The following is a 121,896-nucleotide window of genomic DNA, read 5'->3' as shown; positions in this document are numbered from 1 at the left end:
TTGTGTGAATGGCGAGGGGCGGGGCTTGAGCCTGTGCCCGCCCCTCCTCCAGTTCAGGAATAGGTCGGGCTCCCCCTGGCGGCCCCGGCTCCCCACTCCACTCCTCCGGCGCCCCCGCCCTCAATCTTCTGCCCCCACCTAGCACAGGTCGGTCTCAGTGGACCAACGGACACACGGACAGACGGACGAGAGGACCACCCGCTGGGACGCCTGGGCGGCCGGAGGGGCGGGGAGGCGACGGCTGCGGCTTGAGGAGCAGGAGCAGGTGCTGCGGCGACGAGCGGGCGGGGCAGGACGGAGCCGAGCGCCGGGCGGGGGCGCGGCGCCGGCTTGCGTGGGGCCGGCGGGGAGCCGAGAGGCCGGACTCTGAGTGAGCTGGGCCAGGTTGCGCAGGGGGCGAGGGGATCTGGAGTGGAGTCCGGTGGGGTAGTGACTCTGGAGGGCGCGGGATCCCAAGGAGACAGAAAGGACAAGCGCGGAGGGGGATCCGAACAGCCCCGGGGGGGGCGGGGGGGGGGCTACGGCGGGTGGACTAGAAAGGGGAGTATACGTGGAGGCCAGACTGGGGGTCGTCAGAATATGAAACTGGAGCTTGGAAGGGGGCCGGGAGCAGAAATGGGTAAGGCAAGAGAAACGGTGGGGGCTGTGTGAGGTCTGGTGAGTTGGTAAGATCCGGAGGTGTTAAGTTCCAAGGTAGAGGAGGTGGGTTGAGAAGGAGGGCTGGGAGAAGGAGTCTAGGGGGAGGCCCAGGGGTGGTCAGCGGTGGAAGTGAGTTGAGCTGGGATCCAGGACAAGGTGGGGGAACAGGCCAGGTAGGGGGGCGCAATAGGCAATGGGTAGGTGGGCTGAGGTGAGGCTGGTTTAAAGAAGCAGGGGCCAGGTGGCGGTAAGGATGAGTCTGGTTGGGGAGGCTTCTCAGAAGTGACACCAGCACAGACTTAGGGTGGTCCCCGGTGGAAGGGTGCCCAGGGAAGACACCTCACAGTGAGGCCTAAGACTTGGTCAGGAGGGTGCCCTCCATGGGGCAAGCCTCTCCCTGGTGGTTGCCGGAGCCATGCTGTCCCGGAAAGGCATCATCCCTGAGGAGTATGTTCTGACACGGCTAGCAGAGGACCCTGCAGAGCCCCGGTACCGCGCCCGGGAGCGGAGGGCCCGCTTCGTGTCCAAGAACGGCAATTGCAACGTAGCCCACAAGAACATCAGGGAGCAGGGCCGATTCCTGCAGGACGTGTTCACCACACTGGTGGACCTCAAGTGGCCACACACGCTGCTCATCTTCACCATGTCCTTCCTGTGCAGCTGGCTGCTCTTTGCCATGGCCTGGTGGCTTATCGCCTTCGCTCATGGAGACCTAGCCCCTGGCGAGGGCACTGCTGTGCCCTGTGTCACCAGCATCCACTCTTTTTCATCTGCCTTCCTTTTCTCCATTGAGGTCCAGGTGACCATTGGTTTTGGTGGACGCATGGTGACTGAGGAGTGCCCGCTGGCCATCCTGATCCTCATTGTGCAGAACATCGTGGGGCTCATGATCAATGCCATCATGCTGGGCTGCATCTTCATGAAGACCGCCCAGGCCCACCGGCGGGCCGAGACCCTCATCTTCAGCAAGCATGCTGTCATCGCCGTGCGCCACGGCCGTCTCTGCTTCATGCTGCGCGTGGGTGACCTCCGCAAGAGCATGATCATCAGCGCCACCATCCACATGCAGGTGGTGCGCAAGACCACGAGCCCCGAGGGTGAAGTGGTGCCCCTCCACCAGGTGGACATCCCCATGGAGAATGGTGTGGGTGGCAACAGCATCTTCCTGGTGGCTCCTCTCATCATCTACCATGTCATTGATGCCAACAGTCCCCTCTACGACCTGGCACCCAATGACCTACATCACCATCAAGACCTCGAGATCATTGTCATTCTGGAAGGTGTGGTGGAAACCACAGGCATCACCACCCAGGCCCGCACCTCCTACCTGGCTGACGAGATCCTCTGGGGCCAGCGCTTCGTACCCATTGTGACGGAGGAGGATGGCCGCTACTCCGTGGACTACTCCAAATTCGGCAACACCATCAAAGTGCCGACACCACTCTGCACCGCTCGCCAGCTTGACGAGGACCGCACCCTGCTGGATGCCCTGACCCTCACCTCGGCCCGCGGCCCCCTGCGCAAGCGCAGTGTGGCTGTGGCCAAGGCCAAACCCAAATTTAGCATCTCTCCGGATTCCCTGTCCTGAGCCATGGTCGCTTGGGCCCCCACACTGTATGTGTGCACAGGGGCAGTGTAGTATGGTATGTAGAATGGACATGGTATGGGCCCCCTGGCCAGGCCAGGATCTGGTGTGAGGCTGGGCCCTCTTTAGCTCAGCCTCCCCTCCTGCTGTTAGCCCATGGTGTTACAAGGCCCTTGTCACTACGCTATTTCTGGCCTCAGCAGGAGACTGTACTGGGTTATTTTTGTCTCTGCTCCTCCCAGCCCCAGCTCAGGACTGGTTCACCCCCACTCCCTGCCCTCTCCCCAGACTGGGGAAGCTGTCGGGAGTGTTGGACCCTAAAGTTGGGTCTCTGAACTGACCTGCATCCCCATGATCAATTAACCACAAGCTGGGCAGGTGGCTGGGGAAGAACAGTCCCCGGGTTGGCAACCTGCGGCTCTGTTTCTGCGGCCCCAAGAGATGACTGGCCACTCTTGTTCCCTGAAAAAGTGAAGGCTTAATGGGTGGGCCCTGACAGCTGGAGAGGGCAGTCAGTGAAGGAGCACATTCCAGCTGGAGGGTGGGAGGTGTGGAACCTGCAGATAGGGGAAGGCTGAGGCTGACAGGGCTCCCCTCCCGGGGGACAGATCAGGCAGGGAGGAAATGGGGTGAAGACACTCAGCTATGCTGAGCCCTGCTCAGGCACAGGGAAGAGGAGATGGGCCCCTGTGCCTCGCCCTTTGCCCTGACACCAAGGCTTCAATGGTGAGGGGCCTGGGTTCCTGCCCACTCCCATTCTGCCCCTGCCCTGGGAGGCTGAGGTGGGCTGGAGCAGACTTTGGCATGCCAAGCAGAAAGAGGCTGAAGAGAGGGGGTTCTGGGCCCGCCATACAGATTGAACTCTGGTCCTGGCTCCCCATGAGTGGCTACCACTCACCTTGTCTGCCAGAGGGTGGCTGTGGAGGGTCTTTGCGTTGGAAAAGGAGATATTGGGGAGCTCCGGATGGTGGGGTGATCGAGGTTGCTGAGGCAAAGAGGTCCTGGGTCCTCATGGGCTTAACCCCAAGTGGCGCTCTTGAAGCAGTGCTGTGTATACTTGCCCAGGATTCTGCCTTCTCTGTTGTCAATAAAGCCTCCCTCAAGTCTGGGCTGCTCTTGTTGGGGAGGGAAAGGGCATGCCTCAGGACAGGGAGGGCCAGGTGCCACAGATCCTAGCCAGGAGACCAGGCAAAGGGCTTGGGGCTGACCCTTGTCACCCAGGTCGAGAGACTTTTACCTTTCTGCCTCAGGCAGCCCAGCCCTGGCAGCCTGTCTGACCATCTCAGTTTGGGGGCACCTACCAGGCTTATAGCCCTGCTTCCACTCCCAGCGATCTGCTGGAAAGCTGGGGCAGTCAGGGCAAGAGGTGGGGACATCATATGCATTAGTGTACAGGCACCTCGGAGGTATCGAGGGTTCAGTTCCAGCCCACCACAATAAAGCAATTATCGTGATAAAGACAGTCAAATGAATTTTTTGGTTTCCTAGTGCATATAAAAGTTATGTTTACACTCTACTGTAGTCTATTAAGTGTGTAGTAGCATTATGTCTAAAAAAAACAATGTACATAACTTAATTAAAAACTATTTTATGGCTGAAAAGTGCTAACCATCATCTGAGCTTTCAGTGAGTTGTAATCTTTTTGCTAGAGGGTCTTCCCTCAATCTTGATGGCTGCTGACTGATTAGGGTGGGGGCTGCTGGAGGTTGGGGTGGCTGTGGCAATTGGATAAGATAAGACAACAATGAAGTATGCCGCACTGATTGACTCTTCCCTTTATGAATGATTTCTCTGTAGCATGCCATGCTGTGTGATAGCATTTCAGCCACAGTGGAACTTCTTGCAAAACTCAGAGTCACCCTCTCAAACTCCGCCGCGGCTTTATCAGCTCAGTTTATGTCATATTGTAAATCCTTTGTTGTCATTTCAGCAACCTTCACAGCATCTTCACCAGCAATAGATTCCATTTCAAGAAATCACTTTCTTTGTTCAGGCCTAAGAAGCAACTCATCATCCACGCAAGTTTTATTGTGAGATTATAGCCATTCAGTCCCATCTTTGGGCGCTACTTCTAATTCGAATTCTCTTGCTAATTCCACAACATTTCCAGTAACTTCCTGACTGAAGTCTTAAACCTTCAATTTGTGAAAAGTGCAGTCTCTGCAAAACTCAATAAAGCAAAGCATAATAAAATGAGGTATGCCTGTAGTAATTGCAGTGTAAGCTCTTAAGCCCACTTGTGTTCAAATCCTGGCTCTGGCTCTAAGGTTGTGATCACGTAACTTCTCTGTGCCTCAGTTGCCTCATCTATAAAGTGGGACTGCTAATAGCACATACCTCATAGAATTGTTATGGGAGTAAATAAAAAACATGTAAAAGGCTTAAGTGCCTTCTCTATAACAAGGGCTTAATAAATGTTAACTGTTTTCATGCTGCCGAATTAGCTATGATGAGACAACTGACCACACAAATGGTGAGGGAGAAATTACACTTCCCCTCAGTGATGAGTTTCTCTGCCTGGTTTTATTTTATACGCAATGCACCCTCCCAGCTCAGACCTGATGACAGGGCTATGGTAGAACCTATTACCTGGTCTTCTCGTCTCACTTCACCCCCTGTAATCCAGCTGCCATGCAGCCCCAGATGGTCTCAAAGGGTTGCAGTCATTTCCTCCCATGTCAAGGACCTTCGTTAATTCTCCATCACCTTCTGGGTCCAGGCTAGACCCTGTAGCCAGCCATTTCTGCTTTCTGGCCTTGAATGTCACTGTTCTCTTGCCAGGATCTTGTGCAACCATCCATCTCCCATCAGCCTCACTATTCCCTCCTTGCACATACCATTGACCTTCCTACCTCTGAGCTTTGCTTCTGTTATTCCCTTTGCCTAGAATGCCCAGGCCTCATCTCTGCCTGTTGAAATTCATAAAAGTATTTCATGTCACTGTGGTCCAGGCCAAATGATGCCTCCTTGAAGCCCTCCCTGATTCTTCTGAAAAGAGATTGTCCCTTCTCTTCCTTTGTGTTTGTGGGCAACCCAAACTTTTGCCTGTGTTTGTGGCGAACCCAAGTTTGTGGCTTCTTAAGATCAGGAACTATATCTGATTCAGCACTGTGGCTGGTACTAAGTAAGTGCCGAATGAATGAGTGAATGAATGATGAATAGTGTATAGGAAAACAAGCCAGCATCACTGTTGCAGTTTGAGGCCTAGAGTGAGCTTTAGCTGGATCAGTGACAGTTTGTCCCGGGCTACTCCAGAGGTAGGGCTGAGGGGGCAGGAAGCTGCCACTGCTTGTCCAAGCTCTAGGCTGCCCCCTCCCTGCACCACCCTGTACCCTCAACATTGCCTGGTTTGTGGTTTAGAAGAAGAGGGATGAAAACCTACTCAAATTCAGCCCAGAGTTCTGGGGACAGTGCCTGGCTCCTGGGACTCAGCTTGGCTGTCCTTAAGGCCAGGAGAGGGGCCAGACTCATTAATGAGAAGCTGTTCAGCAGCACCATTCTTGGGGCCCCATCCAAAGTAACCTTCCTCCACCCCCTCCACCTTAAAGGGCTGGTGACAGAATGGGCAGAGGTGGGGGCTTAGCGCCATCTGCTGGCCACACAGAAGACCTACCTGATCAGAAAATCTGGGCCACTGGTCCCAATCTTTCCCCTCTAAGAAAGACCCTAGCCTCAAGGCTTAGCTCAGGGAGGAGCTGGAAAGTTCCAGGCATGGAGGAAGCTGCTGGACCAATTCTTCTTTGACACCTCTTCTTTAAGACACTGGCCTAAACTGAACAAAGAAACTCCCCTGGGCTCCACTGAACCTAGCAGGAACATCCCAGAATTTATTTCTGATATTCTGCTTCCAAGACAGCAGTGCGCATCACATGAGAGCAAACAGAGCAACCCAAGCTAGTCCACACCCGTGTGCAGGACTGGCTCTTCTCCAGGCCCCCCTAGAAAGGGGAGGAAAGTATCTCATTTCATTCATTGGGGTCCGGGGCTGAAGGAGGTTGTTTCTCTTCCGAGTCTGCAGATGAAGAAACAGGATCAGAAGTAGAGTTAACTTGCTAAGATGTATCTAGTAAGTAGCACGCCCAAGATTTGGACTGAGCTCCTTTCCCCCTGCTGCGCAGTCCCAGTGACCAGGTGGGCTGTCTCGCTCTAAGTGTCAGATCCACTGCAGGGGACAGATGTCTCCGGACCAGGAACAAAAGGAAAAAGTGTAACTCAGAAAGCCCCTGGGCTCTACCCCCCAGTCCCACCAAGGTCCTGGGTTTGAGACTGATGGCTGGCTCAGCTGTGGTTAAGTGACAGCCCAGGATCATGTCCAGAACACCAAGGGAGCCAGAGAGACCTCACTGACACTTCTTGCCCTCCATCTGCTCCCTTTTCGCAAGAGGACTGGGGTCCCTACCTTCCAGGCTACCTTCCCCCCAGTGAGTCAGGTGGCCATTCAAACTGATGGGGCACATTTACCACTCATGTCTGTCCCCACCTCACACCAGATGGCGTGATATGCGTCCTAGGCTTCAGTCCTTAGCTCAACAGGGAGGGAAGCTAAGCCACCCTTTTCCTGTAGTGAAAGAGAACTGCTAGTCTGGAAAAACTAGTCCAGTAGCCATACTAGAAATCTTCCCAGGCCAGATGCCTATGAATTTGGCATCTCCAGCCAGTTACTACAAGGCCCACATATTACTCATGAAGGTGGCCCTCTGGCCCTTCTGCTGGAAAGGACTCACCTAGTTTCTGCAGGACTCACTTACTCTCCACAGGTGGCAAGCTGTGTCCTAAGCTTGAGATCCTCCCCAACATCCTTCCCTAGGGAGCTTGTGGTAAGGAGTAGAGTAGGTCAGGCTTCCCACAGCTCTCTGGGTTCACTTCTGAGGTCTCCCCAGTTTCAGGTATCAGATGCCCTATGTCGTATGAAGACATGCAGATGACTTTGGGGAAGAAGACATGAATTCTGCATGTCAAATCATGTTGACCCCAGATCAAGGCAGGTCTAAGGCACAGTAGATCCATCCCAGCTTGAAAGGGGCTGAGAAAACACAGAGCAATGGGATAATGGGGCTAACATCAGAACTGGGTTCCAGAGAGTGGATTTGTTGCACTAGAACCTACATTATTAGCATCCTCTCTGCCATGTCCACCTGCCTGGGACATTGTGTACCTTCATGGAAAGGAAAGAAGGTGCTACCTACACCCACCGATATTTCTACTCTGGGAAGTCCCTGCTCTGAAGTGACATGAAAGGTAGACCATCTAGACTGACCAGCTTGGGTATAAGGAATGCGAACTTATGCCTTTTTCTTGGCTTTGTGCCCTTCCAGGCACTGATGCCAATGAATGGAACAGGTGATACAAAGCACGTATGCCACTTACTTCCTTCACTGGGAGAAACACTGCTGTACAGGAGTTATGGGTCAATAGTACCCACAGCTCTCTTCAGCTCACATTAGTCACATTACCTCTACTTCATGAAAGGGTATCATTTGCAGCACAATATGTCCCAAACTCCTCCCCAGACCATCAGCACTCAAGGTGAGGCAAACCACACCAGGTAGTGCTGCCTCTGGGTACACTTTACTTCATTTAATCAATGCCAGTCACTCACATAATGCCATCATTACTGGGGAAGGGAAGTTACTCCAGAGAAAAGTAAATGCAATACAGTTCTGAGACTTTCATTCTTTTCTGTTAAATTTTTACTGTGTCCTTGATTACCCATCCATCTTGGAAGCTGAAGAATGAAAATCATCCCATAGTTCTGCCTCTTTTGTGCTTCTTTGGGTCTCTGAAGGTCTGACCAGCATACTCATTTCTGAGCTTAGGAACTCATTAGTGCCTTTTCTTTTTGCTACATCATAGATTTCCTTGCAATCAGTAATGTCCATTCAGCAATCCCCCACATTTTATATCTAATATTTTATCTTCCTATAAAAAGATCTCATTTGTCATTTTCCCACTAATTTTATTTTTACCTTATATTACTTTATTACTCTGTTACAATATCTACAAAATTATAATTTATTAAATTGAAAAAAACCTCAACTACCTTACTACGATTTCCAAAGAGTGTCATTCTTTTTGAATCACTCTCTTTCAATGACAGTAAACATCTTTGGTCTACTTCATTTGCTCCACAGTTCCAAATGCTGCCTGTTCTTCCTTCCACATTTCCACTTTAGGAGATTCACTGGCTTCTCTAATGGTGTGTTCTTGAAACAGGCACCAACTACACTGATGTCGCAATCCCCAGTGCCACCACTAGAGGGACTCTAAATCACCCTCAGGTGGGACGCGGCTATGGGGATCCTATTCTAGTTATCTCTATAAACCAAGAGACTTCCATGTCGGTTATGCCCATGCATTCACGGTGCCCCGCCTCAGTGACCTAAGAACTGTTTTCAGGGTCATTACTTCAACTTTCAGTAGAGATATAAACAGGGCTTCTCTGCCCCACAAACTCTCTGATGCAGTTCTGATAACTACAGTCAGAACCACCACTGTACCTTACCCATGACTAACACCTGGCATGAGACCCCCCCCCACCCCAGTCCTGTCAACCTCTGTCCTGAATGAGGTGCCCACACACAGGTCCAGTTACGAATGGCATCAGCCACTTTGGTTCAGATACAGAAACTAAGGCAATGGTCAAACACACTAACCAACAGGTCTTCCCCTAAGAACAGACAAGAACTGTGCAGACTAAGCCTCTCCTCTAAACCTCATGGTCCAGCTCATCTTTCACAGCCCAACCCCACCCTGGATTTCCTTGGTAGTAGTATAGCATAATGATTAAAAACCCGAGCTCTACCCTTTACTAGCCATGAGACCCAAGACAAGTCACTTGTCTCCTCTCAAAAAAAACTGAGATATTGAATTAAAAGTGCAACTGAATACATTTATTCTTACATTAGTATGTATAGATCAATCTCACTGAACAAAGAAGTAGAGTTTGAAATGGAAACAGCTCACAGTCTAGAAACAAACACTAAGTGTTACTTTTTTATCGGAGTATAATTGACATACAGCGTTATATTAGTTTCAGGTGTACAACATGATTCAACAGTTGTTTATGCTGCAAAACGATCACAGTATGTCTAGTTAACATTTGTCACTATACATAGTTACAAAAATATTTTTTTCTTAAAAGTTGACCTAAATTTTAAAGATTTACTTAGTGACTTCCAAATATGCATTATTAACTAGAGGCACCATGGTGTACATTACATCCCTATAATTTATTTTATAACTAGATGTTTGTATCTTTTGACCACTTTGACCCATTTCATCCACCCCATCCAATCCCACCCTGAAAACTGCCATTGTGTTCTGTTATTGATGAGCTTGGGTTTTGGTTTATAGATTGCACACGTGAGGTAATAATGGCATTTGTCCTTCTCCGTCTAACTTATTTCATTTAGCATAACACCCTCAAGGTCTTTCATCCATGTTGTTGCAAATGACAAGATTTCATTCTTTTTGTATGGGTGAATAAAATTCCAAAATTAATAAATAACATTATATATAATAGAGCTTCATAAATATTTTACATATATATTATATATACCATTTTATAAATACATATATTTCATTTTTTATATATGCATGGGTGTGTGAATATATATGTATATATATACACACACATACACATATAATTTTTCTTTATCCATTCATTTTTAATGGACACTTGTTGCCATATCTTGGCTATTATATAATACTTTAGTGAACATGGGGCGCATATATCTTTTAGAATTAGTGCTTTCATTTTCTTCAAATACCCAGATTTGTGGTTTTGATTTCCCTGATAATTAGTGATGTTGAGCACCTTTTCATGTATCTGTTGGCCGTCTGTATGTCTTCTTTGGAAAGTGTTTCTTTCTTTTTCTTGGATGAGCTGATTGGCAGAAGGCTAGCAGGGAAGGAAGCATGAACAGTCTGCTCTAGAGCAAACCATTCAGGCCATCAGGAAAAGTAATTTCAGTTACTTATGCATTTGCTGAGAAACCTTATTTCTGCTGTTTCTTTGTAAGAACGTCCAGTATTCTTCTAGTGTTTCCTCCATCTGAATAAGGCACGAATGCATCATAATGAAAGCACTTCATTATAATTCTTCAGTCTCTCCTGTATAAGTTTGGGTGTTTCGAGAAGCTTTCAAGATGGAGGATAAGGGATTTGTTTGGGGTAGTACCTTTGAAAGATAAAGGAGAGAGGGCACATCAGTATGGGGGCAAAATCTTTAGACCATGATGTAGGTCTCATATCGTGAAGGGAGGAAGGAGGAGATTGGGTAGCAAGAGCCTCAGGCTACAGTGCAACTCTAAGAAAGTGTTAGCCACCCCCACAGGAAACTACAAAGAATCCTGCCCTTCTTAGCTATTTTCTGGGGCTTCCTGGGGAGAACATGGCATAAGCTTGAATACTGAGTACACTCCATAGCAGGCTCTCTCTGCAAAGGATCTCAGCAGCACATCTTCATAGCAACCATACTTTCTAGTCAAAAGTTAGTTTCATGAGGAGCTGTATCCTTTAGCTTTTGCTGTGTAACAAGCCAACCCAAAATGTAGGCTTGAAAAAAAGCTAAATATTTCTCTCATTCATTTGAGACTTGGCTCTGTTGAGTACTGATGATCTCAGCTGGGTTTGCTCACCTGTCTGGGAGTTGCATGGCCAACATCTGATTTAGACTGGCCTCCACTACAGCAACTAGCTCTAACTTCCAGTGTCATTCGGCCTGCAACAGGCTCTGCTTCTACTATCTCTCAGCCCCCAGCAAGTTCACTTGGATGCATACTCCTCTTACTAATGTCAAAAGCACCAAAGAAAGCAAATGGAAAGGCACAAAGTCTCTTGAGGCCTAAACTTAGAAATGGCACTCTGTCACTTCAGCCTCATTCTACTGACCAAAGCAAGTCACAAGGTTGAGCCCAATGTTAAGGAGCAGGCTATAATTGGAGGACACTGCAATATTACAAGGGCAAAGGACATGGATGTGAGGAAGGGTGAAGGTTTGGCGCCGAAACTGCAAACCACTACAGAATCCAGGCTAATGACAAAGACTTGAACCTCTTTTTCAGAAAGTATCATTGTCAAATGTGAGGTGATCATAAGAGCATCTGGATAGAAGAAGCCAGAGGAAGGCAAGAAACAGGAGAATTTTCACAAATATCACACAATACATTTGAAAATCACTTTATATCTAGTTGTCTCACTGGCCTAGGTCCCACCAGAAGAATAAATTCCATGAATTGGTTGGCAAATTTTAAATAAACAGACAGCCTTTTTTCTCTTAACTAATTATTCTGCTTTCCGAAGGCACTTATAATGAGATGTATTAGCTACTGCACAGATTCTGCCTTGGTAGGCCCATAAATAACTGAAGGCAATTTTACTATGTAGGGCCATTTTAACCAGCATATATACACTGGTCTCTTGGGCCTCTATATTTTCAGTTGTTTTATTTGCTATTTGGGCCATAAGGAGGGATGAACATGTCTGAAAACACGTTTTAGTCTGGAAACACTTTGGCTCAGTCGGCTGAGCATCTGTCTCTTGGTTTAGGCTCAGGTCATGATCCCAAGGTCGCAGGATCAAGTCCCACATCAGGCTCTGTGCTGAGCATGGAATTTGTTTGGGATTCTCTCTCTCCCCCCTACCCCTCTCCCCGACTCATGCTCTCTCTCTAAAAAAAAAAAAAAAAAAAAAAATCCTAGTTAAACCAATGAAATCTGATGTAAGTTACCCCACTGAGCTATGAACAAAATACGAGCACCTGGGAGAAGGAATCCTTACCTCTGAGCCACAGTTTCTATGTGTGAGAACAACAGTGCAGCCCATGCATGGTTCAAAAACCTGGTCTGAACCAAAAGGTCAGGTCTGATTCACAATGAGACGTGTACATTATGACAAGGCAGAAAGGGCTTTACAGAGCATCTCCCCAGAGTCACAAACCATCACATGGAGATTGGAAAAGAAAGTTCATCAATGCAACATCAGAAAAGTCACACACCACAAACACACACCACACTTAGAATACCCCAATGTCAGTATCAATCCTTAGAACTCCTCAACAGCATCCACTGGCTAGACCCTGAACTCCCAAAGCCAACTCCAAAACAGAGAGCTAAACTTTGCTTTGGAGCCTCTTACCTTTTTTAAAAAAATAAAAATAATTGATAAAATCAGTCCAGCTAACAAGATTGCTCCAATGTATAAAAAAATGTTCTTCAAAATACAAGCTGCCTTCTCAGATTCTGCAGAGAGACAGAACAAAAAAACATTAAGAGAAAACCCACAGGCCAGAGCCATAGACCACACACCACTGCTAGAGCCTGCTGTTGTATGTCATTTTCCCTGTCCCTGTGACCCTCTGCACATGCCTTGGCATCTTCCATTCCCATCATACACACCTCCACCCGTCAGTGTGTTTAGCACTTGCCAGAAAGTACTGCAATATCAAACACTACATACCACACACACATGCCATGCAATGTTCAAAACTTCCAAACTATGACACCATCTTACTCCTATAGACTGAGTAGGTGTGCTCCCCTCCCAATTCATATACTGAAATCCTAATGCTTAATATGATGGTATTAGGAGGTAGGGTTTGTGGGAGGTGATTAGGTCCTGAGGGTAGAGTTCTCATGAATGGATTTAGGCCCTGATGTTAGAGGCCCTAGAGGGCTCGCTCATCCCTTCCACCATGTGAGGATACAATAAGAAGTCTGCAACCCAGAAGAGGGTCCTCACCCAACCATGGTGGCACAATTATTGCAAACTTTCAGCCTCTGGAACTGTGAAAGATAAAGATCTGCTGTTTTGGGGGCGCCTGGGTGGCTCAGTCGGTTAAGTGTCCATCTTCAGCTCAGGTCATGATCTCACAGTTCGTGGGTTCGAGCCACGCGTCAGGCTCTGTGCTGACAGCTAGCTCAGAGCCTGGAGACTGTTTCAGATTCTGTGTCTCCCTCTCTCTCTGACCCTCCCCTGCTCATGCCGTCTCTATCTCTCTCTCAAAAATAAATAAAACATTAAAAATTTTTAAAAAACCCTGCTGTTTTTAAGCCACCCAATCTGTGGCAAATTGTTATAGCAGCCTGAATGGACTAAGACATACTTATAATGCAGACAAACCCCTTATTCCATACACACAAAGCATATTTCAATTTCATACTCCCCTTGCCCCCACATACCTTGTACACACCCCTTCACACATCACCCACACACATTCCTAGCCCTACTTCCTAGAACAATTCCTCTCTCCCTCCAAGACCATCTCATCTGGCACACCCAGACCACATCCCACAGGCTCCCTGGTCAGACCCTGACTTCTTTACCCCTCACAGCTCCAGGAAGATGCATCTGATCAGCAGGGTCATACCTACCCAAGACCAGGGCTGTGACCATGGAAGCCAAGATTATGTGCTCAATGGACCTCATCCCAACAGCAGGAGGGATTCTATAGCGAGTTGTAGATCTTGAGCTAAGGATCCAACGTGCCTGGGGCAAGTCCCAGGCTCCTGCAGGACCACCCTATTATGGCCTCCCCATCTTGGGCACAACCCATAAGGCAGAACTGATTCAGCCTCTACCAGTCAACAGTTTGCGGTAGACCTGGGGCCTGAGCAGAGGAGTTGCTGGCAGGCCTGGGTCCCTGGCCCTGGATAGACCTTTATCCTCAGAGGACAGGGACAGGGTCCTATGTCCACTCTCCTTGTAGCTAGCAAGCTTCACACTCCAAGCCATACAAATCACCCAGATTGCTCAAACTGCCATGGATAACAAGTTGTCATCACTCTCCATCTACTAGACCACCTGCCCTGGCTTAAGAGACCTAGTCTGGCCTGCTGACTCTCGGGGTGAGCTATGCCAGGCCAAGCTTTCTATCTTCCCCACTGGCCCCCATCTTCCTCGAGGACTGCCTGGGAACCAAAGCTTTCTGTTACCTGACCTCAAGGTGAAGAGCAGGAGAAATGTTCAAGAGGTTGCTTACCTATCACAGTCAAGGTGAAATTGAGCTTCTGGGGGCTAGGCAAGGATTTGTGATGTATCACACACTGGTAGATGGTCATACTGTCATCCAGAGATGGCTTCAGCATCAAGAAGCTAGTGACATTAAACATACCATTCTCATTGGTGTGATTAGTGATGATGCCCTCAGAAATCTCCTGAGGATCCTTCTGGGATAACTTTCTCCACGTTATGGTAATGTTGTTAAGGTGTAACCCGCTTGACATACACAAGATATGTGTTTCTTGGTTTTCTTTTACCACGGCTTGCTCCGGAAACAAGTTGCTGACTGGGGAAGCTGCCAAAAGAAAGAGGTCATTCTTTGAGGGTAGGTAAGGACTAATTTATTATCAGCCCAATGCCCCAATAACAATCCTAAGATTCAGCAAGCCTTCAGGAAAGGTGAGCCTACTGAATGGAATTCTGCTCAGGTTAAATATTGTGGGAATGTTGGTTTCAATGTAGGCTGATATGCTATGGGTCCCTACTCTCACAGCAATTTTATAGAGCAGAGTTTCTTAAGCTACTTTGCATCATACATCGACACCTTTGAAATTCTGAGGAAAGCCTTGGAACGCTGTTGTGGTAGAGACTGCTAATGGCCAATTTTCAATCTTCAATGACATATCCGAGTTAAAGCTACATCTTTCAACCTCCATGTAGCCATGTGAACCTTGGGTCTGGAAGCTTAAATGTAATTAGAAGTGATGAAAGCAACTTTCAGGAAGTATCCTTAAATAACAAGGGTATCTTAAAGAAAAGTACTGGGCCCTTCTCTTTCTCTCCCCCTTCCTCCTTCCTGCAGAATGGCTGGAATACCAAATGATGGCCAGAGATAGAGAAGCCACTTCCAAACTCAAGGTGGTAGCTACCTGTTGAGAATGGCAAAGTGATATGATAAAAGGATCCTGGGTCCCCTCAGGATACAAAACTGCCTTCCCTGCCTTGAGTTGGCTATAGTTGTGTGAAAGATAATAAACTACCTTTTTAAAAAGTCACTGTTGACTTTGTTGACATATCACCTTCTGACATGTAAAGATCCTGGAACTCATAGCAAGAGGAACAAACTGCAAATCAACAAGATTTTTTAGATCCACCTCAGAGAACTGAGAGGACAAGGCAAACCAGCACCCTGAAAATTAGACAGGCAGATTGAGAGGATCACAGCCAAGATTATGTCACCATAAGCAGATACCAGAGCCATAAACCAGCAGAAGCACTTAAGCAGTAACTCTGACAAATCTCTAAAGGATGAGCATGGACTAGCATGAGAGTAAGAAACTCCTGGGGGCCCAGTCTCACGGTGGCCACCATACTTCCATCGGTTTTACCACCAGGAACCCCACCAGGTTCTCACAGTGAAGATTCAAGAAATATTCCCACCTGTTTCACAGGAGAGGAAAAGTATTTAAAAATATACCCAGTACATTATCCATAACAAAGAATGTTCTCAAGAGGAAAGACTGCCAGCGCCTTCTCTGACCTGGGGTAAAGATGATTAGCCAACTCTGGCCCCCTCTAGATCAGGTCTCATCTAGGAACACTGCTGACGGTCACAGCCTAGGGGCTTACAGGACTCTAAGAATGAACTTTAAGGTAAGACCCACTGTTTCCCCTCTACAAAACTCCATTACCACAGCAACGGGGCTCCACAGTGATAACGGTAGAGGAAAACCAAGAGAGCAGTAAGGCACCAATTCTATTTAAGGAGAGAAACAAAGAAAACAGGTAGCCAGCAATGAGGAACCTGCCCATTCCAGAAGAAAATCCTTACAAGGAGCCTCTTAAAAAATGTTTCTCATGGGGCATCTGGGTGGCTCAGTTGGTTAAGCGTCTGACTTTGGCTTAGGTCATGATCTCACGGTTTACGAGTTCGAGCCCTGCGTTGGGCTCTGTGCTGACAGCTAGCTCAGAGCCTGGAGCCTGTTTCGGATTCTGTGTCTCCCTCTCTCTCTGATCCTCCCCTGCTCACGCTGTCTCTCTCTCTCTGTCTCAGGAATAAATAAAACATAAAAAAATTTTTTAAAGATGTTTCTTGTGTGGGAAATGTAGATTATAAGAAGGTACAGTTTTTGCCCCAGATTATTTCTCTATTTACTGGACGTATTTATGAAAGGCAAATAACAAGTCTTTGTGGGAAGAAACAGAAATCACCAAAGTGATTAAGAGAGCTCAAATAATGGGGTTTATGCCAGTTACATACAAGGATCCCACATATATCAAAGACCCTAACGTTTGTTAACAGCAAGTATCGGTAGTAAATTATATACATTTTATCATCAATAAACGTATTTTACAATAAAAAAGAGAGAGAGAGAGAGAGAGAGAGGGAGGGGTGGCTCGGTGACTCAGTTGGTTAAGTGTCCAACTTCAGCTCAGGTCATGATCTCGCAGTCTGTGGGTTCCAACCCCACATCAGGCTCTCTACTGACAGCTCAGAGCCTGGAGCCCACTTCAGATTCTATGTCTCCCTCTCTCTCTGCCCCTCTCCCACTCACACTTTGTCTCTCTCTGTCTCCAAAAAATGAATAAACCTTAAAAATTAAAAAAAAAAAAGCAAAGAACAAGTTCACCAAATAGAATGGTATATGCTAATCCAACTATATACATAATTACTTTATTTTTTTTTAAATATTTTTATTTATATCTAGGAGAGAGAGAGAGAGAGAGAGAGAGCGTGAGCAGGGAAGGGTCAGAGAGAGAGGGAGACACAGACTCTGAAATAGGCTCCAGGCTCTGAGCTGGCAGTCAGCACAGAGCCTGACGCGGGGCTCAAACCCACGAACCGAGAGATCATGACCTAAGCGAAAGTCGGACGCTTAACCAACTAAGCCACCCAGGCGCCCCTATACATAATTACTTTAAATGAAAGGTCTAAACATATCAATTAAAAGACAGAGAATATCAGAGTGGATAAAAAATAAGACTCATCTACATGTTTTCTACAAGAAACTCACCTTAAATATGAAGACAGGTTTAAACAGATAGATTTAAATTAAAGGGATTGAGAAAGATACATTATACTAATGCTAACCCAAATAAAGCTGGAGTAACTGAATTTAAAAGAAGCCTTCAGAACAACAACAACAACAACAAAACATTATTAGGGATAAAAAAAGAGACATTACTTAGTGAAAAAGGGATCGATTATTCAAGAAGACAACAATCCTCAATTTTTATGCACCTGATAACAGAATGTCAAAACACGTGAGGCAAAAACCAAAAGAACTACAGGAACAAATAGACAAATCTACAATTATAGTTAGAGATTTTAACACTCATCTTTCATTAATTGATAGATCAGCAGGGATAAAAGAAAACAGTTGAAATGAACAGCACCACCAATCACCTGGACTGAATTAATTAATAGGATACTTTATCCAACAGCAGAATATACATTCTTCTCAAGCTCACGTGGAACATTCACCCAGATAAATCACATTCTAGCTCATAGACTTTAAATATTTTAAAGAATAGAAATCACGCAGGGTATGTTCTCAGGCCACAGTGGAGTTAATCCAGATATAAATAAGCAGAAGCGTGGCTGGAAAAATTCGAGATTACTTGGAGAATAAATCCACCCAGGCGCCCCAAATCATTTCTACTCTAAATAATATATGGGTCAAAGAAAAAGCCTCAAGAGAAATTTTAAAATATTCTGAACCAGATGAAATTAAAATGATAATCCCACTTATGAAAATTTGTGGGTGATAGAAAAGAAATGTTTAGAGTGAAGTGTGTAACACTGAATACATATTTTAGAAAGGAGGAGAGATATAAAATCAACTATCTTAATTAATAAGCTTCCACCTTCAGAAACTAGAGGAAGAAGAGCAGTTTAAGCCTAAAGCAAGCAGAAGAAAAGAAATATCAAACTGTAGAGCAGAAATCAATGTAACTGAAAACAACAAATCAATGGGAGAAAATCAAAGCAACCCAAAACTGGGGCTTTGAAATGATTACTAAAATTGATAAGTTTCTAGGTTAACTAAAAACAAAACAGAGAAGACATAAAGTACTAATATCATAAATAAAAGAGGGATCACTACTCAAACCATGAATGAAAGCATAATAAAGGAACATTATGAGCACCATTATGACCATATGTTTGAAAACTAAAATAAAACGGACCAATTCCTTGAGAGAAACAAATTAACAACATTCACAAAAGAAAAAATAGATAATTTGAATTGGCTTGCTTCTATTAAATAAATTTAATCAATAATTAATAACCTCAAAAAATAAAGACTAGGCCCAAATGGTTTCAATGGTGAATTCTACCAAACATTTAAATTAATAATGATACTAATTGTTTTTACAATTTCTTCCAGCTATTAGAAGCAGAGGCAACACATCCTAACTCATTCTATAAATCTGGTGATATATTAATCCCCAAACCAGATAAAAACATTATAAGAAAGGAAAACTACAGACCAATATGTCTCATTACATTAATGCAAAAGTCCTCAACAAAAGATTAGCGAATTGAGTCCAACAATGTATAAAAATAATTATACACCACAACTAAGTGGGATTTATTCCAGGTATTCAAGACTGCTTCATCATTCAAGTCAATTAATATAATCCATTACATCAACAGACTAAAGAAGAAAAACTATACAATATCAATAATGCAGAAGAAGGATTTGGCAAAATCTAATACCTATTCATTTTAAAAGCTCTCAGGAAACTAAGATAAGGGGAACCTTCTCAACTTGAAAAAGAACACGTACAAAACACCTACAGCTAACATCACACTTAATGGTAAGAACCTAAGGATAGGAACAAGGCAGGGCTATTGCTTCTGACCACTCCTATTCAATATCGCGATAGAAGTCCTAGCTAGTATAATAGGACAAGAAAAGGAAATAAAAGATCTACAGATTAAGAAGGAAGAAATAAAATTTTCTTTGTTCTCAGGCATAAGATTTATATAGAAAAATCCCCAACACTGGACCAAAAAAATATTTAAACCCTAGAATAAGCGATTACAGCAGCAGCAGAATACAGGATTCACGGTTAATATATAAAAGTCAATGGCTTTCTAATACACAAGCAATAAACAACTGGAATTTCAAATTAAAAATCCAATACCATTTAAATTAGTGCCCTATCTGCCCCCCCCCAAGAAATACTTAAGTTTAAATCTAACAAAATAGGTATAGAATCTATATGAAGAAAACTAGAAAATTTTGATGAATGAAATCAAAGATCTAAAATGAAGATATTCCATGTTCATGGAAAAGAAGAATCAGTATTGTTAGGGTGTCAATTCTTCCCACCTTGATCTATAGATTCAATGCAATCAAAAGTCCTGAAAGTACTTTGTAGATACTGATAAACTGATTCTCAAGTTTATAAGGACAGGCAAAAGGCCCAGAATAGCTAACACAATACTGAAAAGGAACAACAAAATTTGATGACTAACACAACCTGACTTAAAAACTTACTATAAAGCTACAATAATCTATACAACATAGTATTGGTGAAAGAACAAACAGACCAACAGAACAGAATAGAGAGCCCAGAAAAACACCCACACAAATGTACTTAACTGATCTTTGCAAAGGAACAGAGGCAATTCAGTGGAAAAAAGGTAATCTTCAACAAATAAGCTGGAACAACTGGACATTTCAAGTGCACAAAGTTTGCACATGGAATGTAGGCACACATTTTACACTTTTCACAAAAATTAACTCAAAATGTTTCATAGACCTAAACATAAAACTATAAAATGTCTAGGAAGATAATATAAAAGAAACTCTAGGTGGCCTTGAGTTTGGTGATACGCTTTTAAATACAAGGCCAAAAGTATAATCCATGAAAGGAAAAAATTAGTTAGACTCTATTGAAATTTAGAACTTCTGCTCTGCAAAACACAGAGAAGAAAATGAAAAAACAGGCCACAGACTGGGAGAAAATATTTGTGAAACACATATCTGATAAAGGATTTGTATCTAAAATATACAGAGGACTCAAAAAATAAATAAATAAAATAACATACACAGAGCATTCTTAAAACTCAACAATAGGGACACAAAGAACCCAATTGAAAAATAGGCAAAAGATCTAAGCAAATATCTTTCAAAAGAAGATACGCAGATGACAAAAAAGCAAATAGAAAGATCTTCAACATCATCTGCCATTAGAGAATTACAAATTAAAACAACAGATGAGATACCACTACACACTTACTAGAATGACTAAAATAGTAAAAAAATTAACAATATCACACATTGATGAGGATATAGGACGGCAGGAACTCTCATTCATTGCTGGTGGAAATGCAAAATGATATAGTCACTCTGCAAGAACTGGCAGTTTCTTAGAAGTTTAATCATAGTCTTAACATATGATCCAGCAATCACACTCTTGGGTATTAATCCAAATGAGATGAAAAATTATGTCTACACAAAAACCTGCACCTGAATGTTTACGGCAGCTTTATTCCTAATTGCCAAAAATTGGAAACAATCAAGATATTTCTCAACAGGTGACTGGACAAACAATGATACATCTATACAATGGAATATTAATCAGTGATAAAAATAAATGAGCTATCAAACCACTAAAGGAAAAAAAAATAAGACATGGAGGAATCTTAAATGTATTTTGCTATGTGAAGGAAACCAGTCTGAAAAGGCTTCATAATAGATGATTCCAATTCCAATTATATAATATTCTAGTAAAGCAAAACTATGAAGATAGTAAAAAGATTAGTGGTGCAAGGGGTTCAAGAGGAAGGGCAAACAGGTGAAGCAGAGGCAGTGAAACTATTCTGTGATACTGTAATGGTAGATGTATGATATCATATACATGTCAAACTCATAGAACTAGGAACACAAAGAGTGAACCTTAAGGTATGCAAAATTTACATAAACAATTTAGGAGTTCAAGGAATCCCCAAAGAGAGAGAAGGTACACTGCAACAAGCAAATCTAAGTGTACTACAAATGTACGAAACAGCCTCACTGCAAGGGACAGAGGAAAGGGGCTGACCTATGGAACTCTTGAAATAAACAGAGTCTATAAGAACAAAGGCAAGATGAATTGCAAGTACTATGCCCTAGTTGATAAAGTTGTTTCTCATGGGGGTGCAAGTTAACAATTTTGATATGGCTGTAGACATACACTGGAATTAAACAAGTAAGTAGATGGGAGAATGATGGGAGCCAGGTTTCTGCCTGTTGGAGCAGGTTTCACAGATACGCAAGAGAAGAAGGCTAGAATGGTTCATATGGTAATAGATTAAAGTTAGGGACATCATTAAGAACTACTATATTAAATATAGACACAGATGGTTAAAAATAGAAATTCTTAGAGATATATGTATATACACAGATTAATATACCTACACATATTTATTTGCTCTGTCAGTTCAGAAGGCCCAGAAGCCATGATATCCCAGGGGGGACAAGCATATCTGGTGCCCACATTTTGGTTTCTAACACATTTTCCAATCAAAAGAACCAGGGAGAATTCCTTGAATAATTGGCTGATTCTGGAAATGGGACAAGAAATACACGAGATGGTCCTGTAGTATCTTATAGTGCCAGAAAGTAAGGAAGTACTCAGACCAAAACAAAACCCAACAATGATGAGGGTATGTCAAAGAGACACAAGAGTCCATGGAAAATATTCCCAATGGCCAAAGCTGGAACAATTTGAGCAACAAAATAAAGTTGTATGAAATTATAACCCAATGTACAAAATAAATATCCTGAGTCCACACTGACATAAATAAATTTATAGACTAATAAGTGGGGGAGAAGAGACAAATTTCTTATGCAGAAGAACCCCAAATAAATTATGTAACTACTCCACTCTAAAGGAGGGGAAGCATAATTAACCACAGCTTAAATGTGGGCTGCAGCACTCTTCCTTCAAAGAGTATAGGATGACAAAGAAGGGGAGGAACGTAGCTTTATAAGGGAGAAACCAGACAAATACTAAAGCTAGATGATTAAGGTCAACGCCAAGAGTCACAAATCATTCAAAGAGACGGGATGGGTTGAAAATGGCACTTTTCCTCTGTGATCTTCCTGCCCCCAAGCCATAACTCATGCGAATTATGAGAAAAATGGCAGGAAAATGCCAGGAGAGTGGCATGCTATGATATACCTGACCATTACTCCTCAGAATGTCAAGGTTGCCAAAAACAAGGGAAGTCTGAGAAATTGTCACAGTCAAGAGAGCCTAAGGACTCATGACAACTAAATGCAATGTGGTATTTTGGATGGGATCCTGGAATAGGAAAAAAGACACTAGGTTAAAATTTAAGGAAATCTGAATAAACTATGGACTTTCATTAATAATAATAATTATAAATATTGGTTTATTATTTATAACAAACATATCATACTAATGCAAAATGTTAATAATAGGGAAAGTGATGTGCAGAGATGGAAGTAATATGAAAACTCTGTACTATCTTTTCAATTTTTTTTTGTCAATCTAGAGTTATTCTAAAAAATAAAGCTTATTAATTGTTTTAAAATGCTTTTAAGCTTTCTGTCAGTTTCAGAGGAAGTGAAATCTACCTTAACATTCCCGTCCCCCAAATGAATATGTACAAATTGTTAAAAGTCCTAAGTACAATTTTGGGAAGGCTCACAGATGCTATCCCCCTTGTATAGGCTGAATTGTGGCCTCTCACAATTGATATGCTGAAGTCCCAACCCCAGTGCCTCAGACTGTGACTATATTTGGAAATGGGGTCTTTATTTAGGTAATTCAGTTACAATGAGGTCATTAGGTTGGACCCTAGTCTAATATGACCAATGTACTTGCAAGAAGAAAAGGGTAGGACACACATGCACAGAGCGAAGAATAGTGAAGACGCAGGGAGAAGATGGCCATCTACAAGCCAAGCAAAAGGGCCTCAGAAAAAAACAACCCCACTGATACCTTCATCTCAGACTTCTAGACTCCAGGGTTGTGAGAAAATAAATTTCTGTCATTTAAGCTACGTGGTCAGTGGTATTTTGTTATGGCAACCCCAACAAACAAATATACCCCCCAAAGCTCATCTACATATGATCAGATCAATCATAATAGAGGAGAGCTCAAAGAGGTGTTTGCCGGACTGTGTGGCTGTTGCTGCACATCTTCACTGGGCAACAGCACCCAGCTGGGCATGGTCATGCATTATGTTATGTACTCCTCAGAACATCATGAGGCAGGAGTGATTTATCACCCCATTTTGTACAGGGGAAAATTCAGGTCCAAAAATGTTAAGTGGCTGGCCCAATCACTTAGTTTGAAAGCAGTAAAGCTAAAGTAAGATTCAGATCTATGGAACCAGAGCCCAGCATCTCACTCCTTTCCCAGCTACCTTTCAGAGATACCTCTGCAGTGAATACTCTTCATACACTAAGTAAATTATATCATAACTTATATATGTATCTTTTACTGAGCACTTAGAATGGGCCAAACATTATGCTAAGCTTATTACCTGCATTTTTCATAGAGTCTTCCCCACAATAAACCTCCTTGGTAGATACTATTACATTTGTTCAGAAAAAGGTTCTGTGTGATTAATAAATTTCCCAACACTGTCCAGCTGCCCTTGGAAGCCCAGGACTCAAACCCATGTCTGTCTGACTCATAGGCCCATGCTCTAAACCCCTGCTCCATTTGGACCAGCCGCAACTCCACACCAAGCCTCAGTACCACAGGAACCACAGGGCTCTGCCCCCCTGGGAACTCACCCACCACCTCCAGCTTGACTTGTCCCACTGCTTTGTGAGGGGTGATCACCACCTCACATCGGTACACTCCGGCTTCCCTCAGCTGGATCCCTGGCAGCTGCAGGGAGGCATTCCCACTCTCCAGATTCTTTAGAGGCACCATGGCTCCAGGTCGACCTATCATTTGGTGTCCTCCAAAAAACTCAAATAGCTTAACTTCTGTTGCAGACGCCGGACCCTTCCAAAACCAGGTGATACCCATTATTGTTATGTTCGGGGAAGGGTGACCATAGACTTGGCAGAAAACAGTGGCATTGTCATTCAGGAGCACAGTCTGAGTTGTCCCTGCCATCTTCACATGCAAGGAACCTGTGGCAATAAGAGAAATTGGTTATGGAAGACCGTTGGAAAAAAAGCATAGGTCTGGTACTCTCAAACACTACCACCTAATTGAAAAGAAATCCCTTCTTTGTGGAGGGATGGGGTGTTTCCCATATAGAAGCTCTCAGTTCACAGTCCCTCGTTAATCTACATAAGATCGTTCAACTTTGTTCTTCTTTTTCAAGATTGTTTTCAATATTCTGTTCCCTTGCAATTTCAGAGGAATTTTAGAATCAGTTTATCGATTTTTACAAAGAACTCAATTTAGCTGAGATTGTAATAGGAATTGCACTGAATGTGTAGATCAATTTGGAGTGAACTACCATCTCAATAATGTTGTCTTCTAATCCATGAATCTGTTTTAGGGATGTACTATGGACTGAATGTTTGTGTCCCTCTAAATTTCATACAGTTGAAGTCTAATCCACAATGTGTTGGTATTTGGAAGTGGGGCCTTTGGGAGGTGATCAGGTCACAAAGGCGAAGCCCTCGTAAATGGGATTAGTGTCCTTACAAAAGCCAAGCAGAGAGAGCTCTTTCTCAGCACCAGGAGATAAAGTAAGAAGGTACTCCTCTACAAGCCAGGAAGAAGCCCCTCACCAGCACCCAATTCAGTCAGCACCTAGATCTTGGACTTCCCAGCCTCCAGAACTGTGAGAAATAAATCTTTGTTGTTTAAGCCACTTAGTCTAAGGTATTTGTTAGGCGGCCTAAAAGACTAAAGACAGGATATTTTTTCATCTTCTTAAAATTTTTTCAATAACAAATATTCCTGCTGTTCTGATTTTGTAATAATCAGGACAGGCTAAACATTTGCTATATTAAGACCATACATGTCTCCCCAGACTGATTCTTCCCCTAGATCTGGTTTTATCAATGCTGGTGATTTACATGATGCATCTTATGTAGGAAATATCTGTAAGTCTAGGTATCCTTGAGAAATGACAGCAAAGCTAGTGTAATCACTTTAAAGATAATAATTGCTAACTTGATGATTACCAGTTGCCATTAAATGAATTATAAAACTAAAAAAATACTTTATAGTTTTCAGAGTAAAAGTTTTGTGCTCCTTTCGTTAAACTTATTCCTAATTATTTTATTCTTTCTGATGGATTCATAAATACAACTGTTCTCTTAATTTTATTTTTGGATTGGTCATTGCAAGTGTATAGAAATACTATTTATTCTTATTTACTTCCACCTAGCTCCCACAACAAGCACCCATTCGAAGATACTTGATGCTTACCTTTTTGTTCTCTTTAAAACTGCCTTGTTTTGTTTCTCGAACTTATGAAAATGATACGGAGTTACATGTACTGTTTCCGCTCCTGGCCCGTTTCAAGATCCTCTCATTGCTATGTGTACAGCTAGTCCATTGGTTGAAATTGTTGACAAGTTCTCCACATACAAATCCACATCTGGCTCACCTGCAGCCTCAATGGTGGACCCTGAGATGGTCTCCTAAATTCCCACATCCCGACCCATCCACCCACCACCACTTGGCACAGCCTGGCCTACTCTGGCCAGTCCAGTAAAGTGTCAAGTGATATTTTACTGTTAGCTCCTATTCTATGATTAGTAAACATCTCTTCATATGCCTTTTCAGCCTTCTGGTGACCTGTTCGATAATTAGAAACATCCATCGGTGTCCCTCTCCCTCCCCCCAAAAAAGTAAAAGAGAACGTTTGAATATCACCACGAGATTAAAACACTCCCCTCACTCGCGGCAAAGATTTTAGTGAAGTGACGATGCCTCCCCGACAAACCCTTGAGACAAGCAAGTGAAGTGGTTTTTTAAAACTTCCTCCCCTTTGTTTTTCTTCTCAGCTGTAGCGTCCAAAGTGATGCAAGAGGCCCTGAAATTCACAGAGCATTCAGAGCAGAGAATCAAAGGAGGCACCGGGTCCCAGGGGCGGGAGCAGACAGCACAGTAATGAATGAGTGAAGGAACTCGAATTTCAGAGGAGAGCTCCCGGCGCTCGGAGCTCGTTAAAGCCCGGAGCGGCTACGATCTCAGGCGGGACTCCTGCTGTAGCGGACCCGTAAGGGTCCCTCCCCACCTGCGCCCCGGGGCGCAGCGGGCCTACCTGCGCTGGGCGGCGTGTGCCACAGGACCAGAAGTAGAGGCAGAGGCCCAACAAGGAGCTGGAGCGGCGGCTCGCAGCCTCGCAACACACGGCCTGCTGACCCGTGAGCCATGTCCACTGCTACGCGTGGTTTGGCTGCGCTGATTTGCTAAATGGGCGGGTCGGAGCCTGGGTCCGCCTCTTGAGCGGTCTCCAGAAGCTTCTCGTGCGTGACTCCACCCACCGTCAGCAACGGAGACACTGAGTGGGCGGGGCTGCAGCCACCTCCCCGCAGCCCGCGGACACGCGAACGGACTTAAGTAAGGGCGATGCCGCACCTCCTAGGCCTATGCGTCACTGACCTTTCAGCTATTCTGCGAAGTGCGTCTGGCTGGCTCTGCTTCCTTTACCTAGAACACTTGTATGGAGCAACGTGCCCGGCCGCACGTCAGCCGTGGCGCAGGAGAGCTGGGGGAACCGCAGGACTTGGGCGGCACAGGTTATCACCGCAGTGGGCGGCGGGGGGGGAGGGGTGTCCTGAGTGGGGGTTTCAGGTCAGCGTCTCGGTTCACTTTGTTTTACTTCTGTTTTTTTTTTTTTTTTCCTGTTCTGAGAGAGAGTGAGAGAGAGTGAGAAAACACAAGCAGGGGAGTGGCAGAGAGATAGGGAGACACAGAATTTGAAGCAGGCTCCAGGCGCTGAGCTGTCAGTGCAGAGCCCCTTGCAGGGAACTCGAACCCACCGACCATAAGACCATGACCTTGTGCTGAAGTCCCAGGCCTAACGGACTGAGCCACCCCAGGTGCCTAGGTTCACTTTGTAAAGTGAGGCCGGGAGCCCCTCTGTGGAGGCGCCACTGAGGGTGGTGGCCGTGGTGGCTGAGGTTAGCTAATGCAGTGCCAGAGCGTGGGTTGTGACAGGGTGACTTCTCTTACCATAGACAAGATAAACTTACATTACTTTTTTTAAAAAAAAAAAAAAAAACAAGCTTGCGTTTCTTAAACTGAAAGCCAATTTTATATCAATCATCTGAAGGCAGCCCTTAATGTCCCATCCCCTTACTAACCAAAAAGTGGCTTCTAACTTTGTCCAGCAAAACCTGAAATGTGCAGTGATCATTAAGTTTTACCGCCTCCATACCAGTTTTTAAATCCGTTTTAACTACAAAGTCCAGAACACAAGTAGCAGTGCTATAATAATAAATGCATACACCTCTTTGTCCAGCATCTTGCATTCCAGTAGTCTCGCTGATCCTACCTAGTTTTTTCCTCACATCATTAAAAGTAATGTATGTAATCTATAGAAAATCACAGGCGACCTGGACTCAACTGCCGGCTGCATCATCACCGATTGTGGAACAGTGGGCAAGTTACCTCGGTTTCCACTTTTCTAAAAGTGAGATAGTAAAATCTTCCCTGCAGGGCTGTTGTAAGAATTGCAGGATCAGGCAGGGTGTGAATGTAAGACTCAGTGGTACTGTCAGTAACTAAAGTAGGAATTTACATTCTCACTCACCTGCAGAGCATGCATAGTGGAAAGAGCATAGAACTGGAAGGTGAGCAGGGTGCCCACACTGATACCAACTAGCTAAGGGACCTTTGGAAAGTCACAGTTTCTGGGCCACAGTTTTAACAAGAGATCTACAAGGTTAGGTCCAGCTACGGAATTCTAAAATCCTAAATTACACCTTTTCTCAACTGCTACCTCCTCCAGGGAATCTTAACCTCAGGAGAAGGCCTCTTGTGATATTACTGACATCATTGACTAACTTCTTTCAAGAAATCCCTAAACTTGCCCAGTAAACCACTCTGCAAACCACTGGGAGGTCCACTGCAATGCTATCACTGGAAGCAGGGGCTGGATACTAAGAAGGCTGAAAAAGGAATTCTGTCATTGGTACATGATCTCAAAGGCCCTAAGCCTCTATATAATAGTGTTCTGCAAAGAATTCATTCTTTCAACACTGTAAAGTTTGTCTTTTTCAGAAAATTACAACAAATATTATATATTTTTCTGATTTTACATTTAATATAATTAAAAACAAAGCTATACAAATGATGATTAGAATAATATATTCTGACAAATATTGCACTGGGAGAATTTTTACAATGTATCATCAAAAAACAAATACAACAAACTTGTATCTTTTTTTTGTGTGTCTTCCTGATTATCAAATTAAAACCCACTTATTTTGCAGTTTTTTAAGTGATCCAATTTTCTAAATAAGCCAAAAAGAATTAAGCCTAAGTACACTCAGGTTAATAAAATTTCTTTGGAAACTTTAAAATTAACAGAACATTTTTGGTCGTGTATTTATAAAAGGTTACATTTTTTTAATTCAACACTTAAATTGAAAAAATTCCAAAATTCCCCAAATTTAGTAATAACAAATAAAATAAATGGTCTTTAAGATAGGATGTATAAACCATCATTATTAAATGCTTTTTAAGACATAATGGGGGCACCTGGGTGGCTCAGTTGGTTAAGTGTCTGACTTTGGCTCAGGTCATGTTCTTGCAGTCTGTGAGTTTGAGCCCATGTCAGGCTCTGAGCTGAGCCCGGAGCCTGCTTTGGATTCTATATCTCCCTCTCTCTGCCTTTCTCCTGCTCACACTGTCTCTTTCCCTCTCTCTCAAAAATAAACATTAAAAAAATTTAAAAACATAATAAACACTGACAAAGTATGGATTATGCACCACTGGTTTCCTTCATGAAAAAGAAGGGCAACATTTTTTCACTTTTTAGTTCCAGAAGACAGTTTTGTTCAGAAGACAAAAAATAACTAATGATCTTCCCTCTATACCTACGTTACGCACAAGCTTACATATAAACGTACACATATTGCTTCTGAAATACGATCTTTCCATTAGAGGCTACATAAATTGGTACACGGACATACTGAAAGTTGAAAGGGCGTACCACCTTCATATGTGCTAACAGATCTTGGACTAACAGCTTCAAGGAAAGAATCACCTTCACTGAAAAGGGGCTCCTTCCTCCACCTCTGCTACAGTACTTGAACCTCCAGGGCTCTTCCATTCTTAGTCCCTGAAACTGGATAGAGACGTGCCAACATAACTATCTGGAAGTCACCAGAGCCCTCACAAAAGAATGAAACAGTCACTGGACGTTAACTGGCTTCAAATTGTCCTTAAAATACCTAGCCTCTATTATATTTACATAAATCTTTCACAAATTAATCCTGTCTTAGTAAAGTCACCTCAACATCTTAATTAGTAATACAAGAGACTCCCTTGGAGAAAAGATGAATAATTTGGACTTGTGAGGGAAGGGCAGAATTCCTTTCAAAAGACCTGATAATAACCCCCAAAAGCCAGAGGCAGTGAAACTCTAAGACAGCTGACAGTGGTGCTAATAACATTCTACATCCTCAGAGCTTTCTCCAGTGACTCAGGAAGAACATTAGAAACACAACAGTGGGAAAGTCAATACAAAAGTGGAAAAGGGGAGAGTTCATAGAGAGAAAAGAACTTAACTAAACCTCAGATCATCCGGGCTAAAATAATGAATACAAAAAACTATGCTACTTCTCTTTTAGTCAGAGATTGCCAAATTCATGTCCTGGTCTTTCTATTATAATTAATACTTTTTTTCCTTTATTAACAACTGTAAGACAGAAAATGTTGCTGGATGCACAAAATATTTTTTAAACTATTATTGTTTAAGGTGAAGGTGAAAAAAAGCTGAAGAATTGGACAAGGGACATTCATCAGATTCTGAATGCTATGCATTTGCTCATAAGCTGGCTCACTTTGTGGAAGAGGAGTCAGAAGCTCTATAAATAAGTTAGAAATTTTCTTCAGGGTTAGAATTACTCTCCACAGTGCTCAGAAACCCCTCTATGAGTGACTGCCTGCTTGCCTAACGAGCTCTTTCTGCAAATGTGGCTTTCTTTTTCCTAGTATCAATCCTGAATCTCAATGAAACATGCTATATATGTCAAAGAGAGTGAAAATACATACACATCAAAGGAAACGAGAAACATATACAGGGTTAGAACTGAGAGTTAATCAGAAAAAAAGTAAGCTACAAATTGTAAGATACATTGCTCAGTGCTATAGAACAAGATGATAGGAATTTTAAATTGTTGTGTTTGACAAAGATGCTTCAGTACTACCACAAAGCTGTTTAAACGTTACAAGGCATGGCAAATGTTTTAAAAAGAAAATATCTGTAAGACATCACTATACTAATAAGGATATATTTACAAGGTAGCAATACCAAGAACAGAAAAGGTAAAATTCAAAAGTAAAGCAAACTCAAATTACTTTAACATTTGAAGGGTAATAGTGAAGAGTAAGCTAGGTAACACAGCATAGTACGAAACAAATACCAAATGGCACAGGCTGTCCATGGGTTTCATGCTCCACACACAGGGAATCTAAAATGAGGATAGCCATTTAGTTAAGTGAAACATACTCTTATTATCACTAGAAATCTACATTTAGCATGGACTAAAATTGAACAAAAATAACATTTTAATACAATGATTCATGGGAGAAGGCAAAGAAAACTAAATGGAACCTTATTTTTTTCTCTCTCACTTGTAAGTCACTCAGACAAGTCACAACTTTAAAATCATGTGGGAATAGGGGCACCTGGGTGGCTCTGTTGGTTAGGCGGCCTACTTTGGCTCAGGTCATGATCACACAATTCACATCAGGCTCTGTGCTGATAGTGCCAAGCCTGCTTGGGATGCTCCCTCCCTCTTTCTCTCTGCCCTTTCTTTCCTCTCTCTCTCTCTCTCTCAAAATCAATAAATAAACTTTTTTAAAAAGATCATGCGGGAATAAACCTGTTTTTAAATGCCATGGTGCAGCAAAAATTATAAGAATTGTAAAATAAAATACTTTAACACTTTAATTACAAGATATATATTCATAATCCTGGGAGTCTTGGAAAATATGTTCACTACTAAGGATAAAACAAAAAGAGGTAAGGAAATTGGCACAGCAAAAGCCAACTCTATTGCTTGTAATAGATAATAAACAACACAAAACTTGTTTACAGGCATGCACAGCTTCAAAGTTAACCGGAAGGTTGAGCATATAAGGAAAAAGACACTGTCAAGGGCTGGCTAACAACCAACCTCGTACATGGCATTCATGAAGAATATACTAGTGTCAGGGCACCTGGGTGGCTCAGTCAGTTGGCCATCTGACTCGGTTTTGGCTCCGGACATGATCTCATGGTTCATGGGTTGTAGCCCCATATTGGGATTCTCTCTCTTTCCCTCTCTCTCTGTTCCTCCCCCTCTTGTGCTGTCTCTCTCTTTCTCAAAATAAATAAACTTTAAAAAATTCTTTTTAAAGAACATACTAATGTCAATCAAAATGTAAATTAAAAGCTGTGCAGAGAAAATTCTAGACATCTGTGAACATGAAATGTAGGGGTTTTTCTACATAGGCAATATGTCGAAAGAATCTAAATTCCTAAAATTAAATCAAAGGTTTTATTGGTTTTGTTTTGCTTTGCTGTTTTTCCTCAATAAACAGGTTGGTGGTGCTAGTAACCATAAGTCCAAATTTTTCAATTTGATGTCTTTAACGCTGCTGCTGCTTCTTCTGGCTCAGTTCTTGGACTGTCTAAGAAATGGGTACTAATCCACAGCTAACTACTCATGTAAAAAATAAATTAAAACATGAGTAAGGAAAGACTGGAATCCTGCAATGATATTGTATAAAAAAAATTGTTTTAAAGCAAGGAAAAGGCCTCAATTTCCCTCAAATCTCACAACTTGAAAGCAAGTTGTCATTATAGTCTTTCATTCTATCACCCACTAGAAACAAAAAAGTACACTTTGCATTTTACTCAATATATCTTAGTCTCTTGGTTCAAAAAAAAGAAATTGAAGTTGAGGCAGTTAAGGGTGACAGTGGACTTCTTTAGCAAGCTCTGCAAGGAATAAAAATTTTGCATGAAAACGATGAAGTTCATCACCTAACTCTGCTTCTTTTTCAACTTCTTCATTATACTGTACAGCTATAAAACAAAGATTAAATGTTAGGCACTAACCAAAATTAGGCTCGTCAAAATTTCTTCCTAAAGAAAATAGATTTCTCACCTCCTGTTTTATTAACAAGGCTGTCTTAAAAATCATATTCTTGGGGTGCCTGGGTGCCTCAGTCAGTTGAGCATCCTAGGCTCAGGTCAAGATCTCACAGTTCACAGTGCATGGGTTCGAGCCTGCATCAAACTCTCTGCGGTCAGAGCAGAGCCCCCTTCAGATCCTCTGTCTCCCCTCTCTCTGCCCCTCCCCCACTTGCACTCATGCTCTCAAAAATAAATGAACCTTAAAAAAAAATCACATTCTCACAAAACATCAAAATTTTCCTTATATTTTTCCTCATGTGAAAAACAGATGTGCATTTAGGCTGTGGTGATACAAATCTGTTCATTTAGCATAGAAAATAATGCTGTTGTAAACACATTTTGGTTAAAAAATGTAGAGCCATATCTCAAAGAACTTTTTTGGCATTACTTCTAAATTAGAGTTTCTTTTAGCGAGAGTCTAGCATTCTAGAGGATTATCATCTTTTAAAATCTAATTTTCATTATATATACCAAAGTATACTATAAAATTATATGCTCCATGAAAATTCATATGTGAAACAAAAACCCAAATTACTAATACATACCACTAAGTCAGTTAAACCAAAGACTACTTAATGCCTAAAAAGTATTAACAAGAATGGTATAAACACAGGACCAATACTTCTAACAGAGTTGCAAAGAATACTATTAGAAACTCTTTAAGAAACAACATTCCCTGTTGACAATAAACTATTTTTAAAACTAAATAAACATAAAAAAAGAAACAATATTTACTCATAAAGGCCTAGTACTTATAAAAAGTGGAATTCCTTAAGTTCATAAATAATCTTGAGCTAATAATCCTTTTTAAAATATAAATTATAATAATTTGCTGGAAACTGTGAGGTAGGTCTACAATGGTATCCACCCTTTATTACTCATGCTAAAAAATCATTTTAAGAAACTTCTCTAAATTCTCATCCAGTTATTTTTTTAAAAATTTTTTAATGTTTTTATTTATTTTTGAGAGAGAGAGAGAGAGAGAGAGAAAGAAAGTGCAAGTGGGGGAGGGGCAGAGAGAGAGGGAGATACAGAATCTGAAGCAAGCTCCAGGCTTTGTGCTGTCAGCATAGAGCCTGACATGGGGCTCGAACTCACAAGCCATAAGGTCATAACCTGAGCTGAAGTCAGACGCATAGTTGACTAAGCCACCCAAGCACCCCTTATTATTATTATTTTTTAAGTTGGCTTCATGTTCAACACAGGGCCTGAACTCACGACCCTGAGATTAAGAACCAAGCTCAGATCAAGTCGGACGTTTAACCGACAAAGCCACCCAGGTGACTCTCTCCCCAATTATTTTTTTATTTGGACATAATTGACATATAACATTGTGCAAATGTAAGGTGTACAACATATTACTTTGATAGACTTATACAGTCATGATTGCCCTATATCCATATTTATCATATTATATAATCACAGTACAATACTGTTGTTTCTAATTACTTCCTGATTGATCCCCAGCCCATATCTTAAACATGCTTAGCCTAAGTGAATACCTGTCTTATCAGTTTCTCGTCACAGAGTCATCAACAAAAAAATATGCCAGATCATTTTTTAATGTTTCCTACAATTTAAACAATAGAGACAGGAATCCTGCTCCACCTCTAAAGAAACACAGCACTATTCTATTGAGTGACTTTTATGTGTTTCTTAAATCTGTGTGTAAGCAGAACTTTCCTGGATTGCTATATTTAATTTTGGGATCCGTGATTTAAGAAAAGAAAAAATCTGAGGTATCTTTGGAATACACAATGATTATTTAATTTTTTTTTTAATATTTTTATTTATTTCTAGGCGAGAGAGAGAGACAGCGTGAGCAGGGGAGGGTCAGAGAGAGAGGGAGTCACAGACTGAAACAGGCTCCAGGCTCTGAGCTGGCAGTCAGCACAGAGCCCGACGCGGGGCTCGAACCCACAAACCGCAAGATCATGACCTAAGCGAAAGTCGGACGCTCAACCGACTAAGCCACCCAGGCGCCCCCACAATGATTATTTAAAAATGTTGTAAAATGAGGACTAAAAGTTCTAAAGTATTAATGTTAAGAGAGAGAATGTAAAATCATGAGGTGGATTATTTCACTCAACAGCTTTAAACACGCCTTCTTGTACTACAGAGGTAGTAAAGTTAAACACTATGATTTCCCAACCTCCCTTGCAGCCAGGGTTCCAGATATGACTGGTCCAGGCAGTCAGATGCACTCACTTGAGACTTTTGCCCAGAACCAAGTTACGTGGGGGAGAGGCATCACATGAGTACCCACTTTTGCCAACGCAAAGCACAGCAGAGGTGGTGTAGTTCTGGAGCTGGCAACTGTTCAGTTTCCTTGATCCAGCAGGAGGCTTCCTGGTCTGGTAGGTGGTTTCTTGATTGTTCCAAAAGTAGCAGCGTCTTTGGGAGCCCACTCTTTCGATGTCGCTCCTATGAAGTTCAGCCTAGGTTCTGTTTCGTCAGCCTTCCCAAAGAGTCTGTGAGCTATATGCACCTCTTAAACAATCCCATTGTGTTCCATAGCTAATGAAGGTTCCATTATCTACAACCAGGAATCTTGACCTACGTAGAATTTGGGAGCTAGAAGTAAGGTATAGCTAGTAAAAGGATCTTATATATGGAGTTAGCTTATATGCGGAGGTAGGGCTTTGGGCAGTGAGACCTCATTCCCCTAAGGTTAAGGTGTTGGAGGAAATGGTGATAGAACTTCAGAATGCTAGCATGTGTGGGCCGCTTTAGCCTCTTTCAGCGAAGTCCTATAAGAGATGTGATTCAGGCTAAGGTTAACAAGACTGCACAGATGGAAAGGAATATAGCTTTGCCAAGGAATTGCTCTCTACAGAATAAACTGACAAAGTTCCAAATCTGGAGGCCTGAAGAGCTTAAAAAGTCAGCTACGACCACACTCCAAACTGAAACAGTTAACAGTAAAGGTTCTGAGGAAGCTGCTAAAGCTTCTTCAACTTTTCATGAACCTTCCCTTAAGAATTTTCTGCCAAGTAATGGGAGCAATCCTAAGGAAAAGAATCAGACTAAGACTGTTGATATCCCATCCAAGCCTATAGTTTAAAATGGTCTCAAGTAGGTACCATTCATTTAAGACTCAAGAGAAGAGAGAGAACACAGAAGCCAGCAAGATCTTTGTGGTTACTCATGGTAATAATTTAAAAAGATGGACCAGAAACTTCCCACATTTTTAGGGAACTTTGTTGCCAAAAAATAAAACAAAACAAAAACAAACACAAACCCTAAACCTGGCTTACAACAGCCTGTAACTACCTAGAACAATCCCCAAACCCCTAAACCCACCATAACAGAAAGTGAAATACTAAAGCTGTCCATCTCCAAGACAGACATATATGTGAATTCTCCAGAAAGGTGAATCAGGGGTTGCCTGATGGGAAAACCAACGAATATATTTATGGACAGAGCAGAGAGACCTTGTTATTTTTGCCAAGCAGTACTTTTTAAGTGTTATGGATCAGAGGCTGCTGTTTCCCATTTTCCCCTCTTCTAAAAGGTTGATTTTATTGCAGTTATCCTATACCTATTCCACCATTATGCATTTGATTCTCAGGAGGCAGACACCTTGCTTTTTAGTTTGTAGATGGCTAGAACATTAGGCGCCATATCCTAACCTGATAGAGGCAAACTATACAGGATGATGGTCATTGAGCTATATGCAAAAATGGACTGGATTTGGGGTATTTCCTTTTTGGGCAGGGGAAGTGAGTGTTTTCTGTGTTTCAGAAGAGTGTGCACAGATATTTAGGCAGCCAATAAAGCTGTCTGGGTTAAAACCAAAAGTTGCCTACCAAACATGACCTCTTTCCTTCTTCTTTAGTTAAAGATCCTAACTTTTAGCTGATCCAATTGCCACATGTATTTCTCAGCTTCCCTAGCAGCTATTTGGCCAATAAGATACAAGTTTCAATGCTGTGTGTTCCTCCAGAAAAACTACCTCCAGGAGGCTGATTCAACTGGGGCAAGTTTCTTTTCCGCCTCTTCCCCACTGCCTCCAAAAACAATCCTGGACAGTGAGAATGAGGTAACTTGAGGATAAAAACCATGCAATGAGGGTAGCAGAGCAGAGAGGTAGGAACCTGGACACCACTCACCTCTGGATTTCTTTTCTATAAGAGGGAGAAACTTGTATTTAAACTAAAACACTGTTATCTTTGGTTTTTCTGTTACATGTAGCAGAACCTGATCTTAAGTGATAGAATTGAAAGCAAAAATAAAAACAAACAAATAAGGGGGACAAAAACATAAGAGTCTCTTAAATATGGAGAACAAACAGAGGGTTACTGGAGGCGTTGTGAGAGGGGGGATGGGCTAAATAGGTAAGGGATTGATTGAGGAATCTACTACTGAAATCATTGTTGCATTACATGCTAACTAACTTGGATGTAAATTTTTAAAAAATAATAAATTAAATAAAAATTTTAAAAAAAGAAAAAAGAAACAAACAAATAAAATGACCTGAAGTGGTAGCAAAAGGTTTCAATAGAAGAATTTCTAGCACTTAAATGTGCTGAAAAGAGGAAGAAGTTAACAGGAAACACTGGGAGGAAACTATGATCTTCTTAGGAGAAAAATTATTACCATCAAAGAGACTTATTGAGACAAGGGATGATAAGCACCCAAAAGGACTAACTTTATGAGTAAGTGACAGCAATATAAATTTACTTTAAAAGCACTACAGAGCTTTCTCACTTAAACAGTTCATTGCATCATGGCATAATTATGGCCATTTACTTAAATCATTAAAGGAGAGCAAATTAAAAAGAAGAGAGGTATGAAAGTGAGAGCAGATACTGAGCCTGTATTCCTCCTACTTCTGGTAGACTCCGACCTTTAAGTACCTGTGTTCTAAAAAAAAGGTGTTCTCATTTAAAACGTATCTTCCTTTATTTCATATATGCTTTAAAATATTTATTGAGCAGAGGAAAAAGGAAGGGTGGTAAAAAGATGACTCAGATGTTGATTGAACAGTTTTCTTCAAAGTTCTGGTGGACTTCGGACTTTAAATGTCTGTTCAAAAAAAAAATATCTTGTATATATACATAATCTCAGTATAAGTACATATATGTAAAAATAAATATAAAGCATATTAAAAATACTTAGCCAATCAGATTACAATTAAAAAACATGTTCTCTGACAATATCAATAACTGATTAGAAAGAATTGTAATAAGTTGAAATAAATCATTTCACCATAAATATAGCTATCAAATTCTTTAGTTTTTGAAATATACTCATGCATAAAAATTTTAGAAGCCTTGTCAGTTTTCTGTAGTACAAGTTGCACTATTTCCACAAATATATAGAAACTAGCATGGATATTAATGATTTGAAATTACATTTGTAATAAATTTTTTATATCCTTAAACGAAGAAATAAAGTTACATACGTGGCTAGAACTTTGATTCTCCACCAGGCCCTGATGGAGGAATTTCTTGTAATTTTTTTTGTTCCATCTGCTGTACAACCTAGTAAATGGAAAAAGAATGTCTTAAAAGTAGGTATTATTTGATTTTCTCGTGACTTTTGATAAATCACAACGAACTAATTGAAAATTGTTTTCTAAAATGAGATATTCAAACTCTTAAGATTTAGATTAATTGGAGCACCTGGGTGGCTCAGTCAATTAAGCATCTGACTCTTGATTTCGGCTCAGGTCATGATCTCATGGTTTGTGAGATCGAGCCCCATGTATAGCTCTGTGCAGACAGTGCAGAGCCTGCTTGGGATTCTCTCTGCTCTCTGTCTCTCTGCTCCTCCTCTGTTTATGTATGCTCTCTCTTTCTCAAAATAAATAAATAAACTTAAAAAATTAAAATTTAGATTCATATTCAACAAAGTCGTTTTAAAAATACAAAAATTTGGGGTGCGTGGGTGGCTCAGTCAGTTAAGGATCTGACTCTTGGTTTCAGCACAGGTCATGATCCCATGAGATCATGGGTTTGAGACTCACAGTGGGGTCTGTCTGGCATAGTGGAGCCTGCTTGGGATTCTCTTTCTTCCTGTCTCTGCTCTTCCCCAATTACATTGTCTGTCTCTCTCAAAATAAACATAAGTAAACTTTAAAAAATACTAAAATTTAAAATACTATAGCTAATAGTACATTGAAATATTATATTACAAAAGCACATGCTTTTAACAAAGCACCTAAAATTCTTTCTAATGCCACAATCATTTTACAAAATACCACCTGATGATATTCTAGCTTCTGAGCCTCAAGTTGGTCATGCTGACGTTGTAGCTCTTCCTTTTGTTTCTGAAGCTCATCTGCCTTTTTCTTAAGTTCGTTTTCTTGTAAAGAGATAAGATTTTCATATTCTTTCAGTTCTTCCTCTGTGAAGAATTGTTGTTGATCCAATGTCTAAAAGAAAAAAAAAATAAGGAGAAAATAATCTTAAATACACCACAAGATCTGATTCAGCTTTAAAATTCTATGATTAGCAAAGTACAAAAGAGTATGTATAGTATTATATCTTTTTGGTAAGAAAGGAGAGATAAGAAAAAGTATATATATTTATATACTTATTTGAGCAGAAAGGAAAAACCCAAAACTAATGAAATTGGTTACCCACAAAACAAGGAAGAGAACTGGGTAGAAAGGACAGAGCAAATGTGGGAAAAGAAATCATACTTCTATGAATACACCTTTTTTATACAGATTTGATTTTTAGAAACATGTCAGTGTTTCACACACTCAAAAAAAGAGAATAAAATCCACAAGGACAGGAAAACTCCCCAAGTTTACTATAAATAGAAGAAAATAAATAATACTTTTATTTTAAGTGAATAAAACACAATGGGGAACAGGGAAAAAACTGACTCAAGAAACTTTTAATCACAGTATTCTGACTACATGCTCAGGTTAAAAACAACAACAAAAATCTAAACAATCAATTCTTGTTTTGCAGAGTTTAGCAATTATGAAATACTTTGTACATCCTAGGATTGAGGAAATAAGTGGAATAATATTGTGAAAAAGAAGAGCCAGATTTCAAATGAAATATAGAAAGAAAAAGAGGTAGAATGTTGTACTGAAATTGGAGGCATTGGACTGAAATTTAAGGAGGTATCATTAAACTCCTTAAATTTTAATATATATGGATAGCTAAATATATGAAGATGAATATGGATGTATCTGTGTGTGTGTATAATATGTACATATACACAAACACATAATACAAATATAAATATATAAATATAAACACACACATACATACACATTGTTTTTTAAATTCCCCAACTCTGTTATCTGACAAACCCTAGAAGCAATGATACTCCAGTAGCAAGGAACATATCCAGTGCCCAGATCCTGGTCTGTGATATCAATGTCCACTGAAAAGAACCAGTGCTCCTCATAAAAATGGCTGACTCTAGAGGTGGGATGAGAAAGAACAAGATGAGCCTTGAACATCTTATTGTGCTAAAAAGTAAGGAAGTCCTCAAAGAATGATAGGTAACATGCCAAGAGGACACAAAAGCCACTAGCCAAATCTGGGGCAATTTGGTCATCAAAATAAATAAGGAGAGTAAGGATTCAAGCTTATTGAATAAAATAAGAAGCCATGAGCCTCCCTCAAATAAACAGAGATGGGGGAAGAGATAGCTTTTCCTTACTGTAGAAGGCCAACTAATAAAATGTACAAGGAATGATGATTAGAAAATCACCATTTGTCAACAATCATAATAACAACTGTTTCTGGCTAGAATCATCAATGGATACTAAAACTGGTAAATAATTAATCTCACAGTACACCCTCAGAAATTTCTTTTTTTAAAAAAAAACATAGCACTTTCATTTTTTACTGGTGATAATGTAAATTGGTACAATTCTTTCAAGAAGTACTTTTACAAAATATATCAACCGTCTTAAAAGATTCCCTTGGACTTGGTAATGCTACATTGAGAATCCATTCTATAAAATAACCCTAACCACATAAAAAGCTACATATAAAAATGTATTTATAGCAGTACCGTCTTTTAAAAATAAACAGTAAAAATGGAAACCAATTTGACAATAAACTATTTGTAAAATAAATAAATAAATAAAAAATAAACAGTAAAAGAATGGATGTCTAGCCCTGAGAAAACATTTAAGCACCTCAATAACTATTAAAATAATGCTTACAATTAGTATTTGGAAATGCTTTTGATATGATGTTGAGTGAATTTTTTTTTTCTAATTCTGACTTCTGATTCTGGCAGTATGGAGAGTTAGACAAAATACTTTTTAAATTACAAAATAGAAAATAGTAGGGAAAACTAGTAGACACCATCTTAAACAAATAATCAAAACTGACACTGCCAGTTATGAGAATAATTAGCAGCATATGCTGAGTGATATGATGCACTTGGCATCACTTTGGTGGTATTCCTACTGAAAGTAGGAATCCTAAGCAAAGAGCAAACTGACTCAAATGGAGGGATATTCTATAAAATAACTGGTCTATACTCTTAAGAAATATCAATGCCATGAGATACAAAGACTCAGGAACTGTTCCAGATTGAAGGAGACTGGGAAGACATTACAACTAAATTCAATGTATGATCCTGGGTATTTTTTTGCTACAAAGGACAATATTAGGAAAATTGACAAAAATCTCAACAAAGTCTAGAGACCAGAGAAAAGTATTATGTGTGTAGCATTGGTAATCTTAATATGATTATGCAAGATAAATCCTTGTTTGCAAAAAATACAGTCTACTATTAAGGTTAAAGCAGCATCATGTGCACCTTACTCTCAAGAAAATTATGTATGTTATATATAAATACACACACATGCGCACAGATTAAAAATAGAGAAAGAGAGAAAAAGAGAGAGAATAATTGTAGTAAAATGGGAAATCTAGGGCAAGGGTTTTTAGGAATTCCTTGTCTATTCCTGCAACTTTTTTGTAAATCTAAAATTATGTCCAAATGAAAAAAATATGCAATTATCTATCGATGGAGTTCACCAGAAGCAATAAAGGAAATGCATATTCAAATAATTCTAGCATTCTTCTCTTCTTCACCAAACTCCAGAAATATTACAAATGTAGAAAAAAATCTTATGACAAAAAAAGCTGATTTCCTTAATCTCAAACTAAGATGATAAACTGTCATCCTGGGACAGTCCTTGGCTTAGCACCAAAACCTTCTATATCCCAGGAAACATTCCAGGGTAAACCAGAAAGAAAAGCTGGTCACCCTATCTGGAGCTATTTTCTGGACAATCAAAAATCTAATTGAAATGGTGATCTTTTATATTTTCTATGGAAAATGACAATGTTTTTCTTCAGTCTCTTCTGGTTGCTACCTCTCAACTATTCTTTAAAAAATGTGTATGCACAGTAAACCATGGAATAAACTGGGGCACTTTTCTTGAGCAATTTGACAAGGCATAGTTAGAAACTAAAAATGCTCATAAACCTTGAGAATAGTTTTATTCTTAGGACTCAGCCCCAGGCAAATCATCATAGGTGCCTGAAAATGTCTGAACACGTAGAGTCAGCATAGTGTTAACTACTACAATTAAAAAAAAAAAAAAAAAAAGAAACTGACCCAAATGGCTAAATCTGTTTGAGTGGTTGTATAAATTATGCTACAACCACACAACTGAATGCTAAGGAGTAAATTTTTTTTTTTAATTTTAAGGTTTATTTATTTAGTTTGAAAGAGACAGAGAGAAAGTACGTGTGCACAAGCAGGGGTGGGGCAGAGTGAGAGAGAGAGAGAGAGAGAGAGAGAGAGAGAGAGAGAATCCCAAGCAGGCCCCACACTGTCAGTGTGGAGACTGACACATGGCTCAATTCCATGAACCATGTGATCATGACCTGAGCTGAAACCAAAAGGCAAATGCTTAACCCACTGAGGCACCCCAGTGCCCAGCTAAGGAGTCATTTTTAAACTATGTTTTTTAAGGAATGGCATCATGAAATATTTTTAACTTTAAAAAAACAGAATTTCCCAAACATACAAGCCATTTATACAGTCTGAAACCGTTTTTAAAATATAGAGACAGGAGTTTATGTGTGCACGTAATTTAAAAATAAGACAGTACACTATATACTGTGTTCTATGTGTGCATACATTATATATACAAACTATTTTCAAACTGGTATAACACAATGTATAAATTGTCTACCTTGGAATAATTCTACCATTCTGATTTATTCCTTAAATGTATCTATATTTCGGGGCGCCTGAGTGGCTCAGTCAGTTAAGCATTCAACTTCAGCTCAGGTCATGATCTCATGGTTCATGGGTTCAAGCCCCGCTTCGGGCTCTGTGCTGACAGCTCAGAGCCTGGAACCTGCTTTGGATTCTGTGTCTCCCTCTCTCTCTGCGCCCCCCTCCCCCTATTTACACTCTGCCTCTCTCTCTCAGAAAATAAATAAAATTTTAAAAATGTTTTAAAATAAATGTATCTATATTTCTAATTTTCACACTTAGAAAAAGTGTAATTTTAAAAAGACTTCTAATTATACAACACTTGATTATAAATAAAAGGTCAATTGCCACAAGCTTTCCAAAAAATCAAGTTCATTATTTTATAGTGACATTTTACATGAAAAGCCAAGATAGCAAGGCTCCACATGCAAACATAATGGGGGATAAAAGTTAAAAATGAGAATAAACTGATGTAGAATTTCTTGAACCATACATCCCATTTCAAGTAGGTTATTACCTCCCAGCTATCTGGCTCCAAGAATTCCTTTTTTTCTGTAGCTTTCAAAAACTCTTCTAGAGTCACTAGTCGGTCTTTGTTTGCATCAACCTGATTAAAAAAAAAATGCTTATGTAAATAATATAGCTCTTTTTCATATTACTAGAAATTGCCTTCGAACAGACGCTACTACATAAACATACAGCAATTAAGGCTAGTCTAACATCCACAGAAATGGTGGAGGGAAGAAAACTAGAACCCTCAACATTATATTAGAATCAAAAAAGATACTGTTATTTTCTGTATAATTCAGATTTCAGTGAGATATCTATACCCCTGATTACCCTCAAAGATCACCATCCTTAAGTTTGCTGATCTAACTGGTTAGGCTATTACTGTCTTCCTCCCTTACCACGTCATGTATAATCCAAAGAAAAATAACCTTTCCAGAGAGAGGACTGTTTTAGCCAAGAGTAAAGAAGTTTACATTAAAATACTCTCAATATTTTTCTTAAAAACAATGATCTAAACCAAAATTAAAGTTGATAATCTCTCCCAATGCTCTTCAATGGCTTTTACAACCTACAGCAAATTAAGTTACAAAAGTGAACCTCGTAATGACCAAAGAAATTCATTTAGCACTTGGGATGCCAGCAGTTAACAGAAATCCCAATTCATCACCAATAGGTCAAATATCAGGTGAAAATCACTAACTCAAAATAGTGGGCTTTAGTTACCCTGCCTATGATGTCTATGATCAAAGTTCTCAGTTTAATAATGTGAACGAGAAGTAAATATCTGTTATGATAAACCATCAGGGTATTGGGTTTTTTGGATTTTTCTTAATAAAAATGCAGCCTTTTAAAATAGCAAATATTGGACTATGTTATTTTTTTACGTCTACAAGATATGCAATGGCATCTTAATCTTTTAAATAAAAATCTTTTAAATTTTAAAATATTTTTAAAGTAGTTAGAAAATAATTTTATCTACACTAAAGGGAATTTACTGAATATTCTGGATCAAAAATGCAAAATCCAACTAAATATTTATTCTGTATATTTATTTCCCACTTTGTGGTAAGATTTATTGCAAGAACTTGAATAATCCATCAAAGTAACATATAATCTTAAAAATTTAAAGCGTACCTCATTCATTACATGTTCCCTCATTCTAAGCCGTTCTTCCTCCATTTCTACCATATCATCTTCTTCATTTTTGGGGTCGTATACTTTCTCCAACTAAAAAGAAAAGTTTAAAACCAACATAAAAGAAAGGAAGATAATAAAAGGAAAAAAGAGAGCAAAAACACTGAACACTTACTGAACTCATTTACCTCTTTGGTAAACAGGGCTTCTAATTCTTGTTCATCTAGGAAGCCATCATTATTGACATCTGAAGTTTAAAAGTCACAAACACAAAAATTGATTTTAATGCCTTCGAAAATAAATAATTAAAATGCAACTCTTTACAACTGGCTTGCTGAAGTTGTACTGACATGAAGCATCCATGTGCTACAGAAAAATGTTTCCTCCTCTTCATGAAGCCTCAGATCAGTCCAACTGACAACAATTTACTACTTATTCATAACTCATAATAGCTTTTAGAAAAATATATCCTAACCAGTTTTTTCAAAAATATAAAGTGAAACAATATGATATAGGAGTAAAGTACATCTTAATGTCACAGCATAAAGCATGTTGGATATAACCTAGCCAGTCACAGAAATACCTTCAGTTTACAGAGGACTTTGCCATAAGTGGTAATGACTCAGCAGTAAAAGCAAGTAAAAGACACAGCTACTAACCTAAAATATTTCATGCTTCAGATCAGCAATAAAGACCATGATAGTATCCAAGAGAAAAACTCTAAACATTTATTGTCATTAGGACTCAATAACAGACCTTGGCAAAAATGAGTTAAGAAAAGCAACTATAATTTTTAAAACAGCAGATATAAATATTAATATTTGTATCAAATCTGTTACCATGTAATTTGAAAAATGTCTTGGGGTCAAAGTCATTAGGATCCAATCCATCAGTCTCTTCCCATACCTCTTTTAGTTGATCTTTGCTTCCCTGTGAATCAATTTTTGAAAAATGCTCAAAACAAAATATAATCTATGTATATAGACTGAAAATAAAATACAAATTCGAGAAGCTTTGCAGAATTAAGAATCTAAGGTACTAATAACTTATGATAAAATTTTACTGATACGAAAGAAGTATCTTCATCTAATTATGGTTTATAAAGTCATAATCCTTACTGGATGATTAACTTTAGGATGATTTTCATGCTTTTTCTTCATTTCTTCAAATTTAGATTCTTCTTCTTTTCTCTTTTCTTCATTCAGTGTTTTTAAATATTCTCTCCTTTCATGTTCCTTCATCATTTCATATTTTTTAAATTCTTCATGCCGAGTCTTATCATAATGTTCCAGATCACTTGTGGCCTATAATATTTAAATTAAATTACAAGAAGTGTTTGAAAATATAAATAAAGCCGTTCTTGCATACAGCATACTCTCTAACAGAAGATTGTGTAGAAGGGCCAGAAATCACTGGACTCTTAAATTCTATCATTTTAATTTAGTCATTATCATTACCAGGATGTAAGCACTCAAAGAAACTCATAGTTCAAAGCAAGCTTCAACTTTAGAAAGCTCCTCATAAGCAAGTAATATATATATTGATTTTAAAAAGAAGGACGGGACTATATCAAATATGTACAGTATAGAAAACTAAAAGTTTCTAACCTCTTAACTAAACTAATACCCAGGCTACAACAATCTGGTGTGATAACTCCATACAGTACAACATGAGAGGTCTATAAACTCTTACCTAAAATCCCAGAGCCCAGATGTGTTTCAGAATTTTCTAGATTTTAGAAAGAGAATTATGACATATATGCCATATTGTAGAATATCTTTGCAGAGTCTATAATCAAAAAGATTAATACTTCCTCAGCAAAGTCTCTGAATATTCAATGAAGTAGGCTAAATAAAAACTATAAATAGCCTTACTATAATTCAAGCCAGGTTTCAACTTTTTTTTTTAGTTTTTTTAATGTTTTTTTAAATTTATTTCTAGAAGAGAGAGAGAGACAGCGTGAGCAGGGAAGGGTCAGAGAGAGGGAGTGACAGACTCTGAAACAGGCTCCAGGCTCTGAGCTGTCAGTCAGCACAGAGCCCGACGTGGGGCTCAAACCCACGAACTGTGAGATCATGACCTAAGCGAAAGTTGGACACTTAACCAACTAAGCCACCCAGGCGCCCCGCCAGGTTTCAACTTTTATAGTGCTTTGGATTTTGGAACTGTGAGCAAGGGGTTTCAGATTGTTATGTCCATATTATTTTCTGTAGTAATAGGGGTTAAGCTATCTATCTCCCTTTAAAGATACTCTAGAGAGTATCTAAGAGTTCTATTACCACTTCATTAAATTTATCAAATTACAAACCTTAAAAGCACAACAAAGACACTTTTTGGAATTATTCTCACCGCTTTGATTAGCATATCTAAATCAGTAGATTCAAACTTGTCAGGATTCAGGTGGTTTAGGTGATCAAATTGTTTTAGAAGAGCATGATGGTCTATGCCCGTATCTGAATGAAAATGGAAAATAATAAAGTAATAAAAGCTAGAAACATTAATATAAATGATACATAAGAATAAACATTCATATTTATTCCTATAGAATATTATAAGATTATTCAAAATTTTAGATTAAGTGTTGATATTTTCTTTTAGAATATTGTACATATTGTTATTCTAAGCAAAGGTAATGTCCTTGAATCTAGGATGGAATACAATGTAATATGTACACTTTATTATTATTTTTAGAAAGGCTAGTTGACTATCAGTATAATTATAGTAAAAACTTTCTTACTGTTGGAAAACTACCAAATTTGCTACTTTTAATTAGATAAGCTTAATATACTGTCCTCATCAAAGATCTAAGTAGAATATCTTTTTTAAAAAGTTTATTATGGGGGGGAGGGGCAGAGAGCGAGGGAGAGAGAATTCCAAGCAGGCCCTGCACTGTCAGTGTGGAGCCCAATGTGGGACTTGAACACATGAACCATGAGATCATGACCTGAGCCAAAACCAAGAAACAGGCTTAACTGAGGGAGCCACCCAGGAACCCCTAAGTAGAATTTCTAGAAAGAATTGTTCTAAAATTTTTATGAAGGAATTTTTTGTATGCTGCGCCAGTGAATCCTTTATGAAACAATAAAAATCTAATTCAGGCAAATTCATTCGGATTAGGACTTATTTTTAAAGAAATATCACTTGTTTTTCTTTGTGAATAATTTTTTTTAAAACCAGCTACCGTTTATTGCAGTTGCATGGGTTAAGTGAGTCTGGACTATTTCAGTTGGATAATAGAATTGAGCAAAATAGGCACATGTGCTGATTTGTTAAAAGTCTGGGTTCTCACTGAGAAAAAAGGAATGTACAAATATGGAATCATGGAATATAAGGAATAAATCTGGATATAGATGGGACTTAGCACTATCTGTGTAAATTTATTTCTTTTTTTTTTTTTTTTTAAATGTTTTATTTATTTCTAGGAGAGAGAGAGACAGCGTGAGCAGGGGAGGGTCAGAGAGAGAGGGAGTCACAGNGTTTACTTTTTAGCTTTTCCATCATTTCTGAATTTACCAAGTGTCATATGAAATTGCATGGGAAAACTGCCCTTTGACAATGTATCTAGTGATGGAACGTCTTGAAATTTTAAAGTAAACGGTTTCTTTTTTTTTTTAATGTTTTATTTATTTCTAGGAGAGAGAGAGACAGCGTGAGCAGGGGAGGGTCAGAGAGAGAGGGAGTCACAGACTGAAACAGGCTCCAGGCTCTGAGCCGGCAGTCAGCACAGAGCCCGACGCGGGGCTCGAACCCACAAACCGCGAGATCACGACCTAAGTGAAAGTCGGACGCTTAACCGACTAAGCCACCCAGGCTCCCCTGTGTAAATTTATTTCTAAACTATGAATATGTTTATATATATATGCATATGTGTTTTACAGGCATATGCATGTGTATGTGTATACATTTATATATACAAAAATGTGTGTGCATGTATATGTCGATGTATATAGACATGCATATATTTCCTACCTCTGTCCGATGAAAATGCCAAGAAGAAAATATATTCCAGAAGCAATAAGCACACCTAGTGCCAGTCTTTGGTCTGCAATATCATTTGCCACTAAAAAGAACCAGGAATCCTCAGAGAAATGGCTCATTCCAGGGCCGGGGCAGGATAGGTACTAGATGAGCCTGGAACATTTTGTTATACTAGAAAGTAAGAAACTGCTAAATTTAGTTCAGTTAAGCTTTCACTGAATTCTTACTATGGCAGTGTACACATCTTACTTAATGAAGAAAAGATTTGTTATAAGACCCAGGCCTAAAGGATATGACCAGACAGTGAAATACATGAAAAGATGCTTAACCTCACTCAAAATAGGAAAAATACATATTAAAACTGCACTATTATACCATCTAACAGAATGGTAAAACTGCCTTTAAAAATTTTTTTTTTACTTTTATTTTGAGAGTGAGAGAGCATGAGCAGGGGAGAGGCAGAGAGAGAGGGAGAGAGAGAATCCCAAGCAGGCCCTGCACTGTCATTGCAGAGCCCAATGTGCGGCTCCATGTGGGGTTCCAGCTCATGAACTGTGAGATCATGACCTGAGCTGTAACCAGGAGCTGGACACTTTGCCAACTGAGCCACCTAGGCACCCCAGAATGGTAAAATTCTTAAAGTTAGAAGATACATACTATTAGCAAGGATGTGAGAAATTATTGCTGGTAAGAGTATGTATTGATACAATCTCTGTGGAGGTAGCAATATCTATCAAAATTACAAACACATATACATGTATACAATTTCTCTATGGGGAATTTTTCCTACAGATAATTTTACATGGATAGATAGTGATATATGTACAAGGATGTTTGCTAGAAATAACCCAAATGCCCATCACCAGAGGCCTAGTTAAATAAATTATGGCATATCCATACAATGGAAATCTACGCAGCTGTAAAAAAAATTTTTTTAATGAAGATGGTGTCTATGTACTAATACAGAAAGATCTCCAAAATATGTCATTAAACAAAACATACAAGGCACAAAATGCATATTACATGCTATCTTTTGCATTAAAAATAAGGCCTTTATTTTTATTTGCTTATATAAACAGGGAAGATCATGTTTAGGGCAGGGGGAGCTGATAGAGTACAAAAATATCAGAGCACTTTTGCTGTATGTTTATACTTACACTTTCTGGTTTTAATGCATGTGAATGTGTTACCTACTTTAAAAAGTACACCAAAAAAAAGGACCCTTTAAGCCTTTCTTAAAATTATTAGAGATTTTAATTCATAAATTCTGAATCAATGAGAAAATATTTATAAGTTTTCTAAGCATCAGTTTTCTTTATGTAATGAAATTCAGCCCGTTTGGAGTTAGGAAAATACTGCCAAGATTGAGGGGATGGAGGTTGTCTAAGAAGAAAGTAATCTCAAAACACCTTAGGTCTAGCTTCAAGGATGGAATTACCTTCTATCTCTGACCACTTTAAGTTCAATTTACCTCTCATTGATATCCTTAATCCCAGGATAATGAGTATTTGGTACTTGTTTTCTACATCTATTCACTGGCAGAGAGTTTAATGCTCTTCACAAGCATTTCTCCGATATGATCCATTGACCAGAAGTCATATATGGATTAAAATGCATATTACTCATCCCCAGAATCAGAATATCTAGAGGTAGGATCCAGTAATCTATATTTTTTAAAAGATTTTTTTAAAGGTTTTATTTATTTTTGAGAGAGTGCAAGCAGGGGAGGGACTGAGAGAGAGGGATAGAGGATCTGAAGCAGGCTCTGTGCTGACAACAGAGCCCAGTGTGAGACTTGAACTCATGAACTGCAAGATCATGACCTGAGCCAAAGTCGGACGCTCAATCAACTGAGCCACCCAAGTGCTCCCAGTAATTTGCATTTTTAACTAGCTCTCCCGGTGATGTCTATGCAATCTAAAGTTTAAGAACTACTATTCATCATGAGTAAATGTTCAGATGTTTATTAATGCCTGTGAGCCACCCAGATAACCAACCTATGGAGGCACAAAGACATAAGAGCCAGGTTGAAGGGCCTTCCCACTTGTCAAATCTGGCCTCTTGATTTTGTTTCATAATTAGAAAGGCCATTCCAAGAAAAAGAAATTTACCTATGTTGCCATCTAGTACTTCTATGGCATTATTTTCTACACTGAAGTCTTTGATTTATTTGTACTTATTCTGATATATATGAGATAGAGATCTAATTGTACCTTTTCCCAAATGGCTTTCCAATTGTAGGAACAGTATTCTCTTTAAAAAATCTATCTTTATCCAACTAATAATGAGATACTACTTTCCTTTTTAATGTTTATTTATTTTTGAGAAAGAGAGTGTGAGCAGGGGAGGGGCAGAGAGAGGGAGAGAGAGGATCTGAAGCAAGCTCTGGGCTGAGAGCAGGAAGTCTGATGCAGGGCTTGAACTCACAAACCATGAGATCATGACCTGAGCCAAAGTTCGATGCTCAACCAACTGAGCCATCCAGGTGCTCTAAGATACCAGTTTTAATCAAACATTAAATTTTGACTAGAAAAACATGGTATGTGCTGATCTCCACAACCAACTACTGAAACTTCCCTACTTGTTCCTTAGCACTTACCTTGAAGGGAATCCAATTTTGCTTTAATTAGCATGCGTAACCTTGCCACTTCTTGCCTTTTCAGCTCATCAAGTTTTGTCCTCACATGGTGACTTACTAAATCCAGTTCTTTGCTTAGCCTCCCACTCTGTTAACAAAATTAACAAATTAGCTTCATTTATTACATTCTATTTTTAGACCAGACACAATATGTTAAAATTAGGGTTATGATAAAGTAGTGATAAATACTTCTGACTCATTTAGATAAAATTGATATTACAATAAGAACTTCTTTCAGAAGACACTCAGTTTGCAACTCTAAAATCAAGGTATCAAAAATAAATAAATAAATAAATAAATAAATAAAATCAAGGTATCTAGGGGTGCCTAGGTGGCTCAGTCAGTTAAGCGTCCAACTTTGGCTCAGTCATGATTTCATGGTTCGTGGGTTCGAGCCCTGTGTCAGGCTCTGTGCTGACGGCTGGCTCAGAGTCTGGAGCCTGCTTCAGATTCTGTCTCTCCCTCTCTCTCTGACCCTCCCCTGCTCACGCTGTCTCTCTCTCTCTCAGAAATAAATAAAACATTAAAAAAATAATGAAATAAAATAAAATAAAGATATCTAAAAACCACACATTATGAGAAAAGCCCAAATGTGCAGCAACTGATGAATGGGAAAAGATGTGGAATACTATACAAAAATAAATTCAAGATGGATGAAAAGACCTAAATGTGAGCCAGAAAACCATGGAAATCCTACAGAAGAACAGCAGCAACCTCTCTGACATAGGCTGTAGCAACTTCTTACTAGATACTCTGGAGGCAAGGGAAACAAAAGCAAAAATGAACTATTGGGACTTCATCAAGATAAAAAGCTTCTGCACAGCAAAGGAAACAATCAACAAAACTAAAAGGCAGCCTATGGAATGGAAGAAGATATTTGCAAATGAAATATCTGATAAAGAGTTAATATCCAAAATACATAAAGAATTTATCAAAAGAACAAATAATCCAGTTAAGAAATGGGCAGAAGACATGAACAGACATTTTTCCAAAGACATCTAGATGTCTAACAGACACATGAAAAGATGCTCAACAGTACTCATCTGCAGGGAAATGCAAATCAAAATCACAATGAAATATCACCTCATACCTGTCAGAATGGCTAAAATTAACAACACAGGAAACAACAGATGTTGGTGAAGATATGGATGGAGAAAGGGGACCCTCTTACAATGTTTGTGGGAATGCAAACTGATGCAGGCACTCTGGAAAACAGTATGAAAGTTCCTCAAAAAGTTAAAAATAGAACCCCATAATGCAGCAATTGCACTACTAGGTATTTCTCCAAAGGATACAAAAATGCTGACTGAAAGGGGCACATGTAACCTGAGGTTTATAGCAGCATTATCAACAATAGCCAAATTATGGAAATAACCCAAGTGTCCATCAACTGATGAATGGATAAAGAAGGTGTGGTTTATATTTACAATGGAATAGTACTCGGCCATCAGAAAGAAAACTTGCCATTTGCAATGGTGTGGGTAGAGCTAGAGAATATTATGCTAAGTGAAATAAATCAGTCAGAGAAAGACAAATACCTTATGACTTCACTCATATGTGGAACTTAAGAAACAAAACAGATGAACATAAGGGGAAAAAAGAGAGGCAAATCAGGAAACAGACTCTTAACCACAGAGAACAAACTGAGGGTTGCTGGAGGGCAGGGAAGTAGGGGGATGGGTTAAATACGTGACGGGGATTAAGGAGGGCACTTGTGGTGAGCACTGGATGTTATAAGTGATGAATCACAAAATTCTACACCTGAACCTAACATTGCACTGTATGTTAACTAACTGGAATTTAAATAAAAATTTGGAGAATGAAAGAAAAGACAAAAATAAAAACCATATAATTTAAAGCATAATTAAAGCAAAAAGGAGAAACTCAAAAAGTGACTTGGAATGTAAAATGGTATAGCCACTTTAAAAAACAACTTGGCAGTTCCTCAAAAAGTTAAACACGAATTACCATACGATCCAGCAATTCCATTCGTAGGTATATATCTAAAGAATTGAAACATATGCTCACATAAAAACTTGCACCTGAATGTTCATAGTATCATTATTCATACCAGCATAAAAAGTAGAAATAACATTGTTCAACCGTAAAAAGAAATGAATGTACCCATATAAGTTTACAATACAATGAACCTTGAAAACATTATGCTTAAGTCAATGAAACCAGACACAAAAGGCCACATACTGTATAATTCTATTTAAGTGGAATGTGCGAAATAGATAAATCCATAGAGATAGAAAGTAGATTAATGGTTGTCAAAAGTGGAGAAGAGTAAGGAAAAGAAGAGTGATGGCTTAATGGATACAGAGTTTCTTTTGAGGGGAAATGAAATTGTTTAAAAGGAGATATCAGTGATGGTTGCATGTAGATATACTAAAGCCCACTGAATTATATGCTTTAAAGGGGTGAGTTTTAAGGCATGTGAATTATATTTCAATACAGTAATTTTTTAAGGTAACACAGCCACATTAAGCTCTAGTAATTCCATATATAAGTAACTTTTCAAAATTCATCTTTTTTACATTGTGTCCTTTGATTACTTTTCTCATAGATGAGTAATTAGATACATGTTCCAAAATTTAAGAAACAAAATAGCTAGTGGTTTACTTTCTCTTGTTTATAAATGCATCTACAATCACAAACTGTAAATCTAACTACGAATCAGACAGACGAACCTTTTAGGACTGAATCAATGGGGCCTGCAGAAGAAGAGTAAAAAAAAAGTGCTGGGAGCCGCACCGGCCTCTATGGATGGCAGTCACAGCAAGGAAATGGCAGTTTGCACAGCTACTGCCATGAGAAATGAAAACTGGTATCTCCTGCTACTACTGGCTTGTGTTGTGCTGGTATTGACCAGGCCTCACAATATTCCGTATCAGACCCATATTCTGAACACAGATACCTCATAAGGAAAAGCATATTCCTGCCTTTACAAGAGAGATTTTAGATGAAAGCTCTACGGATGATTGTCAAAAGGCTCTTCCTGAGGGCCTTGCAGATCCAAGCCTTAGGGGGTTAAGAACACAAGAATTACAACTGAGCCTGGCCCCGAGACAAAGAGCCTAATTTAGAGTTAAGGTACAGATAAGGGCAGAACTTAAGTTAATACTTACACCTTCTCCTAATTGGTGATGTAGGGCAGTCCCTTCCCCAAGGCCTACTTTCTGCAAACACCCTCCCTTACAGGTGGCTAGGATGAGGATAGATAAGAGGAGCTAAAACATTACCCACAAACAAAAGCCTGACACTTTTAGGGCCTCCATGGTGTTCACACATTCAGCATCAAATAGGTTTCCACAAACAACTTATTAACCAACTCAAAAACATACATTTGAGAGTCAGACAGAATGACTCTTAGCCCATCTATACACTTAACCTATGACCTAACCTTAGCGTGATTAACTTAGAACAAATATGTATCCTGTCTTTTACTAAGAATACCCTAATTCTCTAGTTATAAGATTTACTTAACCTCACTATAATTGCAATAGTTCTGCAAGAATATTTCTGTAAAACCTGCTTCTGTACACTTTCCAAAGCATCTTATCACAAAGAGCTATCCATTGTAAAAATTCCTTTTTCTGATGTCATGTTATCATTTAACCTATAAATAAAGACACCAAAACCGACAGGACAGAGATGCCTGCCTGGTGATCAGAAAGGATCTCGGGGCTCTCTCACTCTCTTTCGCCGACACCGTCCATCCTTCAGGGACCCCTGGACCTGTCGGAGCCGGCGCGCCCTCCGGCAAAAAAGCACCCCCCCCACACACACACACAAGGAAGACCAAGAAAGAATGTTCAGAGAGCAAGAAAAAACAAAAAGCAGTATACTCAAGGAGAGAGGGTCATCATTATTACATAAAACAATGGTTCTCAAGGTGCAGTCCCCAAGGGGAATCAGCGCCAAGGAACTTTTGAAATGGAAGCTCTAGACTTACTGAATCAGAAAGCCTGTATCTGGGGCTCAGAAATCTGTTTCAAGAAGCCCTAAAATCTGAGAACCATTGAGATAAAATAAAGGAGTCCAGTAAGAAGAGGAATAAAAAGTGTTCACTGGATCTGGCAATTAAGAAATAACCGACATCCTTCATGAAAGTATATGCAGTGGAGGGATGTGGGCAAAGCCATGAGCTTCCCAGTTAGCAATATTTGGGAAGTGAAGAAATGTAGTATGATTCCCCTTTCAAAATGCTTGGCTGAAAAGCAAAGGGCAAATTCTAACTTTTTTCACCCATTTTCTCCTGAGAAAAGAGTCTTTGCTGAGTTATTTATGATTCAGTTGACTTGAGTTTTATAGTCTATTTTAATTCTTATATCTTTTTTATTGAATAATGATTTAACTTACTTCATTTTGTCTCTCCCTGCCCCAACAAGAAATAGGAATTGATTATGAAAAGAAGACAGTTATACAAGTAGTCCCTGTATTGGGGCAACTGGCTGACTCAGTTGGTAGAGTACATGACTCTTGATCCCAGGGTCATGAGTTCAAGCCCCACAAAGGGCATGGAGCATACTTGAAAAAGAGTATTCCCTATACCAAATCAGGATTATCTCTCTATTGTATTTCCCATTATTCACCTTATCTTTACCCACAAAGAAATGTTCTTATCCCTACCTGAAGTAGGTAAGAGACACTAAAAATTCTACATTAAATATTATTCACCCCAGGACATTAGTTCCACAGGATAAATTAATTCTTCAAAGGAAACACTAGATTGTTCTCAAGACAATTCAGGGAAATAACTAGCATGATGATATTACCTCTATCAGGAAGAATGATTTCACCCCTTCTCCCATCACTTCATACTGAATTATGTGTGCATGCTCTACATCTCCAAAATATATATACTCCCATCATATATTCATCCTACTAATCTTTTTCTAGATATTATTTATTCAGAATAATTATGGTTTCTTTAAGAGCCTGGAAAGGGTCTCATCTTTGTATTCCTAGTACTTAAGTCAGTATCTGGGATGATCTAATGTTTGTTAAATAATTATTTAATTACATTTACCTTTATTTCCTCTATGTCTGCTTTCTGTAGCTTTTCTCTGAAATGATTATCTGTTTCCAGCACATCAATCACTTGCTTAAGATATTCGTCATAATAAAGTCCAGTATCCTTCAAATTAAGAAACAAACAATAATGTTTCTCAAAGATTTTTATTCCCTGGATCTAAAGATCACAATACTAAAAAAAATTTTTTTAAGAGTCTAACATAATGGCATTGAGATGTATCTACTTTAATAGCTTAGACAAAGTTAAAAAGCTATACTTCTCAAGTGAAAATTTTTATATCAGAACCAATACAATGTTTTACTGTTACATAAAGGTACATTTTCTATACAGCTGAGACAACGAAGACTTAACCGATAACATACTTTGGTTTTACCCCATTGTTACCCGTCTTTCCTCATTGCTGTCTCTCCTGTGAATATAATACAATGTGTTCTTGGCTGGTGAGCTCTACACTGGAAATGTATTTTGATTGGTTGCTGGGTGGCTGTCAGTTAAGCTCTGACTTTGGTCATGATCTCACAGTTTGTGAATTCAAGCCCCGCAGGAGGCTCTGTGGTAACAGCTTCAGATCCTCTGTCTCCCTCCCTCTCTGCCCCTCCCTTGCTGGTTCTCTCTCTCTCAAAATAAATAAACTTAAAAAAAAAAAAAAAAGAAGCATGGAAACGTATTATGATTAATTCCCCTATGCATTATTTAATATATGAACTACATAAATAAACATTGTCTGATATTAAATAACATCTGCTGGGTATCCAATGCTCTTTTACTGCCATTTCAGAAATAGTGCCTAAGTGTGCAATTTTGTAAGTAATAAATATTAGCAGCATTTAGTTAAAATTCTTCCCACAAGGTTATATTTATCATTTCACTTACAGGTGGTTCTATCTTTGCGCTGTCCACAGGTTGATTATTTTTTACTTTTGTCTTGTCTATGTCTATAGGCACAGCTTCAAGAGCAGTAAGGAGACAAGTAACTAAGAGAAAACAACATTGTAGTAAGAGGGTCCTCCACCTCATCTGAAATAAAGGTATAATTTTAGATAGTAAGTTCTTGAAAATATGTCTTCAAACTATATATACATGTATTCCCAATGCCATATTAATAATATACCCAATTCAAGAAATTTTATACAACCAAATAATTCTAGAAAGAGGTTAAAAATGGATTATAAGTTATCCAAAATAATGCTTTAAACAAACCACTAAAGAAAATCAAGGGAGAAATGCTTTTCAACTAAAATTAAAAAGACAGGTAATCAAAACTTTAAACTGCTTATAGTATAAGAAATCATTTAGTTAATTATAAAAGCTTCAAATAAAGATGATAATAAGGTTCTGAAAAGCTTAAAAAGCAAATAGCCCAAATTTAAGAAAGGGAGAAGTAAGGAAAAACTGTATTTTTTTAATTAAAATAATAGGGAGTCAAAATTGTTTCTAGGCATATTTAATTTAGCTTCAATCTAATTTTAAAAATAAGTTGCTCTATAAATATAAGTTCGTTAAAACAGACAACTAGCTAAAATATTTTCTAAACCTTATAAACATTATTTTATCATAGCCAGTAGTCATTTGCTAAAAATTCATTTTGGTCAATAATCTTTCAAATGAATAGGTCAATAAAATATCAAGCTTGAAATAAAAAAAGGAGCCACTATTAATATTCTCACAATATTATTCAAATTTCATTTACCCAAACAGTTTATACCCCATAAGGATCTTAGTAGCTCTGGAAGATCTACTACAAGAATTAAGAATGAATAAAAATCACATATTTAATTGACTTTATATCATGCATACTCATGTTATGGTCCACATCTAAAATAATGGTCTGACCATCAGTGCAGAATGTGCATTACTTAACTCAGAATCTCCCAAACTTAGCTGACCATGAGCCTTTTTTTAAGTCACATGTTTTTACATAGAATACAATTTGGAAAAGGGTACACTGCCTCTCATTTTTGCTACCACACTAGACAGTAGATAAGGTAGTGGCTCATTTTACAGATGAAGAAAATTTTTAATAAAACAATTCACACATGGAGCATTGTCTTGCATTAGCATCTTTATTGAGATATAACTCATGCCATAAAATTCACCTATTTAAGGTATAGAATTTGTTTATTTGTTTATTCTGTAAAGATGCTACTCTATGTTTAGTTCTCAAACCTGAAGGATCAAATTGCATAGGAGCTTGATTCTCAGGCTATACCCAAGACCTCTGGAATCAGAATCTCTGGGGTGAGGTCCAGAATCTTTTTAAATAAACTTTCCAGGTACTTCCTACATACATACGCTCAAGCCCAAGACTGATTCTTCTCTAGGAGACTAGTTCTTCAACATGATCATTGTGAGTAAATGTTTTTCAGGACGAAATGTTTGGGAGATTGGCTCAATGAAGCTAAATAAGTTTCTGTCTTTGCAAGACTTTCAGAACTTGTGATGGCCTACAATGCACTATGAATCTTTAATAGAAGGATGATTTGTTTCTCCACAGAATATGTTCCCATCATGAATCACCTACTCTTCCCACAATTATTTTTTTATGACAAACAAGGTTTATTTCTTATGCATGCTTAATGCCCACTACAGGTATATCCTTTGTTTTTGTTTTTGAGATATAATTTACATGCCACAAAACTTACTCTTAAATTATACAATTCAGTGGTTTATAGTATACTCACACAGTTGTACAATTATCACCACTATCTAATTTTGGGGAACATTTCCATCATTCCTAAAAGAACCCTGTACCTATTAGCAGTCACTCCCCATTCCCTCATTTTCCCAGCACCTGGCAACCATTGATCTACGTTCAGTCTGTATAGATTTTCCCTATTCTGGACATTTCACATATATGGAATCATAAAATGTGTGGCCTTTTGCATCTGGCTTGTTTCATTTAGCACTATATTTTCAAGGTCCAATCACATTGTAACATTAACCAGTACTTCATTCTTTCGTATAGTTTTTGTATATACCATATTTTGCTGATCAATTCATGAATTGATAGACATTTGGGTTTTTCTACTTTTTTTGGCTAGTTTGAATAATGCTCCTATGAACACTTGTGTCCAAGTTATTGTGTTAACATGTTTCCAATTCTTTTGGTTATATATCAAGGAATAGAATTGCTGCATCAATTTGGTGACTTTAAGTTTAAGAGGAATTGCTAAATTATTTTCTATAGCACAATTTTACATTCCCACCAGCAATATATGAGGCTTTCAATTTTTCCATATCCTCACCAAAACATGTTATTGTCTGTCTTTTTTATTATAGCCAACCTACCAGGTATGAAGTGGTATCTCATTTTGATTTTGATTACCATTTCACTGGCTGATAATATTAAGCATCTTTTCATGTATTTATTAGCAGTATCTCCACCTTTTTTAAAAAATTAAATATCAATGAGTTAGTTGGTTTTTTAAAAAAATTCTGAATTGAAACTTCTGTTACCCTTGCAAGTCCCATGGGCCCCTGCAAATAGGCTGGCCAAATGACCATTTAAAAGGAAAATAGTTTAGGGGCACCTGGGTGGCTCACTAGGTTGAACATCTGACTTTGGCTCAGGTCATGATCTCACAGTTTGTGGGCTCCATCCCTACGTCAGGCTCTGTATTGACAGCTCAGAACCTAGAGCCTGCTTCAGATTCTGTGTCTCCCTCTCTCTATTGCTCCCCCACTCGCACTTTGTCTCTCTCTCAAAAATAAATAAATATTTTTTAAAAAAGTATAATAGTTTTAAGTGCAGTCATGGCTTTGAAAAGCCCAAATTATGAGTTAAACTGCTCAAGTCAATTTTGATGTCTTCTACACAACTTCCCAAGCTGAATCTGGTCTCCATGGCTCCTAACATGATATGCATATATATAGTTAGAAAATGAATAAATGCTAAGATTATCTGAATAGTCTTTCTGTAACGTGAACGCAGAAAGTCAGCTGAGTGATATACCTCTGTGACTTCATTTTGCAGGCCTCATTAGGAACTGTGACTATCCCTTGAAATGTCAACCCAGAGTTTAGAAGAACCTTTCACAGAGACTCCTCCCCTCCAACCTGCAGTACGGCCAATGTCCCTTAGACCTTCCTCCTTTTACCATACAGCGTGTGCGCACACACACACACACACACACACACACACACACGGCAATTAATAAGCAGTACTGTCTCGGCAATTGGCAGCTTATGTCTCATATTTGAAATATGCTCTTTTTAAAAATAGCATCCACCTTTACACAAGAGAAGCCTGAAATTAATAAAAAATAAATGATAGTTATTGAATCTTGGACGTGGATTCCCTTTTACAGTTTGTCTCTTCTCTCGCTGTCCTGTCAGATGTGCCATAAATGAGAAGGCAAGTCAAGAGAGAAATACATTTGTACAACATAAATGTGTGTGTGTGTGTCTGTGCACACACACATCTCAGCATCTCAAAGTGATAAAGTAACAGAAATTCTCTGGGTATCTACCCTAAAATGTTAACTGACTTTATGGCTTATTAACTTTTAATTGGGTCCCAGACTCATTACAAATAACAATATAGAAACCACCAATTGAGTGTTTACTATGTACCAAGCAGTATACCAAACTTTTTTTTATGTTAAGTAATTAATTCTTACAAAGACTCTGTGAAATAGGGGAGCCTGGGTGGCTCAGTCGGTTGGGCGTTTGACTTTGGCTCAGGTCATGATCTCACGGTTCGTGGGTTCAAGCCTCTCATCAGACTCTGTGCTGACAGCTCAGAGCCTGGAGCCTGCTTCAGATTCTGTGTCTCCCTCTCTCTCTGATCCTCCCTTGCTCATGCTGTCTTTCTCTCTCAGAATTAAGTAAAACATTTTTTAAAAAAGAAAAAATTTTAAAAAAAGACTCTGTGAAATAAATATTATCCCTATCTTAAAGTACAGGAACCTGAAATATAGCAGTTTAAAAACCTGATCTGGGTCACACAGGAGTCTGGGCCTGGAAACTACTGACCCCAAAGCCTATGACTGTTTTTAAGTTCTCAAAGTGTAATCCCTGCCAGCAGCACCAGTATCACCTGGAAGTTTGTTAGAAATGCAAATTATTGGGGCATCTGGATGGTGTCAGTCCCTTAAATGTTCCACTTCAGCTCAGGTCATGATCTCTGGAGTTTGAGCCCTGCAGAGCAGAGCCTACTTCGGATCCTCTGTACCCTTCTCTCTTTGTACCTCCCCGGCTTACTCTCTCTCTCTCTTTCAAAAATAAATAAACATTTTTTTTAAAAAAAGAAAGAAATGAAGGCTTCCAATTGGAGACTCTAATTGGGGTGGGGGTGGGGCACAATCTCAACAAGCCCTATAGGTGATTCTGATACATGCTAACGTTTGAAAACATAATGCCTCCCTTTGCTCTATCATTCACGAACCTCCTCTGCAAAGAAAGATAAAGAGAATGCTTATCTGAAAAGTAAATTTATATCCTCAAGGAACAGAGAAATGGGTGTTATATCTAAGAACAGTAAGGCAAAACTAAATTTGGGTCTATATTCTAATTTCAGCTACACCACTCCCTTGCTGTAAGATCATAGGTCAATTAGCTTTCCCTGCTTGTTCTCTTATTTTTTAAAATAAAGGATTTTTTTAAAGGGAATTTAACTAGACCTCAGTACTCTTTAAGTTCTTAAATTCTATTACTACTTTTTTCTTTTGGTTACAGATCTTTTTCTGTTACATTATCAGAAATGCGAATAAAATTGCTTGCACTCACACAAATTGTATGAAATGATTAAGTTACATGATTTATAAATCCCTTTAAATTAAATATTGCTTATTCAGCCCATTTCAAATTATACTGGTAGAGCAAGTAGAAGATCTGGGTGCTAGGATACAGAGAAAGCAAAAATCAACTACCAAAGAAACTTCCTATCTACATATAATAAAAATGAGGTAAAGCCAGAAACATTTCTCTCTTTGGATACAGAGGGCCCTCTGACCAAACTTATACCTTGCTTCTGAAGGAGAAAGTTCCTCTTTGATTTCAGGTTTAGCTATTGCCAGACTTGTATTTCACTCAACCTGGATTTATTTTTACTTTTGCAGGAAAGAGATAATGAATTGTGACTGTCATTTCAAAACCAAAAGCAGTTTTACTTTTTGATAACTTTAGAGGACAAAAGACTGAGAGTTTAAGGAGAAGCTTGTTTGTTTTCAAGTCAAATACAACAGAACTGATTAAAAATGAATACAACCAGATGTAAAAAGACACATACTAAATTATTCTATTTATATCTAATAAATAGAATAGATCTAATATCCAGAATAAGCAAATCCATAGAGAAAGAAAGTAGATTAATGGTGCTTAGGACTATTGGTGGGCAGAGGCGGGAACGAGAAATGACCACTAATGGGTATGGGGTTCCTTTTGGGGGTAATATAAATGTTGTAAAATTAGACAATAATGATGGCTGTAGAACGTTGTGAATATACTAAAAATTGTACACTTTTTAAAAAGTGTGCATGAATCAATTTTCAATTTTTAAAACAGTCATGAGAAATAGAGCAAAATATCTAAGACTATGAGAACGTAAACATAAGAAAAATGACAAGTACAATTTACAAACCATCATTAACTTGTAGAAGTATAGAAGTATAAACTAGCCATTCACTTTTTTTTTAATTTTTACTTTATTTTTGAGAGAGAGATAGAGAGAGAGAGAACATGAGTGGGGGAAGAGCAGAGAAAGAGGGAGACACAGAATCTGAAGCAGGCTCCAGGCTCCGAGCTGTCAGCACAGAGCCCGATGCGGGGCTTGAACCCATGAACTGTGAGATCATGACCTGAACCGAAGTCAGACGCTTAACCTACTGAGCTACCCAGGTGCTCCTAGCCATTCACTTTTTATAATTATCCAATTTTTATATTCTTAGTGATTTTTGTCTGCTTAAACTATCATTACTAGAATGTAAGTAAAAATCTTGCAGCATGCTTTTGGACTTATCTGTTTTCCTAATAAATCTGTCCATTTATTTAAATATTTTGAGGCTATGAGGCTGTTATTGAATGTACACAAATTGAAGATTTTCTAACTTTCTGGTAGATTTAATCTTTTATCACATTTGAGTAACCTTTATACCCCAATTTGCCTTAAGGTCTATTTTATTTGGTAGTAATATAGCTAAACTAGTTTTCTTTTGATTAGTGTATATAGACACACACATATACACACATACACACATACACACACTTTTTAATCCAGCCTAATGATCTCTGTCTTCTAATGGAGTATTTTCTCTGTTTATATTTAATCAAATTACTGATAATGTATTTAATCAATTTCTTTTTTTTTTTAATTTTTTTATGTTTTATTTATTTCTAGAAGAGAGAGAGAGAGAGAGAGAGACAGCGTGAGCAGGAGAGGGTCAGAGAGAGATGGAGTCACAGACTCTGAAACAGGCTCCAGGCTCTGAGCTGGCAGTCAGCACAGAGCCCGACGCAGGGCTCGAACCCACGAACCGCGAGATCATGACCTTAGCGAAAGTCGGACGCTCAACCAACTAAGCCACCCGGGCACGCCGTATTTAATCAATTTCAAAATGCACAATTTCCTGAGTTTAACATCTCAGAAATCAGTGTTTTCAGTTAATGAAATATTAAAATCATGATTCACTACATGGCAATAGCAACATAATCTCTACTGTCTGCACATGAACCTCGTCATAGCTATTCCTACTCCATTTCTACAGATTGAGTTTTTGCATTGTTGGTACCTCACCAATGGTGAGCTTAATCACCATTTTAAATGTAATTTTTAAAAAACCACCATTTAAATCACTATTTCCTTCAAAAAGGATTAAAGTACGATTTGGCATTGTTATTTTGGGATGCCTGGGTGGCTCAGTCAGTTAAGCGGCTGTCTTCAGCTTAGGTCATGATCTCCTAGTTCATTAGTTCAAGCCCCACGTTGGGCTCTGTGCTGACAGCTCAGAGCCTGGAGCCTGCCTCAGATTCTGTGTCTCCCTCTATCTCTGTTCTTCCCCTGCTCATGCTCTGTCTCTCTCTCAAAAATAAAGATTTTAAAAAAATTAAAAAATTCTTTTTAAATAGAAAACACTTTTCTCCCTTTAACAGTTTCTAATCTTTTAGTATTTATTCCAGAAGTAATTAGGACAATTAACTTACTAATGTCCTAACTTAGTAAAACATTCACCTCTTTAAAAAAAATTTTTTTTAATTCCAGTATAAGTAATATACCATGTTTTATTAGTTTTAGGAGTACAATGTATTGATTCAACAATTGTATGCATTACTCAGTGCTCATCCTGATAAGTGTACTCTTAATCCTCTTACTTATTTCACTCATCCCCGCACCTACCTCCCCTCTGGTAACCACCAACTTTGTCTTCTACAGTTAAGAGTCTGTTCTTTTGTTTGTCTTTTTTTTTTCTGTTAAAACATTTACTTCTTAATAAGTCCTCAAGAATGTCAACTGTTATCATAACAAAAGAAATGGAAAATGTTCTAGCACCTTAGGTAGAAAAGTAATGACATGAAAATTTCTTTAAATAGCAAGATAATGTCAAGTATGTCAGATAGAGACTTACAGATTTCATAAACTCAATAATGTGCAAATGCCCATACAAAATAAGGAGAGACGAAGTATAAGGAGAGGCAAAGGGAAGATGGAGAAACTAATCTACTTTTCTTCCAATATCTTGGTAGTAAGAATGGACTCCTTTCCTTAATCACCCTCTTCTTCCATAAGAAGAAAAGATATCTAAAGAAGAGACCTGGGCAGAACTCTACTGAAACAGTAGACTGATCAAACCAGAAGATGCAGATAATTTGTGCTCTAATGTCAAATGATCTGAAATTCTAAATCAGTCCGTGGTCTCTATTCGGACTGCAATGGAAAGCATTGTGGCCAAGGGCATCAGAGTCTGGGGCAAAATTACAAAGTAAGCAGGGTTCTGAAACCTCTTCTGGTATTCAGTAGATAAAAAAAATAAATAATTTCCCTAAATTTCCAAGTCCTAAAAGGAAGCTTATCTCTATTCTCCTGTCTCCAATAAATCAAAATTCCCACTCACATACAGAGGCAGATTTTTTAACTATTAATTCATACCAGTAGTTATCCAGATTAAGTTTACTTGGTGTGTGAATGTGTGTGTGTGTGTGTGTGTGAGAGAGAGAGAGAGAGAGAGAGAGAGAGAGAGAGAGAGAGAGAGAGGGAGTTTCCTGTTTGATTGCAGGGAGATATCCTGGAAATGGTTAAAAAGAATGGTCATGGGTATGAGGGGTGGAGAGTACAGAAAATAGAGTAGCTTGTTTCTCTTATAATAGGAATTTCTCCTTCACCTACCCTCTTCCTCCTTCATCTACCTTTTTCTCCCTCTCTCATTTCTCCTTCATCTACCTTTTTCATTTACCTTTTTCATCCTTCATCTACCTTTCATCTACCTTTTTCTCCCTCTCACAACCCTCCTCTTTTACTCTTCTTCCTTTTAAATTGTATTGAAGCATATTTTCTCTAATCTATATATATTAATTTAGCAACTATTTATTAAGTACTCACCATGTACCAGATATGCTAGACAACAAGGTAAAACAAGAAAGACATGGCCCCTACCCTCGTAGATCTTCAAATCTAGTGTAAAAGGTAGCCTATCAAATAAACAATTGCAATTTGAAAAAAAGTTGTTTATAAAACAATGCATAGCATGACCCTTCTTCTGTTAATTAAAACATCTTTAAAGGCACTAAAATAGTATTTATGGGGTGCCGGTGTTGCTTAGTTGGTTGAGCATCTGACTTCGGCTCAGGTCATGATCTCATGGTTCGTGCAGTTTGTGAATTCAAGCCCCATGTCAGGCTCTGTGCTGACAGCCTGGAAAGCCTGGAGCTTGCTTCGGATTCTGTGTCCCCCATCTCTCTCTGTCCCACCCCTACTTGCGCTCTGTCTCTGTCTTTCAAAAATGAATAAACATTAAAAAATAAAATAAAATAAACAAATACATAGTAGTTGGTAAATAGACATTTTCAATCAAGTGATTTAAAATGCTCACTGTCTCTTAAAAACAAAACTAGGTCAAAAAATGGTGTTGGGAAAACTGGTCAGCTACATGCAAAAGAATGAGACTGGACCACTTTCTTACCATGAAAATAAACTCAAAATGGATTGAAGACCTATATGTGAGACCTGAAATCATAAAATTCCTAGAAGAAAACAAAGGCAGTAATCAGTTTCTATAACTTTGACATCAGTTATAGAAACGTTTTTCTACATATGTCTCCTCCAGCAAAGGAGACAAAAGCAAAATAAACTATTGGGACTAAACCAAAATAAAAAGCTTTCACAGAGGGAAGGAAACCATTAATAAAATAAAAGGACACCTGCTGGATGAGAAAAGATATTTGCAAATGATATATCCAGTATGGAGTTAATATCCAAAATATATAAAAACTGACACAACTTGGGGCTTCTGGGTGGCTCAGTTGGATAAGCATCCAACTCTTGATTTGAGTTCAGGTCATGATCTCACAGCTGTGAGATCCACACTGAGCAAAGAGCCTGCTTAAGATTGTCTCTCTCCTCTCCCTCTGCCCCTCCCCAGCTTGAGCTCTCAATGAATAAATGGATAAATAAAAACTTATACAACTCAACACAAAAAGTAATAGTAATGATCCAAACAAAAAATGGGCAGAGGACCTCAACAGACATTTTTCCAAAGAAGACACAGAAATGGCCAACAGACACATGAAAAGAGGCTCAACACCACTGAACATCAGGGAAATGCAAATCAAAACAATTCATGAAATATTACCTCATACCTGTCAGAATGGCTAAAATCAAAAACACAACAAATAATAAATGTCAGCGAGGATGTGGGGAAAAAGGAACCCTCATTCACTGCTGGTGAGAATGCGAGCTGGTGCAGGCACTATGGGAAACAGTATGATGGCTCCTCATAAAGTTAAAAATACTCCTGAAACCAAGACTACACCGTATACACTGTATGTTAGCTAACTTGACAATAAATTATAAAAAAAAAAAAGCTCCTCCCCCACTCATACTCTGTCTCTGCCTCTCTCTCTCTCTCTCTCAAAAATAAAGATTAAAAAAATTAGAAAAATTAAAAATCTAATTATTATAATTCTACTGCTGGCTATTTACCCAAAGAATATAAAAACACTAATTTGAAAAGATATATACTCCCTTATGTTCATTGCAGCATTATTTATAACAGCCAAGATATAGAAGCCAATCAAGTGTCCATCCATTGATTAATGATATATAGATATAGATATCTATCTATAGACAAATATGCTGGAATATTAGTCAGCCATAAAAAGAATGAAATATTGTCATTTGAAACAACATGGATAGACCTAGAGGGTATAATGCTAAGAGAAATAAGTCAGAGAAAGACAAATATCATGTGATTTCACTCATATGCAGAATTTAAGAAACAAAACAAATGAACAAAGAAAAAAGGGACAAACAAAAAAACCAGAACTCTTCACTATAGAGAACAAACTGGTGGTTTCCAGCTGGGAGGCGGGTGGGAGGATAGAAATTAGGTTATAGGGAGTAAGAGTACACGTATATCGATGATCACTGACTAATGCACAGAATTGTTGAATCATTATATTACATACCTGAAACTAATATAACTTTATGTTAATTGTACTTGAATTAAAAAATTTAAAAGGGAAAAATTGGTAGCTTTTATGCACATAAGTCCCCTGATTGTTTTGTTTATTGGGGTCAATTATTCTACAACAGAAAAAAAAAGGGAAACTGAAATATTACTAACAAAGGAATTACTGAACTTTGTGCCTGTCTGTTTTTAGTTTTTGCTTTCTTAACTGACCACTTACCTTCAATCAAATAAGGAATTTTTATCTCCTTTTTACCGATCTGGAAACCGAGATCCAGTGAGGCAAGATGACTTGGACAGTATCAAATTAGTGAAAAGATGGCTTTTGGCTCCTAAGTCAATGCTTTTCACTAAAAATTGACTCAACAGGTTCTAAATGTAAAAAAAACAAAAAGAAAAGAAAGAAAGAAAACCAGATTATATAGTTAACATAACTTTAGCCTTATTACAGTGGTAATGGCATATGATCGTATATATTTGTCACATCTTGTGAAAAGAAAAAGTACTAAAATTTTATGATGTGGCAGGAGACCAAATTATATCATAATTCAGTGGGGAGGGGAAGAGATATATTAAAGAAATAGAATCAAGGACCACAAAAACAAAGATATGGATGTATTATACCAAGGCCTTTTTGTATTGCTTCCCTTGTTAATATGAATTCAGACTAAAAGCCTATTTTTCCTCAGCAATGATACTTCACCTCATAGGGTCAGTTTTCCCATTAAATCCTTAACTGAATTTTTTCTTAAAATCCTTAACTAGAATCTTTCTTTTTGCTTACCATCACTTTAAAAACAATGTTGGTCCTGGTCTCAGTCACAGAGATCAGTAACAAAGCAAAATAACTTAAATTTTCTTTTTTGAAACCCCACTACCTATAAAACACAGGGCAGCTGGCTCAGGTACAAACTCACTGGTGAACAAAATGAATGATTTCTAAACAGTCTATAAAGAAAGCAAGCCAATAAAATACCTTCAAATCTTAAGAACACATATATTTCTTTCTTTTTATGGTATAGCAACATAAAATTATCTAGGCATGAGAGTGATCATATGCATGTTAAATATTGGAAAGGCATATGACTTCTATTAACACATATGTTCAAAAATAAACAAAAAACAGACTGAATCTTTACCACTCCCATTTACCGGCAAGCTATTTGCTTCTCTGATTCTCAATTTTCCTACCTATAAACTGAACTAATACTTCTTCATAAGTTTTTCATTGGATGAAAATAAGAAAGAATACAAGGTAATTAGCACAATGCATGGCAATAGTAAATGCTTGATAAATATTAACATCCTATGTGTCTTGAAAATGAAACAGCTATATAATATGATGAAAATCTGTTCTGTAAACACCCAAATTTATAGAACTTAAAAAGCAATAAACCAGTTTGACATACAACTTTAAGTGTCATTTTTGGAAAGGCCGCATTAGAACTCTCCTCTGAGCATTACCATAGCCAAAGTCCTGAAACGGCTGTGACAGGCCAATGAAAAGAACACATCCAACAAAAGAGGAATACAATCTCTTACTCCCTGGGATTAAAACAAGAGTCCCAGTTTTCTTTTTCTAAGGCACTGCCCTTAGCCAGGAAACCATTGTTACTTCCTATCAATATCATAATTCTAACAGTGAAAAGGAATGAGGTAGAGAAAAATAAATGGCTTCTGAGAATTTCTCAATGGCAGCAGTGATGAGGGAGACCAGTACCATGGTACTCACCTGCATTTTTCCCTTAAAAAAATGAGTCAGCAGGAAAGCAAGATTCAAAATAACGTATGGGATGCATGACCAATTGAGCTGGACTCCAACCCTTTCTTGTATTAAAACAGTAGTACAGGGGCGCCTGGGTGGCTCAGTCAGTTAAGCATCTGACTTCAGCTTAGGTCAAGGTCTTGCCCTTCCTGAGTTTGAGCCATGCATCAGGTTTTGTGCTGAAAGCTCAGAGCCTGGATGGAGCCTGCTTCCGGTTCTGTGTCTCTCTTTCTCTCTGCCCCTCCCTTGCTTGCACTCTGTCTCTGTCTCTCAAAAATGAATAAATATTAAAAAAAAAGACATTAGTATAGATATTGGGGCACCTGGCTGGCTAAGCCAGTGGAGTATATAACTCTAGATCTTGGGGTCATGAGTTCGAGCCCTATGCTGGGCATAGAGATTACTTAATGGCTCAGTCCATTAAGCATCCAACTTTAGCTCAAGTCATGATCTCATGGTTTGTGAGTTCAAGCCCCACTTTGGGTAAGCTCAGCCCTACCTCAGGTAAGTCAAGTAAGCTGGAGCCCTGCTTTGGGCTCCAGGCTGACGAGTGCAGAGCCTGCATGAGATCCTCCCCTTCGCTCTCTCTCTGCCCCTCGCTGTCTCACACTCTCTTTCTCAAAAATAAATTTATAAACTTTTTTTTAAAATGGGGGGTAGTGCGCCTGAGTGGCTCAAGCGGTTAAGAGATGGGCTCTTAGTTTTGGCTCAGGTCATGATCTCAGGGTTCATGAGTTTGAGCCCCATGTCTGGCTGAGCGCTGACGCTGCGGAGTCGGCTTGGGATTCTCTCTTCCTCTCCCTCTGCCCCTCCTCTCTTGTGTTTGTGTATGTGTGTGTTTGTGTGTGTGTGTGTGTGCGCGTGCACATGCGCGCGTGGGCATGTTCTCTCTCTCTCAAAATAAATAAATAAATACTTAAAAAAATTTTTTTAATGAGAGTCAACAGGAAAGTAAGATTCAAAATAAAGTATCAGATGTATGACCAGCTGAGCTGGACTCCAATCTTTCCATGTATAAAGACATTAATATAATGGGGTGCCTGGGTGGCTCAGTTGGTTAAGCATCCAACTTCGGCTCAAATCATGATCTCATGGTTTGTGGGTTCAAGCCCTGCAAGGGGCTCTGTGCTGAGGGGCTCTGTGCTGACAGCTAGCTCGGAGCCTGCTTCAGATTCTGTATCTCCCTCTCTCTCTGAAGCCTCCCCTGCTCACGCTGTCTCTCTCTCTCTCTCTCTCAGAAATAAAAACATTTAAAAAGTTAAAAAAAAAGACATTAGTATAACTATTAATGTCCTGATGCTCCTATCTGTTGAAAAGGACACTAACCAAGGAAACCATTATACTGCCTCTTTTTTAATCTTAATTGGTCACAGTATCCTTGATAATAGGCCTACTTAGTGAAAGTAGATACTGTTTCTCATCTGTATCACTCAATAAACAAATTTATTAAAATTACAATGTCTCCATTATTCATATATACTGTACTTCAGATAACTAACATACAATATGCCAAAAAACTCTGCCAAATTAAATGATTTTTTTTTAATTTTTAAAAAACTCTGCCAAAAATAAAAGCATGCAAAGGCTATCTCAATTTCCGTTGCTTTAAATTTTTTATTTTTTATTTTTTTTAAATATTTTATTTATTTCTAGGAGAGAGAGACAGTGTGAGCAGGGGAGGGTCAGAGAGAGAGGGAGTCACAGACTGAAACAGGCTCCAGGCTCTGAGCTGGCAGTCAGCACAGAGCCCGACGCGGGCCCGAACCCACGAACTGCGAGATCATGACCTAAGCGAAAGTCGGAGGCTTAACCGACTAAGCCACCCAGGCACCCCCGTTGCTTTAAAATTTTTAAATCAGAGAATACTGGGACCAGAAATGATCTCAGATATGGTTTGGTTCAGAGCCAACTTTTATAAAAGGTTATAAAGCATAAGGAAGCTAACTGACCTGGCCAAAATGATGTGACAGAGCCAGGATTGGAATCTGGCCATCAAATTCTAATCAAGCGCAACTTTCAGTGTTTCATGTTTTTTTTTTTTTAAATTGTTTTAACTTTGCATTGAAAATCAATAAATGAATGAGGTTTTTCCTTAAATAAATTATTTAAAATTGTTAGGAGCCTGTTTTTTAAAGTCTACAAACTAATTACACATATCAAACATAAAAATAACAAATTTCCCTCTTCTAGACTTTCAGTTATTTAGAAAGTTTATCATCTATCCTACCAAATACAGTCAACTCAATTACTTCAAAGACTATTTCAAGGATTATCTTCAATACATTTTAAAATTCTACACTTTGATTCCTCCAGGTACCCACTACTTAAAAGGGTGTTTCCCTCAGTCATCGTAAGGGCCCTTAGAAACTTGAAAACAATTTAAATATTATTCTAAATAATATAATTAGTTTGATATGTCTATAGAGATACACACTAAAACAAAAAGAGAGTGGTATTCATCATGCTGATAGTCTATATTAGTGACAATGATCAATAGCTAGTGTTTTGAAAGGTACCTTCATTGCTTTCGTTGTGCATTTCCTTTTAACCGGTATTTACAGAGCACAAATCAACTTGACAAAAAGCATGCTGAATGAAGTATACAAAATGTGGGATACCAACAGTCAGTACCTCCAGAGAGCAGAGTAAGGTAAACACACCAGGGACTCGGTCCTTGCAAGATGGGTAAATTAAGACAGCTGGAAGAGAACGGCATGAGAAACCACAGGAGACAGATATGAATTTTTCACTAGAAAGTTAGACTGGATCGTGGAGTTTTTGTTTTGTTTTGCTTTTTTTAATGTTTATGTTTTGAGAGAGAGAGAGAGACAACTCAAGCAGGGAAAGAACTGAGAGACAGGCAGACAGACAGAGGATCTGAAGCAGGCTTTACGCTGATCGAATTCACAAACCACGAGATCATGACCTTAGCCAAAGTCGGGTACTTAACGGACTGAGCCACCCAGGCACCCCTGGATCATGGAGAGTTTAAAGAAAAAGATGAGAAACAGAAGTTCTCACGTTCACCCCAATGACTAGAGTAATATTATTTGAGATTTCTAATTCAAAATTTCCATTTTTTAAAATTTTAGACCCTACTAACTGAGGAACATTTGTTGAGGCATTTGTTCAGGATTTGTTGAATTTGCTATCAAGTTTTATAAAACAAGAACTCACACTCAACTTTCATCGGGATGAATCCTGAGGTAATTTCCATGAGGGACAAGCTGCAAGAATCTCAATATTGCCTGACTCTAATTATTCAACAGAATTGACCAGGAAAGTCCTTAAGAATCAAAAAATTTAAACAGATCATAAAAGAAGCTATAACTTATAGGATCCAAATCTACCATACCACTAATCATTCTGCTTTTAACAAATTCCTTACAGTAACTGTCTCATCAATTCTTTCAGTTCTTATAGGGGAAGTCCAGAATCTCCTTCAAACAGAACTGTCAGAAATACTTGCCTATCAAATCCAAATCTATTAGCCATACTACTTTTAACAAATTCCATAAAGCAATTGTCTAGGCAATTTTTTGCAATTCTTTAGAGAAAGTCCAGAATCTCCTTCAGACAAAATTGACTACCAGAAACACTTGCATTTAACCTCCCCCTTTCACCCTCCCTCCCTTTTTTTAACCAAGATAATAGTAGGTGGTTTGATATTCATTCATATTCATCCACAGACTTAATAGCCTTAATAAAAGGCTTTGATGGGAGCACTTGTTCAATTGTGTAAATGTATATTATCCAATTTAGGAGTTTAGTGGACACTCTGAAAATCTCAAGAGGTTCTCCCAGAAATCAGAATAATAGTTCAAAGGTTCATATTCATATTTTCTCACTCCCTCTCTCTCTCTGTCTCCATATTATAAAATATCTGGATATTGTAAAATAACTGCCAACCAAGACCATTTGCCACCACAAACCACAGCAATAACTCCATTTGCTTGCTGAGTTACCATTTAGGAAACGCAACAAGGAAGTACCTTTTCAGAAACCGAAAAAGCTCATTTCACACCAAAGACTTGTCACATAAGAGAAAACAATACCACAACTGACTTGAACTTTCTCTCCTAAGTGTCAAGGGTTGCCTGCTTAACAGGCCGGCAGAACAGCAGAATTCTCCGGCCTAGTTTTGCTCGACCGCGTGGGGAATGATGAGCACAAGCAGGGAACTGATGGGTACACACCCCGCCCCTTACCAGTGGGCACCTCCCTCGCCCATCTACCTGCCAAGGTGGAGTCGACCCTGTCTGAATCTCGGTCCAGCACTCACCCACGCCTGCACCCCGCCAAGAACCTGCCACCCTCATTTACCCCCAAAGAAAGCTTGGGTGCCCTGCAGCTAGTGGAGTGGAGAAAGGGACCCTACGCCTCAGGATGCAACTCGAAGGGCCCCTCCACCCTTGCCCGCCCACTGTGCGGCTCCCCCCCGCGGCCACCCCCCCCACCCCCCCCGCCGCCATTCTCACTGCAGCTTAGGGCAGGCGAAGACCTGAGCCCTACCTATCTCAGGACCTGCTCCAGCCTCCAGCCGTGCGAATCTGCACCCACCTCGGGCCACCGGCCTTACCTAGCCGGATCTCGGCGTGCAAGGCTCCGCCTGCTGAATGCACGCAGTGCACAAACCTGTCTCTCCAGCCCCCCGCCGGTGATTTCGCTCAGTACCTCTCTGACCGCGCGCTCCCGCCTCCTCGCTGCCTTGGCGACAACCCCCGCCCCCTCCCGGCAGCCACTGATTGGTCCGAATGGGATCGCGGAAGTTGCCGATTGGCGGGGGCGGAGACGAAGCCGCGCCCTCTGGCTGAGAGGCGGGCGGCGTGGAGCAAGAACGCGAAGGAGCCTGGGGGAGCCTAAGCCAAGAGGGACGTGGCGCTCTACGACACGGGCGGGGAAGCCGCGCCCCTTCCTTCTCTGGCTTTGGGCGGGTGAGGTGTTGTCCCGGGATCGGGACAAAGCCCCAGGGATCGCCTCCCCTTTGGCTACCGGCCTGCGTGGGCAGCGTCCAGACGGGTCAGAGATAGGCTGTCAGGCCCATTTGCGCCTGCAGGCCTCGCTCGGGGCTAACACCCTCGGCCTCCTCCCTGGCGGGAATCTGTCTCGCATCTGCAACCTCACCTACCCGGATTATGCAGGGCTCTCTGCCACTGAGCTTCACTGTTTCTTACTACCCCTTTCACACCCTTCTGTGCACACATCTCTTTCCTCTATACTCGCAGAGACTGAGGCACTACTCCACCCTCCCTCACTTTAATGATGGGAAAACTGAGGCTCCAAGATATACGTGGTTCGTGTTTCCAGGGTAACAGAAACTTTTGGAGCCTCGAGGTTAAGCGTGAATCTGCCAAATAATAGTTCCGCTCTGAGTCTTAAGTTTTCTAGCTTGCAAAAAATAGTATCTACCTCAGTTATTAGTGAACATTAGATGAGTATAACATTCCAGAAAACCAGTACAGAATCTGCTGTTAATAATGGTCGCTTCTTTTTATCAGGAAGTAATGGAAAGTAGTAACTAACTGCACCAATTTGGAGCCAGACTGCCTGGCTCCTGGTTGCAAACCCGAATTCAGTTTATCATAGGCATTCCAAGTTACTTATGTGGCTTTGTGCCTCAGTTTCCTTGTCTGTAAAATGAGAATAATAATAGTACCCTCCTTAGAGAGTAACAGGTTAGTAGAAGAGTGACTGGCACATAGTAAGTGGTCAATAAATGTTAGCCATTCTCACCTTAGTGGCTTAGCTAGGACTATAATTCAAGTGTTTGGTTTCTAAAACCAGCTAACTTTGCTCTTACACACTTCCCATCAACATACTTCGAACAGTGCTTCAAATCTTTTCAAGGTTCAGTTAGAAACATTTGCTGTTTTCTTTAAATCAAAATCTTAAACTTTTTCCCCTTTCCTTATCAAAGGCTTAGAATGTTATGACTCTGCCTCTAATGAAGGTTTAGTAACGGGTAAATGTAAGGAAAATAATCATGTTCTGTTCCGATGGGTAGATTGAAAAGCAAAAGCACTAGAGTAAGAAAGGATATTCAAGAGGTTATGGTGTAGGAGCACTGCATTTCAATTTGAAAAACATGGGAAATATTATGTATTGGTTATGTATCATTAGTAATCAATATTAGTGTCAGGAAACAATACCACATCCCAACACTGTGGAAAATACTAAACTGTAAACACATTAAAGGCAGGAACTATTTTCCACATTTTTATTAACCATTATCTACCACAGGGCCAAATACATCCAGACACTGAGAAATCCAGACACTGAGAGTTGAGATAGACTCTTTAAGGGGAGACCCAGAAAGATTTGGTAATAATCTGTCTAGATTATTTATAGTAATCCAATGGAGATGAATAATGGAAAATAAGAAAATTGGATCGGCCCAGCAATAAAAGGAAAGTAAAAAAGGATAATTTACACAAGTTTGGTGACTGAGATGCCAGCATTATTCTCAGCAACATTCTGGCATGAACAAAAAGAGAAGACAAGGAAGATAGGGTAAACAAGGATTAAACAGCAAGATCCAGGATTAGGAGAAATTGCTGAGGAAAATATTTCAGAATGTCATGTGCATATAAAGCAGGCAACAGTATCTCTTATAATAATAAATATTGTTTTGTGGTAGAGAAAAATAGAAATGTTGATAATGAGCCCTGAAAACATTCTATATTGTGGGACTAATAAGGAAATGTTACTTTACTTACTAGGTAACTCAAAACTTAGGGTCTTTGCTCTGATAGAAAATCTCCTAATGGGGAGGAGGACTGGAGAACATACTATTATTATATTGTGCAAGGGAGGGGGGAAAACACAAGGTTTTGGAGTCAGAACTGGATCCCAGTCCTGTCTGGATTAAAAACCCAGCTCTACCTTTATTAATTGAATTTCCTCTAGCAAATTATTTAACCTCTCTCCATAGCATAGTTTCCCCATATCTAACATGGAGGCAATAAGGGGTGCCTGGATGGATCAGTCGATTGAGCATCTGACTCTTGATTTTGACTCAGATCATAATCCCAGGGTTGTGGGATCGAGCCCTGTGTTGGGCTCCACACAGCATGGAGCCTGCTTAAAATACCCTCTCTCCCAGGGCAGCTGGGTGCCTCAGTTGGTCAGGCATCTGACCTGGGCTCAGGTCACGATCAAGGGTTCATGAGTTCAAGCGCCGGATCAGGTTCTCTGCTGTCAGCACAGAGCCTGCTCCAGATCCTCTGCACCCCCCACCCCCGCTCATGTTCGCACTCTCTCAAAAGTAAACATTAAAAAAAAGATACTCTCTCTCCCTCTGCCCCCTCCCCTACTCGAGCGCTCTCTCTCTCTCTCAAAAATAAAATAAAAACATGGAGGCAATAATAGTTTCCCCTCACAGGGTTCTGAAGATTAAATGAGGTTTTTTTTTTAATTTTTAAAAATGTTTTATTTATTTCTGAGAGAGAGAGACAGCGTGAGCAGGGGAGGGGCAGAGAGAGAAGGAGACGCAGAATCTGAAGCAGGCTCCAGGCTCTGAGCTAGTTGTCAGCACAGAGCCCTACGCGGGGCTCGAACCCACGAACCGTGAGATCATGACCTAAGCCAAAGTCAGACGCTTAACCGACTGAGCCACCCAGGCACCCTGAGTTTATATTTGTGAAGCTGAGAAGTGCTTGGCATATAGTAACTGCTATTTTAATGTTTGATAAAATCTTGGTTTCAGTTTCTACATCTGTATCATGTGATCTTAATACTGGACATACTGTAAGGATTCAAATGATGTATATAAAGTTTTAGAGAGGAGATGCTCAATAGATATTATTTCTCTTCCCCTCCCCAACCCCCAACCCCTAGCCTGTTAGTTTGAATCCCTCTCTGATTATCACTGCCACTGCCATCAAGGGGCTATTGCTCAACCTCATCCATGCAAGGATAAAATATCTTCTCTTGATTTCCCTCGGCTCAGATGAGAAGCTCAGAATGAATTTACTGGAGGTCAGGAGAAAACAAAAGGGAACAATTCCAGAGAACCAGCTGATGAGAAGCCTGGCCCATAGTACAACACTTGGTATTTCCAACAAGGGGGGAAAAGGTGTTAAGGAGATTCTGGATTCCTAATACTTCAGTTCTTGCACTTATCACTTCTAGGATCCCACAGAACATCAACTGGCCAAGCTCTTCATTGTGCTCAGAAGAGGACAGAGGGAGGCAGGAGTACTGAGAAGAGACAGTAAGTAATCAGAAACAAGAAAACTCATTAGTAGACTCTATGTGGGAGCGAAGACTTCTCATTTTTATTAAGGTTTAGAACAGGGATCAGCACTGTGACCCAAACATGGCCCTTGGACCAAATCAAACAATTGCCTGTTTTTGTGAATAGTTTTCTTGGAACACAGCCATACTCCACAGTCACACTCATTTGTATATGTATTATCTCTGGTTGCTGTTGTACTGCAATGACAGGGTTGAGTGGTTGTAACAGATCTTTTGGCCCTCAAAACTAAAAATATTTATTACATAGCTCTTTATAGAAAAAAGAATTGCTAACACTTGATTTAGAAAATTCTGCCAGAATCACCTTTTCAATATCCTCAGTACAAAAATTTTCACCTTCATAAAATCCTCTAATCCACTGCTTCTAATGTGCATACAAATCACCTGGGGGATCTTGCTAAAATGCAGCTTCTGATTCAGTAGATCTACAATGAGGTCTGAGATTCTGCATTTCAAACAAGGTCTAGGGGATACCACTTGTCTCTGGATCAACTTGACTTCATTAGAGTTTTTTTTCCTTTGTTTTTTTTTTTTTCATTGAGATGTAACTGACAAATAACATTATATTAGTTTCAGGTGTACAATATAATGTTTCAAAATTATATATTCAATATGTATATATTGTGAAATGATCACCACAATAAGTCTAGTTAACATCCATTACTATACATAGTTACAAATTATTTTCTTGTGATGAGACCTTTTAAGATTTACTCTTTCAGGGGCGCCTGGGTGGCTTAGTCGGTTAGGCGTCCGACTTTCGCTTAGGTCATGATCTCGCCGTTCGTGGGTTCGAGCCCCGCGTCGGGCTCTGTGCTGACTGCCAGCTCAGAGCCTGGAGCCTGTTTCAGTCTGTGACTCCCTCTCTCTCTGACCCTCCCCTGCTCACGCTGTCTCTCTCTCTCCTAGAAATAAATAAAAATATTAAAAAAAAAAAAAAAGATTTACTCTTTCAGCTACAAATGGCCAGATTTCATTCATTCTCATTGCCATGTAGTATTCCATTGTATAGATAAACCACATCTTCTTAATCCATTCATTCGTTGATGGACATTTAGGCTCTTTCCATGATTTGGCTATTATTGAAAGTGCTGCTATGAACATTGGGGTCCATGTGTCCCTATGCATCAGCACTCCTGTATCCCTTGGGTAAATTCCTAGCAGTGCCATTTCTGGGTCCTAGGGGAGTTCTATTGTTAATTTTTGAGGAACCTCCACACTGTTTTCCAGAGAGGCTGTACCAGTTTACATTCCCACCAACAGTGTAGGAAGGTGCCCATTTCTCTACATTCTCGCCACCATTTATAGTCTCCTGATTTGTTTATTTTAACCACTCTGACTGGTGTGAGGTGGTATCTCAGTGTGGTTTTGATTTGTATTTCCCTGATGATGAGTGACATTGAGCATTGTTTCATGTGTCTGTTGGCCATCTGGATGTCTTCTTTGGAGAAGTGTCTATTCATATCTTCTGCCCATTTCTTTACTGGATTATTTGTTTTTTGGGTGTGGAGTTTGGTGAATTCCTTATAGATTTTGGATACTGGCCCTTTATCTGATATGTCATTTGCAACTATCTTTTCCCATTATGTTGGTTGCCTATTATTTTGTTGATTCTTTCCTTTGCAGTGCAGAAGCGTTTTATCTTGATTAGGTCCCAATAGTTCATTTTTGCTTTTGACTCCCTTGCCTTTGGAGATGTGTCAAGTAAGAAATTGCTATGGCTGAGGTCAAAGAGGTTGTTTCCTGCTTTCTTCTTTAGGGTTTTGATGGTTTCCTGTCTCACATTCAGGTCGTTCATCCACTTTGAGTCTATTTTTGTGTATGGTGTAAGAAAGTGGTCTAGTTTCATTCTTCTGCATGTTGCTGTACAGTTCTCCCAGCACCATTTGTTAAAGAGGCTGTCTTATTTCCATTGGATACTCTTCTGTGCTTTGTCAAAGATTAATTGACATACATTTGTGGGTCCAATTCTGGGTTCTCTGTTCTATTCCATTCCATTCCATTCCATTCCATTCTATTGTTCTGTTCTATTCTATTCTATTCTATTCTATTCTATTCTATTCTATTCCATTGGTCTATGTGTGCAATACAATACTATACTATAGTCACTGTGCTATACTTTACATCCCTAGGATTTATTTATTTTATAACTGCAAGTTTGTACCTTTTGACCTCCTTCACTTATTTCACCCACTCCCCACCCCCTGGATCTGGCAACCACAATCTGTTCTGTCTTTGAGTTCAGTTTTGTTTCCACATATAAGTGAGATCATATATTTGTCTTTCTCTATCTGACTTATTTCATTTAGCATAATGCCCTCAAGGTCCATCCATACTGTTGAAAATTGCAGGATTTTCTTATTTTTATGGCTAAATAATATTCCTTTGTATATCAATACCATAATCTCTTTATCCATTCATCCATTAGTGGGCACTTAGGTTGTTTCCATGTCTTGGCTACTGCAAATAATGCTGCAGTGAACTTGAAGATGCAGATATCTTTACAAGTTAGTGTTTTAATTTCTTTGGGATAAATACCCAGTGGTAGAATTGCTATTCTACAATAGTGTAGTACTATTTTTAATTTTTTAAGAAACCTCCATATAATTTCCCATGGTGGCTACACCAATTCACTCTCCTACCCACAGTGCACAGGGGTTTCCTTTTCTACACATCCTCTCCAATACTTGCTATTTCTTGTCTTTTTGATAATAGCTATTCTTTTTTTTTTTTTTTTTTTTTCTGAGACAGAAAGAGACAGCGTGAGCAGGGGAGGGTCAGAGAGAGATGGAGACACAGAATCTGAAACATCCTCCAGGCTCTGAGCTGGCTGTCAGCACAGAGCCTGATGCGGGGCTTGAACCCACGAACCATGAGATCATGACCTGAGCCGAAGTTGACGCTTAACCGACTGAGCCACCCAGGTGCCCCGATGATAATAGCTATTCTAACAGGTATGTCAGTGAGGTGATATTTCATTGTGGTTTTGATTTGCATGTCTCTGATGCTTAGTGATATTGAGCATCGTTTCATGTGTCTGTTGGCCATTGGATGTCTATTCAGATATGTTGCTAATTTTTAAATTGTATTTTTTTAAGTAATCTCTATACCCAACATGGGGCTTGAACCCATAACCCCGAGATCAAGAGTTATCTATTGCCTGAGCCAGCCTGAGCCAGCCAGACACTCCATTTTTTTTTTTTTTTGTATTGAGTTGTACGAGTTCTTTATTTGGTTTTTAACACCTTACCAGACATATGGTTTGCAAATGTTTTCTCCCATTCCATAGATTGCCTTTTCATTTTTCTGATGGGTTTCCTTTGCTGTGAAAAATTTTTTTATATGCTGTAGTACCATTTGTTAATTTTTGTGTTTCTTGCCTTTGCTTTTGGTGTCAGTTCTAAAGAGTCAACAAGACTGAATAGCTTACCACCAATGTTGAAGTACTTCTAGGAGTTTTATGGTGTCAGGTTTATATTATGTGTTTAATCTATTTTGAATTGATTTTTATTTATGGTATAAGATAGTGGTCCAGTTTCATTCTTTGGCTTGTTGCTGTCTAGTTTCCCTAACACCATTTATTGAAGAATGTATCCTTTCCCATTGTGCATTCTTGGCTGCTTTGTCCATAATAATTGACCATATATGCATGAGTTTATTTCTGGGTGTTCTGTTCCACTGAACTATTACGTCTGTTTTTATGCCAATACCATACTGTTTTGATTACTAGAGCTTTGTAATATAGTTTGAAATCAAAGGGTGTAAAGCCTCTGGCTTTGTTATTCTTTCTAAGATTGATTTGACTATTTGGAGTCTTTTATGGTTACATATTAATTTTAGGATTATTTATTCTGTAAGGATTATTATTTCTGTTAAAAAAATACCACTTGAATTTTGATATGGATTATATTGAATCTATAGATTGCTTTGGGTAAGTATGGGCATTTTGACAATATTCTTCCAGTCCATGAGTATGGAATATCTTTTCATTTATATGTGTCTTCTTCAATTTCTTTCATGAGTTTCTTATATTTTTTAGTGTATATTTAACCAAGGAGAGGTATTTCATCTCCTTGGTTTTATTTATTTTCTAGGTATTTTATTCTTTTTGATGCAACTATAAATGGGATTATTTTCATAATTTTTCTTTCCCATCAATGTTTATTATCAGTTCTCTCATTATTTCTTCCCTCATTATCTAGCTTCATTTCTCTGGTTTGTCAGTAATATAGGTCCCTTATAAACATCAACTCCCTTGTATTTCCTTCCCTGTATTTCTCTCACTTGAACAAAAACCCAGCCCTGGATAAACCCAAAATATTCCTTTTCCTTGTCTCTAGCAATATAGTTCTATATTGCTGGGGAAATATCATTAGACCCATGTCTCTAAATTCATGGTCACCAACCTCGGACAGACTCTACCCACTGCCTACCAATCTTCCAGTGTTCCTCTAGCATATTCTCTCTTACACACTTACAAAGGCCATTCCATGTTTCTTGCTCCTTAGACCTCCCATTTGACAGTCACACTCATTTTCACCTGACCTTAATGAAGTCAGCTTTGTTGAGAACCTCCTTGTACAAGTTAAGGAAATCTTGTTTTGAAGCTGGGTTTCTCAACAGCAGCATCACTGATACCTTGCATCAAATATGTTTTGTTGGGGGGATTGGACTGTGTGTTATAGATGTTACCAACATCCCTGGTATCTTCATTCTAGATGCCAATAAATACAATCCCTCAGTTGTGTCAACTAAAAATACCTTCAGACATTGCCAGATATCCATTAAAAGGCAAAGTCTCCCTAATTGAGAATCATTGGTTTAAAGCAACAGAAACCAATTCTAGCTAACCTAAAGAAAAGGAGATTTATTGAGAGGATAATTGAGTAACTCATAGACAGACTAAGCAGGAAAACAATTCCAGGGGAAAGAGATCTTGAGTCTTATTTCTAGAAAAAATAATAGGTTACCTCCTTATCTTTTTGGGTATTCCTAATTAATTTAAAGTTTTTAGCAGAAAGAATCTAAGTTCTGTTTAGATCATGTATTTATTCCTGTGGCTTAAGAATGGAGTCTGTAACCAGAATCAAGCTAGGAAGAGATATTCAGCAGTAAAAAAGGAATAGCTACCATACTTCCCTCATATTCTATATTTATATTCAGCTACAGTGACATAAAACCTGACTACAGATGCTTCAATGAATTGGAGTTTATTTTTCTGTGATAAAAATAAGTCTGGAGCGGGGCACCTGGGTGGCTCAGTCCAGTTAAGCATCCAACTCTTGATTTTGACTCAGGTCATCATCTTGGTTCATGGAATTGAACCCCGCATTGAGCACAGGGTCTGCTTGGGATTGTCTCTCTCCCTCTTTCTCTCTGCCCCATCTCTGCTTGCATGCACTCACTCACACTCTCTCTCAAAATAAATAAATAAACTAAAAAAACAACAACAACCCATAAGTCTGCAGGTAGATAGTGGTCAGCATTCCTTCAGCTGCTAAGCAGTGCCATGATAGTCTCTTTCCTTTTCTCAGCTCTGGCTTTTCATCTTCAGGTTTATTGAAGATTGAAAGATGGCTATTATACTTCCTGCATCATGAACTTGACCACATTCAAAAATAAGAAAAACATGAGGCACCTGGGTGACTCAGTTGGTTGAGCATCTGACTTCGGCTCAGGTCATGATCGGCTCAGGGCATGATCTTGTGATTCATGAGTTCAAGCCCTGCGTCAGGCTCTGTGCTGATAGCTCAGAGCCTGGAGCCTGCTTCGCATTCTGTGCCTCCCTCTCTCCCTGTCTCCTCCCAGCTCGTTCTCTCTCTCTCTCTGAAAAAAAAAAACTTTTTTTTTAAATAGGAAAAGCACAGGAGCTTGGGGAAGGCAGCAAAAGGTCCTTTTATGTGAGAAGTTCCTTCCCCTTTTCTTATCAAAGGACAAGCTTTCACTGAAGCCCCCTCAGCAAACAACTCTTAAATTCCATGGCCTAGAAATAGGTTGCATGTTCATTCTCTTAGCTGCAAGATATGATGGGAAGGCTAGTATCTGGCAAAGGGAAATGCAATTGTCATGACTGGCTGATACCAATCACTATTAATTCCCTGGGTCTGGGTCACTGGTGCCAAATTGTGGGCTCTATTAGCAAGAGAGGAGGGCCTGAGCTGTTAATTAGGCAACACTGTAGTATCTGCCACATTTTCCCCGCTATCAAATCCACAAACCTACATGATCCTGTAATCATTTCCTTTATTTCCTTCTGTAACAAGAAAAGGCAATCCCTTTATCTGTATTCTGAACCCATCCCCCTCACTCAGTTCTCAAGGACTTTACTTTTTCACTTGGCTACCCTCTTTCTTTCCTGTTGCATCAATCTCCTCTACCTAGTGGATCACACTCTAGGCATACAAACATGATCGATGAGTGTTTTCCATATTCAAAAATCCCTTTTTTGTGGATAGAGAAAATGATGTGATAAAGCAAATATAGTAAAATTTTTATTATAGAATTTTGTGATATTTGATGTGAAATTTGTTCCATTTTTCTGAATGTTTAGAACTTTCATAATAAGATATTTGAAGGGCACTCGGATGGCTTAGTTGGTTAAGCATCCAACTCTTGATCTCAGCTCCAGTCTTGATTTCAGGATTGTGAGTTTGAGCCCGATGTTGGACTCCTTGGGCATGGAGCATACTTAAAAATTCTATTTTAAGAATAGAATAGAATAGAATAGAATAGAATAGAATAGAATAGAATATTTGAAATAAAATCCTTACCTTGATTCCAAATCACCCTCTAACTTGTTTCTCTGGTTATTGTTTGTTCAAATTTCTTTAAAATTCCCTTTCTCTACTTGCTCCTTTCCCTTTTACTCTCAGCATATGCCAATCTGGCTTTCATCTTCTCGACTCCTCTGAGATTGCTCACCTTTGGATGGACAATTTTCTGTCCTCATCTTATTCAGAATTCTTTGCTGCTAACTTCTCTCTTCTTTAAACACTTTACACTCTTTGCATTTGATACCATTGTCTCCTAGTTTTCTTTCTACCTTTCTAAATATTCCTTTTCCACATTCCCTTTTTCCACATTTCCAGTCCCCTTTGCCACATTCTTCTCCATTATCCAGCTTCTAAAAGTCGGAATGTCTCAGGGGTTGGCACTGGAGCCACTTCTGTGTCTTGAGCCAATTCTTCCTCAAGGGTACTATTAGTGTTTTGTGTTGGGCACTTATCTTTCAGGATGTTTTACATTCCTAGACCCTACTCCCTTGTCCCTCTAGTCGATGTGACAACACAAATGGCCTCCAACAAGTCCCTAAAAAAATAATTCTTCTCAGGGTTAAAAACCATTTTGACTCTTACTGAGTGATCCCAGCCAGTCCATTACATTAAATATCATACTTGTGCTAATTCTCAAGTATCTCCCACCCAAACATCTCTTTCAAACTCTAGGCTGCCTCTGACTCTGTGCATGCTATTTCTATTTTAATAGCCTATTAGAGAAGCCCAATAAATATTTGATGAGTCAATGATATAATTAACTAATTCAGCCTCTTGTCTAAAACTAAGTTCTTTTAAAAAATGTTTTAATGTTTATTTTATTTTTGTGTAAGAGAGAAACAGAGCATGAGCAAGGGAGGGGCAGAGAGAGAAGGAGGCAGAGAATGTGAAGCAGGCTCTGAGATGTCAGCACAGAGCCCGACGTGGGGCTCGAAGTCACGAACCACGAGATCATGACCTGAGCCAAAGTCAGACACTTAATTGACTGAGACACCCATCCACCCCTAAAACTAATCTCTTTTTTTTTTTTAATGTTTTATTTATTTCTAGGAGAGAGAGAGAGACAGCGTGAGCAGGGGAGGGTCAGAGAGAGAGGGAGTCACAGACTGAAACAGGCTCCAGGCTCTGAGCTGGCAGTCAGCACAGAGCCCGACGCGGGGCTCAAACCCACGAACCGCGAGATCATGACCTAAGCAAAAGTCGGACGCTTAACCGACTAAGCCACCCAGGCGCCCCTAAAACTAATTTCTTGATCTTTTCCTACCTGTTGTTCCATGTGGGAGGCATGGAGATGTACTGCCAACATCCCCTTCAAGAAAGCACTGGCTGCCCAGCTCTGAGGAGAGTGGTTAGCTGACAGCCTCTAGCTCTTACTTGCTTCAGGGTCCACCTTAGCTTTAGAGCCAAAGTTACACCCTTCTTAGGATCTAACTGAAAGCATACTCTTCTTGGGGATCCTCTCAGGGCCTAGTCCAATGCAGAACTCCACTAGCTCACAGTCTTTGCCCTGGAGCTCCCCTGTACGCTGGCAGGGACTGTCAGCTTTGCATTACTGTCGGTGACCTCCCTCTTCTCAATTCTGCTTCTGCTTCTTTTCCTTTCAGTTGTATTACTCCCCAATAAACCTTTTACACCTCTGTCTTAACATCTGCTTCCCAGAGAACCTATTAAGTATTCTATCTTTCTCATTTTGGTAAATGGTATGCACCCAGTTGCTCAAGCCAAAACCCTGTGAGTCATCCCTGATTCTTAGTTTTCCTTCATACTTCCTAACTAATCCATCAACACATTCTGTTGATTCTGCCTCTAAGATACATGACAACTCATATCTCTCTCCTCCTACCAATCCCGCCCAAGTAATCATTTCTCACTAGAATACTGCAAATAGCTTCAAACTAGTGTCCTGCCTCTACGTTGATCCTCTACAATCCATTCTCCACAGAGCAGTTGGAGGTGATCTTTAAAACATAGCCCTGCTCTACTTGAAAACAATGACTTCTGGGTGCCTGGGAGGCCCAGGTCATGATCTTGAGGTCTGTGGCTTTAGACCCCACATCCAGCTTTGTGCTGACAGCTCAGAGCATGGAGCCTGCTTCTAATTCTGTGTCTCCCTCTCTCTATCTCTCTGCCCCTCCCCTGCTCACACTCTGTCTCTCTCTCTCAAAGGTAAACATTAAAAAAAGTTTTTTTGAGATAAAAAAAAAATAGGGGCGACTGGGTGGCTCAGTCAGTTAAGCGTCCGACTTCGGCTCAGGTCATGATCTCATGGTTCGTGGGTTTAAGCCCGCATCAGGCTCTGTGCTGATAGCCAGCTCAGAGCCTGGAGCCTGTTTCAGATTCTGTTTCCCCCTCTCTCTCTGACCCTCCCCTGTTCACGCTGTATCTCTCTCTCTCTCTCTCTCTCTCTCAGAAATAAAACATTAAAAAAATTTTTAAAGATTTAAAAAAATACAAAGAAAATAATGGTTCCTTATCCAAACTTCTTACCCTATTTATCAAGGCTCTTCATCATGTCTCCTATCTTTCTGTTCAGCCTCATTTCTCGCTACCCTTCTTAGTTACTATACCCTAGCTGTGTTGGTTTCTTTATTCTTAGAAAAAAGCTAAGGCTTTTGCCCAAGCTGTACCCACTTCAGTAACCACTGTTTTCCCTACATTTTACATGGCTGGATCTTATTTATTAGAATTCAAGTGCCACTGGCTCAGAAAAACCAATTCTGACCACTCAATCTAAAGTAATTTCCCTCTCTTCCTCTCCATTATTCTCCCAAATAGTATATTGGTGTGTAGATGTATGCATATATATGTGAAATTTATTTACATATATAGATATTCATATATACACACTTCTTTTATTAACTGTTTTTATCTGTCTCTCTTTCTCACTAGACCGTAAGATCCATGAAAGGATAGATCATATTTGGTCTATCATTATTTACCCAGAGCCTAGCATAGTGTCTGATGCATATAGTAGGCAATCAATACATATTTGCTGAGGGGCTCCCAGGGGGCTCATTTGATTAAGTGTCCAACTTTGTCTCAGGTCATAATCTTGTTGTTCCTGAGTTCAAGTCCCATGTCGGGCTCTGTACTGACAGCTCAGAGCCTAGATCCTGCTTCAGATTCTGTGTCTTCCTCTCTCTCTCTCTGCCCCTCCCTGGCTTGTGCTCTGTCTGTCTGTCTGCCTCTCTCTGTCTCTCCCTCAAAAATATATAAAAATTTTTAAAATTTTAAATAATACATATTGGTTGAATAGATGAAAGGAAAATCACCTAATTAGGTTAGGTCATTATGTTGTTAGGGATTTTTTATTCTCAGTATTTTGGCAGTTATTTGATTTTTATTTCTGTATTTTTTCCTTTAGAAACAGAATGGATATTGTATCCTCTGCCTACTGATCTTATAGTGACTAACATATAGGAGATAAATAACAGTAAGTCATAATATCTAGATCCATGTTATAATGACTAAATTAGCCTTCATACCCAAAAAGTTTTATAATATCCTTAAAATAATAATCCTACTCCCATTTAATCTTAAAAAAAAGAAAGAAAGAATAAACTAGAAACAAATTAATATAAAGGATCCTGAAGTATATGTTCCATGGATTATAAAAATTTAGTGAGAATAAAATTTAGTCGTCTACGGCCATAACACCCTGAACGCACCCGATCTCATCTGATCTCAGAAGCTAAGCAGGGTCAGGCCTGGTTAGTACTTGGATGGGAGAATAAAATTTAGTCATGATGTAGTAAGGAACATTATCAAATAAATATTGCGTGCTACACTGATAATTTTCTTTCCTTCCAGCAAAAAACCTTAAAAGGTGCAGTGACTATAGTAATATATATCTTATTCCTAATGTCTGGATTTTCATTTCATGAAAATGATAACCTCTCACTCCCCCTAAGAAATAGACAGTATATCCAGACAGCAGAATCTCTTTCAAGATCTTCCATAAAACTTCACTATGATAGGGGCATGTGGGTGGCTCAGTCAGTTAAGCGTCTGATTTCAGCTCAGGTCATGATCTCACAGTTGGGCTCTGTGCTGACAGCTATCTCAGGGCCTGGAGCCTGTGTCAGATTCTGTGTCTCACTCTCTCTCTCTCTGACCTTCCCCAGCTCACGCAGTCTCTCTCTCTGTCTCTCAGAAATAAATAAAACATTTAAAAAAATTTTTTTAAACTTTACTATGATAAAAGTTAACCTGAAATACTTGGAAAACTGAGTTTATACTTTTGACTCACTTTAAAGAGATCTAAATCACAATTTTTAAGTATCCTTCTCTAACTTTGATGATTCTTTCAAAAATCTTTGTTACTGTAAACATTTTCCTTTTTTCTTTTTTCTTCTCTTTTCTTTCTTTTTTTTTTTTTTCCAATAGAGAGAGAAAGAGTGAGAGACTCTTAGGCAGGCTTCATGCCCAGTCCAGAGCTCAACATGGGGCTCAATTCCACGACCCTGGGATCAAGACCTGAGGCAAAATCAAGAGTCAGACACTCAACCGACTGAGCTACCCAGGCATCCTATGTTCATGCAGACATTTTCTTATATGACATCATGAACTTTCCCAAACAACCTCATCCTTTTGCGATGCCATACAAATTGTTATCTTCCAACTCCCCATCACAAGTTGCAGTCCTGGGATGAGGTCACCATCATGTCATCATCATGACACAAGGGATGATACCAAGAAATATGCAAAGGATTGCAATGTTATGAAGGAATGAGTTTTCATTCCAAGGTGGTAGGACCATTCATATGTCATTAAGGGTATGTCTAGGCAAGAGTGCAAGGGAAGACTGTCAGCATAGTTCATGATCTCATAAGGAGAGGAGTAAAATTTGATGCTTCAAGGGTTGGGCACTCTGAAATCACTGGAAGGTGGTACAAAATAGTACTGCACAAGAGGAAGAGGGTTGAGTCCATATTTGGGAAATCAGTAATGTCAGAAGGAGATGGAACAGTCCTTCATTCCTTCAAGTATGATATCACAGAAAACTAGGAAAAGTTTAGACAAAGTCTCACAAACTGGTGCCCAGGAGTAGAATCAGGCCCATAGACATGTTTTGTTGGCCTGCTTAGTGGGCTGGGGTTTTTTTCTAATTAGTTGCCAAATTGGAAGTTTCCATAATAAAAATCAGAATTTTTGGCTTCTTGAAAATGTTGGAGTTGTGACAATGGTTAGTCTGCCTTCCTACATGGCAACAGCTAGCTGGAGCAATATAACAGCTTCCTTCTTTGGGCAAAGCAGATACTTTTAGTTTACCCGTTCCCCACTTAGCCAGCTTTACTTATATTATCCACCTAGCACTTGTAGGCATTTAAGTTTATGACACTGGTTTAGGGAATTCCAGATAACAAAGAGCTGAGTCAATGTTGAGGAAATATGTCATAGGATGAAAAGGTAACCTGTGATATAAAAAGGTATGCTTATCTTAGAAAAATCATTTTGACAAGGAGAGAAGGAGCAGAATATTTATATCCTGCCCTTTTAATCCCGAGAATATTCTTTCTGATCCTGCCACTCTGACCTCAGAGCATTTTGTCCATATTATGTATTTGAGAGCTTTGCAATTTATTCATTAATCAAGAAATTAAAGGGGTATCTGGGTGGCTCAGTCAGTTGAGCAGAGTCCAACTTTGGCTCAGGTCATTATCTCTCAGTTCATGGGTTTAAGCCCTGCATCGGACTCTGTGATGGCTCTTTTCTGGCCTGCTTGAGATTCTGTGTTCCCCTCTCTCTCTGTCCCTTCCCTGCTTGTGCTCTGTCTCTCTCTCAAAAATAAATAAAAAACAGTTAAAAAAAGATATTAAACTGTAAGAGCAGAATTCAACTTATAAGATACTGTCTCCTAAAATTCATTAATATTGGCATAATTCTTATTATATGCCTGTTGTCAGATACATCTTTGGTGCCATCCTTGGGTCAGGCTTAGAATAAATCTCATTATCCTCAAGTAGTATAAACCTTTATTTCTTCCAAGGATAAGATATTCCATAACATCACCAATTATTTGTCCTTGGAGCATCCTATTCTTCTTACTGCCTATATGCCCTGGTTCAGACTGCTTCTTTTCTTGGAACATCTTTCTCTCTCACTAAACTCCTACTCATTATTCAAGGAACAGTGGATAAATCATTTCCCCTAACCATGACCTCCTAGCACAAGAAAAAACTCCATTAGGCTGTCATAGAATTTTGAAGATACCTTTATTAAAGAAGTTATATCTTTGTTATATAACCAGAGTAGGCTTTTCTTTTAATGTGGTAACGTGTCAATCAAGACAGTGAGTTACTTAAAGGCAGTATTTTTGTGTCTCCAGGGCTTAGTAATCTAAAGGCATTTATTTAATAAATATTTGTTGAATGAATGGTCCTAGGGAGATATAAAAATCTACTAGGTCAAAAGGTTATGGGTGGGGCTCTGATGGGACTTGCTATTCTGTAATAAAAAGTTTCCATATGATGTCATGAGAAAATTCTGAGAGAACTTACCTGATGACACTAGTCGGGAAGTGTTGACTACACAGGAGGAGGAGCTAGACTGTGCATTTTGGTGACCAGGGTGATGCAAGCCTCTCAGGAATGCTCCCATGCCCAGAGAAGCATTAATACCTACCACAGGGCCTAGAAGGTAGGAAGCCTACAATAAACACTTGTTGAATAAATTAATGAAGGAATGAGTCTGGGAATAGGCTAGTATATTCTGGGCTCTAGACCATCCTAAACCAGGCTTTGGTTCAAATCTGGGGTGGTTTGGTTTCTGTGTCAAGTTGTACTGACACATAACTATGCTATGAGTTGAGCTGATCTCTTAGCTAAGGACAACATGGTTCTTTATCTATGTCAGTACAAATCTGGGTACCACATTATATTGAAATGGTACTGGCTGCAATTCTGACTGAATTATAAACTGGTTTCTGAACTGATATGTTTGGACTGGTTAGCAGGTTTGATCTCAGATATGGGTTTCAGTTTGGGGTATAGATTTTCCAAGGATTTTCCTTGGGTATGGAATTAGCTCCAAATGAATCATGAACTAGTGTGGTGAAAATAGAAAGATAAAAGAAACTGGTAATGCACGTAACTTGTGAACACAGTATTTTGGGATATATGTATACTTAGGCCAAAGACCAAAAGAAACTGTAAACAAAAAAAATTATTTTTAGGTTTTTTTCCTACTTTATTGAGCTACAATTGATATATAAAAAGCTATACATATTTAACATATACAGCTTGATGAGTTTGGAGATAAGTATACACCTGTAAAACCATCACCACCATCAAGGCCACACATATCCATCATTTCCCAAAGTTTCTTCCCACTGTCTTTACTGTTGTTGTTGTCAGTGTTGTGTGTGTATATGTGTGTGTGTGTGTGTGTGCGCGCACGCATGTGTGGTAACAGCACTTAACATAAGATCTACTCTATTAGAACATTTTAAATGTATGATACAGGACTGTTAGCTATAGGCACAATGCTGTATAGTAGATCTCCAGTACTTATTTATCTCACATAACTGGAATTTGGCCCTTTGACCACCACCTCCCCATTTTCCCCTCTCCCCAGGCCCTGATAACCATCATTCTACTCTCTACTTCTATAAGTTGGACTATCTTAAATTCCACATATAAGTAAGATCACTCAGGTTTTGTCTTTTTATGTATGGCTTATTTTACTTAGTGTAATGTCCTCCAGGTCCATCCATGTTGTTGTGAATGGCAGGATTTTTTTTCTTTTTTAAGGCTTAATTAATTTAATAATTTAATAATATTCCTTAATTATTAAGGAATAACATTCCATTGTTTGTATATATCACATTTTCTTTACCTTATCATCTATTGATGAAAATTTTTATTATTTCTGTATATCGGCTATTGGGAATAATGCCTCAGTGAACCTGGGGGTGTAGTTATCTCTCCCCAAGATCCTGATTTAAATTCCTTTGGATAAATATGGATCTATTTTTAATTTTTTTCAGGAATTTCCATGCTATCGTCCATAATGGCTGTACCATTACATTACCACCAACAGTACACCAGGGTTCCCCCTTTTCCACATCCTCACCAACACTTGCTATCTTCTGTTTTGTTTTTTTTTAATAGCCATTTTAACAGGTTTGAGAGTCTGTAGGTTGCCTTTTCATTTTGTTGATGGTTTCTTTTTCTGTAGAGCCCAAGTAGACACAAGGAAAACGAAATCAACTTTTTAAGTTTTGTCCTTCACTATGCTTGTTAATATTCTGATATAAACTGACACTTGATAAGTTAAGTCATTGGTTCTCTTTCAGGTCCATGAAGTCAAAGCTATTTTATAATACTTAGGTATTATTTATTGCATGTTAACATGCAATGGAATCATCATTGCTAACTTTAAATCAATAAAAGTCTTCAAAATTTTCTTGGTTTGATTTCCAATATGATAAGTATAAGTATAAAGGAATCTGGAGGGTAAAAATTTTGAGAATCTCTGCTTTAAAACAAAAACGATTCTTTTTTGTTGAAAAACAAAAAGACATACACAATTTTATTTCTCTGTCAGTATTGCTCCTAGAATAGTCTCAACCATTGATATTGACTAACTTTTTTTTTAATGTTCATTTATTTGTTTTTAGAGAGAGAGAGAGCAAGGGAGGGACAGAGAGAGAGGGAGATAGAGAATCCCAAGCATGGCTCTGCACTGTCAGCACAGATCCCGATGTGAGGCTCAAACTCATGAAGCATGAGATTGTGACCTAAGCTGAAATCAAGAGTTGGATGCTCAACCAGCTGAGCCACCCAGAAGCCCCTATGTTGACTAACTTTTAACCAAAATAACTAAATTCTATTACACAAAGAAAACTGGAGGGATGGATAAATGAGAGCTGCCTGTTGTATGGGAGTTTTCTAGCACACTAGCAAAGCTGGTTAATATATGTAATACAACTTCTCCATCTCTTTTCAACTTCTTAAAGTAGCAAAAGTGAACATGTTTATTAACATGTTTATTATAGCCACTGTAACACAAGAAAAGAAGCAAAACCATGTATACCTTAAACCATGCTTAATAATAATCAATGATGAAATATTCTACATTACTTAGAAGTTACCTAGGTATTTGATGATTATCCATCAATTAACTTAATATCAGTTCCATGTTTTAAGTTTAAAAATTTGTGAATTAACTTCAGGTTACTACAAATCATGCATACGACAAAATATAATTACTATTAAGACATTTGTTAGTTTAATGATTTGATTTAGTGGAACACAATTTTACATTTCATAATCTTAAACATTGTTAATGCCCACTAGCCAAAGATGACCAAGAACACTCCTAGAGTAGAACAAGTTTGGTTTATAAATCATTGCATCAGGAGAGAACATATATGATGGGCAACCATGGGGTGGTCCAGTAAAAGGGTATTAGAAAGGACTGATAGAACTTGAGGCTTGGTTGGGTGATTTGGGAAAAGGGTTTACTCTAGGTTGGGTGTTGTCAGAAAGTGGGAACAATTCTATGAGTATCTCAATAAATCTTATTCATAGGGAGGGCAAACTAAAGCAAGCCTAGAATATAATTGGTAAAGCAGCATCAGTCACTCATTCTAGCTGGCATAGGGAGATATTTGGTATTTCATGGCTCAGACAATGTTCTTGTTTTGTCTGTGTTTGGATATGATTCTTGGAATGGGCTTGTTTTTGTCTTAATCCATCATGGTCATAGAGTGGCCTTATCTGATATTGATGTTCTATGAAATAGCTCATGTTCAACAGATGACAATCAGGACCTGCCAATGAGTGCCAGGCTAGCTCTAAGCAACACTGAGGCCCAGCAGCTGATAGCACCAGGCCAGTTCTTGGATGGCAAAGGCTGGTTTTTTTCTTTATTAATGGAGTATAGAAGTAATGTCAGCTTATTTGGTCAGTAAACCTCCATACATTTAGGATAAACAAATCCAAGTAGAACAAAATGTACATTTGTATTTTACTAAAACAGATAAACCAGAGAAAAGAGATAGCTATTTTTTAAAACCAAAATTGTAAATGAGTCTTGAAGAGCTTCAGAAGATGCCACTTCAAAATATGCTGATTTGGCCTACTGATTATCTTGAGCTAAAGGCACTTGAAAAACAGTAGATATAAGAAGGGCACTCTATATGGATGGAACTTGAGGGTGTTATGCTGAGCGAAATAAGTCAGGCAGAGAAGGACAGATACCGTATGTTTGCACGTATAGGTGGATTAGGAGGAACTTAACTGAGGACCATGGGGGAGAAGAAGGGGAGAAATGGTGGGGGAAAGGGAGAGAGGCAAACCATGAGAGACTCTTGAATGCTGAGAAACAAACTGAGGACTGATGGATGTGGGGGGGAGGGGAGAGATGGGCATGGAGGAGGGCACTTGTGGAGATGAGCACTGGGTGTTATATGGAAACCAACTTGACAATAAACTGTTTGTAAGAACAAAAAAAAAACTCCATGTGAAAGATGTCCTCTCTGTACCTGGAGGAAAAGAACATCGTATCACCACAGATAGGAAGTAAAGATCACAAAAAATCTGTACAAACAAATTTTGTTAAAATAACCCAACCTTCCTTGAGCCTCCCCATATGTTTATTTTAGTTACTTGTTCACAATTACTGCTTTTTGTTTAACCTGGTATATAATCACTTAGGCCTAACCACTTTTTTTTTTTTAATATTTTTATTTATTTCTAGGAGAGAGAGAGAGCCAGCGTGAGCAGGGGAGTGTCAGAGAGAGAGGGAGACACAGACTCTGAAATAGGCTCCAGGCTCTGAGCTGGCAGTCAGCACAGAGCCCGACGCGGGGCTGGAACTCACGAACCGCGAGATCATGACCCAAGCGAAAGTCGGACGCTTAACCGACTAAGCCACCCAGGCGCCCCAGGCCTAACCACTTTTTGGGTTTTCATTTTCCTGTGAAGATTCTCATGTAAATGTAAAAATAAAATTTGTATGTTTTTCCTTTCTTAATCTATGTCAACTTAATTCTCAAGCCAGACAGAGACCCTAAGAGGGTAAAGGAAAAGTTTTGCCTCATCTGTAGCCTAATTTGCCAGAGATTTACCTTAATTATGTGAACTTGGATTCTTAAAATGTTTGAGTTGGTTTCTGTTAGATTTTTTTTTTTAGTCTAGCACATTTAAAGTAATAGAATAGATGTTTGACTTCCCTATTTAAGGCAATTTTAGGAATGTTGATTTATATGAGTGCTTATTTGTCTCTATAAGCCAACCAGAACAAAGCTCTTTTAATTTAGAAGACTTTATACTCTAATTTACTAATATCTTCCAGAGATAGGAAAGCATTTCACACTCCTACAAGGAGAAGTAAAGGGCTTTTCTAAATTGCATACAAATGGATACACAGAGACCTAGATTTTTAGCTCTAAATCTACAATTTCAGCTACAAGTGAAGAGTAAACACAGAAACACAAAAACTCACTACTTTAGATATCAAAAGTTGTTACCCCTCCTAGTTTGAAGCTATTCTCCTTCAAGGTGTGCATGGTCTTAAAGTAGACAGACAAGCAAGACTAACAAGCCTTAGAAAACTAACCTGTTTTCTCTTACCCAACAGAAATAGAACTGTATCATCCATCTACATATTTCACCAAATGGTCAGACCTGAAAACCACATTCCCAATCATGGCTGTCAAGTTTGGAGAATAACTTGTTAGCCGTAAAATATACAGAAACAAGAAAATAAAGCACAAGAGCACTGGAGTGGCTCTGTTGGTTGAGCAACTGACTTGGGCTCAGGTCAGGATCTCCTGGTTCATGGGTTCAAGCCCCACATTGGGGTCTGTGCTGACGGCTCAAAGCCTGGGGCCTGCTTTAGATTCTGTGTGTGTGTCTCTCTCTGCTTCTTCCCCACTCATGCTCTCTCTCTCTCTCTCTCAAATAATAAATAAACATAAAAAAAATTAAAGGGGTACCTGGGTGGTTCAGTCGGTTAAGCATCCAACTTCAGCTCAGGTCATTATCTCACAGCTCAGGGTTCAAGCCCCACGTAGGGCTCTGTGCTGACAGCTCATAGCCTAGAGCCTGCTTCTAATTCTGTGTCTCCCTCCCTCTTTCTCTGCCCCTCCCCTGCTCACACTCTGTCTCTGTCTCTCTCTCTCAAAAATAGACTTAAAAATTATTTTAAAAAATTAAAAACAAATAAAGCACAAAATTAATAGAGGAGATAAACTAGGAAAACAGAGGCACCTGGATGGCTCAGTCAGTTGAGCATCTGACTCTTTATTTCTGCTCAGATAATGATCTCATGGTTTGTGGGATCAAGCCCATGCTGCATTGACAGCATGGAGCCTGCTTGGGGTTCTTTCTCTCCCTCTTTCTATGCCCCTCCCCAGCTTGCACATGGTCTCTCTCTCTCTCAAGCACATGATCTCTTTCTCTCTCTCAAAACAAGCAAACAAACAAATAAACATTTAAAAAAAAGAAATTAGAAAAACAGAGAGTCAGCCAAGTTAAAGTCCTATTGTCACTTAGCATTCACCTCTATGAGTCAAAAAATAAGTATCTGAGCTTAAGTCAGCCATGAGGTACACTTCTCTAGCAGTATTTTACCTGACCCTTTCATGTAAGTCCATTGAACATCCTGGTGGATAACTTCCAAAATAGTAAAAAGTATGCATTTTTGAAAAGGTAAAATCATGACTGATACAAATAAAAACATGTATCAAAAATTTATTTGACCCATTAATTTATAAGGGAACCAGAAATGTATTGTAATGGGTTCAAAGAAGAATAAACAATGTTGAAATAAATTTTACAATTAGATACAAAACTAGTCTATCAGCAGGGCAATAATCTATTGAATTCCACAAGACATAATTCATTTCCATTTCTCTGGACAAAAACATCTGCATTATTCTCTGTTTTCTATAATTTACAGAGTTATAAACTAGCTTACAGATAATGATGGGTGGGGTAACTGGGAAGGGTGCACTAGACAGGCACTAGTAATCATTTTGTTAGTCCATTTAAAATTTTTGCACAATTTTTCCTGACAAATAGATCCCTCTTTAAAAAAAAAAAAAAAATATATATATATATATATATATCCATCCATATATATATATGGATGGATAAATATAACTAAATAGATTTTGGTAGGATTATACAAGTAACAAAATACTTTAAAAGACTAGCTTAATTAATATGACCTAAAGGGGTTAATATGGGGAAAGGAAGGAAAGGGAAGGTAAATAAAGCAGGGGCCAAGAAAAAGGAAGAAAAAACTGTGTTTAAAATAATCATCAAATATGAGGAGCACCTGCCTGGCTCAGTTAGTATAGCATACGGCTCTTCATCTCAGGGTTGTGAATTCAAGCCCCATGTTGGGTGTAGCAGTTACTTAAGAATAACATCTTTAAAAAGAAATCACTATATATGATATTACCATACTTATACATTTCAGTTTTTTGTTCTAGCTAGCAGGTATTTGTTACATTTTTTTCAGAACCTTTCTGTAATTAATTTTTTTCCCAAAGAAAACTTAAAAAGAAAAAAAGAAAAGATCAGACATCAGCATCATTATAGAAATTGGGGTGTGGTCTTCACTTGGCCAGGCTAGCCTGGTCTGGCCTTTGCTTCTTGTTCTTAGTTGTCACTGACACTCCCTTCAGTGTTCCCAGTATGTGTTAAATCTGACTTTATCTGGCTTCTTGAGTCGAAACTGGTTCCCTCCCAAGCTCTTCCCTGTCCCCATAGTCCCTTTCCTAGGACAACAAGAGATAACCACTTTCTTATTCCAGAAGCCAGATACATTTAGATTCAATAATCACTTATGGGGCCAGAGAACTGAGTGCTTTGGCTACTGGAAGCTAGTCCACCCAGGGGAGGAAGAGTATGTCTGAGAAGCTTCTTCAAAAACCTTCCCTAGAGAAGTACCGCTGGGATCCTGAGCAGAGGCATTGTCTAAGGACTAAGTCACTGGTGGTGGAGCAAACCCACTGAGATGCAGGTTCAGACATAGCTACAATATTTCTTGCCATAGGGAAGGACTGAGATGGCCAGACTCTGGAAATACCACCTTTGTTATGTCAGGATCCAGTCCCACAAAACTAACAGCCTTTGACTCACCCCCACTACCCACACCCAGCCTGTTCCATAAACATAATTCCCTTTATTTAAGCCAGCCTGGTAGCAAAACTAAAGCAATTATCTTTCCTGACAAATGCTATTGAAGTTTACCATAAAAATAAAACTGAAATCTTATAGTAAGAGACTTATTTTTACCAAACACCATTTACCTGTTCACAGTGAACAGATTTATCTACTCATTACAGATTTACCTATTCATTATCTAATCAGGATATTACATATCTGTAGCAAGAACCAAACTACCCAGTTCTATTTAACTCTTTATTTTTCAAATCACTTGGATTCTATTGCCTATTAGGAGGTATTATTTTAAAAGTCTTCACTCTCACACAAATATAAAATGAACACATACCAAATACTTTATTTAATTCATTTATTAATGAACCAATAAGATGTTACAACTATGAAACCTAAACCAGCTACCTGGCAACCCTCACACTCAGCCAGACGCTGAGAAAGGGAACCATACCTAACTTTAAATTTTTTTAAATGTCTTATTTATTTCTGAGAGAGAGAAGGAGAGAGAGAGAGAGACAGTGCAAGCAGGGGAGGGTCAGAGAGAGAGTGGGAGACACAGAATCTGAAACAGGCTCCAGGCTCTGAGCTGGCTGTCAGCACAGAGCCCGATGTGGGGCTCGAATCCACAAACCGCGAGATCATGACCTGAGCCAAAGTCGGACGCTTAACCGATTGAGCCACCCAGGTGCCCCAAACTATACCTAACTTTAATATGACCTTGTGCTATTCCTGTCTGCATTGGCATGAGTTTGTTATTCTCCTGTCTTTACTTAGCATCACTTAATTTTTCCTGGAGTCTCCTGCCCAGACAAATGGTTTGATTGTTTATTACAGGAACTTCCTGGAAGAACCATCAACACTTTAATGGAAAATATCAATAGTTTGCCCCTTAGGATTCATTGAATCCCTTTCCTCAAATCCATTTCTTGGTTGTTTTTACCAGTCCTGAACTTTGGTATCATGATCCTTACCTAATCATAATTAAGACCTTATTTTGAAAGACTCACTTAAACCAAACTTCCAGTTCTCTGTAAATTCTGCCTTTTCCTTCTCCCTCCAAAATACTGCCAAAGCTTTGTAAAGTGGTTTTCTTCCTTACCTGTAAGCAATAGACTCTGCTTCTATCTTGTAACAGATTGTGTTTGTGATATTTGGCAACTGTTTCAGAGAGAATCCAAGGAGTAGGCTCATATAAAAGCTATCCAGAATACTGAAGAGTTTGTTTACTAAATGCAAAACTGACTTCTTCCACAGTGGGGGAGGGAAATCAACTGAATCTCTGCCAAGCAAAATTCATTCACATGTCTGTAGACAGAAGTCATTGTACCAGTATGTTATCTATAATTTATAGTGTTATATATAACTCATAGCCAACAAAAGTCCCAGAGACCCTATAGAACCAGATAACCTAGAAGTGAGTGCTCGATAAGACCTGTTTTCCACCGAAGACATCAGTAATTTTGTTAGTCAGCATCAGTCTCTTACAATTTTTCCTTATATACTACACATGGCTGCTACTTCAGAATTATACTACACTGATTAAGTACAAGAAAACATTCTCTTCTTGGTATACCTGGTTTGATTATCATGCATACATGCCTCAATTTTGCTATGGTAGTAGTTTTGTTATCTCTAGAGTTAGAAACCCAAAATGGTTACATAGTGACTTCAAAATACACCAGTGCAACTCTTTATGAGAGCCTTGAAGATGTTCTAATAGCTGTCACTTCCCTTCTCAATCTTACCAGCTCCACTGTTTTTCCAAATGTTCCAAGCACCTTCCTCTGCAGTAAACTCTTGTATATATGTCCTATTAAAAAGAAACAACAGGTCCTCAAATGGAGTCACTTGTGCTAAGCCCATATCACCAAACCAAGGCTTAATACCCAACCTAATTGCAGTTTCAATCTTCTCCAGGAACATAGTCTTTTTTTTTTTAATAATTTTTTTAAGTTTACTTATTTATTTTAAGTGAGAGAGAGGGCACAAGGGAGGGGTGGAGAGAGAGGGAGAGAGAGAGAATCCCAAGCAGGCCCTGCACTGACAGCAGAGAGCCCAATGTGGGGTTCAGTCTTACAGTGACATCATGACCTGAGCTAAAGTTGAATGCTTAACTGACTGAACTACCCAGGCACCCCAGGAATGTAGTCTTAACCAGTCAGTCTGGGATTTTCTGGTCAGCACGAATGATATAATCTGCCACATAGACCCTTTCCATTCCCCAAAAGAAGGTGAGGTAATCTGTTCTTTCCTTATCCCTACTCCTTCTGCCTAAGAAAGCCTGCCATTTTGTACAGCTCTTTGGAGTGCCTTTTTACTTACTAGATGAGATGTTGCCCAATTCATGAATTGTTGAATAAGGCCAATTAGAGGGGCACCTGGGTGGTGCAGTCGGTCAAGCATAGGACTCTTGATCTCAGCTCAAGTCATGATCTCACAGTTTGTGAGTACAAGCCTTGCGTTGGGCTCTGTGCTCATGATGCAGAACGTTCTTGGGATTCTGCCTCTCCTTCTCTATGTCTCTCCCCGGCTCGTGCTCCCTATCACTCTCCCTTTCAAAATAAATAAATAAACTTTAAAAAATTAAAGACAGATCATCAAGTTTTCTCAGTTGAATTTTTGTCATTTAAAAATGCCAATCTTGTCCATTTTTCCTTCTCTTTCCTAAAATTTTATCATTTTGACTAAGATTCTCTCTACTCTCTATTAATTCATATTCTTTACATTTGTCAAGACTGAATCCAAAACTAGTCCTTCACAGGAAGGCTTCCTCAAATGGCTTATCCCAAAACCCTCCTCTGTATTCCTCTTAATAACCTCTTACTTTGTCAAACACAGCCTTGGCCTCTTGGTAGCATTTGATGCTGTTTGGCAGGCTCCTCTTGACACTCTCTCCTCCTTCATTTCCTTGATGGGGTATTCCTCTAAACTTCTTCCTCTTCCCTGACCTTTTCTCCTGTCTCCTAGCCTGCCCGTGATCACCTAAACATAAGGATTCCCCAGTGATGATCTTGGGCTGAGCAGACTTATTTATCTGCAGTCCTGGCACCTGCCTCACCTCCCTTGTAGCATCGGCAATATTTTTGGTACCACACTTGCCTGGCAAGGAAAGAGGCAGGCTAAGGATAAACATGGACTTCCACACGGGCTCGGAGGCCCACAGGTGCTGAGACTTGCCCTGAAAGATGCCTTAGGGAGCTCTGGTCAAGACTGCAATGTGGTGTACACTGGCCAGTAGGGAGAGCACAACATGTGTAGGAGAGGAATAAGTTCCCTAGGGTCTCTGACTGGGTCTGAAAGTTAAACTAACAAAGCCAGATTAATAAAAGAAAAGCATACTAACTTATTTAAAATAAATTTGTATGTGACACAGGAGCCTTCATAAGTACATGAAGACTTAATGAGTATTTTATGCTGGGTTTGATAAAGAGTAGACAGTTGTGGAGGAATATGGTAGGTTACAGGGTATGGGGTAACTGTAGTAAACTGGAGGAAACTTAGCAGAGCCTTTCTTTTTCTTGACATCCTTTTGTCTTCAGAATGAGGGTGCTCCTTCCCCCCAGGTATAAGGAGAACATCTCTCACCTGAGGGTTTTATGACTTATTTCAGGGCAGAAAGGCAAGGGGAAGGTCAGAGTGACCTTCCTTCTACCATTTTTCTCAAAACTTCTTCAGCCTAAAATATTCAATATGGCAAGGTGCCATATTTTGAGTAGTATGTCCAGAGCCCCATCATGTTCAGTGGAACACATGGATGTTGCCACAGCTTCCCAGAAATTTGGTAACTCAGATCTCCAACAACACTGAGTACTCACTCAGCCAGAGGATGTGGCCTATGCAACTCCTGGCACTCAGAATATGACTGTGTTGGCCCAGAAAACTTAGTTCTTTCAAACTGTGAAACTTCTAGAATACCTGACTTTGCCTTTTCCTTCTGTTAGTAAAAGAATCCATAGACTTTTGGTTTATATGAGATACTGTGATCAAGAAAAGCAGCAGCTGGCATACAGGTGTAGGTCCCCAGAACACTCCCTTATCTCTGGAGGGAAGAACAAAGCTCCATTTGTGAGCCTGGGAAAGCTTCCACTTGCAAGGTTAAGTGACCTCACAAAACCCTTAATCTGTAAGGACACAAAGCTGTGACTTTCAGTCAGAGCTTCTGTCTTGAACTTCACAGGTATTCCATGATTCCCAGACAGGTTAGGTAAATAGGTGTGTCAAAGATTTTAAAGAGATATGAGCATATACTATGTGTTAGACCCTATACTAGATACTTACATGTGAAAGAAAAGGAAGTTAAGATATCACCAATGAATTTTATTCACCTCTAGTCCATTACTTCCTCTTAGGTAGGAGCATACCCGTGTACTCTGCAGACAATAGAAATTACAAAGCATTCTGATACGTAATAATCTCCAATATGGGAGCGACTGGGTAGCTCAGTTGGTTAAACATCTGACTTCAGCTCAGGTCATGATCTCACAGTTTATGAGTTCGCGCCCCACATTGGGCTCTGTGCTGACAGCTCCCTTCCACATCCCCTAGTTGCATACAACTTTTGATAAGGACATCTGACACCCCTACTCATGTGCCTGTGCAGGGCACAGACTCTTGTTTGGGTTCCATTGTAAGATCTTCTTTAGCTTGCTTGGTTCTCCTGAGAGTACCCTCCCTTTCAGATCCCCTCCCTAATGTTGCAGATTGGCGCCTTTGCCCCAGGGTGCTGCACTGTAGGGAGATCTCCTAGCTGCTGAGTGCCTGCCTTGCTAACCTCACAGATGGGCCAGACATGACCTCTGCCCTTAGGTCACTCAAAGACCAGGAAGATCAGTGCCATGTGATCTTGAAACTAGCTATTTTGGCTATATATGAGAACTTGATCTGGTTTCATGTGGTTGTCTAACATAATTTACATTCATACTTCCAACCACAAGCAGTCATTTGTAACTTGCATTAAGTCACCCAGAAACTAACCCTTTCTACAGAGGAAATTATGTTAAGCCAGTGTCTTCTGTGGTTTATTCTGGTGCATTTTTCATTTTGACAGCAGGAAGGCTCATCCCTGGAAAGAATTTCAAGTTGTCTAATATAGTAGAAAGGATCCCTAGCTAGAAATAATGCATCTTGGAGTTTAATCTTGTTTCACTTCTCTGGGTCCCCACTTACTAAGACATTCAGTGCTACAGGAAATGGCAAATACTTCTTCATGCTCTCACAGTCAAAAGTGGGCTTCAACTAGGGGCACCTGGGTAGCTCAGTCAGTTTAGCATCTTTCTCTCGATTACAGCTAAGGAAGGTCATGATCTCACAGTTCATGAGATTGAGCCCTACATCGGGCTTGCGCTAATAGCACAAATCCTGCTTGGGATTCTCTCTCTGCCTCTCTCTCTCTCTCTGTCTCTCCCTCTCTCTTTGTCTCTCTCTCTCTCTTTCTCTCTTTCTCTCTCTCTCTCTCTCTCTCTCTCTCTCACACACACACACACACACACACACTAAATAGAATTTAAAAAAATATTTTAAATGGGCTTCTACTAAATCAATAGAACATTGAGACTGAATACCAACTAGTCTAATCCATCATTTTACAGAGGAAAAATGAGACTAAGAGCAGTCAAGTGGCTTACTGAGGTCAGACATCTAGCTGAGATAAAAGTCAAGACTATGTGATGAAGAACTGTGTGCTCTGTTGTTTGCTAGACCCAAGCCATTGTGTGCCTACTGGTTTTTATGTAGCAGCAAACAATGTTATGCCTAGTTTAATACATCATTTTCTTCCTTTGTTTAGACACTTCCCTTTGAAGGAAATAAAGTCCTTCCATTTACTGTGATTTAATTGGAGGGATTAAAAGCTTTTATCTTATGTTGTTGGTCATAATAATTAAATTTTTGAACAGCTTTAAACACTATTTGTGTAATACAAAAAAGTTAAGTAAAAGTTTCTGAAAGATGAAAAATTTCCAATTTTATACTTCAATAAGACATTTAGCATGCAGAAAAAAAGGGAATGTTAAATGCCTTTATTCAGAATTTAGAATCATAACAGAATTCTCCTTATAAGAGAAAAGCCATAGGAACAAGTTTTCAAGACTTAAGCTTTTTTGATAATTAACATAGTGGTAGTTTTCCTCTGACATGTTGCACTTTATTTTTGTATTACACCATTCATATAGAGATTATAGGTGAGTTTTAATCTTGCTGCTAATTAAGTTTTGGGGCACATGGGTGGCTCAGTTGGTTAAGCATCAGACATTTGATTTCAGCTCAGGTCATAATCTCATGGTTCCTGAGATGGAGATCCGCATCAGGCTCCATCCTGACAGCTGGGACCCTGCTTGAGATTCTCTTTCTCCCTCTCTCTCTCTGTTGCACCTCCCCACCCCACCTCAAAATAAATAAATGAACCTTAATTAAGTTTTATATAACCCATTTATTTTATTTCTCTCAGTTTTCTGATCAGCAAGTCAATATTTTTAGAAATAAGATACCCTCAAAAGCTCTGTATTGCCAGTCCCTTATTCCAGCAAACTCAAGTCTGAATATGGCTTGTAAGTGGCCCTTGGTTCAAATTTAGCCTAACTTGTAACAGGAGTGATGATACCATCATGCTGGCCACTGGTTCAGGCTCTACCAGATAGGAAGAAGTGTCACAGCTCCCACCCTCCTGCCTTCTCTTCCCACTTAGCCAGCCTGTTTGGTTTCAGTTTTCCCTGCTTTGCCTTGGGCTTCCCCAGGACCTCTCAGCTTCTGTCTACAGATAGGATACCTGGGCCAGAGAGAAGGAGATTTGTCCCATCTCCTTTTCCATCCCCATTTGGGACCCATTATTGTTCCACCCCACCCTCTGTCCAAATACAAAGAAACAAAACAAAAGGAGCAAATATGAGGTTTGTTCCAGTCCTTAGATGCAGAGTTTTGGGATAGCAAGCATTAGGTTCTGAGTTAGAAACTTATGACCCCTAAAAGAAGGAGAGGATGATAAATATTGCTGATGAATCCTTGTTGAAGGTAGAAGTGTAACTGGAAGTGATAGTGTGTCGTCTGTAGCTTTGTTACTCAAAGTGTGGTCTGGGGATCAGCAGAGCATCTCAGGCCCTACCTTAGACATAACAAATCCAAATCTGCATTGTAGTAAGACCTCTAAGTGATTTATGTGCACTCTGTCTAAGGTCAGTCTGGCTTGATCTGTCCTTTCCTTTGAAAGGCCTCAGAGTGACCAGGGCCTGTAAGACAGACTTGGGGTACCCAAAATGCACAAGAGCCAAATGCTAATTCAGGTATTCACAGAGAGACATCACTAGCACTGGACTTACATACTTGCCTTCTCATTTCTCCCTGTTAGCAAACTTAACCCAGGCAGCTAGACCCTCACCAAGCTACCAAGTGGACCTGGGATATTTATTCTCCCTCATAAGTGATCCAGTCTTTCTCTAGACACATTATGACCAGCCTGAGCACCCTTAGTTTCCTTACTCTGCTTCAGAAAAGCAGTCTTACTTTCCTCATTTTCTCAAGCTTGGGGGACATCTCCTGGTAACTCCCAAATACTTTTATCATTGTAACTCAGTCACCTGATCCCATGTAAGCCTCATAATAACACTATGCAGTAAGTACTATTATCCCCATGTTAGAGAATGCAGAAACTGAGGCTCAGAGATGTCAAGTAATGTGTTCAAGGTAACACATCTTTTAGTAGAGGATCAGAATTCTTGCTGGCTCCAATGCCTGTGTTTTTAGGTGCTACAATGTACATACCACCTCTTTGGCCTTTTTCACAGGCAAACTCCAAAGCTACTTTGCAAGCTGCTATTTACAAACATATGGCTGACTTATTTTCCTGCTCCTTGGTATGGTTTATATGTCATATGTCAACCACATCATTATGATTGCTATCATTTTCATTGTCTTTAAAAAGATGTTTTAAATGTTCATTTATTTTTGAGAGAGAGAGACAGAGCAGAAGTGGGGGAGGGGCAGAGAGAGAGGGAGACACAAAATCTGAAGCAGTCTCCAGGCTCTGAGCTGTCAGCTCAGAGCCCTACCTGGGGCTCAAACCCACGAACTATGAGATCATGACTTGAGCCAAAGTCGTACACCCAACTGGCTGAGCCACCCAGGCACCCCTCATTTTCATCATCATCAATTAACATTTGTTGAAAGCTGTCATGGTGCTAGACACTATAATTTTAATTTCCTACATGCTGTTTCTGGCTGCATACTCTTCTTTTTAAATAATCACATTGCTAAGAATATAGTATTTCTGTCCAAAGTGTGACAAAGAATATAGTATTTCTTTCCATAGTTTGTCATACAGCACATACAGGTGCTGAAGCATTTGTTTTAGTGCTGGAAGTTGGAGGAAAAAAACATTTGCTATTATTCACCACACACAAAGTCTGAACAATTGATGTCCTGCTTTTACACTTCATGTTTGATGACTTCAAAGATCAAGATAATTCCTTTCAACCAGAGGAAAAAAATAAATCCCAAGGAACTTAATCTATGCTCTATTCCTGCTCAATGTGGAGTGCCTATGCTTTTATTGTGTTCTGGTTTTTCCTTCTAAATTTTAAAATGCTAAGATTTATTATTGAAATTTAGAGTTCAATACCTACCCTTCAGATTGTAGATATTTGTATTAGTAAATGGCAATGTAAAAGAATTCAGTCTTACATTTGAATTTTGGTTAATACCAAGTATTGGTATTTGGTTAATACCAGCTGGGTCACTTTGGGAATGTTACTTAACTTTATAAACCTCAATTAATCTACCAATTAAAAGAGGTTAATGAACTTTTAAAATAGTTCTTACTTTTTATTTATTATTTTTAAAAAATTTTAATGTTTTATTTATTTCTGAGAGAGAGAGAGACAGCGTAAGCAGAGGAGAGTCAGAGAGAGAGGGAGACACAGAATCCGAAACAGCCTCCAGGCTCTGAGCTAGCTGTCAGCACAGAGCCCGATGCAGGGCTCGAACCCACGAACCGTGAGATCATGACCTGAGCCGAAGTTGGGCGCTCAACCGATTGAGCCACCCAGATGCCCCAGTTCTTACTTTTTAGAGATACATACTGAATGAAATGATATTACAGCTAGAATTTGCTTCAAAATAATCCAAGTGTGGGGATTATTGAAATAGGCATTGAAATAGTCTGGCCATGTGTTGATAATTGTTAAAGCTGGATGATGGGTACCCAGGGATTCATTATACTGTTCTCTCTACTTTTGTATATGTTTGAAATTTTTCAATTAAAAGAATGAAAAAAAACCACCTCATAGATCTTGGTGAATATTAGAAAGTATATATGAAAGTGCTTCAGTCTGGAATAATAGCAACCTTTTTATTATGTGCCAAATGCCATTCAGAACATTTTATATTCATTATCTCATGTAATTACCATAACAGTTGCATGAATTGTCATTATCCTCATTTTAGAGATAGGGAAAATGAGACACAGAGAATCTGAGCAAGGTCATGTAGCTCAGTACCGAAGCCAGGATTCAAACCTCAGTTGGCACTCAGAGCCCATGCTACATTGCCTCTCACCTAATAAGCATTTTAGCGAGAGCCAATAGTAGCTCATTTTCTGTGTTCCAAACATACTAAGCATCATCCTAAATGCCTCCTCTACAATATCTCTAATGTGTTCTTTTTTTTCCTTTTTTTCTTTTTGCCCACCTTTTAAAAGTATATGTCCTAAGTGTTGAAAAAACAAAATAATTCCCTTAAAGTCATTAGTTAACAATTTAGGAGTATTAGTATAAAGCTAGGTCATGAATATGTATATTTCCCAGAGAGGAAAAGACCAATAAGGCTTGAAGGGACAGGAAAAGACCTTTTGAACCTCGAGCTTCAGCATCCCACATATCTCCTCTGAGATGTTAATTAAATCTCTGACTTTCACAGAGAAAGCACACACACACACACACACACACACACACACGCACTCACCCAAACTTATATACAAAATTTTGCATTCTATTTCGAGAGGCTTGTGAATCCCCTGAAAGCTGTCTATGAAACTCTGACCTAGGTAAGAGGAGGCAGAATATGGCAGGTAGAGGTCATGGGACTATTAGCAGCAGAAAGGTGAGGGGATCAATCTGCTGGATGACCTAGTATGTCAGAAAGAAACAGAAACCAGACTGAAAAGGCAGAATGGGAACTTGTCTACCAAGGGCACTGGAGAGCACACTTCACACCTGTTCTTGTACTTTGATCTCATCCCTGGGGATTTATCGTAAAGAAAAATTAATATAATCAGTACTTACAACACTAAAATATTTACATAAAATACTATTAAAAGGCCATCTAATATAGTAAATAAGAAAAAAATGGAAATAACCTAAATTTCAATAATAGAAAAATAATTTAAAAATTAGGGTGTTTCAAATTGCTGGAATAGTATACGGCCATTAAACCTAAGCAAGTATCTAGGAAAATTGCCCAAAATTTGAAAATAGGTAAAAGAGATTACTGGTGTCCTTTCAGGAGAATGCTGGGCATTGTCTGGCAGGCCAACTGGGGATAATTTGATTCTGCAGGGATGTACCTCTTTGACTTTCTTCTAACTAGGTAGGCTATTTTACAGTTCTTTGGGAAGTTCAACTGTAGAAAACTGATGGTAATACAGAAAATTCTTGTCCACAGAAATACACGTGATTTTTGTCTGATTAAAATATAATTAATTTCCAGTTCATAAAAAAGATGACCCAAAATATTACATTTTATTGTACTATAAAATATTTTTTAAAATGTTTTATTTCCTTCTGAGAGAGAGAGAGAGAGCAAGCAGGGAAGTGTCAGAGAGAGAGAGAGAGATACAGAATCCGAAGCAAGCTCCAGGCTCTGAACTAGCTGTCAGCACAGAGCCTGACACGGAGCTCAAACCCACGAACTGTGAGATCATGACCTGAGCTGAAGTCAGACGCCCGACTGAGCCACACAGGTGCCCCTGTACTATAAAATATTAATCAGACTTGCATCTCTTAGCAATTTATTTCAGTGTTTTAATTTTCTTTAAGTTTATTTTTTAATAACACTCTACATCCAATGTGGGGCTTGAACTCACAGCCCTGAGATCAAGAGTCACATGCTCTTCTGATTGAGCCAACGAGTCACCCCTTATTTCAGTGTTAATTGCCTCTCTCTCTTTACTCTTACAATTCTCATTCAAATTGGTCTTAATGTCTTTCCAATTTCTTTCTTAATTAACTGGTGGAGTAAAAGCCTTAGCACCTGTTTTAGTAATCTATTGCCTTTTAACAGATAATCCCAATTTAGTGACTAAAACAGCAGATATTTATGCTACAATTTCTGTGAGCCAGGAATCTGCAAGTAGCTGAACTATATGGTTCTGAGTCAGGGTCCCTCATGAGGCTGTAGTCTTCTCAAGGCTTGGCTGAAACAGGATCTACTTCTGGGCTTGCTCATGTAGCTGTTGACAGGTCTCAGAAGATCTGCTTCTAAATTGACTCATGTGGCCTCTTCTCAAGGCTGTCTTATTACATGACAGCTGGCTTCCCCCAGAAGCAAGCAACCCAAGAGAGAAAGAAAGAACACACCATCTGAAAGCCACAGTCTTTTTATAACCTGATAGCAGATATGACATCATCATTTCTGCCATATTCTATTCTGTATGAAGGGCTCCACTATAAAAATTATTTTGAGGGGCACCTGAGTGGCTCAGTCGGCTAAGTGTCTGACTTTGGCTCAGGTCATGATCTCATGGTTTTTGAGTTCAAGCATAGGTCTCTCTGTGCTGACAGCTCAGAGCCCTGGAGCCTGCTTCAGATTCTGTGTCTCCTTCTCTCTCTGACCCTCCCCCACTCATGTTCTGTCTCTCTCTCTCTCTCAAAAATAAATAAACATAAAAATTTTTAAATTATTTTGAGTGAAGGTGTTTAAAAATGAACAAATATAGAGTCTCCCCATCTCCCACCCCCATACTCCTATTATCTGCCTAAAAGCAAAGAACTCAACTATCATAAATTGTCTTCCTAGGAGATTCTTAACTAGGGATGTTTGATCCTTAACACCAGGGAGAGATGTCAGCAGCAGGATAGGAGATCACCTAAACAGACACTGTTACAAAACTGTTCTATGTCCCATCTATTCTCCTAAGGACCCATTTATCTTTCCTAAAATCATTTATTTTCCCATAAGTGCCCTTTGTTCGTCTCCTCTTTCCCTATTAAAATGGTACATAAGCCCCCAATTCCAACTGACCCTTTCAGTCCTATTTTTCTGTGTGCTGCTGCATGTGTATATGGATTAAAAATTCATCTTTTCTCCTCTTAACCTCTCTTTTGTTAGTTTAACCCACAGGTTCCCAGTTACAAAACCTAAGAGTGGAGGAAAAGTTTTCCTCTCCTACGCTTAGAAGTCAGACAGTAAGAGCAGACCGCCTCAGGGGGAGGAGATTACACAAGGGGATGACTAGTAGGAGGCAGGAATCATTGAGGCCCCCACCAAAACACATTTGCACAAATGCCATGAGTGCTTTTAAGTCTTTGAAAATTACAATTAACACACAGAAAAGACTTTATAATATAAGACTACATAAAAGAGCAGAGACTAAAAGTGAATATGTACCATTATTTCAAAATATATAAATAATATCATGCATATGGACAAATACTGGAAGAAAGAAGAAAGGTCCAAGAGTATAATAGCTGTATAAGGATGGAGGTGTAAATCTGGGGTGGTTCCTTTTCATTCATTCATTCTTTTTCTTACTTTATTTTTTTTTAAATGTTTTATTTTTTACTTATTTCTAGGAGAGAGAGAGACAGCGTGAGCAGGGGAGGGTCAGAGAGAGAGGGAGTCACAGACTGAAACAGGCTCCAGGCTCTGAGCTGGCAGTCAGCACAGAGCCTGACGCGGGGCTCAAACCCACGGACCGCGAGATCATGACCTAAGCGAAAGTCGGATGCTTAACCGACTAAGCCACCCAGGCGCCCCTCTTTTTCTTACTTTAAAATCATCTCAAATATTATCTTGGTTTGTTTTCTGTGTTGTTTTGTTTTGTTTTTGCAACAACAAAAAAAACCCAGAAAAACAGGACTTGTACTTACTGGGATACAAAATATGAAATCCTGAGTTAATCAAATGGAAGCGCATGAGGATGAAAGTAAGATTTTTTAAAGTGGGGGAAAAAGAAATTTCTTATTTCAGGAAAGCAATCAAAGGGTTGTCACTAGAGATTTGAATGTGAAAACAGAAAATGAAAACAGAAAAGTTTGCCTTGTTTTAGGAATCTTTCTTAGCAAGCTTGCTTGCGTCAGAACCACAGGCAGCCCGGAATCTAGGCAGGAGATCTCTAGAGAATGCAGAAGCTGTCTGCCCCTCACTCCTGTGACGCCTCTAACACTTTCTTCTGCCAGAGCCTCGGGAGCCTCGGTCGCGGAGAAGAGTGAGAGACAGACTAACACAGGAGAGTGCACGGGGAAGACGAATCCCGAGAGCAAAAGAGGTGCTGAATTTCCTGAGTTCCAGGAACCAGCGGGACTTGTGTTTTTAAAGATCGGGGTACTTGGCTCTAGGAGAGGTTGGAGGACTTTGGGGAAGGCAAACATTCTACAGAAGTACATTGTGCAAACAGCGATCTGAAAAGTGCCTGGGGTACACATTGGGGAGGTTATTCGCTCATCTTGGAGTGAGTGACAGGGTTCAGGGACAGACCCTTGGGGAACCAAGGAAGTGGCAGATGTGATTTCCCTCCTCTACTCAGCATAAGCAGGTGGCCACTTGTGGGAACCAGCGCAGCCTGACACTCGCTGCTTAAGCCCTGCCCCCCTTGCTCCGGGAAAACTGCCCCTCCCAGTCAAGCTTGCCTTGGTCGCAGCACCGCGGGTCCTCTTCCCCAGAAAGCAGGCCCAAACTCCTGCCCACACATCTTCCAACACGGCCGGCGGTGGCACATGTCTCATTTCATAAGCAGATCAGAGCATACCTAGTCAAGACATGCCACATTCAGTCCAGGGACCAAACACTGCCCACAATAGGCAGAGAGAGCCTCTGTGGAGGACTGGCCTGAAGGATAAAGAAGCTTCCAGGCCACAACACCAGAGCAAACACAGTACACATTGGAGATACTCCTGGAAGCACCAGGCCCTGGGGAGGGGACACCACCACACTGCAGGGCACTACAGGACCTCTTCATAAAGCCATTACCCTCAAGAATGAGACTGATTTCCTAACATGCAAAAACAGGCGCAGACACTTACACAAAATAAGAACAAAGAGGAATTTGTCCTGAATGAGAGAACAGGACAAGGCCATGGCCAGAGATCTAAGTGAAGCAGATGTAAGTAACATGCCTGATGGAGAATTTAAAGCGACCATCATAAGGGTACTCACTGGACTTGAGACAAGAGTGGAAGACATTAGTAAGACCATTAATACAGAGGTAGGGAATGACATAGCAGAGATAAAGGACTCAATAACGAAATGAGAAACACACTTGATGGAATGAAGAAATCCAAGAAGGGATATGGAAGTCATGATGGCCCAAGCTGTAAAAACGGCAAATGCTTTGAAATCTGTTAATTGATTTGCATACTGCTGAGTTCAATGACTGAGAGGCATTGCCACCACTGCTGCTCCAAAGTCAGAGGCTTTTTTTTAATTGAGGTGTAATTAACATATGGCATTATATTAGTTTCATATGTGTAAAATAATGATTTAATATTTGTGCATTCCAAAGTCAGTTATTGTGTTGTTTAAAAAAAAAAAACCAACTCCAAAGCCAGTTTTGAAGAAAGAAATTTGATTCAGTTTCAGTTACATTTTCTCTAAGTTAACAAAGGGAGGCAAATATGGAGTCAGATTGCCTGAACATTCTGAATTCCTTTTGAAAAAGTAACATGAGAGTTGGTCCAAGGGTTGTGGGTTATCATTAAGCTAAAAAAGGGACATGTTCCCTGGCCAACACATCAGCAATGAAAGGAGTGGTAGTTCATAGTTAAACTGGCTTTCTGGGAGGGGAAGAGAGAAAAACCCTGAGACAGAGCACGAGCAGGACAGGGGCAGAGAGAGGGAGACACAGAATCTGAAGCAGGCTCCAGTCTCTGAGCTGTCAGCACAGAGACCAATGTGGGGCTCAAATCTACAAACCCATGAGATCATGACCTGAGCCAAAGTCAGATACTTAACCAACTGAGCCACCCAGGTGCCCCTTTTCTTTGTTCTTAATTTATTTAATTGTAATTTTATATAAGTTAATTTTTAGTAATGGCATTGTTTAACAACTGGCTCACAGAATTCCTGAAAGTTGGTTAGCTCTCCTGAGCTGCTGGTATCAACCAGTGCCAGCATAACACTAAAGGTCAGATGTTTTGCTCTCTATTACTTAAGTGATAGTGAAAGTTAAGTGGTTATTGCCAGCAAACATTACTGGCTTGAAAATTATAAATTTTCAGAAGTCAGTTTTACCATTGAGTTTCATTTCATTCAGAATTAGCTTCCTAAGCACCATAAATACAAAAGGATGGGTTGATCTGAGATGCCAGTTTAGGGAGATTTGTGAGTGGAAACATGGATGACTCTAGATAGAAGTAATTTCTCCTCAAATCTAACAACCAAATGACTCTAAAATTCAGACCATCAAGAGATTTGAGCAAACAATTCATAGAAAAGAGTCATAAAAGAACTATAAAATTACAATGGATCTTTATTATATATATATACATATATAAGAGAGACTCGTCTTTCAAGAGAATGAGAAGACAAGCCACAGACTGGGAATATATATTTGCAAAAGACACATCTGATATAGGACAGTTATCTACAGTATGTAAGGAACTCTTAAAGCTCAACAATAAGAAAACAACACAATTAAAAAATGAGCCAAAGACCTGATAGACACCTCAACAAAGAAGATATACAGATGGCCAATGAAAAGATTCTCAACATCATATGTCATCATATGTCATCACAAAATTGCAAATTCCACGAATGAAATTCCACTACCCATTAGAATGGCTAAAATCTGAAACAGATAACACCAAATGCTGACTAGGATGCGGATAAACAGGAACTGTCCTTTATTATGGTAGGAATGCAAAATGCTAAGTTACTTTTTGGAAGGTAATTTGGTAGTTTCTTACAAAACTAAACATACTCTTACTCTACTATCCAATAATTGCACTCCATAGTATTTATCAAAATGAATTGAAGATTTATGTTCATGAAAACACCTGCACACAGATGTTTATAGCAGCTTTATTCATAATTGCCAAAACTTAGAAATAATCAAGATGTTCTTCAGTAAGGTAAGTGGATAAATAAGTATGGTCCATCCAGACAATGGAATATTATTCAGCACTAAAAAGAAATGAATTATTAAGCCATGAAAAGTCACGAAGGAAACTTAAAGGCATATCACTAAGTGAAAGAAGCCAGCTGGAAAAGTCTGAAAAGTCTGCATACAGTATGATCCTGATTATATGACATTTTGGGAAAGGCAAAACTATGGGAAGAGTAAAAAGATCAGTGGTTGTTAGGGATTAGGGGAGTTGGAGGAATGAATTGACAGAGCAGAGAATTTTTAGGGCAGTGAAACTGCTCTGTGTAATACTATAATGGTAGATACATGTCATTGTAAATTTGTCCAAATTCAAAGAATGTACAACACCAAAAGTGAACTCTAAAGTAAACTATGAGAGGCGCCTGGGTGGCTTAGTCGGTTAAGCGTCCGACTTTCGCTTAGGTCATGATCTCGCGGTTCGTGGGTTCGAGCCCCGCGTCGGGCTCTGTGCTGGCTGCCAGCTCAGAGCCTGGAGCCTGTTTCGGTCTGTGACTCCCTCTCTCTCTGACCCTCCCCTGCTCACGCTGTCTCTCTCTCTCTCCTAGAAATAAATTAAAAAAAATAATAATAAAGTAAACTATGAACTTTGGGTGATAATGATGTGTCAATAAAGGCTCATCAATTATAATAAATCTACTACTTTGGTGCAAGATTTTGATAGTGTAAGAGGTTGTGCATGTATGGGGTCAGAGGGTATATGGGAACTCTGTGTCTTCTCAATTTTTTGTGAACCCAAACCGCTCTAAAAAATAAGTCTAGGGGCACCTGGATTACTATATGCCAAGCACTGCTCAGCTTCACAAATATAAACTCAGGGTGCCTGGGTGGCTCAGTCGGTTAAGTGTCTGACTTCGGCTCAGGTCATGATCTCACGGTTCGTGGGTTGGAGCCCCGTGTTGGGCTCTGTGCTGACAGCCAGCTCAGAACTTGGAGTCTGTTTCAGATTCTGTGTCTCTCTGACCCTCCCCTGCTCACGCTGTCTCTCTCTCTCTCTGTGTGTGTCTCTCTCTCTGACCCTCCCCTGCTCACACTGTCTCTCTCTCTCTCTCTCTCTCAGAAATAAATAAAACATTTAAAAAAATTTTAAAAATAAGTCTATTTTTAAAAAATATTCCTAGAGCATCTGGGTGGCTCAGTCAGTTAAGCATCCGACCTCGGCTCAAGTCATTATCTCACAGCTCGTGGGTACCAGCCCCACATCAGGCTCTGCGCTGACAGCACAGAGTATTAATAAACATGCAAATTAGACCCACTGACATGTTTTCTTCCACCATCTGATTAACAAAAAATGAAGAGTTTGAAAACACTGTTGGTAAGACTGTGGGGGCAAACAAGTACTTATTCAACTTCAATGATAAGACTATTAATTTCTATAATCCCAGTGGAGGACAGTTTGGCATTATCTCTTAAAATTACAAATGTATGCACCTCTTGACACACAATTTCATCTTGGAAAACTTATTCTAGGGGGGAGAAATGTGTGAAATGGTGTGTACTGTGCTAAATGACACATATACAAAGGTATTTGTTGCACTGGTTTTTGTGGTAACAAAAGATTGAAAACAGATAAAGTATACATCATTAAATTAATTATAGTTCCAACAAAGCTTCCCTGAGACTAAGGATGCTCTTTATGTTCCGACACAGAAAGAACTCCCAGATGTATTCATAGAAAAGCGAGATACAAAACTTCATGTTTATCTGTTCTTTTTAAGTTTAAAAAAGAAACACGAATATTATCAGTTTCTTATGTATTATGTATACAAAGAATAACTCTGGAAAGATACACAAGAAGCTAATAATAGTAGTTACCTATTAGGAGAGGAGTGTGTGGGAATTGAACAGACGGGAGACAGAAAGGGGACTTTTCCCTGTATACTTAAAAAAAATCTTTTTAGCCATGTGAATGGATTACATATTCAACAAATATGTAAGCACATACCAAAACAAAACAAAAAATAGCTCATGGCCAAGCCATAAATATATATGCCATTCCAAGTTCAATGGGAAACATCCCAAATATCAATTTGCGTTTGTTTGTTTGTTTTGTTTTTGTTTGGTTTGGTTTGTTTTTTGGGGGGAGCGTGCAGGCAAGAGAGGGGCAGAGAGAAGGGGACGGGGGATCCCAAACAGACTCTGCACTGACAGGGTGTCAGCAGCAAGCCTGATGTCAGTTTGTGGGCTCAGACTCACGAACCACGAGATCATGACCTGAGCCGAAGTCAAACACTCAACCAGGTGCCCCAGTTTGCTTTTGTTTGAACTTTAGGTTTGAAATTTTAAATGATTTTGATAGAGATATGCATCTATGTATATGCACACATATGCACACATACGTACATACGTATATATATGTAGGTGTTGAGAAAGAAAAAGCACATCCTTTGACATCCAGGAACTGGTCTGGTCCTACCAGTTGTTTGGCCTTGGAGTTGCTATGAGGTGGCTTGGCCCTCACAGGTAGGTCTTGGTTTTCTCCAGTTGATGTTCTCTTTTATGGAACATCAACATCAGACAAGGCCACTCTAAACATGGCCACTGTAAACAGATGGATTAAGACACAAACAAGCCCACTCCAATAATCATGTCTGAACACAGAGAAAACAAGAACATTGTCCAAGCCATAAAATATCTCCCTATACTGGCTGGTATGAGTGACTGATACTGTCTTACTGATTATAGCTTTAGCCTCGCTCTAGTCTGTCCTTCCCATAGATAACATTTATTGAGATATTCTGCAATAGAATTGTCTCTACTTTCTACAAGTGCCCAGTCTAGAGTGAACAACCTCTTCTTTATACCCTCCTCAAAATCACCCAACCAAAGCTCAATTCCTAAATGAATCCTTTCTAACACCCTTATTACTGAGATGCTCTGCAGTTCCCCATAGTCTATGTTCCCCCCTTGATGACTTATGAATCAAATTTATTTATCTGTAGGAGTGTCCCTGTTGGTCTTTGGCTGAGGGACATTGGCCATACATACAGAAAAAGAGCCAGATAATTCCCAGTTTAGCCTAGCATTGAAACATTAGACTCTATTATAGGCACACTTGGATTCAAACCTGTCCTAGCCCAGTCAGCCTAATACCACAGGGACAAGCATACAGGCATCAAAATCAGGTTAATTGACTCCTTATGATGAGAGAGATTGCATGCTAAAAGCCACCAGGCATTTCACCAAACAAAGAAAAATAGAGAATTATTACAGGATTTGGGGAAAGGGCAAAATTTTAAGTGTGATTGAGGGAAGCTTTGTTTTGATTAGGTTCAAATTGAAACAGAGCTATTTGTAAATGGATTAGTGTCATATTTGGACTACTAATAGACCAAGGATCCTGTTTCCTTGAATATTACAACTTGAGATACAAATGGATGTTATGCCCAGAACTTATCTGCAACTATCATCTAGGTTGGAAATCAAGAGAGCCTCTCTGTCTCAAAGTGACTTAGAACCTCTAGGCAAAAGTAGGTTGCTTCCTTTTTACTGATATAATGTCCAACAACAAAGTTTCTGACCCTCAATGATTTTAGAAAACAAGGTTTTTCAGTGAGTAAGAAATCAGTAGTCACTCAAAGAAGGGGATCATTTTTTTTTTCTTTCATAGTTTATTGTCAAGTTGGTTTCCATATAACACCCAGAATTCATTCCAACAAGTGCCCTCCTCCATTCCCATTATCCCCCTTCCTCCTCTCCCCCACCTCCATCAGCCCTCAGTTTGTTCTCAGTATTCAAGAGTCTCTCTCTCATGGTTTGCCTCCCTCCCTCTCCCCAACTATATTTTCCCCTTCTCCTTCCCCATGGTCCTCTGTTAAGTTTCTCCTGTTCCACTTATAAGTGAAAACATATGGCACCTGTCCTTCTCTGCCTGACTTATTTCGCTCAGCATAACACCTTTGAGTCCAATCCACATTGCTACACATGGCCAGATTTCATTCATTCTCATTGCCATGTAGCATTCCATTGTATGTATATACCACATCTTCTTGATCCATTCGTCAGCTGATGGACATTTAGGCTCTTTCCATGATTTGGCTACTGTTGAGAGTGCTGCTATGAACATTGGGGTACATGTGCTCCTATGCATCAGCATTTCTGTATCCCTTGGGGAAATTCCTAGCAGTGCCATTGCTAGGTCCTAAGGGAGTTCTATTGTTAATTTTTTGAGGAGCCTCCACACTGTTTTCCAGAGAGGCTGCACCAGTTTACATTCCCGCCAACAGTGTAGGAGGGTGCCCATGTCTCCACATCCTCTCCAGCACCTATAGTCTCCTGATTTGTTCATTTTAGCTACTCTGACTGGCGTGAGGTGGTATCTCAGTGTGGTTTTGATTTGTATTTCCCTGATGATGAGGGACACTGAGCATCATTTCATGTGTCTGTTGGCCATCCGGATGTCTTCTTTGGAGAAGTATCTGTTCATGTAGAAGGGGATCATTATGACACTGTATAGCTACAGTCTATCCTTGGAAGAAATAATAGTTTTTGCCATCTTTGCCACTAGCTTTATCTGTCACCACACCCTTGACTCCAACTGCCTTGATGAATGGCATGGCAGATTTTTACTTTCTTGAATTCCATCTATGCCTCTTTACTGTGTGTTTTCATGAAGAAGTTTGACCTCTTATTCCTTAGCTACCTCAACTGTAAACTGCGGATACTAATAATACCTGCTATTGTGGGGTTATTATAAGAATTAAGTTAGGGGCGCCTGGGTGGCTTAGTCGGTTAAGCGTCCGACTTTCGCTTAGGTCACGATCTCGCGGTTCGTGGGTTCGAGCCCCGCGTCGGGCTCTGTGCTGACTGCCCGCTCAGAGCCTGGAGCCTGTTTCAATCTGTGACTCCCTCTCTCTCTGACCCTCCCCTGCTCATGCTGTCTCTCTCTCTCTCTCCTAGAAATAAATAAAACATTAAAATAAATAAATAAATAAATAAAAAATAAAAAAAAAGAATTAAGTTAGATAATATTTATGAAGAATCTAACATGGTACATGGACCTAGTGCTCAATAGATGATCTATCTCTATAGAGTTAGATTTCCTACAACAGATAAGTTGTTTCTCCTGGTCTAGGACATAAAAACAAATCCTGTCTTAAAAGAGTCTGTTAGATTTCTTCCTGCTGTGTGATATTCCATTCAATCAGTGCCTAAGTTCTTGGAAAAATAAAAATGATCCATGTTGGAAAAACAAAGATGAATAGACAGTTGTTACTACCTTCAGAAAGCTTAGTGTTAAAAAAAAAAAAAAGATCCACTATTTGCCTTGTGGGAGTTAATTAGGAGGGAAACTTTATAAGGCAAAGAGGAGTCCAGCCCTTTGTTGGAGCCAAAAGGTGAAAAGTTTAAGATTCAGGGAAATCACAGAATCAGGACTCCTTTTTTTTCTTCCAGTTTTACTAAGATATAATTGACATATAACACTGTATTTGTTTTAGGTGTACAAAATGAACAATATTCTGATTAATAACCTTTTAGCATACCCTCCAGGTTCTATAGCTATTAGAATTTCCATGAGGTGCTATTGTAGTAATGTGTTGTGGAAGGAAGCAAGGGAGGAAGGGAGGAAGGATAGAAGTAAAGAAGGAGGAAGGAGGGAGGCAATAAAGACAAGCCCAGAGACACCCTCCTACACTGTTGGTGGGAATGTAAACTGGTACAGCCCCTCTGGAAAACAGTGTGGAGGTTCCTCAGGAAACTAACTCCCTTATGACCCAGCAATAGCACTGCTAGGAATTTACCCAAGGGATACAGAAATGCTGAGGCATAGGAGCACATGTACCCCAATGTTCATAGCAGCACTCTCCACAATAGCTAAAACATGGAAGGAGCCTAAGTGTCCATCAACAGATGAATGGATCAAGAAGATGTGGTTTATCTATACCATGGAATACTCCATGGCAATGAGAAACAATGAAATCTGGCCATGTGTAGCAACATGGATGGACCTTGAGGGGGTTATGCTGAGCGAAATAAGTCAGGCAGAGAAGGACAAATATCATATGTTTGCACGTATAGGAGGATTAGGAGGAACTTGACGGAGGAACAAGGGGGAGAAGAAGGGCGGAAATGGTGGGGGAAAGGGAGAGAGGCAAACCATGAGAGACTCTTGAATGCTGACAAAAACTGAGGACTGATGGGTGTGGGGGGGAGGGGGGGATGGGCATGGAGGAGGGCACTTTGGGGATGAGCACTGAGTGTTATGTAGAAACTAATTTGACAATAAACTATTGGTAAAAAAAAAATAAATAAATAAAAAGACATTGACTTCAAATATTAAAAAAAAAAAAAAAAGACAAGCCCAGAGATCAGCCGTTTTCTTTGTGATGTGCCAGAGGACAGAGCACTTCTGAGTTGTGAGGACTGATAAACTATAGCATTTCTGAACGATTTTGTCTGGACATCTTCTAAGACTTTTGATCTTTCTCTTTCTATCCTAAACTGTACATAATTAAATCTAGATGGCTAACAATCTAATCCCCTAGTCCTAGCTACATTCAAATGTAGCCGCTAAAAGGAATGAAATGGATCATGATCATTTAGGTAAAAGGGTTTCAGTCTCTGAATATACATCGTTGAAGAAAAGTAATCAAGAAAAAAATATTTTAGCTTTAAAAATATTTATATCCTCTGACTTAGCAAAAATCTATCTGAAGGAAAGAGTCCCAAATATGCAAAAGTTTACTGACAAAATATGTGCCAAAACATTACTTATAATGGTTGAAAATTGGTAACAACCTAAAGATGCAACAATAGAAGATCTATTAATTATGATACTTAAACTGGATGGGCTGAATAATTTACAAGCCCTTAGAAAAGCACTTATATAATATTGTTATTAAAAATGCAGGACATGGGTTCATAGCAGCCCTCTCAACAATAGCTAAAACATGGAAAGAGCCTAAGTGTCCATCAACGGACGAATGGATCAAGAAGATGTGGTTTATCTATACCATGGAATACTCCATGGCAATGAGAAAGAATGACATCTGGCCACGTGTAGCAACATGGATGGACCTTGAGGATGTTATGCTGAGCGAAATAAGTCAGGCAGAGAAGGACAAATATCATATGTTTGCACGTATAGGAGGATTAGGAGGAACTTAA

The 121,896-nt window shown here is 39.4% G+C and overlaps 3 protein-coding genes and 1 non-coding gene across 6 annotated transcripts; 2 read left to right on the top strand and 2 right to left on the bottom strand.

Annotated features, from left to right (window-relative positions):
- The first annotated feature begins 890 nt into the window (after positions 1–890).
- Positions 891–3,686, top strand: KCNJ11 (potassium inwardly rectifying channel subfamily J member 11). The gene has a single exon (XM_039236748.1). The coding sequence runs from the start codon at positions 1,055–1,057 to the stop codon at positions 2,225–2,227; it is 1,173 nt and encodes a 390-aa protein (XP_039092679.1). The 5' UTR covers positions 891–1,054; the 3' UTR covers positions 2,228–3,686.
- A 3,451-nt stretch (positions 3,687–7,137) lies between these two features.
- On the bottom strand, positions 7,138–26,713 carry NCR3LG1 (natural killer cell cytotoxicity receptor 3 ligand 1). Of its 2 annotated transcripts, none has more exons than XM_039236715.1 (5): positions 26,379–26,713; positions 23,932–24,279; positions 14,205–14,519; positions 12,362–12,465; positions 7,138–7,247 (listed from the first exon to the last, which is right to left on the bottom strand). In XM_039236715.1, the coding sequence occupies exons 1-5, from the start codon at positions 26,488–26,490 to the stop codon at positions 7,212–7,214; spliced, it is 915 nt and encodes a 304-aa protein (XP_039092646.1). In that variant the 5' UTR covers positions 26,491–26,713; the 3' UTR covers positions 7,138–7,211. The 2 variants fall into 2 exon arrangements, with proteins under 2 accessions (XP_039092646.1, XP_039092645.1); XM_039236714.1 differs by lacking the exon at positions 7,138–7,247 and adding an exon at positions 10,031–10,403.
- LOC120234817 lies at positions 25,052–25,182 on the top strand. Its single transcript, XR_005529206.1, has one exon. It is a non-coding gene; the product is annotated as a small nucleolar RNA SNORA72 (small nucleolar RNA).
- Positions 26,714–37,357: 10,644 nt separating the features above from the next.
- Positions 37,358–74,003, bottom strand: NUCB2 (nucleobindin 2). 2 transcript variants are annotated; one of them, XM_039236713.1, is made up of 14 exons: positions 73,899–74,003; positions 67,775–67,926; positions 56,810–56,953; positions 55,931–56,038; positions 50,857–50,983; positions 46,629–46,732; positions 45,398–45,583; positions 45,119–45,209; positions 44,468–44,526; positions 44,280–44,372; positions 43,153–43,242; positions 38,680–38,850; positions 37,879–37,957; positions 37,358–37,499 (listed from the first exon to the last, which is right to left on the bottom strand). In XM_039236713.1, exons 3-13 carry the CDS (start codon positions 56,951–56,953, stop codon positions 37,883–37,885), a joined length of 1,248 nt encoding a protein of 415 aa, XP_039092644.1. In that variant the 5' UTR covers positions 67,775–67,926; positions 73,899–74,003; the 3' UTR covers positions 37,358–37,499; positions 37,879–37,882. The 2 variants fall into 2 exon arrangements, with proteins under 2 accessions (XP_039092644.1, XP_039092643.1); XM_039236712.1 differs by having other exon boundaries at positions 73,832–73,993.
- Positions 74,004–121,896: the final 47,893 nt, after the last annotated feature.

This window comes from Hyaena hyaena, unplaced genomic scaffold (genome assembly GCF_003009895.1).
Source record: "Hyaena hyaena isolate Hyena2069 unplaced genomic scaffold, ASM300989v1 scaffold_116, whole genome shotgun sequence".
In the NCBI taxonomy this organism is placed as follows: domain Eukaryota; kingdom Metazoa; phylum Chordata; class Mammalia; order Carnivora; family Hyaenidae; genus Hyaena; species Hyaena hyaena.
This window is presented reverse-complemented; position numbering and strand designations above follow the sequence as displayed.

Excerpts from the sequence above, each read along its gene's own strand:
- NCR3LG1 (XM_039236714.1), bottom strand. The coding sequence starts at position 26,490 with ATGGCTCACGGGTCAGCAGGCCGTGTGTTGCGAGGCTGCGAGCCGCCG. Across the intron at positions 24,280-26,378 it reads GCACACGCCGCCCAGCGCAG|GTTCCTTGCATGTGAAGATG; the intron begins GTAGGCCCGCTG and ends TTATTGCCACAG. Across the intron at positions 12,466-14,204 it reads TTTCACCTTGACTGTGATAG|AATCTGAGAAGGCAGCTTGT; the intron begins GTAAGCAACCTC and ends GTCTCTCTGCAG.
- NUCB2 (XM_039236713.1), bottom strand. The coding sequence starts at position 56,953 with ATGAGGTGGAGGACCCTCTTACTACAATGTTGTTTTCTCTTAGTTACT. Across the intron at positions 45,584-46,628 it reads TAGATATGCTAATCAAAGCG|GCCACAAGTGATCTGGAACA; the intron begins GTGAGAATAATT and ends TAAATATTATAG. Across the intron at positions 43,243-44,279 it reads GGGAACATGTAATGAATGAG|GTTGATGCAAACAAAGACCG; the intron begins GTACGCTTTAAA and ends TTTTTTAATCAG.
- KCNJ11 (XM_039236748.1), top strand. The coding sequence starts at position 1,055 with ATGCTGTCCCGGAAAGGCATCATCCCTGAGGAGTATGTTCTGACACGG.